At 40.8% G+C, this 144,179-nt stretch overlaps 3 protein-coding genes and 1 non-coding gene across 7 annotated transcripts in view; 2 read left to right on the top strand and 2 right to left on the bottom strand.

Annotated features, from left to right (window-relative positions):
* Positions 1 to 23,824: 23,824 nt before the first annotated feature.
* On the bottom strand, positions 23,825 to 92,460 carry LOC149286288 (syndecan-3-like). The gene is made up of 7 exons (XM_089494321.1): positions 92,361 to 92,460; positions 32,133 to 32,271; positions 31,435 to 31,495; positions 29,688 to 29,808; positions 25,922 to 26,439; positions 25,323 to 25,617; positions 23,825 to 23,991 (listed from the first exon to the last, which is right to left on the bottom strand). The coding sequence occupies exons 1-7, from the start codon at positions 92,458 to 92,460 to the stop codon at positions 23,825 to 23,827; spliced, it is 1,401 nt and encodes a 466-aa protein (XP_089350447.1).
* On the bottom strand, positions 88,463 to 88,577 carry LOC149286289 (U5 spliceosomal RNA). The gene has a single exon (XR_016277647.1). It is a non-coding gene; the product is annotated as a U5 spliceosomal RNA (small nuclear RNA).
* Positions 92,461 to 98,134: 5,674 nt separating the features above from the next.
* On the top strand, positions 98,135 to 100,873 carry LOC149286287 (ATPase inhibitor, mitochondrial-like). The gene is made up of 3 exons (XM_089494345.1): positions 98,135 to 98,215; positions 99,753 to 99,865; positions 100,732 to 100,873. Exons 1-3 carry the CDS (start codon positions 98,135 to 98,137, stop codon positions 100,871 to 100,873), a joined length of 336 nt encoding a protein of 111 aa, XP_089350471.1.
* A 41,679-nt stretch (positions 100,874 to 142,552) lies between these two features.
* The window catches only part of LOC149286286 (heterogeneous nuclear ribonucleoprotein R-like), a 10,284-nt gene continuing 8,657 nt past the window's right edge, over positions 142,553 to 144,179 (top strand). Inside the window, exons 1-3 of one of the 4 annotated variants that reach the window (XM_089494284.1) lie at positions 142,553 to 142,636; positions 143,018 to 143,131; positions 143,265 to 143,441. In XM_089494284.1, the coding sequence (XP_089350410.1) occupies positions 142,556 to 142,636; positions 143,018 to 143,131; positions 143,265 to 143,441 (372 nt within the window). In that variant the 5' untranslated portion in view covers positions 142,553 to 142,555. The remainder of the gene's footprint in view (positions 142,637 to 143,017; positions 143,132 to 143,264; positions 143,442 to 144,179) is intronic. The other 3 variants (XM_089494281.1, XM_089494282.1, XM_089494283.1) reach the window with 3 other exon arrangements.

The following is a 144,179-nucleotide window of genomic DNA, read 5'->3' as shown; positions in this document are numbered from 1 at the left end:
TTTTTCTGTGTCACGATCGGTCTATGATTTGCTTGGTACTGTTACGTTGTTCTGTCTTTTCAGGTCGTCCTCCTGTTGTCTAACATGCTGGTGTTGAGGTGGTTCCTTGGTGTTCCACAGTGTTCTTCGTGTTTCCTTGTCTTGCCTGGGCTGTTGTTTCTCCCAGTCCGGCTAATTCACAAAGAAAGAGGAGGAGTTTCAAGATGTGAAGGCTTTTATAGACTGTTCCTATGTTCTGATTGGTTGTTTTCTTGTTTCTCTGTTAACTGTTTTGCTGCTGGAGGTTAACAGTAAAGAAGGTTTATGCAAAATATTCACCTACTGTCTTTAATAAAATTTAGATTAATACTGCACCAAGGTTAGATTTATCCCTAATTATCTCCTGGTATTAGCAGCATAAGCAGAAATCATACCTTGTAACTTGATTGTTGCAACAATGTAAATATAAGAAAAATAAAGTATCCAATCCTGTATTTGAAGCAGTCAAACAACTGAGAATCAAGAAACAGTCTGTTTAGTGGTATGCAACGGATCTCTTGTTATTTGCAGCAGTAGCAGAAATCATACTATGTTTGAAGCAGTCAGACAGACAACGTCCTAAAGGGAGCCAGAGAAGCCGTGGATCCAGTGAAGGTAAGTAGGTCACAGGAGGCCTAAAATCAGATGTAGCGTGGTTTGTCGGAACTTGCTCATAATCAATACGCAGGAATGAGAGGAAGCGGAGATAGCCAGTCTCAGTCTCAGATAGTCAGCCGCAGATAGCCAGCCGGTTTAGGACAGAGGAGAGAGGCTGGTCTCCTTGACAATGAAAGCAGCTTGGAAATGCTTTGGAATGGCACCTGGAGGAGACAAAACAGCTAACCGCAGGTTTACTTAATACATTGAAAGTGCAGGGATGCTTGGGCGGATACAGTTTAATAGGAACAAGGTGTAATTCACCTGATTCAACGTAAGGGCACAGTTCACTATAAGCAATGATAGGTGAAACATAACATATCATTGATATGTATCCTCCTATACACAGTTCATCCCACTTTACCTCATCAACGAGAGCCAAAATGGCTTGTAATCATGCCACATGGCAACAAATGGACAAATCATATCACTAACACCTATCACTATATCCTGAGGCAGACATTGACGGTTGTACAGCATAACACCTACCACTATATACTGAGGCAGACAATGACGGTGGTACAATATAACACCTATCACTATATACTGAGGCACACATTGACGGTGGTACAGCGTAATCCCTATCACTATACATTGAGCCAGACATTGACAATAGTGCAGCATAACTCCTATCACTATATACTAAGCCAAACATTGATGTGGTGTAGGTCTACCACTTCATTAGTAGTAGGGATGCACCAAAACGAATTCTGGACTGAAACCGAAAATGCAGCATTTACCTGGCCGAAACCGAATATGACACCCCCCACACAATAAAAAAAAAATCTAACACTTTTATTTAAAGTAAGTAACACACCAAAATAGGACAAAACAATTAAATAACAATATTAATATATATATATACATGATTGTTAACAGCAATCACATTCCTATCATGCCCAGGCATACCCAGATTCCAGGATGTACTCGCAGACTTGGCATGATAGGAGTATGATTTCCCTATCTACCCCTTCTCACTCCCTTTTGTCCTACCTACCCCTTCTCACTCCCTTCTCCCTATCTACCCCCTCCTAACTATCTACCCTCTCCCCCTTTGAAGTTCACTTACCTTTCAGGAGTCCTGCGGTGGGGGAGCAAGGCCTCTGTCTCCCAGCTCTGCCACTGTATGGAACAGTATAGAGTGATGGGAGTTATGATGTACTAGAGCATAATTATATAATGAAAAATACATTGGAAATGGTACAGCATAACACCCATCACTCTCACACACTTACCAATCCGCACATATACCAATCCACACATATACCAATCCACACACATACCAATCCACACACATACCAATCCACACACACACACCAATCCACACATACACCAATCCAGACATACACCAATCCACACATTCCAATCCACACATATACTAATCCACACATATACCAATCCACACATATACCAATCCACACATACAAATCCACACACATACCAATCCACACACATACCAATCCACACATATACCAATCCACACATACACCAATCCACACATATACCAATCCACACATATACCAATCCACATATATACCAATCCACACATACTAATCCACACACATACCAATCCACACACATACCAATTTACACATATACCAATCCACACACATACCAATCCACACACATACCAATCCACACATACACCAATCCAGACATATACCAATCCAGACATATACCAATCCACACATATACTAATCCACACATACCAATCCACACATACCAATCCACACATACCAATCCACATATATACCAATCCACACATATACCAATCCACACATACCAATCCACATATATACTAATCCACACATACCAATCCACACATACACCAATCCACACATACACCAATCCACACATACACCAATCCACGCATATACCAATCCACACATACCAATCCACACACATACAAATCCACACATATACCAATCCACACATATACCCATCCACACATACTAATCCACACATACCAATCCACACATACCAATCCACACATATACTAATCCACACATACCAATCCACAAATACCAATCCACACATACTAATCCACACATACCAATCCACACATACCAATCCACACATATACCAATCCACTCTCACTTACTGAATGCTTTCCTACCTTTCCTCTTTTCTCCTTACAGCTTCTTTTCCTCCTCTTCGCTCCTCTTCTTCAGTTCTTCTGTCTTCTTCCGGTTCAGTGGGCGCGGCTTCAGTGTTGATCTGACAACAAATCCCGGCACACAGCAGCTGTTGCCGCGCGGATCGCAAGGGAGCGATATCGGAGGTCTTTAACAGACCTCCGGCTCCCTTGAGTGATTTTAAGCCAGGTTCAAGGCTTGAACCCGGCTTAAAATCACTCAAGGGAGCCGGAGGTCTGTTAAAGACCTCCGATACCGCTCCCTTGCGAGCCTGCTCCTCCAGCGGCGGACATTACTGTCCGTCTCTGGAGGGGTGCCCGGTGCCGGCAAGTTGGCACCCCCCTGATGAGCGGCACCTGGTGCCGACCGCCCCCCCCGCCCCCCGCTAGGTACGCTACTGTCCAGCAAGCTTCTCTGTCTTTATTATAGATAGATTAATGACATTTGAACATTGCACAATCATGTCCACTGGCCATGTTGAGAAGCTTTGAAGGCCTTTTCACGTAGCTTCTCTTATAATCATCCTGAGAAAAAACTATGGGAGAAACTGGGAGAATTCCTGCTTGGATTTTTATGTACAGTATATTTAACATCTGACTTATTAGTATCATTTGATAAATTAAATCGCCACTGCTAAGGTTCCCATAATTACATTTATTTGTGATAACCAATTAAAGGATTCATATAATTAAGACTTTAATGTTGATCCTAAGAGCTAGAAAGACAAGACCATATGCAAGTAAAAAAAGACAATTGGGTGAAAAAAATATCTATGAAAACTGTGAAAACCAATGTTGTCGTTGCTCATTTATATTTCTAGGTAATGTGAAAGTTAGACACTTGATCTGTAGAGTTACACAGTAATTTTGCAGTTGGGGTAAAATGTTCTGAATTTATAATGTACATGTTAAGCTTCTTTGTGGAGATATATGGAGAAATACTGCTCTCTAGTGCTAAATAACAGTATTAACTGCTGCTAGACATAAACTTTTAGTTCTTTTAGGGTATTTTATGGAATGTATTCATTAAAATGTATATGGTATTATAATAGGGAATACAACATATGATGCTATCAATGGTGTTCTCTTAGGGCTTCAGAAAACCCAGATCAGATCCAGATCAGTTGCAACAAGCTAAACTATCTAGCTCACCAAATTCTCTATACATTATTAGTACTCAATCCAAAAAAATGCAAGAATGAATTCCTTGAAAACTCTTTTTACAGGGGGTTTATTTTCCTTCAAACCCTACAAGATGTGTCTCCATTTACTAAACTTATACAAGAGTCCAACTCACAAATTCGCTAAAGTTAACTAGAATACTCACTTGCAAAAAATACAACTTGCATGTAGGATTGTTGTGTACCCTAGATTTCCAAAAGTAACAAGAAGAGGATAGCAGGAAATAGAGCAAAAGAATACAAAGGGAGGTTGAGGACAGGACGGTGCTGTGGTGTCATAGAACTGATCCTGACTCTTTCATGTTACCCACTACATACACACTGTAGCTTTTCTACAGATCTTCCAATGGTTTCAAAAGCTCCATATCTATGTGCTAAACACAATTACATACATCCATACACCAATCAGCTCTGTCCTATCGAGGCATGGATACCACTAGACATCTGAAGGTGTGCTGTGCTTTCTGGCACCAAGACGTTAACAGCAGATCCTTTAAGTCCTGTTAGTTGCTAGGTGGGGCCTCCATGGATGCATCCATGGTGCCATGTGTTCTCCGGGTAAGTGACACCCACCCCGCCATCCATGTGATGTTAAAGAAAACGTGATTCATCAGGCCAGGCCACCATCTTCCATTGCTCCACGGCCCAGTTCTTATGCTTACGTGCCCCAGTTCTTATGCATCACAACCAGCATTAACTCTTTCAGCAATTTGAACTACAGTAGCTTGTCTGTTGGATTTGACAACACGGACCAGCCTTTGTCCCCCCACATGCATCAATGAGCTTTGGTCAGCCATGACCCTGCTGCCGAGTTCACCGGTTTTCCTTCCTTGGTAGTGACCACTGCAAACTGTGAACACCTCACAAAAGCTGCAGTTTTGGTAAAGCTCTGACCCAGTTGTCTATTCAACACAATTTGGCCTTTTTCAAAGTCACTCAGATCCTTACGCTTGCCCATTTTTACTGCTTCTAACATCAAGTTTGAGGACGAAGTGTTCACTTGCTAATATATCAAACCCGTTGGTCATAATGTTATGGCTGATGGGTGTAAACATCCATGGAAACCAAGTGGCCACATAATTTTCATTTCATTTACCTCTGATATAATTAGTTCTTTCATTGACTAAATCTATTCTAGCTTAGAAAAACAAGTTTTGAAAGAGGGAGATAGCTATGTCTTCCAGTAGATGTATTAGGCATCTTGCAGCATTCAAAGTACTTAGTGAGTACGCGTTTATACCTTAAAAATGATTGGGATGTGTGTTGGAGTATCGTACCATGAGTGAAGGGAGGTAGAAAATTCACCATCTGTCACATACCAGAGTATACTTATTCTCAAAAAGGTTGGATCCCTGGACATTTCCACCATCTGTGTATATATAACTTCACATCACCTCTCCACATCTCCAGTCAGTTGGAACTACTTTGGGAACGATCCTATGTATCCACTTTAGTGATCTAAACTTAACCAGAAATAAAGTCGCTCACCACTCCAGTAGTTCAATGAGATATGTTTAATTCAGCAACATGGGCAATGTTTCGACCTTACGGTCTTTATTGATGCAGACTTTTGAACAGGGGTCATTTCATTTTTTTCCCTTGTTGCCATGTTTGGTTTTATGATTGTGCCATTCTGTTATCTACAGTTAAATATGAATCACATAAGAAATTAAAGAAATCTGTTTTGCCTGCTCACTCATGTTTTTTTTTTTTTTTAAATGGTACATATATTTCCAATTCTCTAAGCAAACTTTTGAGCACAACTGTATATGAGCATGACCAGAGCAGTCACACTGCATCCTGGGGTAGGTTTTCTCTGTCACTGAATACCTCACTATTGAAGCATTTCAGCAAAACCCGTTAAGCTTAGGAGGCAATTGTTGATCACCTCCTTCGCTCTTTTAAATGACGTGGATGCCTAGAGGAGGGGCCACACGTCATTGTTTTTTAACTGACTGTGTTTGCGTGAAAAGGCCGGGTCGTTAAGGGGTTAAATGTAATGGGGTTTTTTTTCAATTTATTGTTATTACCATTAATATATTTCTCTCTATACGTGTTTCTAACATCTTCAAGAGCTTACATTCAAATCTATTTTATAGATTATAGAAATATCTATGACCTCCCAATTTTCATAATCACCTCTGCTTCACTCAAAATCTTCTAGTGGAGCGTTTTTTCCTAATTCTAATAAACTGACTCTTAGGAATTCACATGCCATGTATTCTAGACTCGACTACTTTTTTCTTAATCAACGCCTGCTCCCGACGCTTCTGGGCTCCTCAATACATTTCCTGGTCAGACCACGCTATGGTGGAGATTTCCCTGTCAGCTCTTCAACCTCCCAATCTGCGTCCTCTCTGGCGCCTTAACGATGCTCTATTGGACTATCACCCAATCTCTCTCTGATTACATTGTCGAGAACTGGACCCCTGACGTCTCTCTGGGAACCGCCTGGGATGCGCACAAAACGGTTCTTCTGGGCCAATTTATAGCGATCGCATCTGCTGAACGGAAACGCCTTCAGTCACAGATTCAAGATCCTACAGACACATTGACTAAATTACAAGCAAACCATAAACATTCTGGTGACCAGCGTCTCCTCCGCGATATTGTCGCAACTCAGGGACAATTGAATCTGTTGCTATCCACAGACTCCATCAGGGCGATTCCCCGGACCCGGCAAATTTTTTTTGAGAAAGCCAACAAGCCAGACACTATGATGGCGAGAAAGCTAAGGGACCTTACTCGTTCCAGGACTGTGCGGGTCATCAAAACCAGGCCAGGTTCCCTATCATCAGATCCAGCAACTATATCTGAGAGGTTTGCCGAATATTACTCCTAACTTTATGATGGCAAGAAAAACTCTTCTTCCCCATCCCTCCCGTCGGATATTCAACAATTCCTTTCAGACTGTGAGCTCCCCTCGCTCTCTGCCGAGATGCTTGGTGGGATTAATGTGCCCATCACGGCGGATGAAGTTTTGGCGGCTTTGAAGCTGTTTAAAAACTCGAAAGCACTGGGCCCCGATGGTTTGATGGCTAAATACTATGGCTTAAATACTAAGTCCTTTGCCGCATGTCTTCTTCCTCATTTAACAACTTTGTTTAATTCTTTTACGTTTACGATATCGATTTCGGCTTACCAGTCCAGGTTCTCAGCTGACTCCGCTTTTCCAGAATCAGGACTTTCCCACTGGTTATCAAGTTCGCCCATTCCAGTGGTGGATTTCGAAGGGTCTTGTCATGATAGGGGACCTGCTTCTGAATGATAAACCCTGCTCTTCTCAACAACTAGCATCTCGCTATGACCTTCCTGCGGCCAAAACTTTCCGATTTCACCAGATTTCACATTTCGTCCGCCTATTTCTGAAGCGCCACATGGAACACGTACCGACATTTTATGAACAGGCAAGCCGACTCCCCCACAAACCGCCAGGCACAATTTCTCAACTGTACAATCACATGCTGGGGATTAAGTTTCCGTCTTCACCCCTGTTTGAACAGCAATGGGAGACAGACCTATAGGTCAGACGTTTGAGCCGTCCGACTGAGGAGAGATGTACGAAAATGTCTGGAAGGTTACCGCATGCACTCTGGTCCAGGAGAACTGCTTTAAAGTACTTTCACGTTGGCACCTTATGCCTTCCAGGCTTCACTGTATGTTCCCGACACACTCCCCTCTTTGCTTCAGGGGTTGCGCTACGGAGGGGACCCCTCTACAACACATGGTGGACATGCCCTCAGGTTGTGTCTCTCTGGTCTTACTTCTTTGACAAATTAAGTGAGGCTCTTGGTGTACGCTTGCAAACCGACCCCTGGACGGCCCTTCTCTGCAGAAACTACCCATTGGATACATTGACCAAACCGGCTCACCGTTTAACTTTGCGAATTTGTACAGCAGTCCGTCTAGCTGTTGCCAGGGTTTGGAAGTTGGGTGCTCCTACAATCCCTGTCATTGACGCTTCAATCTGGGACACGCTCAAGTTAGAAAAGATCATGGCATATTTACATGACACATCGTACCTATTCTACCTCACATGGGATCCTTGGCTGGAAAAATTTACACCACCTCACGCCGCTATCTCATGTTATGAGAGACGTCACTCTGACACTGATGTATCTACGTCTTACCAGCCATGTTATGTCTCTGGTCACTGCTGCTTTGGAAATCTTGTTTTGTCTTACTAAAATAAAATAAAAATACTTCTTAAAAAAAAAAATGTATCCACATTTTTAAAAAAGGTAATAGTTCTAAATGTATTCTTAATTTTATATGGAAGAAAACGTAAAAATCTTCATCTTTGTTGACATCAGTATTTTGTATAAGAACTCCACCACCCTTGTCATCATTAACCCCTTCACAAATTGATGTGCCAGGCATGTCACGGAAAAACATCCTGTTGGCGACAATTGAAGTGCCTGGCACATCATGACTTTAAATGGGTGTAGAAAACAATCTATGGCCGCTTTCCTCACTCTAATGGTGTTAGTATAATGCCTTGATGTTGAGGCATTCAGCATCTCTTAGATCAGCAGCAGGGGCTCTGTGTGGCCCTTCCCCCAGATATATATATATACTATTTGGACAAACACCTGATTTAAAAGAGCTTAGGAGGCGATCAACAATCACTTCCTAACTGTAAACGACGTTGCTGAAATGCCTCGATAGCGAGGCATTCCACGACACCAAAAACCCACCTGAGGGCACACTGTGAGCTTTCTGGAGTAACTTGAATTGGCTAGCTTCAAAGATCTCCCAAATAACTCATGGAGCAGGATGACCACATGTGGTGTTGTTTGATAGTAGCATATAAAAAAAGCTGTGAATTCGTACATGAAGTAAAATTTGTGTGGAAAAAACCCACAATATAATTACTACCACAAAGTTTGACAAAGGCTGGTGGTAGAATTAGTGTATGGAAGGAATGAAATTACTAGCATTTGAAATACCCTGGGGTATGGTTTGATGCAGTAAATTGAACTGGCCGTGTTCAAAGATCTCCCAAATAGGATATGGGGTGTGATAAACCCTGTAGCATGAGGGCCATACATGTCACAGTTAGGGGTCTTAAGCACAGTCCTCTAGGGCAATTAGAGTCAGGAACACCAACTTGTAACAAAACAGTGCTTTATTTTTAACTTATACACCCCAAAACAAAATCATAAAAAGAAACAGCCTAGTTCCCAATTGGAGCCGTATCTAACTATACTATGCTGGCCCAGACTGGCCAGCCTAAACTACCACTACCTTGACCTCCCAGGCAGACCCAGCTAAGCCAGGCTCTGGAAAACCTCCCCCAGACAGCACAAAGGTCCAGGCAGGTATTGTCTTACTTGGCTTAGGGATGTCTTCTTCAGGGCCTCTCCTTGCCCTGGAAGCACAGGGGAACTTCCTCTTCCCCCAACAGTCTCTCAGGCTGGGGGTTTTAATGACCAGCACCTGTGCCTGATGCAGCCCCACAGGAATCCCGGACCAGATCCTGCAGATCTCGCGGCTCTTCGCTGTCCTGTTCTTCGCTTCCCGCATCCGCGCGGGGGGCCAGAGGCAACGGGAAGAGGGGTAAGTCGACAGGAGGGGCAGCACTTCTACAAGCTGTTCCAGCGCTGCCTTATCCTGTAGACTGTATGTGCAAGGGGAAAGGGGGTGGGACAGCCCAGAGTTTAGTTGAAGGGGCGGCACTATCCCTTCTGTGACTCTTTTCCCTATTTATCTACCTGACCACAGATTGTCTGACCCTGCCTATTGATTGCTGCCTGGACCTGACCACGGATGGTTCTCTGACCCTGTCTGTCGATTGCTGCCTGAACCTGACCTCTGATTGCTCTCTGACCCTGCCTATTGATTGCCGCCCGCCTAGACCTTGGTTCGCCTACCGACTTTCTCTCTATATTTTGGGACTCTTTTCAAATACGCCCCTGCATGGACTCGCTTGCACTCCAGGTACCTTGCAGTACCTGACAACTGCACTGATTCTCTTGAGACCTTTTCTTTTTTTTTATTTTATACATTTTTTATTTTTTCCATTTCCTGTTGAAAAATAAATGAGCTGAGGCACGGCCATTGGGCCTCCACCCACTGCCCCTACCAGAGTCAGAAGCAGGGAGTCAGAAGCAGTGGTAAGTCAGGGGGGGTTATATGGGGGCATAAGGCTTTTCTGGAGGCAGAGTGCCCCATGATATGCCTTTTAATCCCCTTTATGCCACTCTGCCTCCAGAAATGCCCTTTAACCCCCTATATGCCACTCTGCCTCTAGAAATGCCTTTTAGCCCCCAATATGCCACTCTGTCCCATGATATGCCTTTTATATGCCAGAGCGGCAAAATTATGTTTTGCCTAGGGTGCCAAAAATCCTTGCACCAGCCCTGCCGGTAGTTCTCTTTTTCTTTCATAAAACGTCTTTTTTGAGAACTCCATTGATATTGTTGCTCACTTACAGGCAATTTTGTTGTTACCATAGAAACTGTCTAGGATTTTCTTCCCTGGCAACTAAATATGTGGATGTTATACTTTCTAAGAATCACATAACTGAACCTTCATAATTATAAGATGTAGGAATAGGCATAGAAAACATGCGTTATTGCCATAATTGAATAATTACTCAATCATAATATTGGAATAGATTACATAGCTAAAGGACAGACAGAGCATAATCCCTCAGTCATGCTGTTTGTCCATCAGGTATAGTAGATGAGTTTTCTAGTAGAGTTTTGAACGGTACAATTGAATTAAGTGGTCTCATGTCTCAGTCACTCAATCTTTGGTGCCATGTACAAACGCTGTAAATTCCCTATGTTTAAATAAGTAGCTGTTTTCCTTACCTTTGCCTCTTTTGTGTTTCCCCAGGTTATAACCACATATTTCATATTTTTAATTCAGTGCTTAGCTTCAATCGCAGGTAACTTGAAAGGATGTTTGGTACATATGTCCAAGGTTGAAAAGGGTATCCAGATAGCTTAACATTTTATTAACCTGTTATTCTTGTTGGTCACTTTAGCTCTGGTGGTGATCAATGTTCCATCTAATTTTTCTTAGTTGCCGTGCGCAGAAAATTTCTCTTGTGCAAAAAGTTTCACAGAGCAAAATTTTGTGCGCACAATATCCGCGCCGCATAAAGTTTCAAAAAAATTATTATTTTTTTCTTTTTTGGGGAAAAATTGTTGTGCGCACAATTTTTGGACATGTGCGCTCTCTAAAAAAGATATGTGCGCGCGCACAAGCGCACAGCTTAGAGGGAACACTGGTGGTGATGTAGAGGGCACAGAGGCTATGCCTGATTCATGAAGATTCTCCTAGCCACTGGTGACTGTATTACCTCTATTTCTTCATGTATTTCAACATGCTGGTTTACACTATTTAACCCTTTGTCCCCAGGAGCTACAGCTTCATGTGGCTGTTTGTGTCAATAGTTCATCAATGCCTTCCTGGCACTCTTTGTGTTTTAATATGCAGAGTTACGCTGAATTACGTTTGTCTTAAACTCAGGCACACAACAGAGGGTGCGACTAACAAAAGTGGCTTTGGAATATGAAACATATACTTCCAACATCAGGTAGCAATTATTCTGTGTAATCACTTGAGGAGGATTTTGATTATTTTAGCATATTTTAAATGAAATTCCTCTGGATTCATTCTGGCATGTTATTGAAAATATTGTAACACATCCTTTATATAGACCATGACATCATTGCTGTGTGAGCAGTGACACGTGCTTACTGACAAGTGTGTAGAGGCACATCAGGAATGGTTGATGAAGGTCAAGGCTTGACTAAAAGAGAGGGTAACACAGTGGGTCAATTGTGTCTTCACTAAAAGAGAAGGTAACACAGTGGGTCAATTGTGTCTTCACTAAAAGAGAAGGTAACACAGTGGGTCAATTGTGTCTGAAGTGCCATGTCTAGAAACAAAAACCTAGAAAGAAAATGGAGCTTAAAACCCATCGTAGTGACAGTAATGTAAATTAAGTATGATTGGATATTCCCTATCCCTAGAGGTAACATAGGCACAAAGAAATGTAGAAAACATTTCATAATCAAACTCAAAATATACAATTAAATCTAAATAGTACATATATAAAGTACATAAAGTCTTTAACATTCAATGAAAATAAAAATAAAAAATCATGGGTGTTAGTTATGAAGATGAACTGAAATAAATTCAAGTCTTCAGTTCTGAATTACCTTTCATATAGTATAAATGCAAAACCTCTTTCTTTGCCCCAAACACCTGCTCCACAGGCATACATTGTGTTTTGTATTGAATCTGTACAGACTAACCTCATCCTAATGGCCGGTTATCACATAAAAAGAGAAAGTGATATTGTGCTCTTTAGTGATATCATATACAACCTTTCAGTAATATGTTTTTTGATTTTTCAATATTCCAAATATGTGATGCCCCCCTCCCCCAAAAAACAGAAAAATAAATACAAAAATATAGTATAGTAATCTTTATAAGTGTTGATTGTTCAATTCTGGTGATGTTTACATTCATATTTTAGGAGTGTTAAAGACACTTTCTCAAAAGTAACTATATCCTTCTGGAGATATGGTCTACAGTACTGTACACTATACTCCAAATGAGGTCTCATCGGTCTCATCGGTCTCAAGGCATAAGCCCTTCCCTCTTTCTACTGCTAATACCTCTCCCTATACAACTAAGCATTCTGCTAGCATTTCCTGCTGCTCTATTACATTGTTTATCTACTTTTAAATATCTGAAATAATAACCCCTAAATACTTTCCTCAGATTTTGAGGTTAGGATTGTATCAAATATTTTATACTCTGCCCTTGGGTTTTTGTGCGTTAGGTGCATTATCTTGCATGTTTCCATGGTAAACACCAGTTGCCACAGTTTTTACCATTTTCCAGTTTACTTAAATTATTTGCCATTTGACTTATCCATCCAGGAACATCATCCCTGATGCAAATCTTTGTGTCATCAGCAAAAAGACCATCCATCAAGGCCATCTGCAATATCACTAATAAAAATATTAAAGAGAATGGGTCGAAGTACAGATCCCTGAGCTACCCTACTGATAACAAGACCTAGCTCCAAATATACTCCGTTGACTACAACCCTTTGTTGTCTGTCACTTAGCCACTGCCTAATCCATTCAACAATATTGGGATCTGAACTCAGAGATTGCAGTTTATTGATAAATCTTCAATGTGGGCCGTACTGAAATCTAGATGCGCAATGTCAACTGCACCACCTGCAGCTATTATTTTAGTCAACCAATCAAAAAAATCAATAAGATTAGTTTGGCATGTTCCCTCTGAAGTAAATATATGTTGTTTTTGAGCTTGAACCTTTAGATGCTCAACAATCCTATTCTTTTACATACTGTAGTTTCAATCAATTTCCCCACTACTGATGTAAGGTTCACAGGCCTGTAGTTGTCTCCTCCTTACTGCCTTCTTGTTAATTGGCATTACATTTGACAATTTCCAATCAAAAAAAGATTTAATTTAACTGCTCCATAGCTATTTTTGTAAGTGGAAGGATAGTTTGTAGTGTGGAAATGGTCAAGCAGTCATCATTAGGTAAAAAATGTAATGCAAAGACATGAAATTCCTGCTACCTGACCCATTAGATGGTGGTATACTTTGCTAAAGTGAACTCTGAGGCTGCCTTCCGCTGTCATAAATCTCCAGTAGACACAACCTTGCACTTATTCTGCCATCACTTATCACTTTAGAAAATCAATAAAGCCAGTACAAACCCTGATTAACCACAAGGAAATGTTCAAGGAAAGATACATGCAAAAATATACATTAATTGTGTGCTTCTGTAACCCATGCACCATGAAGAATCTTTAATCACTTGTTACGGTTAGAAGAGTTTCACTTGTCATAGATGGTATATTTCACTGCTGCAGGCTTAGGGAGTAGTGTGCACTGGAGCAGCAACAAGTGGTGTCTGTAACAGATGGGTAATGTAGCATGGAACTGGTGATACAGAAGTAAGAGTGAGGGGAGGAAAGGGAGGGTGCAGTACGTAAGCAACTGAGCCTGGAGGAAATTAGAGTTGAATGTGCAACATTCAACAGACAAATACTATTCAGTGTGAATATCTGAAACAGGAAGGAAATTCTAAACATACATAAGTAAATACTATGTAGTTAAAAAGACACTCCACCCATCATATGCATTTTAGCTGAGAGGTCCCTTTAAATTATCTTGGTACCCCAAATGGGTAAATCCACTAAAGTGAACTTCCTCCACTACTCCGACCACTGAACCTCTTGCTTATTATCATCTGATGTCAGAATATTGGCTGCTGACGCCTTCCCCTCAAGAAACATCAGCTGAGACCAGATGCTTGAGGGTAAAATCATGAACTCTTTTTAATTGGAAACACACTGGTATTTAAACAGTACAAGCAGGTAATTTACAAGTTAATTAATTTACTATTTTATTTATATAGTATATATAATAGTCACAGCAAAACACACATAATTCTTAATCAGGCCCTCCTTTGAACACTAATCAGTATTTGGACTCTGCCCACCTCAGGCCAGTAGTGGGTCACTGCTGTAGTCTGCGGGGAACATGGTAAACACAGGCAGTTCCCTGACTTCGAAACCAGCTGCATATCTGACCTTGGTCCAAATACCAAGAAGTCTGTGTCCTGTAAGTCCTGACGTGATGGAGAGCATCAAATTTTTCATGGCTATATTGCTTAGCAAGGAGCTGAATCAATGGGACTGCATGGCATTTTAACCCAAATGATACTCTCAAGCAATTTTACCCCTTCATGTCTGGTGACGTACCAGGGACCCCATGCCCAAGTGGGCGCAGCGGTTCTGTGACGTACCAGGTACTTCATCCAAAAAAATGCCCCACGTCGCCACAACTATGGTTATCGTGGGGGCACTGCTGCTACTGTCTGCCCAGGTGTCTTGGCAGACAGAGCAGCGAGACAGAGGCCTTGCGCTCCCACCACAGGACTTCAGTACAAGCGACTTTATTGGTCATTCGTACGGACTTTTAACTGTTGGAGCAGGGAGACCAGTGGTCTCTGCCAGCCAAGTTGCACCAAGTTAACCCGACGGCGAATCTACAGATTTCCGCTCCTATTATCTACAAAGCATTGCAGGGCTAATGGGAGCTGAAATCCGTAGGTTCGCTGTCAGGAGTTAAAAAGGCCGTGCGAGTGAGCCTATTGGTCGCCTGCAGGGGGCTCCTTTGGCATCAACCAATTGGTTGAGGAGGCAGACGAGCCCCCTGCTGGCGACCAATAGAGTCGCTCGTACAGACTTTTAACATCCTGGTGCAGCAACTTTGCCGGCAAAGACCACTGGTCTCCCTGCTCCAACAGTTAAAGGTCCTTACAAGCGACTTTATTGGTCGTTCATACGGAATTTTAACTGTTGGAGCAGGGAGACCAGTGGTCTCTGCCAGCCAAGCTACCAAGTTAACCCCTGACGGCGAACCAACAGATTTCCGCTCCCGTTATCTACGCAGCATCGCAGGGGTTAACGGGAGCGGAAATCCATAGGTTCGCCGTCAGGAGTTAAAAAGGCCATGGTCCTGCAGGCGACCAATAGCCTTGTTCACAGGGCATCTTTGTTGGGGGTGGCCAAAGGCAGGGGTGGGGTCAGAGGGGGCAGAGGTATGGCTAGGGCCTTACTGGAAAGTCTACCTCTCAAATGTCTTCTACAGAGTTGGCCTTGCGGCAGCTACAATGGAAATCAGATGATCTACCAGCCAGTCCCATGATCTACACTGCCTGGAAAAGTGTGACAGTAGGGTAGCTACATAGGTCAGTCCCCGAAAACTGGCACTGACCCACCAAGAACAGGACTGTTGAAGAAGTCTACATACAGATGCCTCCTGATTTCCATACAGGAGGTCGAGGGAGGAGGTTTCATGCCGTTAAGTGCAACAGAGTCTATGCAAAATGGACTCCCATATTCATTTAACATACAAATTGGGCTGGAGTGGACCTTTAAGGTATAAGAAGAAACCCAAAACAAATATATGCCTGTAACATATTTTAATTATAGGTCAGCAGTTTTCAGCTCCCTGCATGAGCATGACGTTACATTTAGACGGTCAGACACCAAGTACACAAAAAAAATGTGAGCTGTGTGCAGACACGCAGCAATCTCCAGTGGTTAGAGTTTTCACTGCACAAGCAAGTTTCTTTTTGGTGACCCCCAGGGGAAAGACATATAAAGAAAATGCAGATTGTCTGGCAACCCTGACTAAGGCATGCAAATTAGACTACTCTGCATGTCATCAATTCAAAATATCCAGTTTAGGAATGGGTGACTATCTCTCAGTCTACCAGCAGAGTGCGTAGTGCATTCATTTTTTTTCATCATACACCTCAGTACATATAGATGAGAGTAATAAACATGTCAGATTCTGACACTGAACGTTTATAGCTTAAGAATAAAGATGCTGAACTAAAAACAAAATATTAATATTGTAATATCATCAACAAACTGAAAAATGTTATACCATTGTTTAAATGCTAACCAAAAATGCTTATAGCATTGCAACACTACTTAATTATCTGAAACATTAATATATATGAAACAGCCATAGTGTATAATGGTACACTGTATTATTTAATGACCTCATAATTAAATGTTTCATTATTGTATAATGATACCAGCTAGCTTAACCAGGGGTAGGCACAAATATCGCATTTTTTAAACTATTTTTAGGATTTCTTCCACAGATTAGATGCTACTGTTAATATATATATATATATATATATATATATATATATATATATAAAAAGTAACATTCCCCAGATATAGTAATACTATAATTTAAAAATCATGTTTGGAGGTAGAGAAGGGATTTTCTAGTGTTGGGGGGGCTGAATAGGTACTTGGGCAATGCATTTTTTTATTTCTTTTTCATTGTGGAAATTTTTTTTACTATAATTATTATTATTATCCTATCATGTGACCAGACCGTACCCCTGATGATGTCATGGTGACATCACTAGGGATTGTATAATTATATTATTTTAATTTGTATTACTGTTTGTCTCTTGTCTCACTCTCTACCACAGCTCAACCTAGTACCAGGGATCAGCAAACAGCGTGGCGTGGGGGGGGGGGGTCATAAGATGTCCCTTTCCATAGTGCTTCTGGTGGTGTTATCACTGACACTACTTAAAGGGAATGTCCAAACATGAACACAGTTTAAGTGTAAGCATTACATTTAGCCCCCTACTAGATCCTGCTGACATAGAAAGCTCCAGGCTGTGTACTGGTGGGGAAACCAATAAAGAATCTTTGCATCTAAATTACCGTATATAGATATCTTAACAAAGGCAGGTATTTAAAAAAAATGTCATCATATGAGTTTTATTAAAAAGACAATAATGTAGTTTTATATAACGTGGAGCAGCTACATAAATTCCTAATTGTGTAGAAATGTAAAGTATTCATACAATAATAGCAGATAAGGTTTATTTTCTCCCCGAGACGTCTTGCGATAATTTTCTAAACCAGTTAATTAGCCCCTGGCTGGCTGACATGCCGCTAATTGTATGAGCTGCTAATTAGCTCTCAGACTTCTTCAGAATCTTCAGTTAATGTTACACTGCATCCTGCAGAAGCACTGGCAAGAGGGTTGGAGCAAACCGAAAGGGAACATACAGCACTTACTGCCTCCTAATGCAGATGCCAGGAGCCATATGTCCGCTCTTTGCCACCTACTATAATGACAACATTGTTCTTCTAGTGCACCAACATCTTGACACTTGCTTCTCACATCTTTTTTTATGTACAATCATCAAGACTTTATGGGACCATGGTTGCAAAGAACAATTATGGGTATGAAAATAGTGCCTGTAATCTATATCTAAGTGCTTGTGTGTATAAACATCTCTCCACTAAAAGAAAGCTGTCTTGTTTTTCTGGGTGTTATGTGCACCACAATCTATCAAACTTAAAAAGTAGGCAAGATTATATAATTATAGGAATGCCTTTAACTGGAGAGACTTCTTTTGACTTACGGCATTAGGCCACAGAACATTATACATTAAGTTTTAATGTACCAAACACTGGTATGCTTCTTGTTCTACCTCAATTAAACATGTTAAGATTATAGGGATTATGGGATTTCTATTAAAGCCTTTTGCATGCATCTTCTTCTACCAAATACCAACTTAACTTTTTAATTTCTGCATATCTCTCCTACATGTGCATTACATAGTCCAATTGTAGCAGTAGCAGAGTAGCACAGTTGTAACCAGATAAAAGACTTCATAAGGCTAGGTTTCCACTTGGTTTTTTTTAGCTAAAAACGCCCATAAAAACGCCAATAGCGCCACCTGGCGTTTTTTTAGTGAAAAAACGCAGCAGCCAGATGTTAGCTGTTCTTCAATAGGAAATCGCAGAATGCCATATCCACTTGGCGTTTTTTTGTTTGGCGTTTTTTCAGTCCTCTTTGGCGTTTTTCTGCTTTTTTGGGCTCTGTGGCAGTTTTTCAAAATCGCAGCATGTTGACACTCTGGCGTTTTTTGCAAGGAAATCTTGGCGTTTTTCTCCAATAGAAGTCAATGGGAGAGAAAAAACGCCATGAAAAAGCCATGTGGGCTTATTGCCTTGGCGTTTTTTATGGCGTTTTTTCCACAGTTACAATGCAGAGGATGGACCCAGTATCTGTGTGTCCTACGAGAAATAGGCTGGAAACAAACAGTTTCACACAAAACAAAGTTCATATTGAATACTACACCATTTGGAACAAACATGCCATTACAAACAAACATACGCGACGCATCAAATGGATCCTGCGTGCCAAAAGCAACAGCAAACAATTTGCACCATCATTTGGGGCCAATCTTCCTAGAGGAGCAGACATTCGGAATAAAGCATGCCTTACAAACCACAGAAAAGTGACAAAAGGGTCCGCCGGGGCGTTTAAGTAGAACTCTACCAAGTAAATGACATCAGGAAGGGGCAGATACTTGCCATTTATCCTAATCCCTTTTAGCTGGGTGAAACTTCTAACTTGTAAAGGCTGGAAAAACTGCCTGTCAAAAAAAGCAATTTCCACAGAAAGGCTAAAACGCCAGAAAAAACTCCAGAAAAAAACGCCAAAACGCAGGAAAATGCAGTGGCAGTTTTCTTGGCGTTTTTCATCAAGAAAAAAAACGCAGGACAAAAACCCAAGTGGAAACCTAGCCTCAATGTGCATTTTAGTCTGAAATAGTATGAGCAACCCCCATTTAGTGCCAAAGAGACTAACTACTTAAGATGGGCACTAGCAGTGAACAGGTTATTGGAAAACCAATCCCCAAATTATAGCACTGCTTATCACAAAATCTCCGGTGTCACATTTGTCGCCAGAACAGCGAAAGGTACATATAACTTAAATGTGAAAAATACAGTTTATTTTTTAGACTTTAACCCCTTAAGGGCCAGGCTGTGTTTTACCTTTTGTACCCTTTGGGTCCGAGGCTGTTTTAACACTTTTGCGGTGCTCATGTTTAGATGTAATTTCCCATAAAAATCATTATAAAATATGATGAAAAATTGAAGAAAAAAAATAAACATTCCCTGACTTTTACCTGAAAAATCTTTTACTCATCCAAAAAAGCTCATGGAAAAACCTGCTAAATAGATTCTACTACTTGTCCTAAGTTTAGAAATACCCAATGTTTTTACATATATGTATACGTCACTATCAAACAACACCCCAATATGTATTCAGCAATATCTCTCGAGTACAGTGATACTCCCCCATGCATAGGTTTGTTAGGTTGTTTGCAGGGCCGGCCCAAGGCATAATGCCACCTGGGGCGAAGTTTAAAATGCCGCCCTCCCCCATTATCTACCCTTACTCTCCCTCCCTATTATCTACCCTTCCTCTCCCTTCCTATTATCTACCCTATCACCTCCTTTGTACTTACCTTTCAGCAGTCCTGCGGCGAGTCTCCCTGCTCGGTCTCGGTGCCGGCTTGTAATGCTGAGCGCCGGAAGATGACGTCATTTCCAGCTCAGCATTACAAGCTGGCACCGAGACCGAGCTAGAGGGCACGCTGAGCAGGTAAGCGAAAACCACTTGGCGCCCCTCTCTCTCCTCCGCTTTAAAAAAAAAAAAAAAAGGCGCTTGGGGCAGCCCATTTTGGTCAGTCTCTGCCTATGCCCTATCTTTGAGCCCAGACACTCATTTTTTTTTAAATTAGACACCCCTTGGGAAATTCTTTTACTTTAACTCTTTCCATGTCAAGATTTTTGGGAAGATACAGCGCTAATTTTAGCACTTGTTCATAATAATAAACTTTATTTTTTTCTTTTATTTTATTCTTTTTGGACTTTTCTTTACATTTTGCTGTAACTGGATGGTTCCTCTGATGCATAATAATTTTTAAATGTTACCATTTTTGTAAGCTTTTTTTCTCTCCATATTTTTTGTAAAAAAAAATATTTTACTAATCACATAGTGATTAGAAAGCTGGGCTCCATTGACTTGCATGGTTGAATGCAATACCCATATTCAACCTGCAAGTGGAGCCAGAGTTCTCTAGAGTGTCTGGAGACCCTCTGGCGAACTTTTCCAACGTTGTTATTTTTTCTACAGGACGGCCGCCATTTTACGAATGCCAAAATCACGCGCAGTTTCTTATTCATGCAAAAGATATTTTAATCTTTATCTTCACTGGTCTTCATCTACCGCTCCTCTTTGCCAATCGCTCTACTGGCTCCCCATACCCTTCAAAGTCAAATTCAAACTCTTGATCCTGACCTACAGAACCCTTAACAACTCCTGACTCCCCCTTATATCTCTACCCTCCTATCAATATACACATCTAAACACCTCCATGGTTCCTCTCATGACCTTCGTCTCTCTTCTACCATCAGAACCTCTTTGCACACCGGCATCCAGGATTTCACCGCTTCTCTGGCATTCCCTTCCATGTGAGATTTTCAAACTTCAAAAGCTCTGTGAAAACAAACCTCTTTTGAGAAGCATACAACCTTTCCTCATAACAGTCTCCGCCAGCATCCTGTTTAAGCCAGCTGAACAACCTTGACAGCTCATGTTGACTCAACCAACTCATCCTCATCCAAGCCATCCTCATCCAAGCAGTCTTCTTCTACTGTTTTACTCTCCCCTCAACTGACTAGATTGTAACAGTTTGTTATTGTGTGTGATTTTAACTTTATCCTACTGACTCTGATTCTAAAGAGCAACAGAATCTGCTGGCACTATATAAATAAATATAATGTAATTTTAATTGCATTTGGTAAATTTTCAGGGGCCTAAAACCTTAAGGTTGTCTAACTCAGAACAAAAGAGGAAGCTGCCCCTGGCCCAGCCTTACCTTTGGAGGCCATGTCAGCCTTACCTTTGGGGGCCTTGTCAAAGCCATGAAGCCATCAGCACAGACCTCTCTATTACCCAGGGCCGGCCCTACCATGGAGCATTTTTAAACTTCGCCCCAGGCGGCATTATGTCTTGGGCCGGCCCTGCTATTACCAATTCCTATTTTGCAGTATTTGCTGACTAGTGTGATATGGCATCATATCCTGGAGCCCAGGTTTAGGTAGCACAGATCCAGCAAAGGAGGACATGATATTTTGGGGGCTCATCTCTACCACAAGAGACAACATATATTTTAATACACTGTCGTCATGTAACATGCTAAATCTGTGTCACTTGCAATGGCTACACCCCTACATAGCAGAAACCTTATAGAGCTGAGTGGGACCCATGCAGTTCCTTAATCCTCATATAAAGTAGAAAAATCTTAAAATCATTATTATGCATAAAGTGAAGAATACTGGAAAACAAAATATACAATTGAAAAGTGAATTTAAAATGTTTTACTATTTATTATCCTTAATGGGTACAGCACAGAAATAATTATAAAATTAGGAAGATACATTACTGCAACATTGCGTAAGAATCATTGGCAAAGATACAGTTTTGTCTTTTAAGTGAATTATTTGATTTTTAGCTCATACTTAGATTTTGGCTTTAAAAGTCTCTTCATTGCAAACTAGAAGACACTTAAGACAGACCGTAAGAGGCAATTTCTTTACGCTAAAATCCTAGTGAATTACATACATACAAAAATTCTATTACAGTATAACCATATTACCCAAAATCCCTCCATAAAAAGCATCATTTAACCACACGTAACTGTTGTTGGGTTATAAACCAACCAATTTTTTTCCCTTTTTTTAATGCAGGCAGGCCATGGCAGCAAAAGCATCACAAAAGTCTGAAGCGTTGATGCTGGCCAGCCAGGATGCTCCTTTCTGTCAATTCTGTAATGTTTTCCTTAAGAGTGCTCAGATTGGTGAAATGGAAGCAGGAAACATCACTGGAATGTTGATTTCAGTCTGTCTTGACCAATGAAGATTGAGGGAAAAGGAAGGCCATTTTATTTGTTTAAATATATTTGACAATAAAACAGCCATTGGGGTTGAGGATGAGCCAGATTGGTGTGATACATCATTATCTTTTTCAGTCAAAAGATCATTTCAATACATTTTTCCTCAAAAGTATTAAATACACAGAAGATGAAATTAACATTATAACCTACATTTCTACAGCCATAACAGTATTATTCCCCCACTGTTAAATTCCACTGCCATTGCAGTGCAGAAGAGGATTCTGGATAATGACATCATTTTAAACAGATATATTCAATATTATCCAGGTCAACAGATCCAAACATGACAAATCTATCATGTTTCATATGCATGTTATCTCCTTAGTTGGGACTTCACCTTTTTTTCAACAAGCACAATTCAAAAACCATGTTGAGACTATAGGGATAATGAGATTCCTATTACAACTATTCACATGCATCTTCTTCTACCGAATACCAACTTAAATTTTCAATTTCTGCATCTCTCTCCTACACTTAATACATAAACATAGTCCAGTTGTAGCAGTATACGAGGACTGAGTTGTAACCAGATATAAAACTATATCAGTGTGCATTCTAGCCTGAAATAATATAATTAAGTACAATTTAGTTTCAAATGGGCTTGCTACTTAATGAGGGGCACTAGTAATGAAAAGGTTATTGGGAAAAGATTCCCAAATTATGGCACTACTTATCACAAAATCCCCCTATTTGTTTCTCCACAGTCCCCAGAAAAGTGAAAAGGGACATTTAACTATTTAAAATTTTCTTTGTTACATTTCTGCAGAAAACGGTTTTCACTTAACTGTTAAAAAATAATATATTTTTTAATCCTACTTTAGTCCCCTTAATTGTTGTTAAATTTACACAAGGTTCTATATACAGTGTACTTGTAGAGCCTGAGGCCATAGCCAAAAGAAACACTATATGGGATAATGAAAAATATAGTTTTTATACAATGTTCCATTTTACTTTTGTCTTCATAATTGAGAAAAAAAAAACTTTGCTTTTTAAAATAAGAAATGACTGTTTTGGGGTCTTTAATAGTTTCCTATTCATGCAAATTATATTTTATTGCATGTGGTGAAACTGCAGCACTGGGAAATCTGTAGCATATCTCTTGTGCTTTTGAGTCCTCACTTTGTGGTGGATAACAAGAGTTAAATTTCAAGTTAAATAAACATAACAATTTGGTGTTTAATATGTTGTAGAGCTGGCCATTTAAACATAGTATGAATACAGAAAGAAGCCAATTGGGTACAAATCTCACAGAAGAATCTGAAGAACTGAAGAAAGGCTGTATTGACTGGACCACCCTTCATGGATGGTATTGTAAAAAAGAAAGAAAAAAAAGAATCCATATTCAGGAACCTTTCTTGAACCTATTTCTTGAAATTGATTTAAGCAGGGAAAAGCTAGCCCAGGCTCACTAGGCATAAGGACTGGTAATGGGTAAAAGGTGACCAGATACATCCCCCATTATGCATAAAATTCTTCATGATTGTCCGGTTTCTGGTAGGAAACACTGGCTGGTTTGGGCTCTTCCAGTGCATAGCTTCCTTCATCTTTCTTCTTCATCCGATAAATAAGCAGCATTACTAGGAATGCAGCAAACAAAGCTCCAACCACACCACCTACAATCACAGCTATGTGAAAAGAAAGCTCTGGTTAATGGTACATTTACGAGGTAAAGGACTTTCACGATTTGTAAATCCCAAAACACAGCAATCCTTAAACAACTAGTAATAATACTGCCCTGTTAAGGCACCCTGTATTTATTCAGTGTATGGAATTTATGTGCCAGATATCTGGAAATTATTTTTTATTTTTGTGACTTTTACATCAGAATAAATGTTTTAATATTTTAATATTCTAAAAAACAGGTTATTAAAAGGTCAAATGCCTTTTACATAGATATCTTTTAATGTAATGTGAATACAGTCAGGCAAGTTCTGACTGTCAATGAACAATTAGCTTGCTTTCAATTGACTTTTGTTGGCTTAGTAGTTATAGCTATGGCTAGTACACAATAATTCTACTTAAGAATGCTCTTTAGTGGCATCACTTATTGGGAAGATGGGAACCAGGGAAAATATCGCACCTTAAAGGATAAACATTCTGGACATGCTTATGGGTAGTATATGGAGAGACATAATTATTTTAAAGGGGATATAATGTTATTGTGGAAAATCTAAATACTGCAAAAATAGGAAATTTTTATTGTGTGCTACACAAGGTGGAAAACATATTTTTAAGAAGGAAAATTGGAAGCAGAAAATTGAGCAGTTGGTACTGAATGACCAATACAGACAGGTAACTGTTAAGATTTTTTAGTTAACGGTTTTGACTTTTTTTTATCAACCATCAGACTTCAATCTTTTTTTTCTAGCTGTTCTAAACTTCCAGGGCATATATAGATATATATATATATATATATATATATATAAAACCTAATGTATCAGTTTATCTTAGTCTATCAACACTAGTCTTATATATGTATTGTATTAAGCGCTGCGTAAATCGTTGGCGCTATATAAATAAAAGATAATAATAATATAACATGCAGAAGCACATTCAGGCCTGGACACTGTGGAAGCAGGGTGATTAGGCTCCCCAGTACAAGTTTTACTCAGGTGGTTACAAAGTAGATCTTTATTATATGCTGCACCTGGCACCACAAATTCTAACCAGCTCAGCAATAAGGACGGTGGTTGTAGTAGTGAATCCACGGGGCCCTGGGTACTAAGAAGGGGTAGAATTTATAAAAATGTCCTTAACACAGCAGTGGCACACAGGGAAAGTAAGAAGCTTTAAAGTGTTAAAATGTGTTATGCTAGCTTTTGACTTGAATGGGACAGACCACAAGGTTGGGCTGGGAAGCCATCATTAGTGCTTAGTATCTCAAGCACACTAGAGGTGAAAGGCAAAGACACAAACAAGATGAGATCAGCATTAATTGCAGTACATAGTTTCTTACCTATTAATACTTCTCTCCTCTCCAGAATATTTTTTTGAGGCATCTGAGCCAATGTGTTGCCAGAATCAATTGTGTTGTCAATAAGACCAGAATCTGTCTTCCTTCCTCTTCCAGGGTCAGAGGGAGACGTACCAGGTGGCAATACTTCATTACCTATATCTAATATTGTAGGGGGCTCTGTCTGGGACCCACCATCTTCTTCTGGAATTTCAAAGTCTCCACTTGGTCCACCACTGACTGGGATCTCAAAATCACTGTCATGAGCAGTGAATGCTGTCACTTGCCAATTGTCTGTCTAGAATAAGATAAAGATACAAAATTAGAGGAGTGTATACATGCATGGGTGAGAGCAATAGCAAGGGTAAAAGAGGTCTGAAGATAAAAAGGGCACAAAGTGAGAAGAACAAGAAAATATAAAGAGTTAGATGGCTAGCTGAATTTGTGAAATAAATAATGTTCATTTCAGAGCAACAGAAGGACAGGGATGAAATAAAACACATTTATGTAAAGTGTAGCAGGTAAATTGGAGAACCTAAGAAAGTAGAGAAGCTGGAACTGAGTAACAGAAAAAATAAATGATCAAACAACTTCCCACATACCTGTGTCTGCTGAGTGGGTAACATTTTAACATCTTCACTTTTGCTCTTATCTACAGCTGATGTAGTAAGCATTCCTTCATCCTCTGTAGGCCAGACCTTGCCACTAGCCTGGCTAGCAATAGATACAAATTGCCCATCTGTAGCCTCCAAAGTCACTATTTCTTCTTCAGTGGATCTTGGTGTGGGTGTTGCAACCACTATGACAGGCTGCAGCCTACGCACTTCTGTTGTTCTAGCTGTTGCTGGTGTTGCAGCTGCAGTGGTTACTGCCTCTTTGGTAGGTATAAGGGATTCAGGAGAAGCAGATATAAAGGGAGTTTCTGTAGCATCTGGAAGCATCCATGGGTGGTTTAGGTGTACTACTGTTGACTGGGCCATTGGTGGATACCAAGTGCTCCGTGTGGGGGGAGGCGTGTGGACTGTGGGTGCAGGCTTCAGTGCTGTAGCTGTAGGAGGTGCAATTGGAGTTTCTGTGGTAAATCTGACTTCCAAATCCAAGCCAGTTTCTTGTTCAAAATCTGTAGGTATATGAAATTGCTATAAATAACCAAAGTAATAAGAACATGCAACCCTTTAAGGAATGAAAGGAAAAACGAAAAGTCAATATTTTATTACAATTATGCTGTTAGCTATTATAGTTTGGCAGTGTTGATATTAAAGCAGAATTCGACTTATATGGTCTACGCTGACCCTAAAATAGCAAAGCACACTCATCTGCAGCCTACGGAAACATATGAATCTCTATACAGCTGCTTGGAAGGACTCTCAAGGAAAGGAGAAGTTAGAACCACTTGTCAACTCTTGACAAGTCGGTCTACCCAGGTAGAGTAGTATGGTGGCTTTTATATGCATTAGAGGGACACTCCAGCCATCATATCCATTTTCAGAATCCCCTCAAATGCATCTCCCCCTTCCAGATTTGGAGCACTTGCATTTTGGGAGGGGGTTTATGTGTGGTGTTACTTTCCATTGAGTCAGGACTTACAGGACAGAGAGCTCCATGGCCAGTATTTGCACCATGATCTGATGTCCAGCCAGTTTCCGCCAGAAGTCAGGGAACCGCCTGTGTTTACCATCCGCCCCACAGACTACAAAAGAGACCCCCTACTGGGCTGAGGTGCAATTGGGGACCTGATGGAGAACTGTGTGTGGTTTGCTGTGTGTATTGTATGTAAATCACCCCCTTGTACTGTTTAACTACTGGTGTGTTTTCACATGAGTGCTGTCTGATGCTTGGGGTGGCTGCTATTATACTTTATTGTCCTTTTTAGGACAATATTAACACGGTGTAGCTAAGCTTCGGCTAGCCACAGTGCCACCGCAGCTCCGTTGCAGCTCTCTACAACGCTGGTTCTGTCTGGCGCTGAAGAGAATAATAGGTAGTGTCCTGGCAGGAGGAAATAACATTGGGCGGGAGTACCCAGTCGGGGTACAGGGCATCCCGTCACAAAGCAGATAAAGGTAGTTCTTTATGGCTGGAAAAGCATGCTAATACCACGAAATAAAATCACTGACAATTATTCTGTTTTGTGACCTTAGCATCACAAAGCACTGGCATCACTCACTCCAGTCATGCACAGAAAAGACAGACAGGAAGAAAACAGTGCTGTAGGAGGAAGGGAGTGGAAAGAAAACCAACTACGAAAGTAGATAAAATATGCCCAAAAACATTCCTTTTGTAAATATGTACAGCCCATGATATCTCAACCTTTATAGTATTTGTCTATGATATTTAAAATGACGATTACAAATTAAATCTCTGGAAGCAGGACAACTTCATTGGGGCATACAGAACAAATTTCCTCCAAACCACAGCCTGGGAATCATAATTCTGGACAAACTGTGCTTCTGAGATGTTGTGCAAGGGCCATTCTATGTGGGCAGATTCTGGGGCATTACATGAGCTTTGCATGTGACCTCATACTACAGTCCACATTAAATGCACATACAGTCATGGAGTGATGTTGTTAGGCATTAGGAATCACAAATATATTCCCAAAGAACATTTGTTAGCAAATTGTGTTTTAGAATTCAGTTCCAGCTCTAATCTAATATACCTCAATACAGCGGTGGCTGGTGGGTAATTCCAATGGGGGTTCACAATATATACATTTTGAAAATTAAATGTAAATGTATGACTTAATTTACAGGTTAAAATACATTTCCCTAAATTAACCCTAAAGACCCCATCAACCATAACTGCTCCTAAATTAACCCTAAACACCCCATCAACCAAAACTGCCCCTAAATTAACCCTAAAGACCTCTTCAACCATAACGGCCTCTAAATTAACCCTAAAGACTCCATCAACCATAACTGCCACTAAATTAACCCTAAAGACCCCATCAACCATAACTGCCCCTACATTAATCCTAAAGACCCCATTAACCAAAACTGCCCCTACATTAACCCTAAAGACCCAATTAACCACAACTGCCCCTAAATCAACCCTAAACATCCCATCAACCATAACTGCCCCTAAATTAACCCTAAAGCCCCATCAACCATAACTGTCCCAGAATTAACCCAAAACACCCCATGAACCATAACTGCCCCTACAGTAACCCTAAAGGCCCCATTAACCATAACTGCCCCTAAATTAACCCTAAAGACCCCTATTAAACATAACTGCCCCTAAATTAACCACAAACACCCCATCAACCATAACTGCCTCCAAATTAACCCTAAACACCCCATAACTGCCCCTAAATTAACCCTACACACCCCATCAACCATAACTGCCCCTAAATTAACCCTAAAGACCCCATCAAGCATAACTGCCTTTAAATTAACCCTAAACACCCCATCAACCATAGCTGCGCCTAAATTAACCCTGAAGACCTCATTAACCATAACTACCCCTAAATTAACCCCACCTCCCCTAACTTTCAGCAGCCCAAATATTCATTTTATACTTACTGTTAGATTAGTTGCTGAGCAGTGTGGACGTTATAAGGAAAGGGACGGGCCAATCATCAGTGTGACTGCAGGATTGCAGTCAGTCACTTGGGAGGACGGGAGACTCCGGGCTGGGCGGTGAGTTTGCTGACGGCTTGGAGCTGACGGCTGGGAGCTCCTCCCCTCTTGCACAGCTTTTACTGTGCGAACAGAGATCAAATGGGCTGCTCAGCCGGTGCTTTAGCAAGTGCGGCACCAGTTGAGCCATATAGGGTCTTTCTTCCTATTGCACGTGCGATAGGTATAGGCAGGCTACATCTGGGGACAGGAGGCTTCATGGCATGTGAACCCCAAAGCGCAAAAGGAAAAAAAAATTGCTAAATTTATCAAAAATCCATTTTAATCTAATTTAGATTAAAATGGATTTTTGATGAATTTTGCAAAACAAATATTTCCTTTTGCGCTTGGGGGTTCACGTGCGCATGTGCTCCTATGGAGGAGCCTCCACAGCCTCAATATAAATTATACTATTACATGGATAGTGATGCTACTTTATGTGTGAGGGAGATACACCAATCGGGAAAACAAGTACATTTTTAAATGTGATAAAGCAACACAATCATAGAAGGCTGCAAATAATATAAAATATGTTAAAAGAAGAAAACACAGTTTGGGGAAGTATGACACCATTACATTTTGTGGCAACTGGAAAAGCATAACTTTGAAACAGGCCTGAATCACTTTAAAACATTGCATAACCATGAGTACAAATTTTTGTATCCTGATGAAAGGTGAACCTACCCCTTGATTACAATTAAAGTCTTAAATCATATGGTATTGTATCACTAATGTAATAATAATGACTTACAACCGGATCCAGATGCAGAGGACCCATCATCTATCTCATCATCTTCAAGGAAGTAATCATCACCCGAACTTTCAAGATCAATCGGTTGCTCGTCCTCAAACTCATGGCGCCACCGCTCTCCCTGTGAAGTAAAAAACATGAATGTGGTCACTTTCTCAATTGAACATACAGCATTAAGGTGTAAACTATATTTTACTATACATTCAGCCACAGCTTCCAACAACGTGCATTTGCCTATTTTCTATTTGACAAGGTAATGGATAATTTACACTATTTGCAACTTTCATGTGTTTCTCCAAAGTACAACAAAAGCAAGACGCTTTAGGGTGATAAAGCCTAAAACAGAGCTAGTGAAGCCCAAGGAGCAAAAATAACTTATGGAGCTCTAGTTGTGAAGCTTGAGATCTCCTAAAAATCATGAGAAACTCCTAAAGAAAATGACTGTTGAATAGTATAGGTCATGAGATCCTGTGGTTTCATCAATGAAAAGCAATTAGAGGTCGAGGTCTATGGAAAGTCTTTGCAGTCATGACTGGATAAGCCTACAGGAATGTAACAGGGCTTTGATTTCACTAGCAAACCCATTACAAAATTTTTGTTTTGATTATTCATTTAGAAATGAGCCCATGGGTTGTAACACCATTATATATTGAGGACAGCAGCATTCGAAAACATGAGGGAATGATCAGTAAAGTTCCTGCAGGCAGACAGCATTGCATGCTAATAAAATTATGTACTAATGGAAAGTTCACATCTGCATTGGTGTAGTGATTGTGTCTCTACCAACCTTTGTACATACTTTTTTGTACATACATATTAGGCATTTGCCTAAGTCTTTGTGTAGTATATAGCAAGGCACACATTCAACAGTGGGGCAGTGAATGTTCTGTGTTCTCTGTGTTCAGTATTTTGGCACCAGTGTGGAAGAAAAAACGACGGAAGCAAATTGTCTGTCTTAGCGTTGATACCTTAATAATACATCTTAAAGCATGATGGAAATTTTGGTTGACGTACAGTATTGGCCTGATTATAGGCCACACTTTTCCCCCATAATAATTGCCCGTTTTCCGGGACGTGCACTTCCGGGTGCGGAGCAGGTGTTTTTTTTTTCATTTAGCCCAGATGATTGCTGCAGGGGACCAGTATTGTCCTCTCTGGCAGCCTATTGAGGCCTGCGCGATGCGCGTAGACAACTTCCGCTTCTGCCTGGCACTTCCGCCGAGGCTTCTATGACGAAGGGCCTGCCTGACTTGACCTTTTGGTGCTCCATCATAGAAGCCCCACTAGACACCAGGGAGTCTGGAATACGGGGGATGCATTGGTAAGTTTGGGGGGGGGGGCAGAATAGCATATCTGGAGGGCAGAGTGGCATATCAGGGAGTATGTAGTATATCAGGAGGACAGAGTAGCATATCTATAAATAAGGTGCATTATGAATTAAGGGGGGAACGTTACAATGGCTTTAACGTACCAGTAATGTATTGTAGCCCCCACTTTATAGCCTTTTTAGGCAGCCTTTAATTAATGATGCACTCTGTGACGGCCCAGGGTAAATAAGTGCCGTCTGTAGTAGCTATTGTTTGATTAGTCTGTAAGTCTCAGTATGTGTGTGATTATTTTTGTGCTTTTTGTTCCCCTCATGTACTGCCCTGTCCATATTCCACATGCCCTGGCCATGGACTTTAACCCTGTATAGCCTGGATACCATCAACCCCACTGGAGCGCCCCTTTCATGGAGTTAACCCACGGGGGTTGTGGTACAGACCAGGGGTGGTTGGGAGAGGGAGCCTTCTACGGATCCCCGGTCGCTGGGACCGCCAGGAGAGTGAAGATCAGCTAGGGCGTTTGTCAGACGCACGCCGGCTATCTCGCGGTCTGTCCCAGGGAAAATTTGAACTGTTGCCACTCGGGATCCCTTAGGCCGATCGCGTTGCTTTTTGGACAGAATATGCCCAGGACCCCGAAATATCCATCGGTTCCCCCGGGATTACCGCCGCTCCATGGGGATCACCCCGAGAACGACGGCTTAAGTTATACAGACATTGCGGGGCTCGGTGGCCTAGTGGTGCGCAAACTGTCTGGGCTGGGCGGGGAGATGTGTACATGATTTATGGTTTGTTTCTCACCTAACCTATATATAAGCCCATGTGTTTCCCAAATAAACAGTCCCTGTTTTACCTTACTACGAGTCTCGTCTTGTTATTGAGGTAAGCCTCGGTGCTGCCGTTATCAGGGCGGTAGAGCGCTTTATTGCTATACTTCTGTATACTACAGCGCGGCCGAGGTTCCTGAAGAGCAGTGGCGTCGGCAGAGGGCCCCCTACATCCTGCTGTGCCCCCCCAGTTGAAGCACTGTTTATTTTTTTCCCCCGCAGCCGTGATAGACGAGAAGAGGAGAGTGAGAGGCGCTGAAATACGTTTTCATCAACTGTTCGGCGCCTCTCACGCTCCTCTGCGAGACTTCTGGTTCGGTCGTGGTGCCGACACTTCATTTTTGACGTCAAAAATACGGCGCTCAGCAGTGATGCAGCCCGCGCACCGCGGCAGAGCAGGGACAGAGGCCTCGCACTCCCACCGCACGACTCCTGGAAGGTAAGTGAACTTCAAAGGGGGGAGAGGGTAGATAGGGCAGAAGGGAGTGAGAAGGGGGTAGATAGGGCAGAAGGGAGTGAGAATGGGGTAGATAGGGCAGAAGGGGGTAGATAGGGCAGAAGGGAGTGAGCAGGGGTAGATAGGGCAGATGGGAGTGAGAAGGGTAGATAGGGAGAAGGGGGTAGATAGGGAGAAGGGAGTGATAAGGGGTAGATAGAGAGAAGGGAGGAAGAGGGGGTAGATAGTAAAAAAGGAGGGTAGCAAGAATATTGAAATAAAGAGTCAGAATGAGAGGGAAAATGAATGGATTAACGTGTGGGTGCATTGTGTGAATGAGTGAGAGAATTAATGAATTTGTGAGAATGCATTAATGAATATGTGTAAAAAAATTTGTGTGAAATTGTGTGAAAGAGTGAAAGAATAAATGATTGTGTGAATGAATGGTGTGAATGAAAGTGAATTAGTGAGTGACTGTAAAAGTGTTTGTGTAAATCACAGGTGTATAATTGATTTGTCAAAAAGGCAAAGATGGTATAAGCAGGGTGTTTATGGGACAAAGATGGCACAGGTAGCGTGTTTATGGGACAAAGATGGCGTACGCTCGGCTGTTTGGGGACAATGTTAACTCATACTGAGCTGTTTGGGGGCAAAGATAGCACGTCCTATGTGTGTGTGTAATTTGGGTGCTGGTCAGGTTCTATGTGGGCAGTGTGGATGCCAGGGCTGGCTTTGGGGTGTGCAACCTGTGATCTATGCCTGTAATTTAGGGTGTTTTATCTGTACCTTTAATGCTGAGTTTTTATGTGAATTCCAATTTATCTACACCTACAAAGGTGGGTTTGTGTGTTAATGTGTTGGTCTATATCTGCTATGCTATGTTTCTATACCTTATTTATGTTTACCTGCAAATACAGGAGGGGGGAGGAGGGATAATGGTAAGGGGCTGTTTTTCAGGGGTTCTGCTAGGCCCCTTACTTCCAGTGAAGAGAAAATTTTAATGCTTCAGCATACTAAGACATTTTGGACAGTGCTATGTTTCCAATTTTGTGGGAACAGTTTGGGGAAGGCCATAAAAACATGGTTGGATGAGTCTGGTTTGGAAGAACTTGAATGGCCCACAGAAATCCCTGACCTCAACCATCAAGCACCTTTGGGATGAACTGAACAGAGATCACGAACCAGGCCTTCTCGTCCAACATCAGTGTCTGACCTCACAAATGCTCTACTGGATGAATAGTAAAGGATTCACACAGAAACACAAAATCTTGTGGAAACCCTTCTCAAATAGTGGAAAACTTAAAGCGGAAAAGGGGGGACCAACTACATATTAAGTCCATGTATTGCATTGGAATGCAATGTCATAAAAGTTCCTGTTGGTGTAACGGTGTAGTGTATCACTGATGTGGGTTTGTTACCTAAAATGGCATGTACGCTAAAAATTCCATTTAGCTCAGGGAACACTACTTGCCTTCATTGAACTATCAAGCAGTAGCGCTTCCGATAGAAACAGCAATTGCTAGCCAAATTGATGCTTTCATTAGTAGCATTTTTTAATTATGGTTTAATATCTGCTGAGTTTGAGGATAGTACCAACTGAGATCAAAAAAATATTTTCCAGAAACGCTGGAATGTATTATGAAGTCACACCAGCAAAAGGTGTGCAGGTTCTTCTTATTTTTTTGCTCTTACTTATCACACAATTTGACATGGTTCTGATTCAGTGGAATAGATAATCAGCAGTATTGCTAACCATACTCATATATGAGCCAATTATTAATAAAATAATGTTCTATAATTTTTGTTCCATATATCTAAACTTAATAGTACACCTTTAATATCATCATTTTAAGTGAACGATAGAGGTATTCTCAAGGTATTTTCAAATCAGACTTTAGTTAAGGCATAATTTAACAGGTTCTGTTATTGTGTCACCTGCTGAATGGCTTGTGCAGTTCACATAGAATATCTGATTTCACACATCTTTGCCAATATCTGCTGTATAATTACCTGGTATTACCTCTATCAGCATGGAATACTAAATCCTATCTATTAAGTTGTATAAGGCATCGTGACCGATGCACATTTAAATCTGGTCTACAAGACACAGATTCAGCTGTTTTTCTAATGTAATTAGTATTTATACGTATAAAAAAATCCCAAAAAGGCAACATTACATGTAGACAACCTGATAATCTCCCTCATATGTTATGTACAAAAAGGGTGATTCTGATGGGAACTTGAAATAAATCGCTTATTACCATACCAACCTATGAAATGATTCAATCAGCAGGAACATTCCATTGCTTCCTTTCTAACCCCAGGTTTTCTATAACACAATGTACCAGTCTGGCTGTTCTGTTGCTGTCATTGAAATAATAAGTATTCAAAATAATTACAAATGATGAGTACATCCCAGCTTTCTCTGAAGTTAGTACAGAAAATGCACATGATAGTTCTAACATGCAAATTACTGAAATACATTACCTGCTCACTAACGTACCTAACCTCAGCTTGTGGCGGAGACACCATACCACTGCATAGCTACTCTTCTTAGAATTTTTTTTATTTAATGTATGTGGCAGAATGATGGAGGGGAATACAATACAAACTTTCAAATTGCCTAATGGATCTTACGGCAGACAGCTTTTGTGTTTCTATGTCCAAATTAGAAATTAGGCCCTTTTAGCTTGACCTTGCTTGACCTTGTAATTATTCAACCACTATATGTGAACACTGCTGGTTTGCCTAATTTTGACCAGATCGTATAGCAATATGTCTTGGCCTTTTCCACTTACTTACAGGAAGCAATACAAAAATCATAGTATGAGTTGGCTGGATGCCCATCTGATTTAAGTTAAAACAATTGCGTTTGTAATATTCTCTATAGTTTAGGATACTTTTACAAATGATAGTCTAATGTATTTAAATGAGGGTTTGTCCAAACACAAAAAACTGCTCCATGCACCATACCAATACCAAGCCACTCTTTTCACACTGCATGCTGCCCCCCATTATACACATCATACACCAATCCCAGCGCCTAACCACATTCCATTAAACACATGCATAGCGTCCTGTAGCTGTGAATGCAATGTCTCTGCAAACATTTTTCCCATTATTGGTAACAACAGCACCTGCTGTTGTTCCTCTCAAGCTCCCTTATACAAAATAAATCCTGTGCAGAACCCGCTCACACAAACAACACTCTCAAAACACAAAACTTTAATACAAACTTTGAACACACAATACATTTATATCAGATTGTACACAAATACCTTTTTCCTCAAACTTACACACACAGCCATTACACTACATATTTTGGTAGCTCTTCATATTTACTATATATTTGACCTGAGTGCATTATACAAATATTTTAATACAAACATAATTCTAGGTTGTATAGGGAAAGTAAAAAGTTACAAAGCGTGACTTTCCTGGGCAATAGAGTTAGGGATAGCTTCAGCCTTAAGTGTGTACGGGAGATCTGTGTCCGCAATGCCAGGGTGTATAAGTATACTTGTGTATGATGGTAAGTTTAACTTAAAGAAGAAAAAAATAAAAAATTATAAGTGCTGAGAAAAAAAAAACATATTCACGTGTGCCTGGAAAGTTTAATGGAAAGGTCAAACGGCTCTGTAGGATTTCCTGGTGTTCCTGTAATGAGTTCCAGACCGTTCCCTTTTTCCACAGAGGAAAAAAAGGGCTATGTCTCCATTTCCAATTGCAAACAGATGAGCAGTAGAAATCCCTACTAAGCTTTCATATCCCCATGCATTCCTTGCCTCACAGAAATCAGAAGATTCCTTTTTCAAGGTTTTCACAAACATTCTGGCAGAAAAAAAGAGATTACATGTATTCCCAATGGGTCTACACCTACATAATGCCTTAAACAAACAAATAAAACACGGGCATTAGAGTCTAAAATGTTTCCTGTATACGACTGACCAAAGGGAGGTATTACCAGTTAAACACCTAGGACTGTAAGTGAATTATAAATTTATTTGACACACATTGTCTATATTATATGTGCATCCAACCAGGGGCGAACCTAGAGTATTTGGCGCCTGGGGCGGATCTAGTATGTGGCATCCACCCCACACACTTTAGAACTGCATAACCATGCCCCCCAACTGTCCCAATTTATGCGGGACAGTCCCGATTTTGGGTCTCTGTCCCACTGTCCCGCCTATCCCTTCCTCTGTCCCGCTTTGCAGGGGCAGAGGAAGAGTGAGGCGAGAGAGATACTCACCTCAGGTGCAGATGCAGGGGGAGCGCACAGCCGCCCGAAAAGCAGCTGCAGACTAGCTGGGAGATCACGATCTCCCTCTAGTCGGCTCAACATTAGGGAGCGCGAGATCTGTCACTTCAGACCTCGCTTTCCTGCTCCCTAATCACAGAGAGCAGGGATATGACGTCATCCCTCCGCTCGGCAGCAATAGCCGGCGCATAGTGATGAGGGAGAAGTAAAACGAGGTCTGAAGTGACAGACCTCACACTCTCACATACAGGATGAAGGCAGATGGTGGAAGAGGTAAGACATGGGGAGGAAGGGGTGTAAGGGCAGTGTATGTGTATGTATGTGTTTGTAAGCTTGTGTGTGTGTATGGGCTGGTGTGTGTATAGGTATTTGTTAGCTGGTGTGTAAAGGCAGTGTACCTGTATATATGTGTGTGTAAGGGCAGTGTACATGTATATGTGTGTGTGTGTGTGTGTGTAAGGGCAGTGTACATGTATATGTGTGTGTGTAAGGGCAGTGTACGTGTACATGTATGTGTGTAAGGGCAGTGTACGTGTATATGTGTGTGTCTAAGGGCAGTGTACGTGTATATGTGTGTATGTGTAAGGGCAGTGTATGTGTATATGTGTGTGTGTAAGGGCAGTGAACGTGTATATATGTGTGTGTAAGGGCAGTGTATGAGTGTGTGTAAAGGCAGTGTATGTGTATATGTGTGTTTATGGCCAGGTGTGTGTAAGGGTCCTGGGAGGGAGGCTAAGATTAGCCTTTTTTCATTTAAAAAAATCTCTGCTGCTGTGGACTACTCTTCCAGTGATGCTCAGCCAGCATTATGGTGGACACCTGGCTGGCTGAGAATCATGGGAATTTTTGTTCACAGCTACCATCTGCAGCTTTACTGTTGCTGCACTACCCATGACGCTCAGCCAGCATCATGGAAGTAGTATATCTGGCTGAGCTGAGTTATTTTTAATATGCATGACTGTTGACAAAAACAAAGTGTGTTTTAAGTGGCAATGCAAGCGCGACATTGTAAAGTGTAATTGCTTGTATTGGTGAGTTCCACGAGATTTAAAAAAAAAGTGTCCCTCTTTCACATTTTGAAATGTTGGGAGGTATGCATAACTGATTCCATTATATACTGAGGGAGACACTGACGGTGGTACATCATAAATCATATCACTATACATGAGCCAGACATTGAGGGTGGTACAGCATAACTGCTATCATTGTATACTGACACAGACTGTGACGGTGCTAAAGGTTAACAGCTATTATTATATACTGAACCAGACATTATAGTGGAACAGCATAACTACTACCACTAGACACTGAGCCAGACATTGACGGTGGTAGATGATAACTGCTATCATTATATACTGAGATTAGAATGACCACATCGCCATGTTTTCCAGGAAACATATAATTTTTACATATTGCTGACCAGACCAGATAAAGTGCTGTCCTGCAGTATGTATAATGTATAACCGACTATTTGCTTCCCTTTCATGAGTCTATACATCCTACATACTGCAGGGAAGAACTTTACCTGTGCTCAATATGAAAAACGTATACATGTCCTGGAAAACATGGCCGATCATTGACGGTGGTATATAGTGATAGGAGTTATGCTGTACGACTGTCAACTAGATTGTAAGCTAGAGCAGGGCCTCCTTCTCCTTTTCTGTTGGTTTGTGATGTGATTTTTTATTTTACTGACTGCTGGTGCTATATACATTCATATAATGTAATGCTTGGCTCAGTATAAAGTGATGGGAGTTATGATCTACTTTAGAACATAACTCCCATCACTACATACTGAGCCAGGCACTGATAGTGATACAGCATAACTCCCAACACTATACAATGAACAAGACATTGACAATAGTACAGTATAACTCCCATCACTCGTACACACTTACTAATGCTTTCTCACTCCCTCTGTCTCTCTCCTTCCCTCTCTCTCTCCCTCTTTTCCTACCTTTTCTCTGTCATTGTCACTTCTCCTCCTCCACGTCCTACTCTTCGTTCTTCCTCATATATATATATATACATACACCGGTATACATACATATAATATATAAATATAATCAGTCAAAATAAAGTGAACAGTGGTCTTTTGGCAGCCATGATGAGGTGATTTCAGCCACATGTTATACAAACATAAAATTGAGATTTATGCCATTTCATATTTTAAGGCAGTCCGTTTAATGATGGTTTCTCCTTTTTGGAAACATTCTTAATAAAATAGCAGATGAAAATATAGTTATTATACTTTATTATTATAGTTAAAGTAAAGTTATTAACCCTCTAACATCCCACAATATTATATTTACCGTATTTGCTCGATTATAAGACAAGTTTTGTCTACCCCTTGTCTTATAATCAAGGTCGTCTTATAATCAGACCTCAAATAGAGGTCTGACTACAAGACTAAGGTCCAGATCAACCACAGTGCTGCAGGGGACCTGGATCCTCCTCTCTGGCAGCCAGTTAGCATCTGTGCGATGTGTGCAGACAACCTCTGTTGCTACCTGACACTTCCGCCGGGGCTTCAATGACGGAGCACCGACATGATGTGATCTTCCAGTGCTCAGTCATAGAAGCCTTGGCGAAAGTCCTGGGTAGCAGCGGAGGTTGTCTGCGCACATTGCACAGATGTCCACCGGCTGTCCCCACTTGACACCAGGGAGTCAGTAGCACAGGGGACTAGTCAAGGGATGCATCGGTAAGTAAAGGGGGGCATACGGGGGGGTATAAGGCGACAGACTCCATGATGTTGGGATCAGGGATCCATGCCATCACTTGCAGGACTCCCTTGTTCATAATGACTTTGGCAGAATACTTGGGAGTTATACTGTTATCCAAATCTGACCAATTCTGACCAAATACCCTGCTCTAAATGCAGAAGTGCAGCCCCAAAGTTGCAAGGAAACTGCAAACACTCATTCTTGCTCTCAAGCCCTTCACCGAACAAACTGCCTTCTGCTACAGCCAAATATTTAAAATTTTGACTCATCCATCCAGAGCATCTCCTGACATTTTCTGCACCCCAGCTCCTGTGTTTTGCGTGAATAGGTGAATCTATTGGCCTTGTTTATCTGCGTCAGAGGTATGGCATTTTTGGTCGTCTATTTAGTAGAGTTGTGCATTTGGATTTGTGCGAATTGCAAATTCATACGAAGCCCAAAAGCAAGGGCAAACCCTCGACAAATCGGATGAAAATAAGGCAAAAAGCTCAATCATGGGCCCACATTCACTCATACTCTCACACATTCACGCTCTCTTAATGTTCCTTACCTTCTCTGCCGACTTCTTTCTACATCTGCATCTCCGTGGACATAACCCAGCGGGAACTTCTGCCAAAATGGCAGCGCTTGGGGTGACGTCCTCCCTGATCCTCTAATCAGGGAAGAGGATGTCAACAAATGAGCCATCTAAGGGCAATACGGAGGTGCTTCTGGTGATGTTCCAATCCCCCGATTGGAGGATCCAGATGACTTCACCCCAAGCGCTGCCATATTGCCCTTGGTACCTGTGACGGCAAAATGACAGTGCTTGCCGTAAAGTCCTCTCCCTCGACTGGAGGACCGAGGAGAGCATGTCACTGCAAGCACCGCCATATTCCTCTCAGTTGACGTTTTCAGTGACACCCTCTTCCCTGATTGGAGGATCAGAAAGGACGTCACTATATGCACCGCCGTTTCAGCGGAAGTTCCCGCCAGATTATGTCTGCCGAAATGTGGACAAAGAAAGAAGATACCAAATTGAAAATTGAATGATGAAGAGAAGGGAGAAGAGGTGGAAGTTGTCAGCAGAGAAGGTAGGGAAACATTTAGCGAGCGTGAGGGAGAGAGTGAAGGAGATTGAGAGTGTGAGAGAGCGAAAGTGAATATGGGCACCAGGCAATAAGTTTAGTTCCCAAGTTAAAAAATCCCAACAAATTTCTGGCCAAACCGAATGTGCAGGGAAATGAAATTGGTTGCCTGAAAAGAAATGGGCCAAAAATAACACCAACAAATTTGGCTTATAGTTTTTGGCTCATTTACACATGTCTACTATTTAGTAAATATCAAAAAAAGAAAGAAAAAGATATCAATCGCAGGTACCAAGTCTCAATGGCCCACGAGTCTCCCCCTCCAAATCCCATAAGGCAGAGCTGGAAAACTGTAATGGTTGAGCACCCCAAAAAGACCACAATTTAGATATCCCCACTAGAGCACAGGGACTTTTGTTAAACTGCTTTTTAGGCTAGGATACACAGAATTCCTGAACTAAAGTGAGAAATGTATAAAGATCACTCCACACAGCTGTCAAGGTATAGGGCCTGCATAACATCTCTATAATGCCATAAATGTACACTGTCATACAGTGGGTGTATAAAATGTCTGCAATCATATATAGTAAAGCATCATGCATGTTAAATAATTCTGTTTCAATTACATATTACGCTCCTCCATTTAGTTACAGTCCGCCTCTGGGTTAGACAGTCTATATTGGGAGTATGGCATTGGGCATATGTTTGATGCAGTACTTCTCCTGGCAACATGTTGTATATTCCCTGTAGATAACAAGTTAAATGCGCTGCCTTTCAAAAGGGAGGAGGGCAGTTCTGCAGGGAATCCTGCTTATTGGAATAATCTGCAGATGGAACATTACAAACAATCCTTTCAAGGAGAATGGATAGGCTTAATATTGTGTGACGTGGTGTGGATGCATATAATGCTCAGCAGGGTGTCATTTCCTCACTGATACCAAATCTGCTGAAGCTGCAAAACAGAAAAAGCTGAAACTGGTGAATACAGAGATTTACAATAGAAGACAATAGGGGTGGAGTGTATATATTTAATTATGTGTGTAATCATGCTTATTCCCAAGACCCAGGTCTTTTTTACATATAGGAAGACTGCATACAAAATATAGTAGTAGTGTTGTTTTGGGTATTTTTTTGCAAATATCTATATTTCCTCTGGCAAGTGTGCAATAAGATCCCTTAATATTACAGTGGAGTCCCTTCTCTTCACCCCCCCCCCTCCTTCCAGGTAGCATTTCTAGCTCTAGATTACAAGTTGAGCACATTTCTTTAGGCCTATGTCCCTCGAGCCATCTCTATGGTGACTATAGCCATGGCAACCGCCTCCCGTATCTTTACTGTAGGCAGGGTCCAAAAAGAAGTACAAGGTTAACCATTTGTTTTCAACTATACCTGTATGGTGCTTACGGAAAATCTAAAATGTATAGGAGCACATCGGTAAGTAGAATGCAGTAAGAGGTGATAAAATACAAATAAAGACCTGTGTCATTTTACAATAAACAAATTGTCCAGTGCTTGTTTTTACCTAGCAACAGGCTTCAACTTAGCTTGTGTGCTCTTCAGTAAGGTAGTTCAGAATTACCTCTGAAATGTAATAAAAAAATAAAGCCACTATCCTGCTAGCACTTTACAAGTGTATCTACTGTATATCTATACCAATGCAAGAACTATACAAACAAAGCAAAAATACAGACTGACACAACAATATTAAAGATATTACTTTTTGTCCATTTCAACAATTTCCATCCTACCACCACATCAGCGTCTCTGCTTCTCCATACTGATATATATTTTTTTTTACTTAACTAGGACTATTTGGCTAATTATTGACAAAAAATATCTACTTGGACACAGAAACCGCCTTTCTTAAAACTAAAGAGACATAATTGCTAGCTTTTTTGTAGAATGTGAACATTCCCAGTAAAGACACAGGTAATGGGAGTACATCCAATAAGCAAACTATGATACTATAATAATGTAATGTGGGGCGAAGCCACGGAAGCAACAGGGCTAATGCTAGGCAGGGCCAAGGAAGGTGCAGGGGGTCCACCTTCACTGCCTCAGAAAGAGAAGAAGGTGGTTTCATGGTGAGAGCGGCTTCTCTCCAAACTGACAGAAAGCAGACTGAGGTGATAAAGAGTGAGAAGCAGCCTGAGCCTGGCCGTTATGTGGGAGTATTATACAGATGGCGCTATAGAGAGACAGTGAATGGCATTACACCTTAGCCCACAGATTAACAGTGGTGCCTCGTATAAGACTTCCCCTGCCCTGTACCAGAGCCTTCTCATCCCCTGCCCTGTATCGGCACTTTACCACCCCCTCATCTGTTCCTAGTCAACCATCTTTGCAATAAATCGGTTTGTGAAATTTTATCCCTGCTAGATAATCCAGGGTCGACTGTAGTGGTATTATTGGAAACTGGAAGTGGTTAGAAGCAACTCAGCCATGTAGCGGAAGGCACTGTAAAGTCAAAGAGCTGGTCAAAGGTGCATAAACGTTTTAAAGCTCTGCTGATTCCATAGCTGTAGAGTTCCAAATTCCCACTGGCATTAATATCATTCTAGTTTCCATGGCCAAGCAGCTGCATGCAAGCTTCAGATCACCAGGTACAATGCCAAGTTTTGGATTGAGTGTGGTAAAGCATGCTGGCACTGGACTCTGGAGCAGTAGAAATGGGTTCTGTGGAGTGAAAAATCATCCTTCTTTGTTTGACAGATGATGAGCAAGTCTGGGTTTGGTGGATGTCAGGAGAACACTACCTGCCTGACTGCATTGTGCCAACTGTAAAGTTTGGTGGAGGAGGGATAGAAACATAAAATTTGACAGCAGATAAGAACCATTCGGCCCATCTTGTCTGCCCATTAATAATGGTAAGGGGCTGGTTTTCAGGAGTTGGGTTAAGCTACAACACACCAAGGTATTTTGGCCAATGCTATGCTTTTCACTTGGAATAACTGGGAACAGTTTGAGGAAGACCCATTTCTATTCCAGCATGGGTGCACAAAGCAAGGTCCATAAAGACATAATTGGATGAGTTTTGTGTGGACCTCAACACTATTGAACATCTTTGGGATAAACTAGATGTAGATTGCATGCCAGACCTTCCTTTCCAATATCATTGCCCGACCTCACAAATGATCTACAGGATGAATGTGGGAAAATTCTCACAGAAACAAAAGTGGAAAGTCTTCCCAGAAGAGTGGAAGCTGTTATAGCTGCAAAGGATGGATCAAATACATATTAATCTCTATTCATTTAGAATGCAACATCATGAAGTCCCTGTTGGTGTAATGGTCAGGTGTCCCAATAGTTTTGTCCATATACTGTATATTTGCCCCAACCTGTATTTAATTATGGACAATTGTATGTTTTTCTACAGCTACAGCTGAAAAAGCAATCAAGCATGCACATTCTTCATATTCTCACTCATGCTTGCTTGGTACCCTCAAGTAAAACAGTTTATTGATATGAAAGAATTATCAACCCATCATCCCATCCCTTCTAGTAATAATGGGCTGGGCTGACTGGATGGGCCGAATGGTTCTTATCTGCCATCACTTTCTATGTTTCTATGTAAATCACCTACTTACCCATTTGAGTGTGCAAAGGATTTAGTGCACAAATAGCCACTATGACAAGGCTGATATTTGCTGGCACTTTACATGTATTTATATTCAGCAGATTCTAAAGCACTATATAGCTATATAGAAAGGTTGAGCATTATCACTGAATAATCCTTTTCAAATGAATAACTAAAATATCTCACTGAGTGAGCCTGTTTTAGAAAAAGGGATTTAATCTGAAAAATAACACACAGAGGTTTTACAAGACACTGCAAACAGCTTCCACAAATCAATACAGAAAATGCAGTTCCGTTTAGCTATGAAAGCCCTAAAAAGGTCATGATGATTTTTTAATAAATAAAAATCTTTTGAATATATATAGGTCTAAAAAATAGAGCCTGGTGTGATTAAATAATTACCATCACAATAATACCTATGTCCCCCCCTTATTTAATTCTCTAGTTTTACTTATGCCTTTTTTATTTTACTATGGGTTTACATAATATGGAATCAGCATACTGTAAATTAGAATATAGTTAATGTCTCAGTAAAGTGTCATGGATGGAACCAAATTGTCAAAGTGTCAAGCAAAGAGTTAGAGGAAAGAAACCTGGTTAAGCAACGGTAGACAAAAACATACTTGGGAGGCCAAAAGAAGAAGGGAGAGAGGAAAATATACAAAGATGTAGGATCTCAGTTTTCTCAAAATGGAATAGCAGAGGACACATTTCAAGGAAGTTGAATAGATTAAATAGGGTATGCTTAATGACAGTGGGAAGCAAAAGTATAAGGTTCTAGGGATTAAGCGTAAGTAGGCAGGTAGTGAGGTGGACAGGGCTTTATTAGAAATCTTGTTAAGGATGTCATAAGTGAGGTGGCTTATGGTAAAGAGAGTGGTTTAGGCGCAAAGTAAGGGGTATCATGAGGAAGGTTGCTATCCCTGATTCTTTCAAATTTATTTAGGTGATTAGCTATTTGTTGAACTTGGGAGAGGAAAAAAGTAAAGATGAGTGTATAAAAAAATGAAAAAGATATTTAGGAAATTTATAGTGAAGCGAGAAAGGTAAACGCAGGTAAATGTAACTTCCTCCACATTCAGTAGTATGAAAGCAACTTTGGAGGCGGTGATTATTTTGTCTAGCTAGATCGTAAGCTTGCTCTTCTCCTTTTGTATCAGTTGCTATAGAGTGTGCCGTTAAATTATCCCACCAATTGTAACAGTGCTATGGAATCTGCTGGCACTTTATAATGTAACTTATGTAATGTTTAGAGTGACACATCTGAGGTGGAAGGCATGAGGATGGCAGACAAGAGCAGTATAAATCTTATCTAGAACTGAGGCTAGCATATGGTTGTACTGTACAGTGGTCTGAGCATGAAGGTCTAGGGTTGTGGTGGATTACAGGCCTGTCGTAGGTGGATGTTGGGGCTCTTCGACAAAGTGCGAGGCATGTAAGAATAGGTGGACAAGGGTTGGGTTTGATGTTACCTGGAGGAGGAGGAACATGATATAGGGTGAGAGTGAGATTTGTGGAGATGTGCTACCTTCACCTGAGTTTGACTAGTTGTAAAGAAGGCTTTAAGGAACTATAAATACTGTATATATGTGTGCTAAGGTGGGGCGATGAGAGAAGGGATGGTGTGATGTCGATTGCAGTGAAGTTGTTATGAGGGATGGAGACGCTATAAGCTTAGTGAGCTTATTTAAGTGTTCTATTTGGAAAATTGAACTACATTGTTGTACCAAGCTAAGGCCAGGGAATTTATTGGACTATGTCACATATGACCAGAGTAGTTTCTTACATACATGTAGAGGATGTTTCACACCTAGCCTTTCAACAATTACAAACAAGCTAGACTAGATGGAAGCAAACATTAACCCATTAAAGCACATCTAAATTGAGTGACTAATTGGGTAGAAACAGAGGAATAAAGCATGAAATAAAGGAATTAAGAAGTGGATTTAAGTTGCAGCAGTGACATACATTGTACGATTGATGCTGGAGAGCAGATTTGCCTGGTAAATTGTATAAGGCAAAATTGGAGGAAAACATTAAAGCCATAGATGATATACAGATAGTCCAGTGTAATTCCATCTGTCCATTTATGAAGAGTTCACTGTGGTGCTGTGGTAACTGTCACCAAGACATTAGCAGCAGGTCGCTTAAGTCCTGTAAGTTGTGAGGTGGAGCTTCCATGGATGCATCCTTGTGCCATGTGTTCTCCAGGTAAGCGACACACACACACATGACCATCCATGTGAAGTAAAAGAAAATGTGATTCATCAGACTAGGCCACCTTCTTCCACTGCTCCGTGGTTCAGTTCTTAGGCTCACATGCCCATTGTAGGCACTTTCCCCAGTGGACAGGGGTCAGCATGGGCATCCTGACTGGTCTGCGGCTATGCAGCTCCAAATGCACAAACTGTGTGTTCTGACACCTTTCTATAAAAACCAGCATTACATTATTCAGGAAGATGAGCTACAGTAGCTCGTCTGTTGGATTTGACCACACGGGCCAGCATTTGCCCCTCAGATTCATCAATGAGCCTTGGCCGCCATATCTCCAGTTCACCCCTTTTCCTTCCTTGGACCACTTTTGATAGGTACTGATCATAACAGTTTGGCCCTTGTTAAAGTTGCTCAGAAGCTTTTTTTTGCACTCACAAACAGATGGGTAGGAACACACCCAATACGAGAAAAGATGAAACTGCCCTGGATAGAGTTCTTTTGCCTTCTTTAATAAATGCTTCAATAAAAACCAAAAGTGCCATCAATGCTGTATTATCTAAGAACCACAGGTATGCCCAAGCTAAAGTATACACTTACAAGAGCCACACTGAAAAACATGTGGCTACAACAGGCAAGAGAAATCCAGAAGCCCAATACAAACAAACCAATTCAATATCCTGTCTATGCCTTCCACCCATAAGAACAGGCTTCTTCAGGAGAAAAGTACTTGTATCCTCCAACAATGATTGATCTGGTGAAAATATAGATCCTCTCACTGTTCATAGTCAGCTATGACTGCCCTATATCACTTAGGGCAGGGGTGTCCAACCTGCGGCTCTCCAGCTGCTGCAGAACTATATCTCCCATGCTCTTTCAGCTAAGGGGCTGGCTGAGGAGTATGGGACATGTAGGCCTGCAGCAGCTGGAGGGCTGCAGGTTGGACACCCTGGACTTAGGGTGACGCACAGTGGCTTTGCTTCAGTTTTGCGGAGGTTGCAGATATCAATACATCACTTCCAGTAAAACCGGAACATCACTTCCAATTTGGTTGATTCGCGACACTAAAATTCATATAAAACAAAACATAAACAAGGGAAGTGTAAAATAACACTCATAATTTTTACAAATCAAATGGAGCAACTTTAATATATCCCAATCACTGACAGGTGCCTTGACAACAAGATATCAGTGTTATTCAATTCACCGATATGTTATATGTTATAGCTGATCGGTGTATATTGCTGTACCAAGCAGGTTTGTGATATGAGGATGTTTTAAGGCATAAACCCAGATAATGCCCACTGATTATTTCTTAGCATTTCTTTCTACAAGAGCAGTCTGCATTGGTGTGTGCTTTTAAAGTATTATGATGCTCCACCATTTGTTTCTGTCTTCATTTCATCTCTTTTTAAGGCTTTAGAAAAGCTAAATTACACTTCCATTACATGAGTGCATTACTTATAACCATTCCTTTATTTTTCACTTTTCAAAGTTTTGTGAATTATGTGAGGTACCCTTTAAATTTCAATAGTGTCCCTTTTGCAAATACATGAAGGGACTGGCAACCCTGTGTGCATGTATGCAAATTTAAGTTGGAGTGTTTTTCTGCCACTGTCTGGCTGCAGCTTCTACCTCGGGTGTTTTTTTCAATATACCTTCTTCAGTAAACTGTTCCTTTAAGGATGACTGATTCAGCTAAAATATAAGCAGTAAAGTTAGGAGGAGAGACGGAGGAGTGAGAGTGAGAGCAGGGGAGAAAGAACAAAGGGAGACAGAGAGGAGAGAAGCGTGAAGAGAGAAGAGTGGAAAGAGATAGAAATAAGAAAAGAGAAACATGTTTTTTTCATACATTACATTTCAATGACAAGACACATAAGCTAATTCTTCAAATAAAGTGCCAAGCTATACTGCAGAGCTGTGCAAGGTGTGAAACATCTGTATCATATATTCAATCAACTTAACTGACCACCCATGGAGTATCCTTATAAAATCTTAATCCTCACATGCAAACAAACTTGCTTGGAAATGTAGCTGCAGTGGCCGCATCCCAAATAAACTTTTTATTTGACAGATAAGAGCTAAACTGGAGAGAAACTTTAGGGAACTGCAACAATATCTCCCTGTGCAATCAGCAAGTAAACCGCCTAATCTCCCAATTACCCTAATCCTTACTATGAAACCCTACATGTTTTTTCTCTTTTCTTTAACTGTACTCCTTAAACATATTTCCTTCCAGTTGACAACCCCTCCACAGTCCACATCACTCCCTCCCACTGCTATCACCCTACCTTAGCTCACATGCAGTGTTCCCTCTAAGCTGTGCGCTTGTGCGCCGCACATAGCTTTAAGAGGGAGCGCACACGAACAAAAATTGTGCGCACAACCAATAGCGTACCGAAAGGGGGGGCGGTCAGCTACTGGTTGTGTGCACGGCACCCCTCCAGAGACAGACAGTAATGTCCGCCGTTAGAGGTGCAGGCTCGGTTAGAGGGAGATCAAGGATCTCCCTCTAACCGTCTTAAAAAAAAATCAAGGGAGCGGGAGGTCTGTTAATGCAGGCCTCCGATCCTGCTCCCTTGCGATGCGCGCGGCAACTGATGCTGTGCGTCGGGATTTGATGTCATATCCCAGCGCACAGCACTGAAGCCACGCCCACCGCCTCCACTGCACTGGAAGGAGAGGACACAGAAGAGGAAGAACGAAGAGGAGGAAAAGTGACAGGTAGGAAAACATTCTTTGAGAGTGAATAAGTAAGTGTGTGAGAGTGATGGGTGTTATGCTGTAGTTTAAACTGAATGTTTGTGAACGAATGTGTGTGTGTGTGATAGCATGGATGTGTAAGTGTGTGGGGGGGGATAGCATGGCATAGGGAGGCTGTAATCATATTCCTATCATGCTCAGGTTCCAGCATGTACTGGCTGCCTAAGCATGATAGGAGTGAGATTGCTGTTAGCAATTATACTTTTTTGTTCAATTTTGGTGTGTTAACCACACCTTTATTAAAAGTAAGTAACACACCAAAATTGGACAGAAGAATTCGATAACAATATTAATATATATATATGATTGCTTTTTAATAAAAGTGTTTTTTTTGTTTTAAAAGGCGTGTGGGGGGGTCATTTTCGGTTTCAGTCAAGTGAATGCTAAATTTTCAGGTCCAGAATTTTCATTTCGGTGCATATATATATATATATATATATATATATAGATACTAGGCCAGACACTAAAGTGGTATGCCTACACCACATCAATGTTTGTCTTAGTATATAGTGATTGGGGTTATGCTGCATTATTGTCAATGTCTGGCTCAATGTATAGTGATAGGTGTTGTGTTGTACCACGGTCAATGTGTGCCTCTTTATATAGTGATAGGTGTTATGCTGTACCACCATCAGTGCGTGCCTCAGTATATAGTGATAGATGTTCTGCTGTACCGCTGTCAGTGTTTGCCTCAGTATATAATGATAGCAGTTATGCTGTACCACCCTCAATGTTTGCCTCAGTATATAGTGATAGCAGTTATGCTGTACCACTGTCAATGTTTGCCTCACTATATAATGTTAGCAGTTATGCTGTACCACCGTCAATGTTTGCCTTAGTATATAATGATAGCAGTTATGCTGTACCACCGTCAATGTTTGCCTTAGTATATAATGATAGCAGTTATGCTGTAACACGGTCAATGTCTGCTTCAGTATATAGTGATAGGTGTTATGTTGTACCACCGTCAATGTCTGCCTTAGCAAATAATGATAAGTTATGCTGTACCCCTGTCAATGTTTGCCTAACGATAGAATCTATGCAGTTTTAAAGAGTGTGTGTGGGGGGGTCCCCCGTACAGGATCTGCCCCAGGTGCCAAATACTCTAGGTACGCCCCTGCGCACAACAGTTTTTCCCAATTTTTTTTTATCCTTTATGCGGCCTGGGGCCTCCGCTCGTGATTCACTCATAATTTACTTATGCAGTGGGTATTTCACCTTTAAAAAACATTACAGTAAGTAATACTGTTGTGTAACTAATACTACATTATCACACTATAATGTAGTGTTATTAACCATGAGCGAGCTGTACCAAAAATATAGAATAACAATTTAAATTTAACATTTGCAGAAGCATATTGTGCGCACAAAATTTTGGCTCTGGGAAAATTTTTGCACAAGAGAAATTTTCTGCGCACACCACCTAAGAAAAATTAGAGGGAACATTGCTCACATGCCATTATCTGCTTTATTCATACCCTTCCCACCACTAACCAATCTCCGGTGAAGGCATCCCATTCTCACAAATTACAATCCCATTTGTTATCTGTCTGTATCCTACTCCTGTGCTTAGACAACATTGAATCTAACCCTGGACTCAACCTTCTTCTGCTCTACACTTTCTGTGCTAACATAAACTACCTGAATCCCTTCAGTCTATTGTAACCCTAGCACCCCTTTCTCTTGTGCCCTCTGGAATTCACGCTTTGTGTAGCAAAGTGCTGTCCATGACCATTTCATCTCTAAGCACCTCATTCTCCTTGCACTCATTAAAACATGGTTAACATCCTCCGACACTACCTCTCCTGCTGCTCTTTCTTACTGTGGTCTATACCTCAGCCACACAGCAAGACCTGGAGACAAACAGACATGGAGGTGATGTTGTCATTCAGCCACCCAGCAGTACCTTTCAATGTCTGTTCCCTCTCTCCTTCTCGCCTTTCGAAGTATGCTATGCCTGTCTCTTCTCCCCATTTGCTCTACTGGCCTTCCCAATTCTTTGATCAGTTTGCTGCATGGCATCCACTTTCTTTCCTCCACCATCCCTACAGTAATATACCTGTTGATGACCTATCCTCACCTGCTGCTTCCAAACTACTTCCGTTCTGCTTCTCTCCCCCGGAGATTATCAATGGACTACCCCCTATACTCACTGCGACGCTAATCAAATCCATGTTCTCTCACCTTTGTTCGACATCTAATTTCTCCAAACCTCCCTTCTGTCTGACTACAGCCTATTAACATTTAACCTTGACATGCCTCCCAAACCTCCTCTACCCAAAAAAAACACCTCAAACCTAATAAAACCTATGTGACCTCAATACTCGACAGCCTACAGAAACACTCTTCAGCCACTTCTCTCAAGTATCTCCATCTCCTCCTGTCCTGATGCAGCTACAGCTCAATATAACCATCAACTAGCCTAAGTCCTCGATATGGTTGCACCTGTAACTGTGGGCCACCCGCCAAAGGTGCTCATGTTCTGCAGCTCAAACTTCTGTCTGTGGCCTACAGATCCCTTAACAGCCCTACAACCTCTATATCTCTACCCTCCTTTCCAAATACACCTCTAACTGCTCTCTTTGATCATCTCATGACTTTTATCTCTCTTCTACTATCATTACCTCTTCTCAGTCCTTTATTCAGGATTTCACCCGTGCTGTACCCCTTCTGTGGAATCCCCTTCCCTGTTCCATCAGACTTTCTCCCTCTTTGAAAGCTCACCTTTTTCGAGAAGCGTACAATCTTTCCTCCTAACACTCTCAGCCATCACCCTGATCAAGCCATCTGAACGATCAACAACCACTACAGCTCATCTGGACCAACTCATCCCCATCCAAGCAGTCTTCTCATACTGTTTCATTTCCCCCTCAACCATTATGAAAAACATAGATTTGCCTGGTACAGAGATAGAGGCAACTGTTGTACAGATGGGGGCTTATGAGGTAACATTCATGGCACATGTCTAGCCCACTTCCTGAGAATCTGTACCTATTGATACTTTCTAGGGCGAACATTGAGACGTGATTGGTAGTAACATACTCCATACACCACACTCTTTCATCCACGCTGCCTCCTGCAACTTTTTTAATCCATATTTAACCATGCTTCATCAATAGTCAGTCATGCCCCTCACAGTTTAATTCCTCAATTTTTTTAAGATATTTTTTTCAATGCAATTTCTGGTTAGAGTATATACTTTGCCAATGGGTTCCAACCCATTCCACAAGGCCTCTGTCCAGGTTTTAGGAATCTACCTATTGGAGTAGAATGTTGTAATTACTAAATACTGCTGTGTCTTTTAATTATGGGATTGGGAAAAAAGCTATTGTACTTTGGTCCTGTTTCCCCTGAGGGTATTGGTCCACTGGACTGAGGGAGAAACATGTCACTTTAGGTTCTTGTATGCTCCGTTTTTGGGATAGCACAGCTAATGTGCAGGGACATTTACGGGGAGCCCTTACATTGTTTTGCTAAATTTTTTCTTAATCATCTTTATGAAACTTTAATTTCCCTTCTGGTTTGTAATTTCCTTATGAATAACTGATCTAGCTTTGCATATATTCGTATTACATACATGGTTATCTTGGCTTAATTCAGCAGTTTTTACTGCTGGTAAAAAAAATATCAATTTTGTTGTAGACCACAATGGAAAAAACAGAAATGAAAACAAGGCATAAATTTGAAGCCAGGAAATAAGATTTACCCAGATGAGATGCATTGAGTACAGTCATTAATTTAGCAATGAGCTATATATCTAGCAGACACATACTGGAGACTATGTTTGCACTTTGAGACGATGAGGCTGGGCCATTATTTTTTACCCATCAAATAACCTGGCCATATATAGCATTGCACAGCTTTAGTGTTGTCATTCAATCTGTTTTGTGGGCAGCAGCATTCCAGTGACTTAACTATGATAATTAGATAAACTAAAGATATAACTGTTATGCTAGTAAAATGGAGTAACAAAAGCAAAATAAAGGGAAGTGAAGCTGTCAAATGTGTAGACTAAACACTGAATAAGCTTTACAACAGTTATTTATATAGACAGATCAGGTCATATTGAAACTATAAGGTTTATTTGCAAAAGAATGAATCTGCAGGGGAGTTTATCTATTATCATGTATTGCTTTATCTAATATAATCATCATACCTGGGAACTTTCTGGCTCCGGCTACCCAGAGAGCCCCTTGCAGGATCCAGGTAGGAAGTCCTGCTGCCATCGATGCTTCCAAAAAAGGTAGAAAAAGATTAAGGGGAAAATAAATAAAATTTATTGGGAGCTCAGTGATGTCAAAATTACATAACTGGCATCAAAAATGTATGAGAGGTTCCCAAAAAGATCTCAAGCCATACTGTACTAGGAGTAATGAAAAAAAATAAACATAAAAGGGGGTAAAAAAAATTTAAGGCGCCCCTTAGCCCTACCACTACAAGTAAAAAAAATATGAAAAAATCACTATCCCAACAGCCAATCGTATTAAAAAATTTAATATAGGGTAATATCTAAAGGATGGATGTAGCCCTTTTGAACTTGAAAAACATATGTATGTGAGATATGACTGTAATCATGTTGCTGAACATAAATTGGGTCATTGTTCAGCCGTGGCTTTTTTTTCTTTAAGTATAAGATTTTTAACTATTACTGTTTAACTAATAATTATTATGATTTATTTATTTCTAAAAGAAGACCCTACTTCTTCTGAACGGAAGGATCTATAATTTGTGCATGTTCATCAAATATGGAAAAGGGGAATCATACTTTAACAAACATATGATAAAAATGACAAAATCTGGTCCTTAGGTTTTGAAAAAAACCCGGTCCCAGGTGCGTTAGTGTTGAGAAACATAATGCACTTGGGATGTAATAATCCAAAGGCAAAAACAAAGCATTGCGGATACTGTGATGACAACAGAAGAGAGGAGTAATTATTTCTGATAACTTAAAAGGTAAGTAAGCAATGCAACAAAGCATTGGGAAAAGCATGCAGGGTGTTGAGATGCTAGAAGCAATAGTGGCAGAAAGAAGGAGGTTGTTATGCCACTTTACAGATCTCACATCAGGGTCACTATTGTGTACAGTGACCCAATCTCCACAAACATATTGACGTTCTAGTGAGAGTTCAGACAAGGGCTATTAAAATGGTGAATGGTTTGCAGGGATAACTAACTGTTTTCAATATGAAGGACAAAAAAGGGAGAGCATATCTAAGACAAAACCAAGGAATGATTAGATTGGCCCAATAATTCTTATCTGCTGTGAAATTGTATGTTTATGTGTTTTGTTGTCACTGAAGCTCTTCTTCCTGAAGACACATGGTCCAGCAAATTTCTAATTCGTCTTACACTCTCCTAAAGATGACACCAGTCGCTGCATTTCACCAGTCAAAAGCTACTCACCTAAAAGACAGTACTCTTTATTAATTACAGAATACAAATATAAGCCCACAAAAAACTGGATCCATAAACATAAGATTCTCTTTGAATTTTGTGATTTACCTACACAGTCAAATCAGCTCTAGGACACATGCATCATTTCAAACTAATCTAGAACACCAGTGCTGCACACACCTCCCCCGGGTTAGCCCCTCCATATTAAATTTTTTTACAAAAGATCATGGCATTTGTTAGATCTTTGTTAGATCAGGTTTGATCAACAGTTTTTTTCGTTAGATCTACTCTAAAATAGGCAATATTAACAATCTTTTTCAGGGGGGGCTAACCCGTAGCCAGCCCCCCCTCAACAAAAATTTCAACAAAATGTTACTGATTATGATAGCTCTACGTTAGATCAGGTTTGATCAGACAAAATTTTTGTTAGAGCTAGTCTAATTACTGAGATATTGCATATTTAATGAGGGGGGGCTGGCCCCCCCTCAACTGAAATTTTGATTTTTTTTAATGGATCTTGGTAGATATTCGTTAGATCAGGTTAGATCAACTGTTTTTTTCGTTAGATCTACCACGCAGGAGGCGGTATTCACAATCCTATTTTGTGTGATCTGTAAACCTGGACCACATCTCATAATCGAGCCACGTGTTGGTTCACCAACAACAAAGCAATGGCTCTCTGAATTTCCTAACGATGTGACCATATCAGGCATGGTTTACACACTAGGGGCAGTTATAATGCATGTTCAAGGAGGCCATTACATTTCATGTTGGAGAAGAAAAGACAATTTTTGGGAGGTATACGATGATATGGTGCGCACTGTAAAAACTGTTGACCCAAACAAAGTATGTGGACTTTCAGAGGTAGTTGTATATGTTAAGGTGTAGCTTTTTCTGTTAACATAACGGATGTAACAAATTATTTAAGACATAGTTTTAAACACTCTTTATAAAGTTAATCTAAGGTCATTCATAGACCATTTTCATATAAATGCAATCAACATGCTACAATGGGATGTAAATGTGGCCCACACCTCTTAATTGAGCTACATGTTGGTTTACATACACCAAAACAATGTTTTTCTGATTTTCCAAATTAGATAGGATTTGTACACTATGGGCATTTATTATGCATGTTCAAGATGTTTCATGTTTCCATTTTTAGACATTGTTGTAAAAGCACTGCACATTTTTTTCTACAGTATTTACTTAGTTGTGTTTTAGACCATGCAAATAACTTTAATATTTAGTTTTATTATACTAATTAAACTGTTTATTAAAAAACCCCCCAGAAAACTGGTCCTTTTTGTTTAGGTCTGTGTACATGCATTTTTTCAGCCCCTATGTATACCCATTACCCGCACACAAAATAGGATTGTGAATACCGCCTCCTGCGTGGTAGATCTAACGAAAAAAAACAGTTGATCTAACCTGATCTAACAAATATCTACCAAGATCCATTAAAAAAAATCCAAATTTCAGTTGAGGGGGGGCCAGACCCTATGTATACCCATTACCCGCACACAAAATAGGATGTGAATACCGCCTCCTGCGTGGTAGATCTAACGAGAAAAACTGTTGATCTAACCTGATCTAACGAATATCTACCAAGATCCATAAAAAAAAATCTAAATTTCAGTTGAGGGGGGGCCAGACCCTATGTGTACCCATCCCCCACACACAAAATAGGATTGTGAATACCGCCTCCTGCGTGGTAGATCTAACGAAAAAAACTGTTGATCTAACCTGATCTAACGAATATCTACCAAGATCCATTAAAAAAAATCCAAATTTCAGTTGAGGGGGGGCCAGCCCCTATGTATACCCATTACCCGCACACAAAATAGGATTGTGAATACCGCCTCCTGCGTGGTAGATCTAATGAAAAAAACTGTTGATCTAACCTGATCTAACGAATATCTACCAAGATCCATAAAAAAAAAATCAAAATTTCAGTTGAGGGGGGGCAAGACCCTATGTGTACCCATCCCCCGCACACAAAATAGGATTGTGAATACCGCCTCCTGCGTGGTAGATCTAACGAAAAAAACTGTTGATCTAACCTGATCTAACGAATATCTACCAAGATCCATTAAAAAAAAATCTAAATTTCAGTTGAGGGGGGCCAGACCGTATGTATACCCATCCCCCGCACACAAAATAGGATTGTGAATACCGCCTCCTGCGTGGTAGATCTAACGAAAAAAACTGTTGATCTAACCTGATCTAACAAATATCTACCAAGATCCATTAAAAAAAAAATCAAAATTTCAGTTGAGGGGGGGCCTGACCGTATGTATACCCATCCCCCGCACACAAAATAGGATTGTGAATACCGCCTCCTGCGTGGTAGATCTAACGAAAAAAACAGTTGATCTAACCTGATCTAACGAATATCTACCAAGATCCATTAAAAAAAATCAAAATTTCAGTTGAGGGGGGCCAGCCCCCCTCATTAAATATGCAATATCTCAGTAATTAGACTAGATCTAACAAAAATTTTGTCTGATCAAACCTGATCTAACGTAGAGCTATCATAATCAGTAACATTTTGTTGAAATTTTTGTTGAGGGGGGGCTGGCTACGGGTTAGCCCCCCCTGAAAAAGATTGTTAATATTGCCTATTTTAGAGTAGATCTAACGAAAAAAACAGTTGATCAAACCTGATCTAACAAAGATCTAACAAATGCCATGATCTTTTGTAAAAAAAATTAATATGGGGGGGCTAACCCGGGGGAGGTCTGCACACTGGACTATGTCAAATGCAAAAGTTACACAATACACTGGCATTTACCTCTGCTTACATTCACACAGCACTTGGTTTACAATCCAAGGTCTTATATCTGTAACTGTACACAGATACTGTCTCATGGATTAATTTGAGCTGTACCCGAGAAAACATTAGTATCCTAAATAAATAGCACTGCATTCAGAAAGTGCCAATTCTGTGTGTACATCATCTCGCTCTTAGCATAAAGGTTATAGTAGTAACAACAGTTTATTTTTTGCATATGGAAAAATGATTAAGAAAATGTATTTAATGTGTACACACAGACATACAGCTAGCTACCCTCTACCATCCGCCATTAAGCACAACCACTAACAGTTGATGACACGCCTGTTAAATTTTCCACCTGCTACCCATGAATGAATGCTATGTGACAGCAAAGGCCAGGGATGGTAATATCAGGGTTATAATGATCATTATGTATGTCAGTGACCCAGACAAAAGAAGCTACAGATGATGTTGATAAATGCAGAATAGCTAAGTAAAATAAACTCTATCAATGGAAAATCACACTCAGCTGAAATTTGGTTACAAAGTGCCAAGGGAACAAGGTTTTTCCACTGTGATATTTTTATTAAAATAGGAGTTTACATAAAAGTTGGATATTTTAACTCCCTGGCATCACTACGCATTATCGAGAGCAACCTCCATCAGCTTCTCCTGCACAATGCATAGGTTATGTAGGATTGTGTAAAATTTCTTGAAAGTCTATACACTGATTTAGCTGTGTGTTAACTTAACCCTTTCTGCAGCAAAAGCTCACTGTGGTTAGTCCTTTATAACGGGTAGTTTAACTAGCCTCCTAACGTCCTCTTTAGTAAATTGCTCCCAATGTTGGTGACAGGATGTGTGAAATATGGCTCCCAGCCCTCCCACTGTGGAGAAGCACAAAATATTCATGATGTCTAAAATTTGCATCCATACCCTAAACAGTGCCTACCCTAAACAGTGCCAAACAGAAATGACCTATGAACCTCTACACTGTGATTTTAAAAAGCACAATTTATTTTGTATTTTTGAATCTCTCAACTTGTATTTTAGCTCCAGAACCTTTTTATGTAATTGCTGGCAGCTTGGAGCAAACCATACCCCCACATGTCAAGACATTTTGAAAAAAAATGCTCTGTGAATTAACCACAGTACAAGGGATGCTTTTGAAAGTGTCCAGAACACAGCCTGAGTCAGGAAGTGGCACAGCAGGCAGAAGGGAAGGGGGTAAGGAGACTCAGAGAGATGTAAAAACAAAGCTCTCCCACATGCAGCTCCTCTGTAACCACAAAAATGTATTTTGCTATCCAATGTTACTGACCCATTAACCCTTTCAACAAAAATAGCTCCTAGGGGGTTGCTTCAATCCCAAAGGGATGAATCTTGCAAATAAATACACATGCCATTTGTCACTGATATGCTATGGAGATGAAGACGTTAAATTTGGGGTATTCAAGCTGTTTTTGAAACTCATGGAGAAAAATCAGGACACAGTCAAGCTTTGTAGTCTGAAGTGACTTTGTCACTCTTTGAAACAATGACTTAGGACAAAAGAAGCATTGAAACTGGGTGTTTGAAGATGGTTGAGAAAATGAGGGGGAGAAAAGTCATGGGAAAACTGTGCTATTGAATGTGTGCTACAGAAGGACACTATCTGTCACCCAGCTTGTCCCTCTTGTAGATGATACTGACAGGAAGCAGTAAACTACTTTATTTTAAATATGGATATTTACGCTAATATGGATCTTTTTTGGTAGAGCTGCATGGGGCACTGGAAGGAGCCACTGGCTCCTTCTTCTTGTTAGCATCCTAACAATCCCCCATTTTCTGATTACTTTGCCTCCCCTTTTTTAAGTAGTGGTGGTGTCCTCTTTCTCAAACCATCCCTATCTCTGCACAATGATGCACTTGGGTCCACAAATTCAAACTTCAAACTGAGTGCAAAAGGCACTCTGACAGTTCCCTTTGGCAAAACCGGTAATGACTGTTGTGACCAATAAAGGCCAAGTGACTTCAGGACAATTTGGAGTTCTTGGTCTTTAGGTCACGTCCCGTTTCACCCTGCACATTACTGCATCAGTGTGACAGAAGAACACAGATATTCTAGAATGTGACACATGAACTTAGGAAACAAAGCTCTGTGAGCCTACCAATTAGTGTTTTTCTTATCAGGAAAGGAAAGAATCATGGCTTCAATGCAGTGACTCAATTAAGGAAATATTTATGTCTGAGAGGTTAAAGATAACACAGGGAATGGTTTTAGAACCACAAACCACAATTGGCATTAATATGTTAAATGCTCTTAGAGGGTCATTTACAAAGTTCAAAAGTTATTAAAGAGTGTTTTTTTGCTTTATGACAATGTTAACATAAAGGCAAACTGATCCCAAAATATAATTAGTCTGGATTCAGAAACCAAGTACAGCCATTAACAGGTGGTTTCCCTGAGGGGTAGCTAGTCAATTACAAGCTTAGGAATGCATTGCATACCCCTTTGACACTAAAATGGTGGTAAAATGACACTCAGAGTAATCGGGGAGACAGTTTGAGCAACAAGGGAAAAAAAGAGTATGATAATTGGGGATGGTAGGAGACAAGGTATTAGAAGATATGAAGGGTGGTGTGTGATACATAACACAGCACTCAGCAGAGCTATTCCACAGATGTTACATGGAGAAATACTCTATTTTTATTGTATGAGGGCTCCACATAGCCACTAGGAAACTGTTGGAAATTCTGTAATTCATCTATTTGATGATGATGATAAAATGGTTGAAGGGGAGAATATTGCAGCAGTCTTGATAACCACTGCACAGTCCATTCATATGTTTAGGGAAACACTGAAAATTGAATTCAGCACTCTCCTTGTTGAGGGTACTAATCTCCCACATGATGTCACTGTCCTTCAGCTGTGTACATTGTTAATTATTTAATTGTGTGTTAATTAAAGAAATCTTAAGGTTTAGTGACATTTTGGGGCAGTGCTACACTTACCTGGCTACTCATTCTTTGAAAGACCACGCTGCTTAAACTCATTTTCGTCAAGAGGATAATAAATTTCAGTCCCTAGCTAATTGTGTTTTAGATTTATTATACATTACCTCTGTATTAGATGACACGAAATGTTAAACACTGTGCAAACTTCTGTCAGCTTTTCAACAGTAGCGGGCCTGATGGCTGCCTAAAGCCGGCCAGCAGCTTAGCACTGTGGAGCTTACACAGTGTGTGAGGAAAGTTTTCTTGCCCGCTCAGTGGAAGCAGAAACCTAGGCGGGAAAGAAAAGCTGTGGGCCCGCGTTACGCAGCCGTCTGCACTGCCCCAGTTATGGGCGGCCAGCCCTCGGAACAGTGAAATTTGCAAGAGAGGTAAGGGGGTGCAGGAGAGTGAATGGGTGAGTAAGTGAGTGTTTATAGGCAGAAATGGCATTGGCAGACTGTTTAGGGGCAGTGGTGGCACAGGCAGGCTGTTTTACGGGCAGTGGTGGCACAGGCAGGCTGTTTAAGGAGGGTTATGCTGCACTCCCATCAATGTCTGGCTCAGAGTATAGTAATGGGAGTTATGCTATACCAGCATCAATATCCAGCTCAGTATATAGTGATGGGAGTTATGCTGTACCATCTCTGTTCAGTAAATGTTATTTATTTAAACTTATTTACTTTATTTATAAGTTATTAATTTATTTTTTCAGATTTCTATTTTTTCCCAGTTGACACACAGTTTACACATTTGTGATTTAAGTTATTGTTATTATAGGATATTAACCCCTTCGCGACCTTTGCCGGTTCAGGACCGTCATGACATGAAGGTCACTAAATGACCTTTGACGGTCCTGAACCGTCAAAAAGTAAAATAAGCTTAGAAAGTGATCAACGATCACTTTCTTCGCTTAAACGGCGTTACTGTAATGCCTCGATGTCGAGGCATTCAGCAAGGCCGAGATCGGCATCGGGGGCCATGTCTGGCCCCTCCCGGAGGCGTCAACAGCCGCCATACATTGTATGGCGGCGGACGCCCGTTTTAAAAGCGTTTAGGAGGCGATCAACGATCGCCTCCTAAACTTAAATGGTGTCGCTGGAATGCCTCGATCAGGAGGCATCCAGCGACACCAAACACTTACCTCTGGGTGGGCTGTGACAAAAGTTTGACAAAGTGTAGTTCTATAATTGGTGCATGGAAAGGGTTAAAATAACAGCATTTGGAATACCCTGGGGTGTCTAGTTTTCAAAAATATATGGTTTGAATGGGTTAAATTGAGTTAACCACCGGCTTCAAAGATGTTCCAAAGAGGAGATGGAGGCAGACTGACCAGATTTGTTAAAAAAGATTTGGAAATCATAAAACGCTGCTTGTACTTATTGCCCTATAACTTACAAAAAACAGCAAAAAAACATAAAAACATTGTGTATTTCTAAACTCAGGACAAGTAGTAGAATCTATTTAGCTAGTTTTTTTACTTGCTTTTTTAGGTGAGTAAAAGATTTTTCAAATAAAAGTCATAAAATGTGTTTTTTTTTCAATTTTTCACCATGTTTTTTTAATTTTTTTATAGTAAATAAGATGATACGATCAAAATAATGGTATCTGAAGAAAGCCCATCTTGTCCTGAAAAAAACAATATATAACTTATGTGGGTACACTAAATGGGTGAGGAGAAAATTACAGCTGAACACAAGCACCACAAAAGTGTCAAAACAGCCTCGGTCCCACAGGGTACAAAACGAAAAATGAGCCCGGTCCTTAAGGGGTTAAACACTAGTAGATGAAAAATATTACAAACCCAAATTATGCATGCATATTATAGAAACATAGAAAATGATGGCAGATAAGAATCATCTAGTCTGCTCAACCTCTGAATACTTCCCTTAGTCCCTGGCCTTATCTTATATCTACATTTGCCCCTGAAGACTTAAGACTATGTCCTCTTTTTGTGGTAGTATTTCTTCTTTTAAAGGAACTCTCTTCCTTTATCACATTGACTTTCTTTAAGTATTTAAATGTTTCTATCATATCCCCTCGTCACGTCATGTACTATTAATAAAAATAATAATACATATAAGGTCATTTTGTTGTACTACATTATATAAATTAATAATACTATATTAGTTTGAATATAAACCTCTCGTTTTCCCTATGTTTATAATAAACTCAACATGCAGTTTATAATCTCAGACCTATTTAAATCAGATTTTTATTTCCACATTAAAATATTCAAGTACAATACATTATCATTATCAGTCCAGGTAATAATAACATCCCCAGTATGCTTAAATACTTTTATTTTAAAATAGGTAAGCATCCAGCATGTGAGGCATGCATATGAATCTGCACCTTTTAATAGTGTCTGCAGGAGAATATACCTGATGTTTTCAGTAACGCTTGAATTACATTAACATTAAATTGTAATTACAGCAAATAGTAACCTCTGTAGAGGTTCTCTATAGAATGGGAGCTTGTTAATCTCTAATGAAGCAATTCTGCTGGCACAACATTTCCACATTTACGCGACATGGCAGCTTGTTCTTGTCACTCTGCAGTAGGTGTAAAAAAACATATTCGGCTGCTCCATTTGTCAAATCACAGTGCACATTAAGGAATGGATCCTATTACCTGTGGAAACATTTCAGATTTTATCCCTGGGGTATATGGGGGAAGTGTAGGATAAAATGCATTATAAAGTTTTTCACTGGTAACCGAATATGACCCTAGATCTGCTACATCCTGGTGTGTTACTGTGTAAGCCAGTCTGTATAGTATCAGATTTCCAATAAGGAATCCTACATAATCAAGCCTCTGAGATAGAGATGCTGCGGCTTCATTATTAAAGCCTGAGTTTTGTACAAATCTGTGTATACTATGCAGTCCTACTTTACATACATGTGAACTCTGAGTGAACACGGACACTCTTCAAACTTTTTAAAAGGCCATCACAAATATTCCTTTGTAGTAACTGTCAAACAATGGAAACCAAATTATTCTAATAACATTGTGAATTAAAGACATTGTCACCTTTATTCAACTACAGTTTTCAACTGTAACATACCTGAGTAAAGCCCATTTGGAATGCTCAGATATCATTAGATAAGGGCGGAATATATAGAAGTCTGCTCTAGACAGCGTGATCCTGAGACTGTGAATCCCCAAAAGTGCCCACGTTTGGTAATTAATACTTTATGTCTCAAATAATGTAAGTCATATTATTTTGAAAATGTGTATAACAAGAAACCTCTCCTCCAGTGTTTATAAATGGAAAAATTATTGGCTTGTACAAGAGATTTTACAGAATAAGAGTACAGAGTAAGAGGAACACCCATTGTGCAGTGCTACGGAATATGATGCTGCTATATAAAACAATAAATACAGTAATAATAACATCAGTCCGTTACAGTTGGATTAGGTGCAAGCCTTTCCCACCTAAACCTGACTGTGCTGTAACGGGCTTCAAAGAACAAAAGAATTAGACCAGAAAAGGTCTAGGAGAAGAGTTAGAGATAAAATACAAAGGAGGTGCAGGATGAAATGGAAATTAGGAAAGCAGTGTACCTCATGGTCTAGTTTATTTGTGTAAGATCAAATTAGGTTTCCAATGACATTTCATAATGATGGATAAGTGACAATATTGTACAGATCCCAGTTATGAACCATCCCACATGATAAACTGGTGATCTGTATATAGTCCATATCACACTATGGACTGTCTGAAATAGTTACTGCTGCCATATAAACATAGCCAAATGCTCAGGCCATAACCTCCTAGTGTCGTGGAAACTGGGTGATCAGTGCTTCCCCAGCACAGATCTTTCTCCTGCTGCTCCACGAAGTCTATATTAATACTGATACATGGAGCATTGGGTTTTGGTGACATAATTAACCCACACTTCCTGAGTGTTTCTAACTCAGATCATCTGAGGTTGCAGCGTTATTTGATACTACAGCTGTATACAAAAAAATTCCTGTAGATACACTTCTGTCATTTTTAGAGTGAATAGCATTCTCGCTATTCATGTTTACAATCTTGCCACTAGTGTCTGGAGCCTGATAATCAAATCCTCATTCATCTTCAATTATTATACGGTCTGCATCGCTCAATACTTAGATTATCTATTTCATTGAGTTTATCTATTGAGCTAATGTTTCAAAACTTCTCTAGCATTTCTTCTAATAAATTATATTTAAAATTGCTTTATCCTTAAATCCAGCAAGCCTTAAAAACATGTCAAGCTACTTATATAACAAAAAGCAAATTGGTTGTGTCGCACAATACACCTAAAGTGCATATAATAAATAAATGCACCTTTTTATTTAAAGTCATAAATCTGCTCCAAGTAAAACATGAAAATACAAAAGAAATATATATATATAAATAAAACATATAGTACAATATGTCTATAAAAGTGATAACACTCAGAACTCACTCTGAATTAAGCAGAACACTGCTCATTTGATTCACATGAACTGGAAACCCACAAGGTTACTGTGTTCCTTGCTCCAAACTCCAGACCTTAACAGTCTTACATTAAAACCGGGCAACCGGTGAAACGCGTGTTGGAGGGAAAGCAACCTGGCACAAATATGATAACTTCAGTGGGGACTTACCTATTACCTAGCCTCAGGGCCGGCCCAAGGCAAAATGCCGCCTGGGGCGAATTTTAAAATGCCGCCCCCCCCCTTATCTACCCTTCCTCTCCCTCCGTCCCTGCCGCCCCCCCCATTATCTACCCTTCCTCTCCCTCTCTCCCTATTATCTACCCTTACCCCCCCCCCCCCTGTACTTACCTTTCAGCAGTCCTGTGGTGAGTCTCCCTGCTCGGTCTCGGTGCCGGCTTGTAATGCTGAGCGCCGGAAACGAGGTAATCTTCCAGGACTCAGCATTAAAAGCCGGCACCGAGACCGAACAGGGAGACTCGCCGCAGAGGAGAGAGAGAGGGGCGCCGAGCGGGTACTGACAGCTTGGTAAGCGAAAACCACTCGGCGCCCCTTTCTCTCTCTTTTGCTTTAAAAAAAAAAAAAAAAAAAGGGCCTTCAAAAAAGCGGTTGCCCCACTCGGCTCCATTGTCGGGCCGGCCCTGCCTAGCCTTCTGAGGGATATCATCTGATTTTAATTTAAGATAGAAGATCCAAAAATGCTTTTAAAAATAGACATGGTTTATATTTATCATTTAACAAAGTGCAAAGTGAGTGAACACAAGAAAAACCTAAATCAAATCAATATTTGTTGTGACTACCCTTTGCTTGGAAAACAGCATCAATTCTTTTAGGTACACTTCCACAATTTTTTTAAGGAACTTGGTAAGTAGGTTATTCCAAAGATCTTGATGAACTAACTACAGTTCTGTGGATTTAGGCAGCCTCAGTTGCTTCTCTCTCTTCATGTAATCCCAGACAGACTATATGATGTTGAGATCAGAGCTCTGTGGTAAAGACAGTTTTAAATGTCTTTGGGTGTAGATTTGGTGCTGTAGTCATGCTGTATGTCTCCTTAATGGGATTGCATGCTGACTAAGTGTCTGTCTGTACTTCTCAGCATTAAGGAGATCAATAATTCTAACCAAATCTCCAACTCCATTTGCAGAAATGCAGCCCAAAACCTGCATGGAACCCCCACCACGCTTCACTGTTGCCTGCAAACACTAATTTTTGTACCACTGTCCAGGCCTTCTATGAACAAACTGCCTTCCGCTACAGCCAAATATTTAAAATTGCATTAATCCAGAGCACTTGCTGCCAATGTGTTTTAGTGGATAGTAGAATTTTTGGCCTTTGTTCCATGTTGGAGGTAGAGTATTTTCCCAAGTCTTCCATGAAGACCGCTTCTGACCAGACCTCTCCAATCAGTAGATGAGTATAGCAGGGTCACACTGTTTTCTGCCAATACTATGCTAAAGGCAGTGCTGGACATCATCCTTTTGCAAAGGGAAGTAAGCATGATTATCATTATTATTATTTATTGTTTTATATAGCGGCATCAAATTCCGTACAATGGGTGGACAGGACAAAACAAGTAGTTTGTAACATAACAATTTGACTTACAGAGACAACAGGACAGGAGGGCACTGCTCAAAGGAACTTACAATCTAGAGGGATGTGCCTTTCATCTGCTACACTAGGTTTCCACTGCATCTACGGTGCACAACATTGCCCGTTTCTTTGTGCTACTTCAAAAGAGTTGGACAGAACATCTGGAAACCTTATCTGCCTTGAAATTGCTGCCTGCCAGACATCATGCTGATGCAGTCTTGTGCCTTGTACTCAGTCTTGCCATGTTGTATATTTTTTGCATTAAACTTTCTTCAGCAACTGTTCCTCACCTATTTTTATTCCTTCTACACAGCTGTTTTATACAAAGGTTCAACCTACATATTAAATTGATGATCATTAGCACCTATTTGGAAAATTGTTTAATCATGCACCTAAGTATATGCCTACCAAACCTCTTATTTTCAATAAAAAAAACTGAATGGTGGATTTTTTAAATGCATAAAATCTGGTTATTTGTAGAATACATTTTTAGTTTTTTGCTACAGGTCATGGGGGGGCATTATCAGAGATATGTACAAGAGGACAGATCACATTAGATTGTCCCCTTCAAAAAGTGACATCAGGTGATATTCAATAATATTGTAGTAGTCACCATAAAATACACACTTTGTGAATCATATTAAAGAGAATTTAATTGTAATCCCTGCATTTTCAGGATAATATCACGTTATCTATATTCATGAAAATCACCCAACCACTATTACTACATGGATTTGTGGAACCATCTTCTAATCCACAAGCAGATGTGTATGTATACTGTACAATAACTATGGGGGGGGGGCAGGGAGAAATGGGTAAAGTGTGTAAAGGGCAAAAAATCTGAATGTACTGTAGTGAGAAAAGAGATGATGGGCAAGTAGAATAAGAGATCTATATCAGAAACTAAACTTCTCTTCCCATCAATGCCTAGTCCCCCTCCTCCCCTCGCAACTATTCAGTGTATCACTTCCAGATGGGAGGCCGAGACGGGTTAAAGCGAAGGAGAGTGGGGAGCTCACCCAGCCACAAACACACACACACACACACACACACACACACACACACACACACACACACACACACACACACACACACACACACACACACACACACACACACACACACACACACACACACACACACACACACACACACACACACACACACACACACACACACACACACACACACACACACACACACGCTCATATGAGCCACTGGGAGAGTGCAGCAAAGAACAAATAAGAAGTCAGCCAAAGAGACAGGGCAGAAAAAAAACGAGGCAGAGCAAGAGGACAGGGAAAAGGTGACTAAAGTAACAATAATGAGGGAGTTAATACAAAATAGGTGGAGAAATGGGATGAGAGACAACTAGTGATTATTCTGAAGAGATTACTCTAAAACGCACTCTCCAGTAGGCTGAGGCAACAGGGGTTGGTTGAGGCCCAGGGTATTGTGCTGACCCTGTAAGTGAGGTATGCCTTCTCCTCATACCCCTGTGCCTACTCTATCTTTAAGTCTCCAGGGCCCATTTACTAAAGAGGGAGTTTGCAGGGAAACTGCAGTTTCAAATCGCAGACTTTACAATACATTATGGAAGGTCTGGACAAATCTCCTGCCAGATGGACTAAGCTGACCTTGCAATGTTTACACGTTCAAGACACAACCTTCATTTAAGTATGCATTATACAGGGACAACTAAAATATTCTCACAGATAAGGGTAACTGGGGCTTACTCTTCAAGATGCATAGCGATGTCAGTGAGTTGAAACTGTAACTACCGCAAATTCTCTTTAGTTAGAGTTAAGGCATATAATCCAAGAGTCCATCTTTACAGGGCACAGGCATTATGTGACATGCGTAACTGAGTAATTGGTAATGCAAAATCCAATACTGCAGGGCAGCATTTTACATGTGCTGATGAGCAACATGTGAAAATCATGTTTCCAGGAAAACATGGCCACTGTGCTCACCCTAGGACTTGACCTCTTTGGGACCTAAATCTCCTTCTTTCAAATGTCTTTCTTTTGCAGGAGCTGTTTCTTATTTGTATTTTAAAGCCTCGCGACTAGCCAAACCCCATAAGACTAAAGTGTCTCTGACCATTTCAAATATTAGTAGGCAGCAGAGGGAGGCCCCTAAGGGAGAGCTCCAGACACACAGAGCTCCACATTTTTTTACACTTAAGTCTATATAGGTATGTGCACATACAGGCACAATGTAAACCTTTATATGTATATACAGGGTAGGCACTGACATGTTACACTACTGAAAGGCCAAAGCTAACAGACTATCCCTGTCATTCACTCTCACATTTACACATCTGAATCCTCAGAGTGAGATGCAAATCCTCTAAATCTCCTTAACAAGACGCTCCTCCTATCAGTATCAAACAGCAGATCTGAGAAGGGAGGGGATCCAAGGAGAACAGGTCCAATATATATATATATATACATGCAGGCAAACTACAAAAGCTAAGCTACAGACGTTATTATTAACATCATTGTTTATTTATAACAATAAGAACTAGTGATAAATTTAAACATGTGGAAACTGATGGCTCTGTCTGATTGCTATAGCTGATTTCATGCTGAGTAATGGAAAGCAGAAATACATTTTGTTGCAGTGCAATCAGTGGGTGAAGGAAGAAGTAGAACAGTGGCAGAACAAAACAAAATCTATTTTTTAACTCATTTACTTGGTATATGACCATACCTGAGAACTTCCCAGAATTTAGGTTGCAGTGTTGTCCCCCAGAGTCCTGCTCCATACAGTCAGTAGGCACAATAACAAGTGTTATTATAATATCCAGTATTTGGTAGCCCCGTGAAATAGATAATAACAAAATATATATATATATATATATATATATATATATATATATATATATATCTTTCTTCTTATAAATCCCACCCAATCCAGTATTTTAGACAGAGCCATTAGTAAAATCCAAATTAGGAGAGTTCCCACTTGCACTAACACTGCTTCAATATGTAATTGTTTTAGAGGGCAATGGCAGCTATTTTTTGTAGATATGGCTACCTGACATTTGTACAGCTGTGATCTGCTGGCATGCATGAATATCAAAACAACAGGGTCTCCAGTTTTCATGGTTTACAAGCCATACATAAAATGGGTTCCACGTGAAACAACGCTGTTTATGAGAAGCACGGAAGAATAAAAGGGATATTTGTTAGCTTGGTGCACCTTTTCCACTTGGGACTGGGGAATTGCTATACGGACAGCATTTGATTCCTATGTTCCATTACGGTCATTTCCACACCAATAAGGTTGTCTTCTTGTTTACAGATACACTTAGTGCAACTAAATTGCATTCATAAGTGTTTAACTATATTATAAACTATATTATAGTTAAACTATAATACTCAAAATGAAAAAAAAAAACAAATTCTATGTGGCCTCTTTTTAAAACAAGGGTAACCAGGTTACAGGCCACTTTTCTATCTGCGCCCAATAGGAAAAAAGTCACGGGTTATGTTTCATCTACCTTGCCTGCTACATTAAATTGAAAAGGAATGCCCCAACCACATCACAAAACATTCAACATTCATTGAGTTTGTGATATCATATTACCAGGGCCGGACTGGCCCACCGAGATACTGGCAAATTTCGTGGGCCGGGGCGGCTGGCAGACCAACACTCAAAACAGCCGCAAAGCGGCTGCGAGCGGGATTGAAAACGGCAGGCCGCCTTCTTTGGCCGCCGGCGCCTAATGAAGTTTAAGAGGCTGGCATGCACGTGCCACCCAATGGCCGTGCCTCAGCACTTCGTCTTTAAAGTGGTGGGACGAAGAGCTGAGACACGACCATTGGGCGGCGGGGTGCGTGCACGCCGGCCCCTTTAACTTCATGAATGCCGGCCTCCACCCGCGGCCCTCACTGGACACCAGGGAGTGAGAAGCAGTGGTAAGTCGGGGGGAGTGTTATATGGGGACATAAGGCTTTTCTGGAGGCAGAGTGCCCCATGATATGGCTTTTAACCCCCTTTATGCCACTCTGCCTCTAGAAATCCCTTTTAACCCCCTATATGTCACTATGGGGCAGAGTGGCAAGCCTGGGGGCAGATGTTCATAACTGGGGGGCAGGTTGGCAAATAAAAGGAAATAAAAACAAAAAAAATATTTTTCTCAATCATAGCTTTTCTTAAATATAAAAAAAATAGTTTGTTCCACTGAATAAAATGGAACTATTTCATCTAAAAATGTTTGCAGTAGCAAATTTTTTAAATCCATTATGTCTTTTGCTTTTTAACATTTTAATACAAATAATGTGATAAAAAGAATGTTTTATAGTTATTTGTATGGCAAATAGTTTGACTCGAGTATGTATTAGGTCTGCATGTGGGTATAAGAGATCAACCGCGAGATAAACTATATGGGGCTGGTCTCCAAATGTTTCCAGCTTTTCAGTCCCAGTCCAGCCCTGCATATTACGGTAGAATATACGGTAGTAGAACATTCTACTATATCTATATATATTTTATATGCAATTATCATATATACCCATGAGAATAGCCATCTTTGGGAAGATACATAATCTTTTGGCACATTCTTTTCTCTAAATTTAATGAAATTATTTTTTTTTTAAACCTAGTTGGGTATTGGCCCCAGATGTGACTGAACTAATCCTTCCTGAGGTCATGTAATATTTATATATCGGGATATAAGAAAACCTTAAAAGCAAACATTCAGTGGAAAACTCTCCAAAAAGTTAGTATTTTGGTGGTATGGGAAGGTAAACTTGATGGATATAAACACTACAATATGACACATGGGTATTCCTGTGACTATGTAGATTTGACAAGCTCTTGCATGCAGGCATGGGGGACAAATAATGATTCATTCAGTCTCTTTAATTTAATATCAAATAGAAAATTACAATGACCCAACAAACTAGTCCTTTATGTACTATCAGCTTTATAATTATTTCTGTGATCCTCCCACATAACCACTTGTCTTTTTGTTTCTTCTTCCCACAACTTATTTGCTTTCTCAAAAGCTAATTGTAATTTCATAGCCATATTCATATTAAGGACCTGGCTTATACAAAGGAAATGCAATACATGCTTAGATGCAAAAATAAAAAAACACCAGTAACATTGTTTCATTGACTCAAGTAAAACTTTTAAGAGTTTAACCCAAGAACCAATGTCTGGCACCAAAATATTAAAACATCAAACAAATCAAAAAGAAACACTGATGTTTCTATTTGCTGGATAACATACACTTAGTTTGTGGGCATGTGCCCATAATTAGGAGATACAGTGTATATTCTCTTATAACATTTACAAAAACTATTTAGAAAAAAAAATGTAATATATATTACGGTACTTCAGCAATTATTTATTATACATTATATAATTCCTACACTGACCCTGTGGAGACTATATCACCAGCATAAGAATGGGTCTGAGATCAAGAACAATCCAGGGCATCTATAATATATATATATATATATATATATATATATATATATATATATATCGTTCACAGACACATTCAAATCAGAATCCAAGAGAATGCAAAGGGCCTGCAAAAGTTGTTTTTGTGAACCATTAAAAATATATACATAATTGTAGGCGGTACACTTGGAGTTTAAAAATCTTCAAGGTCAAATCATGTAGTCAATTAGGAAGATCAAATTCCAACAAGAAATGATCACTGTCTTTGAAAAATTTCAAGTGCATCTGGCATGTACTTGCAGCTTTACATGTGAAAAGTTATTTTTAGTTGCAAGATTTTAGGCTTTTTCTGTATGCATACAAATATCTATTGCAAATATGGTTACCATATGGACTGTTTGTACCTCTTTCCGTGCGCTTTCAGAGAATGCAATGTGCGCAGTCTGTTCATAGAGCAAACCAGAAAAACTTATTTTGTGCCTTTTTTATCTATTCATGACGGAGCAGTTCGGACAGTAAAATTCATAGATGATGTTTCATACTTCTTCTGAAGCATGGTTACTCAAACATTTGTGGATCATTGGCCCAGTTTAACATAATAGCTAGTTATACCAACAAATAAATGGGGATCACTAGAAAAATCTTGTTTAGAAACACTGGATTCAAAATATGTTTTTCTGCTTAAACAGTACATTAATTGTGCTGTCTGGCGTAGATCTGCCATCTTATTATCTTCTCTGAAGGTTTAATTACATAAAAACAACATAGAAACTTTTAGGAAGGATTTTTTTGGTTTCTACAGCACCAACCAGTTTCTGCTGTCACATGACAATTAAGCCTTCCCTGAAATTCTTTGTTCAAAAACACAATTGTTAAATATTATAGTTTGAAAAGGGTTTGGCCATTCAACAATAGATTATGTTTTTAATGCTGCATTTAGTTTAACATATTAGAATCAACACAGTATGCAATGATATGTTTCCAATGCTTCTTATTAAATACTTTTATTTCCTTTCCCATTTAGAAAATGTGGGCAATATATATACATACTGCCTATACACCTACATATGTGACAGCAGAGTGGATGATTATAGATGCACACCTCTGATTGGTTGTCCAATGTTCTAAAGTAGAACACTGGCATCCAGATGCAAACTCTTTTTCTAATTTTATTTAAAAAAAAACAACTTAATCCATCCTATCAATACCAAAATCAACTATAATTTCATGAGAGCAAATGGGATGTAAGAGACACAGGCCTCAATTATCAGACACAGCAGAACCTATATACAATGTATAAATCTAGTCCAGCATTTAGTGTTGAATTACCAGCATGCATTTAAAACAGCCATAGAAGCTGAAGAGATTTCAAATATTTGGCCATTTTCTTGACTTTTTCATATTGTTGAAGTTGAGATATAAATAGAAAAATCTGTTCAAATCTTAAATTGCATGACATGAATTAATATATGTGTATATATATCTATGGATATATATATATATATTATACAGTTAATATCTCATTTATATATATAAATATCATGATATCAAATATATATATATATACACACACACGCATGTGTACTAATTATTCACACATTACTATATTAATTGTAATATTGTATTTACATAGAAATGCCACCTGTATTGAACATTTTCATTTGATAAATAATTTATATTCCCACCATGCACTTTAAACTAATACTCTGAAATCCTTTACTATGGTTATGATTCCTTTACCACAACCAGAATTAATAATGATTTACCACTCAAAGCTTGTGTCTTGCTAAGGCTCTATGTAACAAATGTTGCCATTGTGCATATGCAGGTATTTATGTGCAGAACTCCGTTTATAGACATTTCATGCAAAACACTAACAATTTATATTAAACAATCTGGCAGAGCAACAGGGAAAACACAGTTAATATCTCGATTATGTCGAGATGGAGCAGCCACGTATGACTCTGGCAGCATTATATGTAATAATATAGATGTATATTACTAAAGATTGCGACAAAAATGTCGACAAATGACTGACAGGTATCCTGGTAGGTAATGCAAACCTCCCATTTAATTCCTTGCAGATACTCAATGTAATAGAGAACACAGTAGGTAGGCAGGCCGTGGCCCAGCACTTAAAGGGTTTTTAAAAAAAAGCACGGGTGGGAGTGAACCCTGCAGCGTGGATATGATTTGATCAATTGAGATTTATATGATATTACTTACCAGAGAAGCCTGGGTGATGAAAAGCAGCAGCCCTGCCCCATGTATAATCCCAAAGGCAAAATGCATCCTCCTGTTGGCTCTATGTATCCCTACTGAGATAACCCTTTTGTTTACCCCTCCTTACTGTCACTGTTACCCCTAAATGATCTTACTATTCCTCCATAGGGACCGGCACACTCTCTGACTGTAACAAATCCTCTTCTTTTCCTTCCCTGTCACCCTTTCCCACTTTCTCTCTCATCCACCCCTTAGCAAGCAATGTATCCTCTCTCTCCTTGTACCTCTGCCTCCCTCCTCCCTTCTCCTTTCCTCACCCCTCACCAAGAACCGTCTCTCCACCCTTTCCTCTCTCTTCTTCGTCTCAGGTCTGTCCCCTTCCTTTCTAATCTCTCCCCCTCACTCCTCTTCACCGTCTGTCCTCTTTCTTTCGCTCCTGATCTATATGTTCTTCCTCTATCCTTCTTCCCCCCTCTGCAGGAAACGTCTTCCCTCCCTCTTCCCCTAACGATCAATGGAGAGAAGGAACATATATATAAGGGAGGAGGATGTATAGAGTGATATAGAGTCTGATGCCATCTGGTGGTTATCCCTTTCTATTACCGGAGAAAAGGACGTTGGTCCCCACTGCACATTATTCATTATGATACAATACATGTCTCTCAAAGCATTGACCTCATCCCTGGGATATAAAAGGATCTTATTCCACTGGGTATAAAATTGGTTTATGTCATTTCTTCTTTATTGGGCCATAATGTGATGTAGTGCTTACTCACACCAGATTTCTATACACAAATTTCTTTAGATGTATGTAATTATGTGTTTATTTTTTGTAATCATACAGTATTAATGTCCACCAGAACATGACCATTTGTATATTATGCATATAAATGTTGATACTTGCTAAATGTTCACTATGTATAAAATATTATGTCCTTATAATAAGTTAAAGGTTCTCAGTAGGAAGAGAGGTTAGTTGGAGGTTGTGCATTTCTATTTAGATTGTTTGTGAGCAATGCCCTCAGTTTCATACCCAGACTGGGGTCCTGGGATAGATCATGCCATGTGAGGGTTTATTTATAAAAAGTTCTTCTGGTTCCAAACTTTATTATTAGATTGTATTACCATAGAAAACAAAGGAATGTTCCTGTTGAATGGACCATTCCAGGTGTTATTCTGGAAATAAGACTGGTGAAGGTTGGTAAAAGTGCGAAAGGCAATTGCGCCTTGGGCTGCTTTGGTTTAAAGATTCCAGGCTGCTGCCTGAAAGCATTTTGTATACTTTACTTGTAATTCCACGTATAGCCCCCAGGGTGTCTAGAGTAATAATACTGAGGAAACCTTTCCATGATTACTTAATCTTTGCTCTTTTCAGTTTTTTTCACCCATTTTCTTTCTGTACATGTGTGCTGAACAGGACTGAATACGTATGTTGTCTTCAGGGTTTGTGCAAGGCTTGCAGGGTTTGTGCAAGGCAGTCACCTTTGGCAAAAGGTGACCAATAGAGTCGCTTGTACAGACTTTTAAAATCTTGGTGCCGAAACCAATAGAGCCGCTCGTACTGACCTTTAACTCCCCACCTCAAGAGTTAAAGGTCCGTACGAACAACTCTACGCCTCAGAGATTTTGGTCCATAAGGACATGATGGCATCACGCAGTTGCTGTAAATTTTTCGGCTGCACATCCATGATGCAAATCTTCCATTCCACCACATCCCAAAGGCGCTTTATTGGATTTAGGTCTGGTGACTGTGGAGGTCATTGGAGTACAGTGAACTCTTTGTAATGTTCAAGAAACCAGTTTGAGATGATGTGAACTTTGCATTATCTTGGTGGAAGTAGCCATCAGAAGATGGGTACACTGTGGTCATAAAGGGATGACATGGTCAGCAACAATACTCAGGTAGGCTGAACGATGTTCAGTTGATACTAAAGGGCCCAAAGTGTGCCAAGAAAATGTCCCCCACACCATTACACCACCACCACCAGCCTGAGCCATTGATAAAAGGCAGGATGGATCCATGCTTTTATTTTGTTTATGCCAAAGTCCGACCCTGCCATCTGAATGTTGCAGCTGGAATCGAGACTCGTCAGACAAGGCAAAGTTCCTCCAGTTTTCCATTTTGTTGGTGAGCCTGTGTGAATAGTAGCCTCAGTTTTCTGTTCTTAGCTGGCAGGAGTGGCACCCGGTGTTGTCTTCTGCTGCTGTAGCCCATCTGCTTCAAGTTTTGATGTGTTGTGCGTTCAGAGATGGTATTCTACATACCTTGGTTGTGTTGAGTGGTTACTTGAGTTACTGTTGCCTTTCTGTCATCTCGAACCAGTCTGCCCATTCTCCTCTGACCTCCGACAACCACAATGCATTTTCGTCCACACAACTGGCGCTCACTGGATATTTTCACTTTTTCGGACCATTTTCTGTAAACCCTAGAGAAATACTCAGACCAGCCCAATGCCAACAACCATGCCATGTTCAAAGTCACTTAAATCCCCTTTCTTCCACATTCTGATGCTTGGTTTGAACTTCAGCAAGTTGTTTTGACCACATCTACATGCCTAAATGCATTGAGTTGCTGCCATGTAATTGTCTGATTAGCTATTTGTGTTAACAAGCAATTTAACAGATGTACCTAATAAAGTGGACAGTGAGTATATATACATTTGCCTTAATAAAATAAATAGACTGAAAAGCTCAACAAACGTGCATGGTGCATTTGCTCTTTATACAATAAAATGAATCTCCGGTATTGAACGCCAGGAGCAAATCTCCCACTGTGTATAATGTATTATTAATTATTTGTAAAAATAACAACTTAACACTATCCTTGACATATTTTAATCAGGGGTTGTCTGCTAATTTGCAAAAATGTATATGCATATTATATTTCAATAACAATGCTAGGTTTTATGCTGACTGGCTCATTTCATTATGCATTAGATAAATGTATATAATTTAAATGTCAGGTGTGAGGGTTTAAAACATTTGTGATATAGTATAAGCTAAACACCTGATCCTGCTCATATTAATAATGCTTAGTCATGTATTTCAGATGCATATTTAGTTATTTAGCTCTTTTGGAAATAATTGCAGAAAGTTTCTAAGCCCAGGGCTTGATAACTTTCTATAATTTAGGAGCTGCAAAGATATATTTTAGAGCCAAACTCATTGTTTTAAGATCTACAGACAGGGTTGATATAACAAATCAACATTCAGAATCCATAGCCCCTGAGATTTATCAAATCTTAAAATTCTTAAGTGGATCTGGTATACCTATGGTTGAAAAGACTAGCCATCCTTTATGTTTTCCTGTCATTCTTAAAATATGCCTGGATTTACAAACTAAGAGGAGATAGCGTGGCCTCTCTCACAGTTGAAGAGCGTTAGTAGCCAGTTCAACTGTGAATAAAGGCAAGCTATTTAAAGGCTTGCACAGTTTAGAAAATTTGCAAATGATTAGCTGGATCAATAGGTATTTTTATGTGCAGTGGGGACTCTCTGGGATGGTTGCTAAGATAGGTCAGGCAGGCTTAAAAAAGCTGTGATTAGCATTTACACAAAATGTGGTTATGGTTCAAAGTAGGTCCAAAAACAGGTGCTGCTTATTAAGTATAAGCAAATACAGAAAATATTTTATTACATTAATTAAAAGTACAAATCTTGGGACTTCTGTGGACCTCAAACTTCTTCTGTTGGGTGGATGTTTAACATATCCACCACCCCTCAGTAAAGTAAGTCTTCTTTACATTTAGTAGAATGTAAAAATCTCAGGGGAGCATAATTAATAAGCAAATGTCAAGGGAGAAATTCAAGGCAGGGGGCACAGACAGGATTGAGGAAGAGAGAGGCATTTTTTGGGCAATTAATTTTGTTTCTGAATTTAAAAAAGCCCCCTGTTTCCCAAAGCGCAGGAAATTTAATTTGTTGTCTGAAAACTAATAAGCCAAAAACAAATGCACCCAAAATCAACAATAATTAGACCAAAATGATTTTGGGTCCTGTGCACAAGTCTAATATATAATATACCCCTGGGTGTGTAATCTCATAATTTCCATATAGTGTCTCTGAATGGCAGAAATAAAATGTGGCGGCTCTAGCCATCATTGGAAGAAGCATCTCTTGTGACGCCTCTATGATGTCTGTGCCCCCAAACAGCTTGTCTGCTCCATACTTGCACCCAAACGATTTATCTGAGCCATCTTTGCCACCAAAAAGATAAGTATTGCTGGTTGTGCTGAATGGGAGGGTCATCTGGGTAGGAGGACCCAGACCATTTGTTTTGTAAGGGGCCACAAAAACTACTGATGGCCGCCCTGGCGAACGGCAAGCTGGCAGATTGTGAGTATGTGTGCCGCCAAAGTCATAGGAGGGAAGCAAGTGCTTTGCTTAGGCTCCAGAAGTGTGAGTGTCAGTGTCACAGGCGGTCAGACAGTGCTCAAGCATTCCAAGTAAACCTTCACTACGTCTAATGAATTGCATTATGGCTCAACCCTTTGTTGCCCTGCCCTTTCGTAGCTCCGTCCTCACAACCCACAACTACGGCAGGCATTGTGTCAAGGAAAAGGTGGCAACCCTACATGAGTGACCCTGAAAACATTGTTTAATTTTTTTTTTAAAAATTCCAGAGGTGAAAAAAAACACACACCTCTTGAATTTTGAGGGATAACTATCTCTAAACATTAAAATAACCCCCAGAAACTATATATTTCCTGTACATACAGTGAAGACGTACCTTTCTAGAAATCTTACAAGAAAAAAGAATGTTTCTCAACTTTTTCACCTTTCAGGATGAATGCTGCATGATGGGATATCTGAAACAAGAAGACACAAACAATCTCTCGCTACTACACATATGGGTGGTATGTCAGTATTATATAGAATCACAAGGTCCTAAATCATGAGTGATTTCACTCAAAGTGGTTTCAAATTTTTATTTTTTACTGTTGAACCAGGAAGGGTTGTTTCATGATTTTGTGGTTAAGACTATCCCTGAATACCAAAATAACCCCTGAAAGCACTTTGCCTGAGGATTTCAAAGACATCCTACTTAACTTTTTAGGTAGACCGCCTCAAACATTAATTTTATGAAGAATTTCAGGATTTTGTACCCTCTAATTTTTCATGTCAGGCAAGTTTTGAGATGAATGCTGCACGGTGGGCTACTTAGAACGAGAAAGAAAATGTTGGGGATTTATATTGCTGTTGTATCAGTAGTGCCTGCTATCATTTTATAATCCTATGAGGCTAAATGTGATATACACTGGGTAGGGGTTTCACCTCGTTGGGGAGGAATGGGAGAACATTTTGGAGTCAACTGTGTAAATATCTATTTCTGTCACCTATAAAGAGCCTTTAACCCCTTCAGCACCGGGACGTACCTGGTACTTCCTGGTTACTGGTCCCCGGTAGACCGGGACGTACCAGGTACGTCGGAGCCGAAAAGCGAAGGGCTGGCTGCTACTGACCGCTGGGCGACCCCAGCGATCGTGCAGCAGCCAATCGGCGTCACTTTCATGCACGTGATCGCTTTAAAAGCGAATCACGTGCATGCTTTTGAATATTGACAGATACAATGTTTGTAAATATTGTATCTGCCTATATTACCCTGTCTCCCTCCTCCTCGCTCGTGGTTGTGAGTTGGAGAGAGACAGAGCACGTTGTTCCAGAGAGTCCCGAGCGATTAGTATTAAAAAAAAATAAAAAAAAAAATTTTTATTTCATTTTTTCACTGCTGATCAGTGTTCTGATCAGCAGCATTTGACCCTAAGGGGTTAATTCTTTTTTTTTTCCTAAAAATTGTGGGTGGGTGGCTGTGGGTGGGTTAGTTAGTGGGGAATTGATTAGTTAGTGGGGAATTTATCAGTTAGTGGGGAATTGATTAGGTAGGGATTAGGGTTAGGGTCTAGGGTTAGGTAGGACAAAAAAAAATAATTCAAAAAAAAAAAAATTATATATAAAAAAAAAATAAAAATATGGATAGGTTTTATACGGTGGAAGAGGCATATAAAATATTGGCCTCAGACACTGACACTGCGTCAGACTCTGCAACTGACACTGCGTCAGATTTTGATGTGGGCCAGTTTAGCAGCAGCTCTGATGATGCTGTACCCCCAGTTAAAAGGAGCCGTGTTGCTTCTACTAATATTACTAGTACTCCTCCTGATCCCTCTGATGAGTGGATCCCTGCAGCTGGCACTTTTCCAGATGTTCCCCCCTTCACTGCCAATTCCGGCATTCATCTGGATGTCGCAGAATATACCCCATGCCAATTTATGGAGCTGTTCATGGGCAATGAGTTTTGGGAAGCGTTAGTTTACTAGACTAACTTGTACGCTGCCCAGGAATGTAGAAATAAAGCAAACAAGCAAAAGGCATGGACTCCCACTGATGTGTGCGAGTTAAAAACATTCTGGGCACTCACCATGATAATGGGGATAATAAAAAAGCCCACTTTCAAGTCGTACTGGAGCACAGACCCCATTATTTCAACCCCAATTTTCTCCAACACCATGAAAAGGGGAAGGTATGCACTCCTCCTCCGCTTTTTACATTTCAATGACAATACCCAGTGCATTCCCAAAGATGACCCCACATATGACAGGCTTTTTAAAATTCGCCCCCTTATTTCTCACTTCCAAACTAAATTTGCTGCCGTTTATACCCCCAAGCGAGAAATTAGTATTGATGAGTCCCTAATGAAATTTAAAGGCCGGTTAGGGTTCAAGCAATACATTCCCTCTAAACGCTCCCGGTATGGGGTAAAATTTTATAAATTATGTGAGAGCAGTAGTGGCTACACATATTCCTTCCGGGTTTATGAGGGGAAAGATGCCAAGCTTGACCCACCAGGCTGCCCAGACCATCTGGGCATAAGTGAAAAAATTGTCTGGGACCTTGTTTGCCCCTTACTGAACAAAGGGTACCACTTGTACATGGACAACTATTATACAAGTGTCCCTTTGTTCAAGTTGTTGTTTTGTATGGACACCTTGGCCTGTGGCACAATAAGGCAGAGCAGAATAGGGGTCCCAAAACAGATTAGAGAAACCAAACTAAAATATGGGGCATCCTTAGCTTTACGCCAACAAGAACTTTTGGCTGTAAAATATAGGGACAAGAAGGATGTGTGCATGTTAACCACGATTCATGATGATGCCACTGTTCCTTTTCCTGTCCGGGGCAAAACTCAGTTCCAAAGAAAGCCTACCTGCATCAAGGCCTACAATAGGCATATGGGGGGAGTGGATTTGGCCGATCAGTTATTGCAGCCATACCTCATAATGAGAAAAACCAATACGTGGTATAAAAAGGTAGCCATTTATATAATGCAGATTGCAACTCACAATGCATTCTTACTTTTTAAAAAAATACACCCTGCCAAAACAAACACATTTTTATCTTTTCAGTTTTTGTTACTCAAGGAAATCTTGGCTCCAGCAGAACAAGGCCCTTCAGCGTCTCTTGTAATTCAAGAAGAACATTTCCCCTTCAAATTCCCTCCTACCTCCAAAAAAAACAAAACACAAAAACGGTGCAGGGTGTGTTATGCCAAAGGGCACAGGAAGGACACAGTATTTTACTGTTCTGGTTGCCCTGATAAGCCCGGTCTGTGCATTGGCAACTGTTTTAAAGAATTTCATACAGTTGCCAGGTACAAAAAATAATTTAATTGTTTCTTAATCTTAATCTTTCTTACAGTTGCCAGTTACAAAAAATTATTTCATTTTTTCTTAATCTTAATCTACTGTTCTTAATCTACTGTTCATAAATATATACTATTTTGGGGTACTTTACAGTGGGGGGCTTCCAAAATGTCCCAAATGGGATATGGGCCCAGTAAACCAATTCTTGAAAACTTGCGCATGTTCCAGTTATGGCCTCATGGCTTCCTCAAAAAATGCATGAACCATGCATGTGAGGCCTTGTTGGAATCGGGGGATGTTGGTGAACAAAATGTGGTGTTTTCTTCCACTGTTGCACTTATGGTGTGCAAGAAATTCAGTGCAACATTGAAATGTATGCGTTAAAAACGCAATAAAATAATTTCCCTGTGAAGTTTGGCAGACATCAGTGAAGAAATGGCTAGCTGAAAACTGTCAAAACTACCCTAGTTGAACACCTTGACTTGTCTACTGTTCATAAATATATACTTTTAGGGGGTAATTTACAGTGGGGGGCTTCCAAAATGTCCCAAATGGGATATGGGCCCAGGAAACCAATTTCTGAAAATTCCAAATGTGAAAACGAAAATGCGCATGTTCCAGTTTTGCCCTCATAGCTTCCTCAAAAAATGCATGAACCATGCATGTGAGGCCTTGTTGGAACCGGGGGATGTTGGTGAACAAAATGTGGTGCTTTCTTCCACTGTTGCACATATGCTGTGCAAGAAATAAATTTTAACATTGAAATGTATGCGTTAAAAACACAATAAAATAAATTTTCCGTGAACTTTGGCAGACATCAGTGAAGAAATGGCTAGCTGAAAACTGTCAAAACTACCCTAGTTGAACACCTTGACTTGTCTACTGTTCATAAATATATACTTTTAGGTGGTAATTTACAGTGGGGGGCTTCCAAAATGTCCCAAATGGGATATGGGCCCAGGAAACCAATTTCTGAAAATTCCAAATGTGAAAACGAAAATGCGCATGTTCTAGTTTTGCCCTCATAGCTTCCTCAAAAAATGCATGAACCATGCATGTGAGGCCTTGTTGGAACCGGGGGATGTTGGTGAACACAATTTGGTGTTTTTTTCTGCAGTTGCACATATTCTATACAAAATATAATATAAAATCTAAAGCAACATTGCAACATATGCAAAAAAACCAAAAAAATATAAAAATACCTCAAAATTTGGCAGCAATTGGCGATAAAATCCCTGTTTGAAAAGTGTCAAAATTACCCTAGTTGTACACCTTGACTTATCTACTGTTCATAAACATATCATTTTGGGGGGATAATCAGTATCTGTGACGACTATTGCAGTTATTAGACTACCATGCCAAATTTGGAAAAAATTACATTTCAAAAACGTGATGCATGCCTTGCAATATTTGCCCTATACTGGTCAAAATAGATAAAAATCCTGGCCATGTTGGGTGGTTTCCAAATCAGGACAAGTTAATGAATATATTTGGGATAATTTTTTCCCATTGGTTCAATGTGTGTACAATTTGTATGTATACAAATCTGTAAAAAAATGCGTTTTTTTCATTTTTTCCCCACTTTTTCCAGTTTTTTTCAAATAAAACAATGTACTACCCAGCTGGTTTCAAATGAAAGCCCTACTTGTGCTGAAAAAAACAATATATGATTTGTGTGGGTGCACCAATTGATAAGAGAGAAATTACAGTTGAAGACAGACATGGCAAAAACACAAAAACGGCTCCGGTCCTTTAGCGACACCCTAGCTTAAAAATCCCGGTCCTGAAGGGGTTAAACAATATAAAAAGTATGTAAACAATTGTTAAACTGGTACACCACTAAAGTACTCTAAGAGACCATAATAATGCAGATGGATATGCAGGGAAAGAAAATTATTTCTGCCCGTTCCTCCAATCAGGGGTGAGGCTGTACCTGCCTAGGCTTTGCGTTCATGGTGGCCAAACGCAAAGGTGGCCAGGTAAACAAAAGTTTAAATCTATAGCTTAAAATGGCCATATACCGTATTGGCTCGGATATAGACTGCCCCCATATATAGGCCGCACCCTAAAAGTTTGGTGCTTTTTTAAAGAAAAAGTTTTTTTCTTTAAAAAAGCACCAAAAAAACATGCTGCCACTCTGTCTCCCCCCCCCCGAGATATGCTGCCACTCTCCCCCCCGAGATATGCTGCCACTCTGTCTCCCCCCCCGAGATATGCTGCCACTGTCCTCCTCCCCCCTCGAGATATGCTGCCACTGTCCTCCTCCTCCCCCCCGAGATATGCTGCCACTCTGCCCCCCCCCGACTTACCAGAGGAGACTCCCAGGTGTCTTGCGGGGCCGGCGGGGGACATCTACGCAATACGCCTACACAACTTCCGGTGCCGGCACTCAGCTGATGTGCCGGCACCGGAAGTTGTATACGCGTATTGCGTAGTTGTCCCCCGCCGGCCCCGCAAGACACCCGGGAGTCTCCTCTGGTAAGTCTTGGGGGCAGACTGCATGTCCCGGGCGTCGGGGGCTAGTCCGCGAATATAGGCCGCACCCCCACTTTAAAGACTTAAAGTGGGGGGAAAAAGTGCGGCCTATATTCGAGCCAATACGGTATATACACCACAAATGGCTTAACACGGCATGTCAAAGAGCATGGAAGCCTCCATGCCATGGGCTCCTGGAGGGGACTGAGTGCCAGCCTCCTTACTACAGACTATGGGCCCTGGTAACGAGTGCCATGTTATGCTTTTGTGTGTTACTAATAAAAATTTATTTTTTTATTTCCTAACTGTTTACACACAGCACACTAAGGTCTGGGAGATAATCTAATTAAGACAATGTGTATTCCTTATTTTAGTGGTGTCTGTATCCTTTTGTATTGTTAATCCTTTTACTGCCCCTGTTGTCTCTGGGATGCAGATTAAGGGGCGGTTTCTATCCCAATATCTTCTTTTATGTTAATGTGTGTTTTGCAGGATATATCCAGCGGCCTGTGTCTCAAATAAATCAGTTCTCCTCTTGTTGCACCTAAAGACTAGTCTTGCCTGGTTATTTGGGTACTGGATAGCGATACTACTTTACTTTGCTTGGGGATATTGCCTATGGATTGCGGGGAATTATTGTCCTGAAGGCAGAAGTCGCCATTGGTGGAGAGGGACAACCTGAGGTCCCTGGTCGGTCCGTCACACCTGGTTATCCCCTTAAGGACAGAGGACGTAGGGGATTCGTCATGAAAAAACTGGTCCTCGAGGACAGGTTTGTATACCCTAAGTCATGTATTCAAACCTGTGAAGAAGCGCTGTGCAGGTTGGGGTTGCGGGAGGACAGCTGCGACTGACTGCTCCTTGACCCGAATGGTCAGTCTACAGCCAATCGGGTGCATTTCGTTGCATATTAATGAATACTTTTACAGCGAATCACATGCACGAATAACGTTAAATAAAAAGGCCATGTTTAGAGGCACTCTGCCCCCACATTCTTAATCGTGATAATTGAAGAGAGACAGGCAAGTATCACTGTGTTCAGCAGAATGTGTTCTTCTTTTTGATTATTCTTAACTTAAACCAGACTGTATAGTGCCAAAGAGGCATATGCCATTTTAGCATCTGATTGTGCCACAGGCACTGTGTCAGATTTTTTTTCTGTTTCAAAATATTTTATTGAAGTTTCTTATAGGAGGAAAAAAAATACATACAAATATAGAATAAGGAATGTTTGTAACGACCCAAAAGTGTTTTTGTGATCAGGTTTACAATTATGCAATGATTAGAAACGTTATAAATTGTAATAGGCAGTGACTACGACCTGGTTAAGTAAATAGGATTAATATACATACCCACCATAATATATACATAAACCAGTTGTAGTATACAACAACATGAAGAAAAAAGAAAAATTAGATAAAGAGTAAGAAGAAAAGTCACTTTTTGGGCCGAAAATGTAATATAAATATGTATTTAGCATTCATACTAACAGTCATACATCCTACAGGACACACACATTCAGCGGCGGTAGAGGGGAGCCCGAAAATTATCCATCGATTATTAAGGGAGATCACTGCGACACTAATCCCATTGGGGTATTAACTTTAAAGTCAAGCTAAGAAGGCCACATCACGATGACTAATACTTATATATGGAAAAATATAGCTAAGGGATTTTGATGTAGATCAATTTATTGATACATCCAGCAGCTCAGACACTGCTGGGCCCCCTGTTAAAAAGAGCCATTGTACCCCCAGTACAAACCCTGACCCTTGTAAGTAGATCCCTACAGCTTGCGCTTTCCCTGAAATTCCTGTTTTTACCGTGACTTCAGGTATTTCTGCAAATGTCGCCAATTTTTCCCCAGTTCAATTATTGAATTTATTTAAACACAGTTAACTCTCAAAAATCTGTTATCTACTCCTTGGCTATTGATATGGAGCCTACAATGGATGAAGCTTCTACCTTTAACCTAACACGCATAAATAGTTTAAGTTTGGATAACTCGGAACGCCTGAATAAAGTAGCCAATATGTTCTCAAAGGAGAATAACCCCATATTTACGTTTGATGTCAAGAAGCTTATGTGGGACTTAGAACATCATAAATCCCAACAATTACGCATGTGGTGGGATTCCACAACATTGAAGCAATACATAGATAATGCCATGATTCCACGTGGACTCAGAATTAGGAAAAAATCCACCACACCCTTGGAAGAGGAATACGCTATACGTTGGGATAACGCATTGTCGGAATGCTCCTTTAAGATGATGAACATCATAATTGAACGTGAACAAAGTAAATTAATGAAATTGGAAAAGAGTATAAGTGAAATGAATCTCTCTCTCAGCAAGTATGACAGTTTAATCAGTTTAGGGGAATTACATAATAAAATGAATAAACATCTAAACTAAATTTAACATAGATGTGAAGGATTACGCGACTAATTCAGTTTATACATGGCAGAGGAGCTATAAAAACAGACGACCACGGTCAATTCTCAAAAAAAACAACCAAGACAGCTCCACTTCTATTATTAAAAAATCAGTTAATTTCAGTTCTTCAGATACTGATACAACTGACTATTGCACAGATGCATCCGAGGATGATATTATTGATCATAGCCACACATTTAACACTACACAACAATATAGCCATCAATGAGCTACAAAAAACAAAGTTGGCTCTGTCAAAAAACCACAAAAGAAAAAACAAATGCAATATCAACAGTTGGAACAAAACGCAGGGGGCACCGGGCAGGACGCAAACATAGAAGGTGGTCAAACCAGACGCACTCGGTAACAACAGTATCAACACAAGTGAATGATTTATCTGTTATCAATTTATCTGCTAATATATTAACACAGGAACAAGTGGAAGTTCTGAGAAAAGGCTTGAATTTCGTCCCGGATCAATCCTACAATACTCTACAGGAAGTAAACCAATTTGTTAGACAATTAAAAAACATTTTTTTACTAACACTGTGGATCGCATAAAAATAACTCAAAGCGAAATTAACATTTTGGGATCCAATCAGCTCCCGTTACATTCTTCATTTGCGGATAATGTGTCATTACTTAATCTTATAGATTTACAGTCTGAAAAGTATCCAGAAGTGGACTCATGCATTGAAGATACTAAAGATAAATTCAAAACCTCTAATCTATCTTTTTATCCCATAAATTCTCGCACTACATCGATGTATATATTTCAATATAGGGTGGAACAGGAGTTAAAGCAATTAGACGACAATAGAAAAAAATTCATTCAAAAATCTTACCAAATCACAATATTTGGCGCTTCAGGAATTTAAAACTAATCCTAATTTGATTATTCGAGGAGCTGACAAAGGAGGAGCCACAGTTATAATGGACAAGCAACTTGTTCTTGATATCTTGAGGGATACTTCCACGTATAAATTAATATCTTATGATCCCACTGAGTTAATTAAGCAAAAGTTGAAGCATATAGTGTCTGAAGGCGTTTTCCTGAATATTCTTTCTGTTCAACAACAAGAGTTTTTGTGTCCTGATTTCCCAGTTTGCCCAGTCTTTCGTGCGCTGCCTAAAATCCATAAAAATGTTTTTCCCCCTCCCCTTCGCCCTATAGTGGCAGGGATAGGGTCAGTGCTTGAAAGACTGGGTGCATGGGTGGATGAAATACTTCAACCTTTAGTTACTCGCACTATGGGTTATATACGCGATACCAAATCCCTATTATCAGCTATGAATGTTATACCTTGGACAGATGGTTGTTCCTGGATGTCATGTGATGTTGCCTCACTTTACTCTTGTATTCCTCATAGACAGGCTTTGGTTGCAGTCGATTTTCATTTAAAAAAAATATAGTACATATAGCACTTCTTTACAGTTATATGTTTTGGAGGTTCTGCGATTTTTGTTAGAACAAAATTTCTTTAGGTTTGACAGTAATTTTTACTTTCAAATCACTGGTTGCCCTATGGGCGCAAAATTCTCCCCTACTTTGGCGAATCTCTATATGTCCCACTGGGAGGAGAGTCATCTATATGCGGCTGCCAATCCGTTTACATCTTGGATAGGTTGGTATGGCCGATATATAGATGACCTCCTCCTGGTGTGTACAGGGTCATGTGTAGATGCAGATAAATTCCTACATTATATTAATTCTAATGAGTTGAATCTTAAATTTACTCTAGAGTAGGGTGGAAATACCATCAATTTTTTGGATGTTTGTCTAACTGGTGATGTGGTTGGAGCCAAGGTGGTTACATCTTTGTTCCGTAAATCCACATCCGGGAACAGTACGTTACATGCCTCTAGTTGCCATCCCCGACATGTAATTCGTAATCTCCCTGTAGGAGAATATATTCGTGCCAAAAGAGCCTCTTCAAATGAATTTAATTATGAAATTACATGTAATGACATTACAAATAGACTTAGGAAGAGGGGCTACTCTAATACCATCTTAAGTAGAGCCCAAAATATTGTGAGCTTGAAAAAACGTAGCGACTTATTATCCACTAGAGATTTATATACTCCTTCCAATAAGGCTAGGAAATATGGTAATAATGATTTAAAACACATTACTTTTTCTACTGCATACAGCACAGAGTTCACATATATAAAGGATATTTTTTTTTTTTTTTTTTTTTTTAAGCCCAGCAAACGCCAGGCATCAAAAAATTGATTAAGACTCATGGTCGTTCCTCCCCACGGAAATCTTTAGTAAAAGGCGAAAGATTTATTCGGTCTGAAGAGAAACCAGAGTATAAAGGATATTTTAACTAGGCATTTACCGGTGCTATATGAAAATGACATTCTTAGTGAGATTCTTTTGAGCATTTTTTCTTATGTATTATTATTTTTATTTGTTATACGCATCGGAACTATCACCTGGTGTAGAATCTCCATGTGTGTTGTAATTTCCACCCATTGCATCTGCTCCCTGTGTTGGCTAATTATGGGATAATTGGTGGGCGTGAGCATAGATCAATCTCCAGACAAGTTCATTTGTATATAAGGTTTGGTAGTGGCTACATACTTCCAAGCCATGATTAAGAACCGTAAGGTTTGAAACGCGTTGGGGTATCTCCTTTCTATCACTTGAGCACATTTTTTCTTTTTTTTGTTTATTATGTTTTAACTGATCTAAATAAAATTTGCCATTTTAAACTCCTATTTTTGTGGAGCAGGATTCCTCCTTGCATCGCTATTTGGATTAACCGGGAATATGGCTCGGCTTTCTATCCCATGCTCCTTGCAAATTGAAGCGTCTCTATAAATCACCTGAATGGTGAGCTGAAGTTACTTTTGTTTCTTGTTACATGTTTATTGTGTAAGCCAACATGGTACAGGTATACATTTTTCCCATTCGATTGTATTTTTAATGGGTCCCTCTTTATAGTTTTGGGTTTATGTTTGTCATAAATAAACCAATTTTTTGAGCTTCCTACTGTTCCAAAACATATACTTTTATATGGGCTGCTAAACTGTCCAAAAATGACGCATACACCCTCCGGATGTCAGAGAGAATACCCCTCAGCGCTGCGGGGGAACTCTCCTCTCTGACAACCCCTGCTGCTAACGGCACCACCTTCCGGCTGCAGCGGAAGTTGCCTACGCGAAACGCGTAGACGTCTACCCGCTGCCCCGACTACACACCAGGAAGTCAGAAGCACCGGTAAGTGCCAATCAGGAGGATCCAGGTCCTCTGCAACGCTGCAGGGAATCTGGATCTTAGTCTCATAGTCAGACCTCTTACATTGACTCTGTCTCCCTCCCTTTTCACGCTCACCCTCCCATCTCTCCTGACAGTATCTTCTCTTCAGCTACACGGAGAGATCAGAGGAGAACAGAAAGCTGCTGAGGAAGGTGAGTGAGCAGTTGAGGGCGCAGATACTGTCACGGGCACGCATTGTACCTCGGCTGGGTACGCCCATAAATCACGTCCACATGTTTCAGCCCTGCCCAGACAGTCCAGCACCACACTTAGGCCACCAAGCCCTGCAATGTCCATATGACTTTAGCCGTCATTCTCTGGGTGATCCAGAAGGAGCAGCGGCGATCTCGGGGTGCCGATGGATAGCTCGGGGGCCCTGGGGGTATACTGTCCAAAAAGCGAGGTGATCGGCCGAACAACAACAGTTCAAAGTTTCCACGAGACGGACCGCAAGATAGCCGGCGTGCGTATAATAACCGCTCTGGCCGATCTCCATTCTCCTGGCAGTCCCAGTGACTGTTAATCTGCCGGAGGCTCCCTCTCCGAACCACCCTTTGTCTGTATCCTACCACCCATGGGTTACCTCCATAAAAGCTCTGTGGTCGCGTTGGTGGTGCCCGGGCTATGAGGGGTTAAAGTCCGTGGGCAGGGCATGAGGCACATGGATAGGGTAGGATGGGAGGGAGAACAAAGCACAGACACCACAAATATATAAAGGAAAATACAAAAATCAAACATTAACCCCTTAAGGACCAGGCTGTGTTTTACCTTTTGTACCATTGGGACCGAGGCTGTTTTAATACTTTTGCGGTGTTCGTGTTTAGATGTAATTTTCTCTTCACTCATTTAGTGAACCCACACAAATTATATGTTGTTTTTTTCAGAACAAGAAGGGCTTTCTTCAGATACCATTGTTTTAATCATATTATCTAATTTCCCATAAAAAAAATAATAAAATATGATGAAAAATGTAAAAAAACCCCACATTTTCTGACTTTTACCCCAAAAATCTTTTACTCATCCAAAAAAGCTAATGAAAAACCCTACTAAATATATTCTACTATTTGTCCTGAGTTTAGAAATACCCAATGTTTTTATGTTTTTTTGCTTTTTTCTGCACGTTATGGAGCATTAAGTATAGGTAGCGTTTTGCTATTTCAAAACCATTTTTTCCAAATCTGGTAATTCTTCCCCCCATGTGCCATTTCGGGTATCTTTGAAGCCGGCCAATGCAATTTACCCCATCAAATCATATATTTTTTAAAACTAGACACCCCAAGGTATTTCAAATGCTAGTATTTTAACCCTTTCCATGCATGAGATTCTACCACCAGCCTTTGCCACACTTTGTGTTAGTATTTTTTGGGTATTTTTTTTTACACAAATTGTACTTTGGGTATACATTTATAGCTCCAGGTATACGTCACTATCAAACAACACCCTAATATGTGTTCAATAACATCTCTCGAGTACAGTGATACCACCCATGCATGGGTTTGACTGCTGTTTGGGGTTAAAAGGCCACATTTGGGAAGTGCGCTTTTTTTCCCCTATTTTGGTCAGTCTGTGCCTATGCCCTATCTTTGAGCCTGGCCACTACAATTTACCTCATAAAACCATATATTTTTGAAAACTAGACACCCCAAGGTACTTAAAATGGTAGTATTTAACCCTTTCCATGCATCAGATTCTACCACCAGCCTTTGCCACACTTTGTGGTAGTATTTTTTATTTTTTTCACACAAATTGTACTTTGGGTATAAATTTATAGCTCCAGGTATACGTCACTATCAAACAACACCCTAATATGTGTTCAGGAACATCTCCCGAGTTCAGTCATGCCCCACATGTATGGGTTTGTCTGGTGTTTGAGGTTAAAATGCCACATTTTGGAAGTGCGCTTTTTTTTTCCCCCATTTCGGTCAGTCTGTGCCTATGCCCTATCTTTGAGCCCGGCCACTCCAATTTACCCCATCAAACCATTCATTTTTTTAAATTAGACACCCCTTGGGTATTTGAAATGCTTTTATTTAAATTTTTCCATGTCAGGATTTTTGGGAAGATACAGCGCTAATTTTAGCACTTGCTCATAATAATAAACTTTATTTTTTTATTTTATTTATTTTACTCTTTTTGGACTTTTTTTTTACATTTTGCTGGAACTGGATAGTTCCTCTAAAGCATAATAATTTTTAAATGTTACCATGTTTTTTTTAAGCTTTTTCTTTTTTTCTTTTAAATTTTTTATTTTTTTTTTTTAAATATTTTACTAATCACATAGTGATTAGAAAGCTGGCCTCCATTGACTTGTATGGTTGAATGCAGTACCTGTATTCAACCAGCAAGTGGAGCCAGAGTTCTCTAGAAGGTCAGGAGACCGTCTAGCGAACTTTTTCAACTTTATTATTTTTTTTCCCGGGCCGCCGCCATCTTGCGGATGGTGAAGACATTTCTGTCCAGCTCCCCTTCCTCCAAAACCAAAGGGGTGGCTATCCTCATACATAAGTGCATTCGCTTCCGACCCTCTGAGACGTGGAAGGATGATGAGGGAAGAGCTATCTTTGTTATGGGCTATGTGGGCTCTCATAAAGTCACTATGGCAAACATATATGCCCATAATAGTAACCAAGCCCGTTTTGTTACCTCGATCCTGTCCAAACTGGCTGATTTCCAGGAGGTATTACCATCTTGGGGAGAGACTTTAATATGGTGTTGGACCCTAAAATTGACACTTCCTCAGGGAGCTCCCATGTTCCTTTTTCAATGATCCGCAAAGTGAACCACCAATTGCGATTGTCCCAGATGGTGGATGCATGGAGGGCCCTCCATCCTACCGTGAGGGATTATACCTATTTTCCGCCACTGTGGGTATTCGCGCATAGACACCTTTTTTCTGTCCCACTTCCATTTGTCGCTCCTGCGTTCGTCTAGCATGGGTGTGGCTACAATTAGCGATCACGCTCCCGTTTTTATGAAACTTGCTCTCTCGGGCCTCCCCAAGACCAATTGGCATTGGCTTCTCAACGAGAATTTATTGAGTGACCCCCACCACGTCTCCCAATTGTCCTCTCACATTAAACATTATTTTGCAGAGAATGTTACCCCCGATGTTTCACAACCGATAATTTGGGAAGCCCATAAGGCGGTCTTGCGGGGCCACCTGATAAAGTTGGGCGCTTCCGTTAAAAGGAACCGCGTGGCCACTATCTTAGATCTTACGCAACAAATAGCACGTCTGGAAGCCCGTCACAAATTGACCCTCCTTCCCTCCACCCAGGTGGAGCTTTCTGCCCTACGCACGCGGTTGGCGGCCCTCCTAGATGATAGGACAAAGCGTAACTATCTTTTGGTACGGCGTCAGTTCTACGAATTTGGTGACAAACCTGGCAGGCTCCTGGCTCAGGCGCTGAGGGCGAAAAGGGCACAAACCTATATTCCACGTATTAGGGACCCTGCAGGTCGGCTTCGCTTCCGCTAGGAAGAGGTTGCCGACTGTTTTCGACAGTATTATACCTCTGTATAATTTGCCGCGCCCGGGGACTCCTCCCACTGAGTCGGAGGAGGCCCTTAAAGCTTATTTATCGGAATTCATTACCAAAACTCTGCCACCCGACACCAGGGCTCTCCTCGACCAACCAATCTCCTTGGCTGAGGTCGCCGAGGTCGTGAAAACTTCCCCCGCCGGCAGGAGTCCTGGCCCGGATGGCTTTACCATTTCCTATTATAAAAAATTCCTTTCTGTTCTTGGCCCTCACATGGTTTCGTTTTTTAATGCAATCACCCAAGGTGCTCCATTTGCCCCGCAGGCTTTGTCCGCGCATATTGTGGTCATCCCTAAACTAGACAAAAACCTTGATTTATGTAGTAGTTTTCACCCCATTTCTCTGATCAATGTTGATTTGAAGTTATTTTCCAAAATACGAGAAGGCGTTCGACCAGGTGTCCTTTCTTTTTGGGGTGCTGTCGAGAATTGGTGTCGATCTTCGCTTTTTGACCTGTGTTAAGGCTCTATATGACTCTCCGACCGCAAGGGTGGCCGTTAATGGTTTGTTATCTGATCCGTTCACGTTGGCGAACGGCACGCGACAGGGATGCCCCCTTTCCCCCCTTTTGTTCCTTTTAGTACTCGAACCCTTTGCGAATGCCGTCCGGGCCCATCCGGATATTGCGGGGGTTCAGATTGGACCCCGTTCTTACGCCTTATCGCTATTTGCGGATGTCATCTTCTTGACCCTCACTAACCCGGTTCGGTCTCTCGGCTGTCCTGTCGGAGCTTGCCAGGTTCCAGGAACTGTCCAATTATAAAATCAATTTATCCAAATCGGAGATCCTGGGGTTTCACATCCCGGCGCAAATTTGTAACCACATTCGGACTGGGTTCCCCTTTAAATGGAGGGATGACTCTCTTAAGTATCTGGGTCTGTTTATTCCAGCGGATCTTTCGAAGTTACGTAGTCTTAATTTTGAGCCCTTGTTGTCCACTCTAGAATCAGACTTACGTAAATGGGCATATCCTCATATATCCTGGTTTGGGAGGGTGGGGGTCATAAAAATGAATATTCTCCCCAGATTCCTTTACCTCTTTCAGACGCTACCCATAGCTCTCCCGAGGTCTTTTTTCCGGAGATGCCGGAGGACCTTCTTGCGCTATGTTTGGAGGGGTAGGCCGTCACGCTTGGCGTTCTCCTATTTGATTAGGCAGCGACTGCAGGGGGGTAGGCCTCCCGAGTTTGGAGCTTTATTGGCAGGCGTCTCACTTGCGCTGCGTTATCGAATGGTCTGTTGACTCAGCTAAGCAATGGGTATCTGTGGAGGGGTCCTTCCTGACGTGCCCGGTGTCTTCGTTACCGTGGATTTGCGACCCTGCGAGCTGCGTCACGTTTTCTGCCCACCCTTTCCTTCTCCCTACCCTGCGGGTCTTTCGTAGACTGCTACGGGACGATACGGTTGCTAGGGTTCCCGGCCCACTAACCCCCTTGGTGGGGAACCCGGACTTTCCATAGGGTCACTCGGGTGGTGGCTTACAGGCTTTCCTCCCACCGGGGATACGCACCTTGCGCCTATGCCATGTGGTTACTGGGACAGCTTTGAAGCCTTTAGAGGCCCTGTCGGGTCCGGGGCCCTGCCCCTTTTCCCTCCAGTTCCTCTACCATCAGCTTAGGCATTTTGTGTCTGCCGCATATGGAACGAGCGCTTTCACAATTGGAGATGTTTTGCCTTGAACTGAAGGAGCCGCCCCATCTCTTATCTAAATTGTATGCGCTATTGCTTTCCCCTGAGCCGGTTGCCAAGCCATATTATTTTAGCCTCTGGGAGAGGGACTTGGCCTGCTCGTTCGAACCGGAGGACTGGTCCAAAATCCTCTCTATCATCCATAAAGGATCACCCACTGGCTATGATCTTGATATGCTCCCGGTTTACCCACCTACCAGCCCATGGTGGATTGATATATTATTCTCTGTATTTCATTTTTTTCGTGTGCAGTATCCTCCTATGCTGTTTTTGTAAACTGGTCAGATGATGTGACTCTGCACTCGTTACTTTGTGCCATGTCTATGTTAACATACGTGCAATAAACTGAGAATTGAGAAAAAAAAAGAGATGACCAGTGGGATAAGGGCAGGGGGAACAGAAGACCTAGGGAAGAGAGCAAGTGGCACAGGGAGACAGAGACTTATTTTTAGGCAATACATTTTGTTTCCAAATTTTAAAATAAGCTCTCCAAATTTCCTCTAAATTGAAAGGGCAGGAAATAAAACTTGTTGGCCAAAAATGAATGAGCCAAACACGAAATGAAAAATGTATCCAAAATTATTTTGAGCCTGTTATTTTGAGGTGTTTCTGAAAATAAATAAATAGCAATATGTGGCATGTTTGAGTCTGTACAATTTGTGCTGTTTTTGTTTTGTACTGGGAATCAGCTGTGTTGGCCAGTCCTTGGTTTTTCAGGGTGAAGACTGTGGTTTAGTAAGTCTCCTAAATAGGAGTACATTTTTGTTTGTTTGGTGTTGTTTCAATAAAAAACCTAAAAACCTATTCAGTCTCGGATCTCCTACATTCCCTGCAACCCTAGAAATGTCCAGGCAGATACACCCCTACCATATACAGTCATGTGAAAAAGAAAGTACCCCCTTCTTCAATCATATGGTTTTACATATCAGGACATAATAACAATCGTGTGTGCCTTAGCAGGTCTAAAAAAATAGGTAAATACAACCTTAGACAACAAAATATGTGATATGACGCCCGCCGAGCTTGGCATAATTATGACACCAGGATCATCATAATTCTCTGGTCCTAGTGATCATTTTCATACCAAACTCCACACCTGTATCAGCTGGGACAAGGACACATTCGCGAAACACTTGTTATGGTCATGCCTGCATAGCGTGTTTGGTCTCCCTGAAACCAGCACATCGCAGGCATCAAGTTTTATATTGGATTCTGGCTCCAAAGGGAGAGGTGTGAACAAATGGACTTAGCCCCAGTCAAATCCCTTAACCCATCAGAAGTTTGTTCAGATGTGAATTTGCAAACCTAAGCTGTGCTGCCATGTTCTTTTTAGATAGAAGATGCCTTCTCCTGGCAACCCCCCTAAGCAAATCATACCTTTTCTAATTGTGCTGTCATTAACTTTAACATTTAAACTAAGACCCGTAGAGTCTGAGATGGGATTTTTGCAAATTGGGTTTTGCCCAGAGACTCCAGAAGTGCTGCTTCTCTGGGTCACAGGAGCAGCGTTCTGATACACCTTCACCCCGCACATTTCCCCATAAACAGCAGCACAGCTGGACTTCCTGCCCACATCCCGCAAGGGGGGCTCCGGGTAGTCAGAGCCATAAAGTTCCCAGGTATGCACATGGGACTTCCCAGCACCCAGACTGTATCCACAGGACTTGCCCAGCACACAGGTATAAAGAGCAGAGTTGCCAACATTTGAAAACAATGTACAGGGACAGTTTGCTGCACAGCATGACAATTTACCACACCCACTCTATCCAACCCACATAATTAGCATAATTTAGCTCCACCTAGTTATTATGGCACTAGATATCAGGCAGGTGAATTTATCACCTTTACAGAGGTTATATTGAGGAAAGTAGATAAATAAATAACAAAGAAATTAATGATATTAGAACTGCACAGAATTACATAATAATAGTAAAACAACAAAACCCAGTGATTTTTTCAAATTTTGTGCTGGTCGGGGCTTGAGCAAGTGTTTTGCATGAGCTTAATAGGACATTAGGGACAGTAAAGTAATATTTGGCACTCTGGAGGTTGTATGCTATAATTCCTTTATTTGTGTACACAGGTGTTATAGCAGAGCCCTTATCAGTATACAGTTAACCAAAGATATAATACAGTGCTGCTCATAGTGAACATAAGCACATAACGAGCCTGACATACTGTATGTTATGCAGCATTAGTCCCATTACTATATAGTGATCCAGAAACAGACGCTTGTACAGCATAACTCCTTTCAGTGGTAGAGCATAACTGCAATCACTATATACTGAGCCTGACAGTGAGAGTAGTACAGCATAACTGTCATCAGTATATACTGATCCAAACACAGACAGTTGTACAGCATAACTCCCATAGACTAAGCCAGACATTGTCGGTGGTACAGCATAACTGCCATCACTATATCCTGAACCAGCCAGTGGTAGTGGTACAGCATAACTCATCACTATATACTGAGCCAGACAAAAACGGCGGTACAGTTTAACTGCCATCACTATATACTGAGCCAGTCACAGACGGTGGTACTCAATCCTTCTTATTCACGCTCTCTCAGATTCTCACTCTCACTGACACTTTTACACTCTCACTCACTCTTATTCATGCTCTTTCACACTGACTCTTATTCACGGTTTCTCACTTACCCATGCTCTCTCATACCTTTACTCTCATTCTAACGCACATGCTATCACTCTCACATGTTCTCACTCTAATTCACGCTTTCTCACATTCTCTCACTCTTATTCATGTTCTCTCACACTCTCTCTCACTCTTATCCATGTTCTCTTCCGTTATCATTCATGCTCACTCACTAATTCATGCTTTCCCACTCACATTCTCTCATTTACTCTCACGCTCTTTCATTCACACTCTCACCCATGCTCTCACTCAATTTCTTACACGCTTATTCATGCTCTCACACTGTGCTAAAAAAATTATATATATATATATATATATATATATATATATATATATATATATGAATCATGTGGGTACACTAAACAACGATATTGTAAAAATGGCGCAAAAAAAACCTCCTTAAGGTGTTTGGGCTAAGTCCACCCACATCCGTAATAACCACGCCCCTCACGAAACCTCGAGCAAAACACATAGGGGAAATCGTGATGCTTTGTTTACATCTTTTCAATTACGACACTTCTGTTTGACAGGACTAAAAAAGAAACTTTTTAAAAAAAGTAAAAGATCATTTAACGAAACAGAGGCTTGGAGCGCACTCCTCTACAGTTGGTATCAGCACATGTGTAGGATCCGAGCACCTAATTGGTTATAAGCGAGGTCGCTTTGACAGACGGGTTTATCGCCTCCCAGAATCCTGTACGCGACTGACAAGGTCAGTGGCAAGATGGCTGCGTCAGCGTCTGTTCTGCGATTAGGTGTCAGAAATATCTTGTTCGTCCAGATGCGTCGTCACTCCTCTGATCAGGTAATTCCGTGAACGATTAGTGTTCGTATGCGGCGGTTATTTTTGTAAGGTAGCTTTTGCAAGAAGGCCATTGGGCTGCTGCGGATGTTAGAATTACGTGTGGCGCTTCAACATAGTGTATAAGTAAAACTAGTTCGGTCATGATGATCACAGTTGGTGGCAATCTGGAGATTGAGAGATCTTCCTTGTGTTGGAATTAAGGCAACATCTGGGTGCTAGTGTTATATTCTTTAAGCAGTGAACCTTAAGCCCATTGTATCACCTTCTACCCATAACAGAACATGTTCTAGATCATCCATCTTTCACGTACAGTTATTTTCCTCCAATGACACTACAATGACCTCTCTTTGTCTGCTGTCCTCTTGGGTAGTTTTGACCTTGACTATTAACACAATACCTAGATTTGACACCTTATTGACTTAAGTGGTGATAACCTGATCTGGTTACTGTCCGGATTGAGTGTACTGTGGTCCCTGAACAGTGTAAATTGTCCTATAAGGTAGAGGACTGCATTGGGATGCGGAACCCGTCAAAAAACCTGCAGGCGGTTTTTCAGGTGCTGCCGGTCCTGGTAATCCTGCAAAGCTGCCTTTGCGTTGCTCCCACACAGCGGCTCTTATTTTGTTCTGCCCAGGAACCCAGCTGAGTCATGTGAAGTGACGTAAATTCACATGAGTCCGCTGGGTTCCTGGACGGAACAAGAGACGAGACGCTGTGTGGGAGCAACGCAAAGCGTTGTGGGAGTGCACGGGATATCTGCAGATCAGGTAAGGGGGCGAGTGGGAGTGGGAACCCACACATTGCGGGAGGGGGACGATAATGGGCGTGGATGGCATTTAAAAAAAAAAAAAAAGTCCTGCTCAGGGCTCTAATTTACAGTGGCATCTTACCATGGTATCATGGTTATTTTGTTAAAGGGATGCTCCAGTCATATATATTTTATGTAGCGCTGTATAATGGGTAGACCGGACATAACATTTTGAGCTAGAGAAGCAGCTAAGGAGGGCCCTGCTCAAATGAGCTTAGAAACAAGAGACTTTAAATTATATTAGTGTGTATATGTAATATACACTGAACAAATAGGTGTTGTGTTTTTATTCCTGTGTTTCGTGTTCATTTAAGATGTGAAAGTGGTTGCAAAAGAAGCTCGTCTTGGGGGGGTGTAGATACACTAAATATCAAATTGATAACTCGTCAATCTGGCTTGATATTTAGATATGCATTTGACTTGGTGGAACAAAATGGTGCAGAACTTGTCAGCAAGTAGTAGTATTATACTTTTGCGTAATATGTGGCAGATATTTATCATGCCTTTTCCCCATTTACTACACCCAAAACTCTAGTTTTGAATATAGTCATTCAGTTAAGGGGAGTAAAACCATACCTGGGGAGTCTTCCACCCCAACCTGGACAAAACGCCCCAAAAAATAATAAAACCCATTCAGTAGAATAACAAAAAAGGAAACTGCTCATTATTTGGCTACTTTGCTTGACAGACAAGCTTTTTAACATTGCATCTGGATTTTTTTTTTTACAGTTGGGAGAACTTGGAAAAGGTGCTGGAAAAGGTGGTGGAGGCGGAGGGTCTATCAGAGAGGCTGGAGGAGCCTTTGGAAAACGGGAGGCTGCTGAGGAAGAGAGATATTTTCGGTATGTGTGGGAAAAAAATATATATAGTTCATTTTATCTGAGGGGTGACTACTGCTGAAAAGATCAAACTACAGTGCATTGAATAATCTTTAGTTTGAAGTTTGCTAATCTTTGATTTGTTTGCCAATTCATGCAAATAAAACATGCTTAACCTGGGGATTTAAGATGCATGTTTTTTGGTTGGGAGTTTCAAATGCAGAAAAACCCTTTAAATGGGCATGAACCCCAGAGAGAGAGAGAAAATTCAAGATACTTATTTACTTTATTTACACAATGGCAACAGATTTAATAAAAAAAAAAAAAAATGGCAGTGAGGAGCGTGTGCACGGCAGTGCACCAACGTCCACCAGCATTTGAAGGCTGGCTTGATTTGAATAGTTGCCATAGGCTTAGATGGTGTCTATAGATTTGAATTGGTCTCATTCTACTACTCATTTTACTATTTTCTTCTGGCAAAAGGGGCAAAACTGATAAACACCCTCATCCTACTGGAAATGTACAGGAGAGGGAGGGTCCGTAGGGAAATAAACTCATCCCTTACATTTTTTATTACAGCTTGCAACTCACAGAATGAGTTTACATGTTGGTGTATCGGAGTTGGCTTAAGCTTAATAGCAAGCACACAGTCTAGTGAATAGACCCATTTATGATAATTCTGTTAACCACCCCAATCTATGTTCAAGTGTAATCAAGTAGTTTTTTATGAAAGCTACCTTTTTGACAGGACAATGTGTATCATTTTAAAAGTGCAATCTCAATTTCCTTAAGCCAAGAATCAAGAGATTGATTCCAAAGTCTATTATGATTTTACTGCATAATAGCAACCTGATTGTGATGCCCCCCCCTTTTCGCTTTTACACCTGTAGGCAAAAAGAACAAGAGCTACTAAGTGGCTTGCGAAAACACCACGAAGAAGAGATCCGCCATCACAAGGGGGAAATTGAACGTCTGCAAAAAGAAATTGAGCGTCACAAGAGCCAAATGAAGAAGCTGAAGCATGATGACTAAGTTTGCCGATATCTGTATCTCCGTTGTTTGGAGTCATATGCGCTAAGATCTCCTGTGTGTGACATGATTAGTATATACGGTATATCTCAATAAAAGTATAATCATTGGTGGTGTTACCTGTTTCTTCTTTAACAGGTATACATATACCTCCTATATTACATAATGATTTGATCAATTATAGCATGCCAACATACCCTGTAGTATAACTGACACTTTCAAGATCAACCACAAATGTGAACTAGTTAACCCTTTCACGACAGCCCGACATGTACAGGAATCAAATGCAATGCATCTGTGATGATGCCTGTACATGTAGAGGCTGCTTTAAAATTGCTGTGATCTGTGACATTGCAAACTTCCTGAAAGGATATCTGAGAAAGTCCCTTACACACTCAAAAAAAAAAAAAAGGCTGCCACTGGTAAGCAAAAATAAAAAGAGCTTAGGAAGCGATCATTGACTGCGTAAGCTCAAATGCTGCTGAAATGCCTCTTGATGTGTTCAGCAATACGGGGGGAAAAAGCCAGGGTGCCATGTGATCGCTCTAAAGAACTACAAGCACCATTATTGGGCAGTGCCCACATAAAAACAAACTAGTTCCCTCGTGACATCCCTCCCCTCTGCATGATGATTAGAAGTACTGCATTCAACCATGCAAGTTAATGGAACCCAGCTTATTAATCATTGTAATTACAAAATGATAAGTGGTAAGATGAAAACAGTTGTCTAGCAATGTCACCATTAGGGAACCATCCAGTTCAAATAAAACCAGTCCAAAATGTTTAATTTATTGGACAAGTCCTAAAGTTTGTGTTGTATCTTCTCATCAGTAACTGCATGGGCATTGATTAGGATTTGAAATACCCTGGGTGTCTATTTTTTAAAAGTGATTTGATGGGGAAAACTCATTTGACTGACTTCAAAGATGTCCCAAATAGGACCTGCGGCATGATGACAAAATTGTAAAATGTGCACTTCTCAAATGTGGCCTTTAACCCCCCCCCCCAAGCCTAAAAAAAAAGGAAGTGCTGGAGGAGGGTCCCCTGGATACTTCTCCCTGGCAGCCATTAATATCTACTAGTAAAACTTTTTTTTCCCTATAGGGTAGTTCTATATTCAGTTTTTTCCTTTTTTTCCTAAATTCATATTCAAATTTTGGGGGATCGTCTTATAATCGGGTAAATAAAGTACTGGATTAGAGCCCTGTGCAGGACTGTTTTTTTAATCCTGCTGCCGCCCGCTCCCACTGATTTTGTGACCGCTCCCACAACATGTGTGTCCAATCCCGCCCCCTCCCCGGAACAAGAGAAGAGACCACCCGCAACACCAGCAAGACCGCCGCGCCCGTAAGTTTTTTGGCGGGACCCGCATCCCAATGCAGTCCTCTACTTTGGACAGCACAGTAACTTTTGAAGATCTGAAAGCCAGCAAATGGCTGCTAAGCAAAAATTCATTTAATGTTTGAAAAAAAAAAATTCTATTTTTTTTCTTCTAATGATCTAATGCTGGAATATAACCGGTTTCTAAATTTTAATTTAATTTTACTTTCACTAGGGCACTATAGAAGTGATGATAGCCTGAATTCACATTTCTACATTTTTTGTGTATACATGAGGGTTTACTTTTTTATTATGTTTATAATTTGGCACATATTGAATTTATTGAATCCAATTCTGCACTATCTTAACCCCTTAATGTCCAATGACAGGCCAGGCACGTCAGACACAAACGGTCACGTAACAACCAATAACGTGCATGGCACGTCATTTCATTAAAGAAGCTTAGTGGTCTACGATCACTTTCATCGCTTAAACGGTGTTGCTTTAACGCCTCGATGTCGAGGCGTTACAGCAACACCGAGATCGGCATCAGGGCCATGTCTGGCTGCTCCCCGGGGCGTCAACGCCCGTTTTAAAAGGGGCCGAATACTCACCCCAGGACGCGATGCGACCGCCACTGCGTGTGATTTTGCCACTCACAAGATGGTGGCGCGTCCTTTAAAAAAAATAAAGTTGGAAACGTTAAGCCATCCAGTTACAGCAAAATGTAAAAAGAAGTCCAAAAAGAATAAAATAAAAAAAATGAAGTGTATTATTATGAGCAAGTGCTAAAATTAGCGCTGTATCTTCCCAAAAATCTTGACATGGAAAGAGTTAAAGTAAAAGCGTTAGGGGTGTCTAATTAAAAGAAAAATGAAAGTGACCGGGCTCAAAGATAGAGCATAGGCACAGACTGACGAAAATGGCGGAAAAAAAGCACACTTTCCAAATGCGGCCTTTTAGCCCCCAAACACCAGATAAACCAATGAATTGGGGTATCACTGTACTTGGCAGCTATTGCTGAACACATATTGGGGTGTTGTTTGATAGCGACGTATACCTGGAGCTATAAATTTATACAATTTGTGTGGAAACAAATACAAAATAATTACTACCACATAGGCTGGTGGTAGAATCTCATGCATGGAAAGGGTTAAATAAACTAGCATTTGAAATACCTTGGGGTGTCTAGTTTTCAAAAATATATGGTTTGATGGGGTAAATTGGCTTGGCCGGCTTCAAAGATACCCGAAATAGCACATGGGGCAGAATGACCAGATTTGGGGAAAAAAATGGTTTTGAAATAGCAAAATGCTACTTGTACTTATTGCCCAATAACTTGCAGAAAAAAGCAAAGAAAATATAAAAACATTGGGTATTTCTAGTACAATCTATTTAGGAGTTTTTTTCATTAGCTTTTTGGATGATTAAGAGTTTCATCAATTGTTCATCATATTTTATAATTTTTTTTAAAGGAAATTAGTATCTGAAGAAAGCCCTTTTCATCCTGAAATAAAACAATATATAACTTGTGTGGGTACACTAAATGAGTGAGGAGAAAATTGCATCTAAACACGAGCACCGCGGTTAATATTGCCCAAGTAAATTCTTCTATTTATAAGTATTCCTTATCGCATACATTTGTATTAGGTTTTTTGCTGATTTTTTTTTACTAATATGCTTATAATTTGGCTGTCATGTGTGAGCTGACCGTCAGGTTAGTCAGCCATATTGGATGGAAATAAATTTGCCAAAACACTATAATGAGATGAATTAATCCTTTCGTATTTATTGTCAGTGGTAAAAAACAGGTTTGAAATATAAAGCAATCTCTCAGAGCACACAGGTTCAGATTACCGTATTTGCTCGAATATAAAACGACCCTGATTATAAAACGACCCCCCAAAATCTGAATATTAATTTATGAAAAAAGAAAAAGCCTGAATATAAGACGACCCTATAGGAAAAAAGTTTTACCAGTAAATGTTAATCCATGTAAACAATTTTTTTTAAAAAATAAAAGCTATGATTGAGAAAAATATTTTGTTTTTCTTTTCTTTTTTTTCAACTTGCCCCCCAGTTATGCACATCTGCCCCCTGGCTTGCCACTCTGCCCCAGAAATGCCTTTAACCCTCTCCCCCTCCCTCCTCCAAACTTACCGGAGCTTCTGAGTCCCCGGTGCGTAGTCCGGGCAGCGTGTAGAGCTCTATGCGATTCGCGTAGACAACTTCCGCTGTAGCCGGGAGGAGAACTCTGATCTCTGACAGCCGGGGAAGGTCTGTGCGATGGACACAAACAACCCCCGCTGCTAACCGAACCCCCTCCCGGCTGCAGCGGAATTTGTGTACGCGAATCGCGTAGAGCTCTACACGCTGCACGGTCTAAGCACCGGGGACTCAGAAGTACCGGTAAGTTGGAGGGGGGGAGACAGGAGGATCCAGGTCCCCTGCATCGCTGCGGGGGATCTGGATCTTAATCTCATAGTCAGACCTAGTTGAGGTCTGATTATAAGACGACCCCGATTATAAGACGAGGGGTATTTTTCAGAGCATTGGAAAAAACCTCGTCTTATAATCAAGCAAATACGGTCATATGGCAGGTAGGTAAAGTTAAATGAAATCGCTGATTTGATTATCTCCAAATGATCCGAAATGGCAAGGTAAGTTCAGAATCTCTTTACAGAAAATATAGCAGAAAGTCAATAGAACTTGTGGGGTACAGGTTGGAATCCAGAGTAGCATCAATGGGGCTTGATCCACAACGGGTATTTCTATCCACAGTTCAAATCCAGATCAGACAGGAGTTCAGATAATTCACAGATCTAATCCAAATCAGGTAGGAGTTAAGATAATAGTGATATTATTAGGGCTGCAACAACGAATCGAGAAAATCGATAATGGATTACAAAAATCGCTGTCAGCGATGTTCATAATCGATTAGTTGAATCGATTTTTATCGATTTATAAAATGATGTTTTTCAGAGCAAATGCTCTGAAAAACTCCCTTCTATAATCCGGTCTCAAATAGAGATCGGATTATAACTCTAAAATCCATCATGGAAGCCCCACGGAAGTGGAGGGGAGGAGCGGCTGTCCGCGCGCATCGCACAGACCCCTACCGGCTGCTGGAGAGGATCCAGGTCCCCTGCAGCGCTGCAGGGGATTTGGATTTTAGTGTGCGATGTGCGCAACCTCCGCTACTTCATCTCACTGCCACTTCCACCTGCCCCACCAGGGGTTAATATATCAACAGAAGAAAAACAGGCCAAGTAAGCAACACTGGGTAAGTATTATCTTTATTTTTATGCTCATTTGCCCTGTGTTTCTTCTGTTGATATATTAACCCCTGGTGGGACAGGTAGAATTTTTGCGGGATCTATTAATTATGTACATGTGTGTTGTTTTTTTGATGTCTGTAATATTTGATTTATTGTTTATATTGTCCATATATTTATATGTATTTATATTGTATTTATTTTTTTTGTCTATATTTAATAAATATAAATATAAAAAAACTATTTTAGCGATGTCAGTTTTTCTTATATTGGGGGGGCATAAGTGGTATCAGGGGGGACAGTGGCATAAAGGGGCTCTAAGGCGTATCAGGGGGCACAGTGGCATAAAGGGGCACTGTGGCATATATGGGGCTATAAGGTGTATCAGGGGGCACAGTGGCATAAAGGGGCTATAAGGCGTATCAGGGGGACAGTGGCATAAAGGGGCTATAAGGCGTATCAGGGGGCACAGTGGCATGAGGGCGCTATAATGCATATCAGGGGCTAAGTGGCATATAGGGGTAAAAGGCATATCAGGGGGCATGGTGGCATATCAAGGGTAAAATGCATATCAGGGGCCATGGTGGCATATCAAGGGTAAAAGGCATTTAGGGGGCTATAAGGCATATCAGGGGGGCACTGTGGCATATATGGGGCTATAAGGCATATCAGGGGGCACAGTGGCATATAGGGGGTATAAGGCATATTAGGGAACAGAGTGGCATATCAATGGCATATAGGGGGCTATAAGGCATATCAGGAGGGGTATAAGGCATATCAGGGGACAGAGTGGCATATAGGAGGTATTAGGGGGCACAGTGACATCTCTGACATATAGGAGGGTATAAGGAATATATAGGGGCAGAGTAGCATAGAGGGGGTATAAGGCATTTCTGAGACAGAGAGGCAAGCTGGGGGTGAGATGTGCATAACTGGGCAAAAATAGTTTACATTAATATTTACTAGTAAAGCTTTTTTTGGTATTTTTTGGGTTCTTGTTAAAATATAGCTTTAATTATTATGTCAGTAAAATAAGAAGGCAAATCGTGAAATGCCATTGTAAATTATAAGTTTTTATTTTAAATAAATAAAACATTTGCATATTGTTTTTTTTACGCGATTAATCGAAAAAATAATCGGCCAACTAATCGATTATGAAAATAATCGTTAGTTGCAGCCTTAGATATTACCTTTTCAGAGGTCTCCGAACAGAGGATATAAGTTTAGGTTTCACAGGAACAAATTCAGGCATGTGTCAGTCACTATACACAATAATCGTGCCCTGAGGCACAGGTGGAGCACGCTTTTATAACGACGTGAGGTCAGGTCAGAGATTCTTGAACTGACGTATTAACCCCTTAAGGACCGGGCTCATTTTTCGTTTTGTACCCTGTGGGACCGAGGCTGTTTTGACACTTTTGTGGTGCTTGTGTTCAGCTGTAATTTTCTCCTCACCCATTTAGTGTACCCACATAAGTTATATATTGTTTTTTTCAGGACAAGATGGGCTTTCTTCAGATACCATTATTTTGATCGTATCATCTTATTTACTATAAAAAAAATAAAAAAAACATGGTGAAAAATTGAAAAAAAAAAAACATTTTATGACTTTTATTTGAAAAATCTTTTACTCACCTAAAAAAGCAAGTAAAAAAACTAGCTAAATAGATTCTACTACTTGTCCTGAGTTTAGAAATACCCAATGTTTTTATGTTTTTTTGCTGTTTTTTGTAAGTTATAGGGCAATAAGTACAAGCAGCGTTTTATGATTTCCAAATCTTTTTTAACAAATCTGGTCAGTCTGCCTCCATCTCCTCTTTGGAACATCTTTGAAGCCGGTTAACTCAATTTAACCCATTCAAACCATATATTTTTGAAAACTAGACACCCCAGGGTATTCCAAATGCTGTTATTTTAACCCTTTCCATGCACCAATTATACAACTACACTTTGTCAAACTTTGTAATAGTAATTTTTTTTATTTTTTTTTCCACACAAATTGTACTTTAGTTATAGATATACAGGTGCTGGTATATGTCACTGTCAAACAACACCCCAATGTGTGTTCAGCAACATCTCCTGAGTACAGCGATACCCCACATGCATGGGTTTGTCAGATTGTTTGGCTGGTAAAAGGCTACTTTTGGGGCATGCGTAATTCAGGTGGTCATTTGGTCATTGTGCCTCCCTCTCCTCTTTGGAATATCTTTGAAGCCGGTTAACTCAATTTAACCCATTCAAACCATATATTTTTGAAAACTAGACACCCCAGGGTATTCCAAATGCTGTTATTTTAACCCTTTCCATGCACCAATTATAGAACTACACTTTGTCAAACTTTGTAATAGTATTTTTTTTTTTTTTTTTTTCACACAAATTGTACTTTAGTTATAGATATACAGGTCCTGGTATATGCCACTGTCAAACAACACGCCAATGTGTGTTCAGGAACATCTCCTGAGTGCAGTGATACCCGACATGCATGGGTTTGTCGGGTTGTTTCAGATTTAAAATGCCACATTTGGGAAGTGCGCTTTTTTTCTCCATTTTGGTCAGTCTGTACCTATGCCCTATATTTGAGCTAGGCCACTCCAATTTACCCCATCAGCCATTTTTTTTATATATTAGACACCCCTTGGGTATTTGAAGTGCTTTTATTTTAACTCTTTGTTGAGATTTTTGAGAATTTTTAGCACTTGCTCAAAATAATAAACTTTATTTTTTAATTTTATTTTATTTTTTTAATACTTTTTTTATATTTTTTTTTACACATTTTGCTGGTACTAGATGGTTCATCTAGTGACATCACTGCATAATTATTTTTAAATGTTAGCACATTTTTTTTTAATTTTTTTTCCATTTTTTATTTATTTTTATTTTTTTTTAATATTTTACTAATCACATAGTGATTAGAAAGCTGGGCTCCATTGACTTGCATGGTTGAATGCAGTACCTGTATTCAACCAGCAAGTGGAGCCAGTTCTCTAGAGGGTCTGGAGACCCTCTAGCGAACTTTTTCGTCTTTATTGTTTTATTTCCCGGGCCGCCGCCATCTTGCTTGATGGCGAAGATCACCGGCAGCGGCGGCTGTGACCGCTCTCCGGAGCGGTCACAGCCCACCCAGAGGTAAGTGTTTGGTGTCGCTGGATGCCTCCTGATCGAGGCATTCCAGCGACACCATTTAAGTTTAGGAGGCGATCGTTGATCGCCTCCTAAACGCTTTTAAAACGGGCGTCCGCCGCCATACAATGTATGGCGGCTGTTGACGCCCCGGGGAGGGGCCAGACATGGCCCCCGATGCCGATCTCGGCCTTGCTGAATGCCTCGACATCGAGGCATTGCAGCAAGGCCGTTTAAGCGAAGAAAGTGATCCTTGATCACTTTCTAAGCTTATTTAATTTTTTGACGGCTCAGGACCGTCAAAGGTCATTTAGTGACCTTCTTGTTATGACGGTCCTGAACCGGCAAAGGTCGCGAAGGGGTTAAACAAGGTTTTTTCTTTGGAGGTTTTTCTAGCCTATGGATCATTGTGGAATCCGACATTGGCGTAAATTTGTCACGCACAGCGTAGGAGGAAACACCGATATCAGACAGGACAGCAAGATATAGGCTAAAGGTCAGACAAGCCAAGGTTAGGAAGCCAGAGAGTAGGATTAGTCGTAGAACTAACCAAGTTCAGGGTACCAATCAGGGTAATCAGGAACGACTAAACAAGCCGGGTTTGCAACAGGAAATAAAACAGAAACGTGTACTGAGGAATAGTCCCATGGCCATCTTGAGTGTGGCTTGCACGTAACCTCCCTTTTTAGGGCGAGGTAATTACCACTAGCGTCGCTAGAGGGCGTGAATATAATGACAAGGATGACGCCTCATCGACAGAGTGAGAACTCCATCTTCTCTGCAGCGGTTGTGGCTGCTGCGAAGTGGCGGGAGGTCTTCCCCTTCTTCGCAGTGGCTATGGCTGTTATGTGTCAGAGTATATGTATGTTTTTTTCAGTTTTTCTTTTTTTCTTCTCTTCTTACAATTTGGTGTATGAATTCTGCCCCTTTCAATATTGCACAGGTCAATTTTCCTTCTATTATAATATTACATATTTAAAATATCAATGTTAGGAATGATACCTTATAACCATACCACTTATTTATATGTGTTTACAAAGTTTCTACTGTTTTTTTTTAAATTATTATTTTACATGTATAAATCTTGGTGTTTATGGATACTAATTCTGCACCATCTATTATTAGGGAAAAGAAAAAATGTCGGTGCGCTAAGCTAGTCACAGGCTCAAATGATACAAATGTGTAATACGAGGCCTACCAAACAGGTGTAAGCATGCAGCAAGAAACAGTGTATTGGCTGTACAATGTATACAAAAAACAAAAACTGTCTGCACTTCTTACCCTAATAAAGTTGGCAACAAATATATAAACATAATATAAATGAGAGGTTTTGGTTATATTCTATTATTAGCACAGGTCAATCTTTGTAACACAATATAGTGTACTTAAATCCAATACAGGTCACATTATTATGGATGATACTCTATAATCATTAGAATTATTATTTTGAGCCCAAAAGGTGTTTTTTCCCCTCTGTACCTGTAGGCCTGTTCCATTTGTAGTCGCTCAGTTTTCGATTTATTTAACCCCTTAAGGACCGGGCTCGTTTTTTCTTTTTGTACCCTGTGGGACCGAGGCTGTTTTAATACTTTTGTGGTGCTTGTGTTCAGCTGTAATTTTCTCCTCACCCATTTAGTGTACCCACATAAGTTATATATTGTTTTTTTCAGGACAAGATGGTCTTTCTTCAGATACCATTATTTTGATCGTATCATCTTATTTACTATAACAAAAATTAAAAAAACATGGTGAAAAATTGAAAAAAAAACACATTTTATGACTTTTATTTGAAAAATCTTTTACTCACCTAAAAAAGCAAGTAAAAAAACTAGCTAAATAGATTCTACTACTTGTCCAGAGTTTAGAAATACCCAATGTTTTTATGTTTTTTTGCTGTTTTTTGTAAGTTATAGGGCAATAAGTACAAGCAGCGTTTTATGATTTCCAAATCTTTTTTAACAAATCTGGTCAGTCTGCCTCCATCTCCTCTTTGCAACATCTTTGAAGCCGGTTAACTCAATTTAACCCATTCAAACCATATATTTTTGAAAACTAGACACCCCAGGGTATTCCAAATGCTGTTATTTTAACCCTTTCCATGCACCAATTATACAACTACACTTTGTCAAACTTTGTAATAGTAATTTGTTTTATTTATTTTTTTCACACAAATTGTACTTTAGTTATAGATATACAGGTTCTGGTATATGTCACTGTCAAACAACACCCCAATGTGTGTTCAGGAACATCTCCTGAGTGCAGTGATACCCGACATGCATGGGTTTGTCGTGTTGTTTGAGATTTAAAATGCCACATTTGGGAAGTGCGCTTTTTTTCTCCATTTTGGTCAGTCTGTACCTATGCCCTATCTTTGAGCTCGGCCACTCCAATTTACCCCATCAGCCATTTTTTTTTATATTAGACACCCCTTGAGAAATCTTAGCACTTGCTCAAAATAATAAACTTTATTTTTTTTTATTTTTTTTATACTTTTTTTTATATTTTTTTACACATTTTGCTGGTACTGGGTGGTTCATCTAGTGACATCACTGCATAATTATTTTTAAATGTTAGTACATTTTTTTTTTTCCCATTTTTTTTTTTTATTATTTTTTTAATATTTTACTAATCACATTGTGATTAGAAAGCTGGGCTCCATTGACTTGCATGGTTGAGTGCAGTACCTGTATTCAACCTGCAAGTGGAGCCAGAGTTCTCTAGAGGGTCAGGAGACCGTCTAGCGAACTCTTTCATCTTTATTGTTTTTTTTCCCGGGCCGCCGCCATCTTGCTGATGGCGAAGATTACCGGCAGCTGCGGCTGTGACCGCTGTCCGGAGCGGTCACAGCCCATCCAGAGGTAAGTGTTTGGTGTCGCTGGATGCCTCCTGATCGAGGCATTCCAGCGACACCATTTAAGTTTAGGAGGCGATCGTTGATCGCCTCCTAAACGCTTTTAAAACGGGCGTCCGCTGCCATACAATGTATGGCAGCTGTTGACGCCCCGGGGAGGGGCCAGACATGGCCCCCGATGCCGATCTCGGCCTTGCTGAATGCCTCGACATCGAGGCATTACAGTAACGCCGTTTAAGCGAAGAAAGTGATCGTTGATCACTTTCTAAGCTTATTTAATTTTTTGACGGTTCAGGACCGTCAGAGGTCGTTAAGCGACCGTTTTTCCATGACGGTCCTGAACCGGCAAAGGTCGTTAAGGGGTTAAAGCTTTTGTAGCGACTGCTACAAATAGGTATTTTTATGTTGCGGTGCTTTTATGTCTTTTTGTAATCGGATTGGGTGAGTATCAATGGGGACAAGTGAGGGTTCCTGTTTGCCTTATATATGTACAATGTTTAAGTTCCTATCAGATAATACTCAAGGTTTAAATGCTACACAAAAATACGGTTTCTGTATATAATACGCTGATCAAAGAAAACATATAACTGGGATTTCTACATGAAAAATAAAAGAGCAGAAATGGGGTGGCATTAAGTTTCCTATAATCATTCATGCTTTCATGACTGATATGAAGAAAAGAGGAGTGGCTATTGTCTTTTCAAGGGATATTCTGGTAGAAGTACTTTATCAGGACCTGGACCTGATTGTAATCTGTAAAATTGATGATTAGTTATTCACCTTAGCTAATGTATACCTTCCGAATAAAATTCCAACAGGTAATCTGCCTAAAATCACGGAAAAGATTGAAGTTTCAAAAGGCACAAATTTTTTAATTTGGCTTAATAGTCGCAAGAATAAATCACAACATCTTCTGCTTAAAAATACTGTTTTGGGTCAGAAAATTCAAGCATGGCACCAGATAAAGAAAAAGATGGGTATCCAGTTTAAAATGATTAGGCAATATCAAATAATTACAGTATCACTGAGATTCTGGACGAAGGTCAATTAATTCCCTTTTTTGCTCAGAAACTACTACTGCCCATCAAGGAAATATTTCATTATCTACGCGGCAGCGAGCAGACAATAAATACTTCCCTGGCTCAAATTTTCTGTTGTAAAAAGATTAATAAGGTACTAAGTAAGGCCAATAGGCTCATAGCTTCTATCCACAATCATCAACCCCGAGCTATAAATTAATGGGAAAATGAACTGAATATTAAGATTAACATCAAAGATTGGTTAAGATTGTTAAAAATGGTGAATAAGATAATACACTGCTTAAATATAATAGAAAACCAATACAAATTGATGAACAAGTGGTACTTAGTTCCTAAAAAAATGAACAAAATTGTTCCCTAACCACCTGCCAAATTGCTGGAGATGTGGAGATAAAGATGGCTCATTCACATAGTTGGTGGAGGTGTCCTTTAGTTTACCCACTTTGGAAGTGGGCATATGATCCTTTCATACTACTTACTGGTCTTACTTTGCCCTCTTCTCCAGATTTAGCTTTGTTGCACCTGAATTTAAATATTATTCCTAAAGAACTACAAGCTATTGCTATACATTGCTTGGTGTTCTCGAAAATAATAATTGCCCAACTGGAAATCGAACTTTCAAAAATAAATAAATTTTTCTAAGCAACTATACAATCAGTTATCTAAGAAAAAGAACTTAGTTGGGCCATCAAATATTCAAGTAATAAATACACCAGATATGAGACCTGGTTAACCCAGCTGATGAACTAGAAGGAATATATTTCCCTAGGTTACCTCTATGTTAGAACCTCTCCCGATCTGAAATTCGATTTTTTTTAGGTTAGTTTTTTTTTTTTTCTGTAATAATCAAATCTAAACTTTTCTTAATAAAAATATATTTGTTAAATAAATAAATTGTCTTTCTGGTTCTTTAAAGTCTTCTAAAACACAAGACAAAAGGACACCAAAAAATGCACACTTTTAGCCACGTACTTCAGTAGGCTGGTAAGAAATGACTGCATGGAAAGTATTAGAATTACCTCTGTTGTTAAAACTGCTGGGATTGTTTTTAGAAATAGAAGTTTTGTGGTGTAGTTTTGCAGTTGGTAAGTTCTATTCAGAATACTGTTCCAGCATATCAAATAGCAAAAACATCCTAGTTTGAAAAGAGTGATGCAAATATTTTAATAAAAACCATGTAATTACCAAAATAGATGAAACAAAGAGCAAACACGCTAAAGTGTTGTAGTTTTTTAAAAGTACAAATCTGTAAGCAACCTTAGTCGATAAGGCAGAAACATAATTAAAATTACTAAATAATTACTACAATTTTAGTGTGTTAAATATTTTAAATACCTGGAAATTCCAGAAGAAAGCCACTGAGACCCTGGAAAGGTCAAAACACTGCTACACCCTAAACTACCCTCCCTCCACCACACCCAAAGCCTTGAGGGCATATGAGGAGAGATCACTGGTAGGACTATGAAATAGTAGTATCTATATGATACGCTAATTAAAGACGGGGTGGATGATGCATTTATTCAGGAGACACATTGGAAGGGAGTCAGGGGAGACTCGATTTGGAAATATCGCAAGTATCGAGAAATTTTCCCATCTTCTCTCCCAGACAAAAAAAAGAGGAGTGGCAATATTGATTGCATCTACATGATATCGATCAGGAGGGAAGAAGGATCATTCTTATTTGTAGTATAAACTATGTTATTTATACGTTTGTCAGTTTATATGCTCCATCTGAAGGTTCAACTAGATTTCTAAATAGATCTATGGAAGTAATAGAAAAGATTTCTAGATTTCTAAAGGGATATTAATTATGGCAGGTGATTTGAACTGTATAACAGATATAAAGAAGGACAGTAAGACACTTAAGAAACGTAAAACAGATTCATGTTTGGAAGCTAAAGCAGAAGCATTTTCTGCTTGTGTTTTTAAACATGGTCTTTATGATGTCTGGAGGGTCCAACATCCGGAGGATAGAGATTATTCTTTTTTTTCGAATGTACATAAATCTTATTCACGTATTTATTACCTTTTCATTCCGAGCCATAATTTAGAAAGGTGTATTACCTCATCGGTGGAAAATATTTCTTTGTCTGATCACGCCCCAGTGTATATTTCTTTAAAGGATAATCCTCAATATAAGATGAGAACCCGATGGACTCTTAATGAAGCTATTTTAAAAAGTGAAGCTGATAGGGCTGAACTGATAGAACAGACAAAGTCATTTTTGGAACAAAACAATAACAAAGAGACCTCGGTGAATATGATTACCGTATTACTCTTTATGCTGATTATGTCCTTTTAACTATGTCTTCCCCTCTAGTATCTGTTCCCGCTTTGTTGGAAGGAGTGCTGAGATTTGGTCAATATTCTAATTACAAACTTAATTTATCCAAGACGCAGTTGATCCCTCTTTATCTATCAGCGTTTCAGATAGCTCTAATTCAAACACAGGTTCAAAATGATGCCCATCTGACACAGATTGACTATTTAGGGATTAAAATTGTAACAGCTTTAGAAGAAATTTCTACTATTATTCATAAAAAACTCTTCTCTGAGGTAAAATCTTTGTTATTGAACTGGGGGAAAATAGAGACCTCGTGGATGGGGCGTATAAACATTCTCAAGGCTTATATTGTTCCTAAAATTCTTTTTTTTTGAAATTTAAAGTTTTTATTAGGTTTTTGTTTTCCAATTGAAAAGGCACAATATACAAATTATACAGAAACAGACTGTCAGAACATACAGCGGCGAATACATAGCATCCCAAATCAGCACTTACAAACAATATGAGAAGAATAATCAAAGAACAGTCACATCAGGATATCCAGACATCTTAGCAAGGGCAACAAGTATACAGAATACATGCACAGAATAGTTGATAGCGAACACATAGTATCACAGTACCCGAAAAGTGGTGACAATAAACATATATGCAGACCGTACCACTAACAGCCTGAAAGCCGCATTAAGAGTGCCCCGGAGGAGCAAACCAGGACAACCAGGCGCCTGGAAGAACTGTGAAACAAGAAGATAAACCAAAACTTGACTCTGGGAGCAAGTACCTTAGCTGGAGAATGAGGTGTAATGTAGAGTTACAGAGGTCATCGGGAATAATGAACAGCATCACATATAAAACTAAGAAGAACACGATATAGGTAGGCCCTGCAAGGCGAGGAACGAGCCCTCTCATGAACCATGTCCTCAGCCAGCAGGCAACAGAAACATAAAAGGCGACTAACAAGAACGTCTAGAAAGTCTGGGCACGGATCGCCATCACCCGGGACTAGTCACTCTCCCAGAACGCGGCATCCCGCATGAGAAGCCAAGGAGACCAAACTTTGTCGTACTGAATCAGTTGATGGTCATTCCTGAAAGAGAGTTTTTCCATCTCGTGTACACGATCTAAATGCTGGCGTATAGCCGAGACACGAGGTATCTCTGCGGACTTCCAGTGACGGGCGATCAGTAATTTAACAGACAAAAAAAAGTGTATAATTAATTTCCTATGAGAAGGAGGGAGATGGTCGGGGAACATGTGTAAGAGCGCCAGCTGTGGCTGAAAAGGGAGGCAAACCTCTAGAGAGGATTCAAGAAACCGAAAGAGCTTCCTCCATATCGCTAATATAGGTGGGCATAACCACCAGACATGTAACATTGTACCCTCAGAACAACACCCTTTCCAACAGAGGGAGGAGCAAGAGGGAAACATGCGCGAGAGACGTTTAGGCATCAAATACCATCTACAGGTTAGCTTTTTTTGTAGTTCCACATGATTGGTACAGTGCGTCACATCCCTCATTGCCTCTTCAGCTTCAAGCCACAGCTCAAGTGGAAATGTAGTGTCCAACTCCTTTTCCCACGCTAACATATGGGGGAGTTTCTTCTCCCAGAGACCAGAGAGGAGAGAGGCATAGCACACCGAAATCGCACCTTTACGGGGCGCAGAAGCCAAACATAAAAGAATGATTGGGGGGGCGTGGCCTGCTCGCGACCATGATGGCTGCTTGAATCCGGAGCTCCTCGATATCTGGTCCTAATTTCGCTTCGGTTTCGCTCCTGTCACAGCGATGGGCAAACATAATAAACCCAGCGGCACCCCGAAACCTTCGGGACCTAGGGAAAAAAGGTTGCTTACCTCCTTCTTCCACGCAACGTCCGATCAGGACTCTCGTGATTCCTGCACCAGGCCGCCATCTCCTGCTGCCAGCGTGGTTAGTGAGGCACCTGATGACGCTGCCATGGACGGGGACTCGTCCTCACTTGCTCAGCCGCCTCGCACCTGGAGAGAGAAGCTGGATTCGTTACCTACGAAGGGAGACATCGCGGGAATTATTGAAAGAGCTACACAAGGCATACGATCCAGTCTCTCAGAGATACAGGCTGACATCCGCCATATTGGGGGCCGTGTGGCGGCGCTGGAAGACGATCAGCCGCGTATTTTTCATACGGTTGACTCCCTGACTTCCCACATGCGGCATCAATCGACTTTAATCCAACAGCTATCCAGGAAACTGGAAGATCTCGACAACAGAGGTCGAAGGAACAATCTCCGTGTGCGGGGCCTACCTGAGTCTATAGAGCACATGGATTTGCCGTCTACACTCCAGTCTATGTTTAATTTGATCCTGCAGCGACCTGAGGACACTGAGATTCGCTTTGACAGGGCTCATAGGGCACTCCGCCAAAAGCCCTCTGGCACTATGCCCCCCAGAGACGTGATCTGCTGTCTACAAGACTTTTCCCTCAAGGAACTCATCGCTCGTGCCTTTCGCAATCGCCCCACGTTTACCTGGGATTCTTCCACGATTACGGTGTTCCAGGATTTATCGCCGGCTACGCTACAGTCTCGTCGTCTGCTACAGCCTATTATGAGGGCGCTTCGTGAGGCAAATATCCCCTATCAATGGGGCTTCCCCTTTGCCCTAATTGTGCGGCGCAATAACGGAACTCATGTCATCCGTCAACATGGCGACGTTCGCGGATTTCTCGAAGCCTTAAACCTTCCTCATTGTGAGGTCACTGATTGGGAATACTCCTTTCAGGCGCCGGCCTATCTCTCTGATCCCGCCAAGGCCTGGTCTCCTGGACCGCAGCGACCCAAACGTATGAGGCGACAGGATGACCAGCGTACGTGAGGATCTTTCGACCTTCATTTACTTCCACCTCCTCTACACTACCCACCACCGCTAGCTGACCACCACCGCCGAGGCCGAGTCTCGTCTGCGCTTTCCTTGTACCCGCATGCCATTACCACCCTGTGGCTCCCTGGGTTCTGCTTTCTGCAGCATCCCAGGCTTTCTGGACTGCCTCGGACCGCTGCGGACTCTAACCGTGCTCCTATCAGATTGTGCCTCTCCGGCGTAGACTACCTAGTCGTACGGGACACGGTATTATGCCTACGGGCTTTGCTTACGGTTTGGGGGATGTTTGTACCCCCGAAATATGTTTTTGTTTTTCATTCCTGTTTGTGTACGTGTGTCGGGTATGTTCGTCATGATTACACATATATATTCACTCATTTTCCTTCACTGCGGTATGTTCTTTCACAGATGTCTCCCTCGCGCATGCATTTTGAATGGGTGGCTGTGCGTATCCCTCTGTCACTCCCCTACTTTACTACACGGGGTAGCGCCTCTACCCGGAATGATTCTCCCGTTAACCTTCTTTCTTTGCGGCTGCTCTCGCTTCTTATGTAGGTTTACCTCATGGCCCATTACATTGTTATATGTTGTTACCTTTTTATTTGGGATCTTAAGCAGACCAGATGTCCCACTTTGCTCCATATACCTTTCCCTTTACGCACTTATACTCCCCCAGAGCCGGCCTGCTTCGGCTCTTTTCAGAGTCGTGGCCTTGGTTCATGACCTACCGATAGGTTGCATGGCTCATTATTTGATGCCTCGGCATCCAGGGCCTCTTGCTGCGTCTTGCACGCACATTCTGGCCCATGGTTTTTGTTTTAGTTTTTTTGTCGTTTTTGTTTTCTCGGGTTCTGTTTGTTTTGGTTTTTCTTTGTTTTTGCGCCGCTGTCTGACTGCCTACTCCGTCGGGTCCCTCCGGTTTCCTCACAGATGACACTTGATCGCATTAAACTCACCTCTTTTAATGTAAGGGGTTTGAACAAACCGCAGCAGCGGTCCAAGCTGTTGCACATCCTCCACACATTTCACACACATATAGCATTCCTCCAAGAGACGCACTATAAGTCCTCGAAGGAATTCAAATTAACTAATCATCATTACTCACATAGCTTCTTCTCTAGTTCCTCGGACTCTAAAACAAAGGGCGTGGCGATCCTCCTGCACAAACTGCTCCCGTTTCGTCTGCTGGATACCTGGAGGGACACGGAGGGTAGAGCTCTCTTTCTTAAAGGTTACATTGGCAATCAAATGGTTTCCTTGGGGAATGTGTACGCACCCAATCGGGGTCAATCAATATTTTTGTCTCGTATCTTATCCCGTTTTGCGGAATTTCAGGAGGGTTTGGCTGTCTTTGGACGGGACCTGAATATGACTTTAGACCCTCTGAGGGATTCATCTTCCCAATTTTCCCATATTCCGTTCCGCCACATCAGGAGGGTGCGCAGGGCCCTGCACCTTAACCAGTTGGTTGATGTGTGGAGATCCCAGCATCCTGACACGAATGATTACACCTTTTTTTCTCCCCCCCACAACCGGTATTCCCGGATTGATATGTTATTCTTATCGCACCATCACATGCTCCAGTTACATTCCTCGGACATAGGTATTCGTTCGTTCAGCGATCATGCTCCAGTGCACCTCTCGTTTTGCTTATCATCGCCCAGGGGCAAGACCTGGAGTTGGAGACTGAACGAAAATCTCCTTGATAATCCCGCCTCTCTTTCTGATCTCTCTCTGCATCTTCAAAACTATTTCTGAGAGAATAACACGGGTGAGGTCCCTTTCCCCACAGTGTGGGAGGCCCATAAGGCCGTGATTCGGGGTCATCTTATTAATTTGGGCTCCCAGCAGAAGAAAGCTAAACTGGCCGCTGTGTTATCACTACATAGCCAGATTTCCCTTCTGGAACAATCTCATAAAGCCTCTTTAGACCCGACCATTCTACCCCGCCTTCAGTCTCTTAGGCAGCAGTTATCCTCCCTTTTAGATGCTAGGGTGAAGCGCTCCTTCCTTTTGGCGCGTAGAGCTTTTTATAAACTGGGAGATAGGCCAGGCAAGCTTCTCGCTAGAGCTTTGCGGTCCAAACGGGCCTCCGCGTTCATACCGAAGATTAGGAGACAATCAGGTACACTGTTATCGGAATCCTCAGCTATTGCCCAGTGTTTTAGGGAGTACTACCACTCCCTCTATAATTTGCCCCCCTTGTCTGACCGACACTCGCATCATGATGCCTCCATCGCCACTTATTTAGCGAAATTCCTGCCCCGACGCTTGACTGAAGGCGCTAAAACGGCTTTAGATATACCCATAACGTGTGATGAGGTGAAGGCTGCACTCAAATTGACCCCTAAGGGCAGAAGCCCTGGCCCGGACGGCCTCACTAGCCGTTATTACGATCGTTTCTTTCCGGTCCTGGGCACTCACCTAACCACCCTTTTCAATTCTTTGGCTGACGGTGCTATCCCAGACCCCCATACTAACCTGGCGCATATTGTCGTGATCCCTAAACCGGGTCGGGACGCTGAACTCTGTGCTAATTATCGCCCCATTTCCCTCATTAACGCCGATCTCAAACTCATGGCGAAAATTATGGCTTTACGCCTTCGTTCCTTTATTCCTTCGCTAATCCACAGGGACCAGGTGGGCTTTGTGCCCGGGAGGGAGGCCAGGGATAATACTATTAGGGTGTTAAACCTGATGTCCATGGCTCGTGAGCTCGGGACACCGTATGCGCTAGTATCTATGGACGCCGAAAAGGCTTTTGATAGGGTCTCTTGGCCATTTATGTTCCGAGTCCTGGAATCGATCGGCCTGCCGAGCCATTTCCTCAATATGGTCAGAGCCTTATATGCCAACCCCTCGGCACGAGTTAAAGTGAATGGTATCCTCTCTGATGCTTTTGACATTAGGAACGGCACGAGGCAGGGTTGCCCCCTTTCTCCGCTACTGTTTATCCTAGTTATGGAGCCCCTGGCACAGGCCATACGAACGAATGCTAACATTTCTGGACTCGTGGTTGCTGATCATATTCACAAACTCGCCATATTTGCAGATGACATGTTATGCATGGTCACCCAACCGGGCATTTCCCTCTCACACATAGTTAGGGAATTAGGCGTTTTCGCGGACCTTTCCAATTACAAAATCAATTTGCAAAAGTCAGAAATTCTGGGACTCAATGTCCCTGCTCTGACTAAAACGAATATTATCCACTCTTTCCCCTTTAAATGGGCGGAGTCCGCAATTCAATACCTGGGGCTGTGGATCCCCTCAGATCTTTCCCTGCTTCAGTCCCTAAATTTTGACTCCTTACTCTCTTCTGCACTCGCGGATCTTCGCAAATGGTCAGTCCCACACATTTCTTGGTTTGGACGCATAGGGGTCCTGAAGATGAACGTTCTCCCTAGATTCCTGTACGTCATACAGTGCTTACCTATTTTTCTCCCGAAGGCGTATTTTCGGAAGTGTCATAAGATTTTCCGGAATTACATATGGGCTGGTCGGAATCCCAGGCTTGCCCTTTCTCATTTGTCCAGGCCCAAACACAGGGGTGGCATGGGAGTACCCAATATCGAATGGTATTGGATGGCTTCTCATCTCCGTCGCCTGGTGGAGTGGTCCATTGCTGCACCCAAACTTTGGATCCCCCTAGAGGACTCTTTCTTCCCTCACCCTATTGCAGTGGCCCCGTGGCTGCCGGATCGCTGTGCGATGCGTGTGCCTTCTAATCACCCTACGATCCCCGCCACTTTGGGCGTTCTGAAACGCGTAGCCTCTCGTCGACTCTTGACTTCTGTCCCGAGTCCTCTGTTGCCTCTTACGCACAATCCCGCGCTGGACTCCACTACTCGAGGTGGCTTACGTGCCCTGTTCCCTCAGTCGTCTTCTGGACCTATTAGGGTCCACCAGCTCCTGAAGAGCGGTGCCTTTCGTCCGATTCGTGACCTTACGAGACAAGCTCCCCCATCCTTTAGGCAGCTCTTTGTCCACCACCAAATTAAGCACTATGTCTCTACTTTACTCCCTGATCCCCAGGTTACTAGGGAGTTAAGCAACTTAGAAAAGCTTTGTATTCTAGATAAGGAACCAGCTCACTTGCTCTCCCACCTCTATTCCCAGCTATTGGAAGTGCATTGTAACGCTAAGCCGTTCTTTTTGTGTCTTTGGGAAAGGGATCTAGGGATCCCTTTCTCCGAGGAGGACTGGGATAAGATGATACTGTTCACCCATAGGGGTAGTATCTCTAGTAGAGTGCAGGAATGTTCCTACAAGTTTTTGACGCGTTGGTATAAGGTCCCCTCGGAGTTGCACCACTTTCTCCCCCTTGTTTCCCCCCTGTGTTGGAGGTGTGGTGTCTCTAATGGCTCTTACCTTCATCTGTGGTGGGACTGCAGGGACATCCGTCCCTTTTGGTCCGCGGTGGTACGGGTGATAAAGGAAATAGCTGATCCTGACTTTGTGGCCTCTCCGGCCGCCCTCCTCCTGCATCACACGGCCTCCCCAGTTAATACTTATAGAGGGTCTTTGCTCATTCACCTAATACAGGCTGCTAAGTCGGTTATTCCCCGTTATTGGAAGATCCAGGTTACCCCTCCCACCGACGCTTGGCTGGCCAGGGTTAACTTTATCTATCAAATGGAGGGTTTGATGGCTATTTCCCGGGGCAAGGAATTTACCCACGATGTGACCTGGCTCCCCTGGGTGGCTTTTTTGTCCTCCCCCCGCCTCCTCGATATTTGCTATTGATCTTCCTTGTCTGAACTCCCTTTCATTGGTCTACGTGAGGCCTGTGGGCATCCCACCATGCCTGTACCTCCGTCATGCCGTCCCATGCCCTCTGGCCTCCCTCCTCCTTTGTTGTTTTCCTATAACTGGATGTGTATACGATGACTGTTTTGTGTCTGCTTCCGCGAGTGCCTTTATTTGAGTTCTCTCGAGACAGTGTGCGCTCTGTTTTCCTTGTTTTCTTTGTTCATATTACTTTTGTTGCCTCTCCGTTGCTATATGTATCGCCTGCCCGTATTCGGCTTCAGGTTGTGTCTTGACACTGCTTCTCGTATGGCTTTTACGGGCCCTGGTATGTCGTCTTTTGGTGATCCGGCTATTCTGCGGTCACTGTTTCAATTGTTATTGTGTCTTCCTGGATCCAATGTATCTGATTTTCTTTTGATTTGTATCACGTTATGCATACTGTGCTTCTATGTTTTATACCTGCTGTTTTTGGATGTTATGCATATTCAATAAACGGAGATTTGACAAAAAAAAAAAAAAAGAATGATTGGGTGTGAGGATGAAATATCAACCGGCAAACAAGGTTTGTCGGATTGAAGTAAGTGCCTAATTTGTAAGTATTTATAAAAGTCCCGTGATGAAATGGAAAATGTGGTACACAAATCAGAGAACGGTCGGAAAGAACCACGATGGAAAAGGTCACCTAAACGGATGGGGGAGAGAGACTCCCAAGCACGCAGTTGTAAGTGTGGGATTAACAGTTCTAAGGAACTTAACGGTGTAGCCTTAGTGAGGTGGTGAAGTGGAGGAAGCCGATTAGCAACCCGAGACCACGTCCACAACGTACAAAGCGTTGTGGGTGGGAGAGGAGGTAGAGGAGGAATATATCGAGGTGGAAGCCAAAGGAGCTGCGATACTGAGTAAGGACGCAGATAGGAATTCTCCAACAACACCCATCTAGGGATATAATCGCGGAAATGAAAAGCAGCCGCTTGCGAGAGAATCGCTGCCTTGTAGTATGCCACAATGTCCGGTGCACCCATACCCCCCTTAAACCGAGGAGAGAAAAAGGATTGTCGTGAGATCCTAGAGTGACCACTCAAATTAATAAAATCATTACGCGAGATTTGTATGCGCGAAAGAAACCTAGAAGGCACAGCAACCGGGACTGCCCTGAAAACGTACAGCAGTTTTGGTAGGACCATCATTTTAACCGACGCAATGCGCCCGAGCCAGGAGATGTCGAATGATCGCCAACCATGCATTGTGGAGAGTATATGCTTCCATAGAGGGACAATATTAAAATCATTCAATTTGGACAAGGACTTAGGTAACTTAATTCCCAAGTAAGAAAGATAGTCACGTCTCCAATCAAAGTTGTATGCGGCCCGAAGTGAGGAGGATAGGTGAGCCGGAAGATGCATGGGCATAGCTTGTGTTTTATGTACGTTTAATTTATGGTAAGACACCGCTGAATAATGTGTGAATTGGGCCAATAATGCAGGTAAGGAAACAGATGGGTCCGTGATAGCAGCTAAGATGTCGTCAGCAAAGAGACCAAGAATAGATTCATGACCCCCCGCATGTTGGAAACCGTGGACCAACGGATCAGATCGAATAGATTGGGCTAATGGTTCTAGAGCCAATGTGTACAACAGAGGGGATAACGGACAACCCTGACGCGTTCCACTAGAAATTGAAAACGGAGGAGAAAGAAAACCTGAAAATAGGACAGATGCAGAAGGAGAGGAGTAGAGGGCCATAATGGAGCGAATCATGGAAGGTGAGAAAGCAAATTTCCGAAGAACAGAGGAAAGAAAAAGCCAATGTAGCCTGTCAAAGGCTTTTTCCGCATCAAACGAAAGGAAAAGACATGGGGTTTTGTGTCGCGAGGCCTCCCAGGAAAGGTCAATAAACTTGCGGGTATTATCATTCGCTTGTCTATGTCGAACAAAACCCACCTGATCAGAGTGAAGAAGGAGAGGGAGAATCGCGGAGAGCCTATTTGCTAAAAGTTTGGCATAAATCTTAATATCATTATTCAACAACGAGATAGGACGAAAATTCTCACATCTATCTGGTGTTTTGCCTGGCTTAGGAAGGGTAACTATATGTGCACGAAGGTTTTCAGTCGGAATACACCCCTTAGACATGAAAGAGCGAAAAAGAGAAAGAAGGTGAGGACCTAGAACGGGGAAGAAAGTTTTATAGTATAGACCCGTCAGGCCATCGGGACCAGGGGCAGATTTATTTTTAAGTTGGCGAGTGATAATGCGTATTTCATCTAAATCTATGGGAGCATCGAGGCTAAGCCTCATATCATCCGTGAGTGAGGGCAAGGAGACAGAGGCAAGATAAGCGTTAATAGAGTCGAGTGCAGGCTGAGGGGTAGAAGTGTCATTAGAAAGATTATAGAGAGAAGAATAGTAAGCAGCAAATTCGCTAGCAATCTGGGACGGGTCCTGTAAAACCAACCCTCGTGAAGATCTAAGAGAAGAGGGACGCGCCAGGGCCGAAAAATGTCTAAGTTTATGCGCAAGCATAGTATCCGCCTTGTTCCCTTTGGAATAAAAACGTTGCCGGATTTTCAACATCATTAAAGCTGTGTGGCGAGATTGGATTTCAGCCAATTTGAGTTTAATGCGTCGAATCTCAACAGCATGTAGGGGAGACGGAGAACATTTATTCAGGGCCTCCAAGTCATATAGTTGAAGAAGCAAAGAGTCTTTGTCATCCTCTCTGCTCCTTTGTTTTTTCAGGTGCGAGGCCATGCTAATAAACCGACCCCGAATCCCAGCCTTATGGGCATTCCACAAGGTCTCAACCGAGTTCACAGAATCAGTGTTCTCCTGAAAAAACATATCTAAGTGTGAATGTATTTGTGACGTAAAGGAATCGTCCGAAAGGAGAGAGTCATTAAGGCGCCAGGAGCCTTTGCCTTGGAAAGGATGCGTGACACGTAGCTGCAAGCGCAAGGGAGCATGATCAGACCAATCAATGACACCGATAGAGCAGTCCCGGATTGCTTGAAGCGTAATTTTATCAACTAAAATGCAGTCGATCCTGGTATAAGAATTGTGTGGTGCAGAAAAAAAGAATAATCCCTTTCAGAAGGGTGTCGAAGGCGCCAAACATCATATAATTGAAATAAATGTAAAGTATTGGACAAGGAGTTAGCAAGAGATCTCATCTGCCTGCCATAAGTACCCGTCAGGGCAGAGGATGTATCGAAAAGGGGGTTAAAAAATGCATTGAGATCGCCGCATACAATAAGATGGCCACTTTTAACGGAGTCTACTTTAGCTAACAACTTCTTAAAAAAGTGTGACTGGGAGGTGTTGGGCGCATAAAAGGAAACCAAAGTATAAGCAATAGAATTAATAACACAATTAATGATCAGATATCTACCCTGGGGGTCTGCCGTCTTTTTAGTCAACTGAAAAGAAAGATGTTTCGAAATAAAAATAGAGACTCCCGCCTTACACGTTTTAGCCATGGAATGGAAGTGCCACGGGAAATCCCTAAAAAAAAAATTAGGAGGGGAGGGCTGTTTAAAATGAGTTTCCTGCACACAGAGAATGTGAGCGTGGTGTTTCTTGGCCTCAGAGTGAAGCAATCTCCATTTGTGTGGAGTATTCAGGCCATTTACGTTTAATGACAAAAGGTTAAGGGACGCCATAGTGATAGACAATAAAAGAGAAGGGACCTAATACGGTGATTGACATGAAACTGAGCAGAGACCCCCAGAGGAGAAAATCCCAAAGTGTATAATGGGATGGGCCGTGTCCAGAACCAAAAAAATAAAAAATAATATGCAAACCTATATAGTGCCTGTAAGAGAAAAGAATACAAAATTGACAGAACCAAAACCATACGTAAACCAGCATCCCATAAGTAGCAATGGAATAGATGCGCTCCCAGAGTAAAAAAAAGAAAAACACAAAACTGATATGAAACTCAAAACTGAAGCGGCCCATACAGCTGTGGGCCGGCGGGGGGGGTGGAAACCTGTACCCTGCAGAGAGACTGCACAAGGAGGTAAAGGCCATACCCAAGGAGGGCTAGGAGACCTCCAAAATAGTTAAAAGAAAGAAAGAGACCCCAATGGACAACTAAAGAAAAACTTCGTGACTTATGTGAGAATATGTGTGTGTGTGTGCAGGCTAGAGAGGCGTGATGGTGCAAAAGAATATGTCGAGAGTGTGTCCTCTCTGCTTCATGTAAAAAGAGAGCACAGAGTAATATAAAATGGTGTAGTAGAAGGGAAGGCATGCAGTATTGTATATAAATGCGTAACAGTAGGTCAAGCCGACCTATAACACCAGGCCAAATACAAAGTATCGAAAAGCCGAATGTAAATAAAGTAATGAAGTGTATATGTGGAAAAAGTGAAAGTGTCGTGTAGGGTGATATGCAAGCATGGCAAGACTACATGAAATCAGAGTCATAAGCCGCCGAAATAGCACATGAAAATAAAAAAAAAAAAAAAAAAACAAACAAACACCAAACACACACAAAAAAAAGGGAAAGGTGACAGTATCACATAAAACAGCGGGTCTCACCACCGCAGCCCGGGAAGACGACCCCAAAGCCTTGGAGAGGCTCGAATGAGACGCACGTAGAGACCAAAATCCAAAAGAATAGATGAGAGTCTAACCAGTCCTGTGAAATAAAAGCTGCAACGAATAGGATCCGATGCAGGCCACAAGAGTCAGTAGACAACGGCGAACATCCATGCCACCAGGAGACAACCTCAGAAGGTGCGGTGGAGAGCAGGGAGGAGGAGACAACGGAACAACCACCCCGGGTGGAAGGAAACAGCGACAACGAGTTCACGCTGGAAACATACCGGAGCCAAACAATAAAGCAACAAAACAAAAAAAAAAAAGAAAAGAAAAAAATAAATAAATAAATAAAAAATTAAAAATTAAAAAAAATAAAAAAATAAAATATTTAAATAAAGAAATGTCAAGGAGAACACATCGGCACGGGCGACAGCGGAACTTCATGCATAAGATGCCTCCGAGTAGCTCACGTATGTGTAGGAGAGCGCTTGGAGTGCACCACTTCCCATTCTCGGGCAAGCCGTTTAGGAGGAGACCTGGCGAGCGGGAGCTGAGCCCGCGCAGAGGCGAGTTGTGCAGGTGCTTCAAGCAGGCCCCAATCAGAGAGTAATTGAGAGCCTGCAGCCGGCGTTTTAACCAGATGTGTGGTGCCATCTCGGTTGATGAGTAGACGAGTGGGATACCCCCATCGATAGGGAATTTTGTGAGCCCTCAGCGCAGCGGTAACGGCTAGAAAAGCCCTACGATGTTGCAGAGTATATTGAGACAGGTCTTGGAAAAACTGTAAATCACGGTATTGCTCCGGGAGAGCATTCTTGTGTCTAGTCTTCTGCATAAATTGATCCTTGAGCGCATAAAAATGAATCCGTAGGATAACATCCCGCGGAGGTGAGCCTTGTAACGTTTTAGGACGAGGCAATCTATGTATGCGGTCGATCAAAATCTCCGTGGACATGGGTAGCTCCAGCACCGAGCGGAACAGCGTGGTGACATAGGTAAGTAAATCCTCCGAGGCGACATCTTCGGGGATACCGCGGATTCGCAGATTATTGCGACGAGAGCGATCCTCTATATCGCTAAGTTTGAGACGTAAAGAGTCCACTTCATCCTGCAAAGAATTACACGTGTCGACCACAGAGTTGTGTGCCGACGTGAACTCCTCCATCTTGTCCTCAAGATGTGCAGTGCGGCCTCCAAGTTCTCGGATATCCTTTTGGATTTCAGAGAGAGCATCTGTCATGTCATGTTTAAATTTAAGGCGCATTTCGTCTAGCAGCAATTTCATCGCGGGGATGGTCAAAGCCTGATGGTCGGAGGCTTCTGCTGCAGGTGAAGGAGAACGCTGAACAGGAACGACATCAAGGCCTTGTGAGGCGTCCGAGTCTTCCCCTCCATCTTGGATCACCGGTAGAGCGCGGGACGCTGTCTTCCTTCTCGATTTAGACTCGAAAAAGGTAGGTATATTGTGCGCAGATGGTTTTGCCTTGCCTGCAGACATCATGGAAACCAGTAGAGTCGAAAAATCATAAGTCAGAACCGAAAAAAGAAATAAAAAGGGCCGTTGTATGAAAATGCTGGAGGAGCTCCACCACCATGCGTCCTACTCCATTGCCGACCAAGCCACGCCCCGTTCCTAAAATTCTTTATCTTTTTGGGTTAATCCCCTTTCAAGTTCCTAACCAGATTATAGTAGATTGGGATAATTTGTTTTCCCGGTTTGTCTGGGCGGCAAAGATGGTAAGACTTCCAACAGACCTCCTTAAGAGAAGTACAGAATTTGGAGGCCTTGGCTATCCGGATTTAAAAGACCTGTATGAAGCTTCTTAAATATTGTTTATGTTAGCCTGGAATTTGTCAAAAGAGAAAAATGTCCTAGGCTGATATGATATAGAGAGCCATATTTATAAAAATTTTGATCCTTCTCTATTTTTCTGGTTGCCTCGAACTCAATTTAAAAAGAAAAAAATTCCCAGTCTAATAATTAATGATATCTTATCTACTTTTTATAAAATTAAGAAAAGATATTATTTACAAAGAATTGCCCGATAGATGTTCTATCTTTTTTTGTCCCTGATCTCTCTCTGGATAGCTGGAGACTGCTGGGTATAAGAAAGATAGGAGATCTTTACATTGGAACTCAAATGGCCTCCTTCCCTTCTTTGATTGGAACATGTGGATTATCTTCAAAATACATCTTTAAATATACTAGACTTAAGCATTTTCTTACCTCTAATTCGCCTGTTGAGACCACCCCTTGGTTTAAACATTTTACTTCCTCTACCTCCAAAAGGATAATATCTAAGATTTTGAAACTCTTTAAAGATAATAAAAACTTTGATAAGAGCAAGGCACAAAAACATTGGGAGAAGGATTTTGACCTCTCCATTCCCTTATTTACCTGGCATAAAGCTTGGCAGGTCACCTGAAAATCATCTCACTGTTTAAATTTTCAGGAACATTTTTATAAACGTATGTATATATGGTACCGGCTAGTATAGCTAAATTTCAACCAATAAAGGGAGCTTTTTACTGGCGTTGTCATATCGAAATAGGTACTCATAAACATATATGGTGGGATTGTGTATGTTTAAATCAGTTTAAAATACAAAAATAACTGACCTTTTTTTAAAGCTATTTGGATTTCACATAGTACTTTCTCCGCAGAAGTTTCTTTTAACGGGAACGATCAAATTCTTTGGCTAAATATTTTACTTGCTTTCAAAATCTGTTTAGCAAGAAATTGGAAAAATCAGAACCTTCCATCATGGTTTGAGATTAAAGCTCAGATAAATCAACAATGTACTGCAGAAAAATATTTTTATGAAGAAGCCAATGCAAAAGGGAAATATTAGCAGATTTGGCACCGCTGTTTCCAACTAACTGATTAAGGATAATGAATTCTTGTGCACTGATATTACTGGTTATATGTTGAACTCCATGGCCTATACTCTTGAATTTTTTTCTTTATCCCTTCTCTCCTTCTCTGAGATTCTCCCCCCAGGAAGCACTGTATGTATGATAGAATCTTGACTGGGTAATATAAACTTTGAAATAGAAGGGTTTATATTTAATAATTTCAGATATTAGACATTCCATATACCCCAATATACTGTATACATGCATGTGTAATACTGTCTCCTTCTTAATTTTTGTATTTAACTGTATGTTTTACTGAAAAAATATTTAATAAAGAATGAATTGAAAGAAAAAAAAAGAATTACCTCTGTTGTTAAAACTGCTGGGATTGTTTTTAGAGATAGAAGTTTTGTGGTGTAGTTTTGCAGTTGGTAAATTCTATTCAGAATACTGTTCCAGCATATCAAATAGCAAAAAAATCCTACCAAAACCAAAATAAATGAAACAAACAGCAAACACACTAAAGTGTTTTAGTTTTTAAAAGTAAAAATCTGTAAGCAACCTTAGTCGATAAGGCAGAAAACTTAAAATTACTAAACAATTACTACAGGTTGATTACAATTTTAGTGTGTTAAATATTTTACATACCTGGAAATTCCAGAAGCCACTGAGACCCTTGAAAGGTCAAAACACTGCTACACCCTAAACTGCCCTCCCTCCACCACACCCAAAGCCTTGAGGGCATATGGGGAGAGATCACTGGTAGGACTATGAAACAGTTTCAAAAATTAGATGAAAAAAAAGTAGAATAAAAACAATGAAGGCATGAATTCAAATAAATGAGTGCTGAGAGAATTTCTATAGCTATCCTCCCGTAGCTCCATATGAGAGATAGGAGATTATAGAGCCAGGTAATGTTGGGTAGGGCCAAATGCAATCCACCCAGGGAGTATAGGGTTAACCCACCGGCGCAAGTATGGTAATATCCCAATTTTTCAGGACTACTGGTACCTGAGCATGACGCTGTCACACCGACTTGTGTAGTACATACATGGACTTGCTACCTGGTAGAGATGTATGGCCAATTTCAGCATGAAAGGGGTTAATTTGATTGTGTAGGCATGCGGTGCCAAAAGGTCTTACAACATGAATTTCTCTTTTGAACCTGGGATTCTAACCAGGGTAAAGTGTGAACTGTTACAAATGAGGGGCCTCTAAGTCTAGTTTTAAACGGCTGAGTAATCCACAGTGATCCATGAAACCATTTCTTCCAGGGTCATATCCAAAACATACATTAATAATAACCCACAGATTCATAAAAATACCTCCTTTTGTGCATATCTGCAATGGGCAAGCACACCCTACAAAAAGAATACAAATATGGCTAGTGCAAATTAAGCCCCGTGGAAGAAATTGTAAAGTCTGTGGCATTGAGTGATAAGTAGCAAGTGTGACATATCTATAGACTTCATAATTTACAAGAAATTACAAGATGCAAGAATTATCTCTGGGGCAAGCACAGGAGAGAGAATAAAATAAAAATGCTCTATTTGGACTGGTATCGTTCCACAATACAAGGGGGAGGTCACTTATGGTTCCTATAGGAATACCTTCCCTCGGCTTAGACCACCTCTGGGCGGGCTTGGAAACTCAAGCTAAACTTAAAAAGTATAAATTTCGTGATAAGAAATCAGTCAGTGTGCTTACTCCGGGCCTAATTTTGAGTAAGTCTCCAATTTTCCTTGCTGGAGCCCTATGGACAGAAAAACTGTTACTTTATCCTCCAAGTGAGTAGTTGGGTTTTCTGTTAATTCCTCCTTTTAATTTTCACCTGTTTGGTATAAATCATCCGTTTTTGTATGCACTGTGACTATTTTTTGTTCATAATAAATATTCCTTTATTAAGTTCTGCCTTTGTCTGGTAAAGACTCATGTTACCTGATTAGACTGATTTATTGTTAATTTGAAATCACATAGATATTTTGTTAAATAATATTTTGTCGGTTTTTTAGTCTGCTTTACTTGGGGGGACCAAAACACCCCATTTCTAAATTGTCTTGGTGGTGGCAGGGTTATGATATTGGTTATATCATCATAATTAAGTGCGGGTGGTATCAAGGAGGGCATTTTTATCACTATTTCCAGTCTAGGGCAGACAGTGAATTTTAAGCATTTTACCCCCAGAACCAAGTCTCGGAGTAGTGTGCGCTCGTGACACTATCTTTATTGCTTCTTTCTGGAAAAATAAAAGTGTATTACTTATATTAGCATATTATTGCCAAAAATCCTTGAGGTAAAGACTGGTTGGATGGAGACCCTAAGATATTACAGTGCACCTATGTGATTGCCAGGAATATGATATGATATGATTGCCCAAAGAATGTGAGCACAGATACAATTTTACAGAATGTTCACCAGGCTTCTTAGTAGGTGCACCAACAGCAGCTTTCGTAATAGAAGTACGTGGTACTATGTAACCAACTGTTTCAGATTGCACAAAACCAGTAACTAGAAAATCTGATTCTGGGACAATACCCTTTCCCAGAATAAAATAGGCCCTAGTTCTTTTCAGTGCCCACTGAGTGATATCCACACACACCAACCAGGAGATGTTTTACTCATATGTATCTCACTGAGCACACCTGTCAGGGCTGAAATGAAGTTGTACTATAGTGTCTAATTGTAGGTAAGTGTGGCTTCTTCACATACACAGGATTTGTAATACTTATCAGTTACTGATAATCAGTCAACAAATCAAGTATCATAGGCATGATTCTTGCCAGGGTCATGCTGCATGAGAAGCCTTGATTTTGTTTTTTTATAGACAAGTTCATAAGGACTCACCATCCTAAATAACAGTCCATGGTGAGAAACTGGTCATAGAAAAGTTTTAAACATGTTTATACGATTTATAAATTTATATAGCATCCTCATATTCTGCAGTACTGTTGAAAGAACTTATCTCTGCAACCGCAAGGTCCTGCGATGCACCATGATGTATCTAACTTTCCCTGTAAGTAGACGTCCGGCCCTTCCTTGCAGTGAGCGAGGATGGCATGCACACAAGTGACGTCACCGACCCAATTTTATACCACCTGACCTCCAGTCGAAACGGAAGCACCTTATAAAGTCTGAAATTTCAGTCTTCCACTTGCCTTTGGTGGCTGTAAACATTCCTGTGTTCTTGGTACTGGTATATAGGCTTTTTCTTGACCTTGCTTCTGGCTCTTGCGTCCTGTTTGGTTTGACCCGCCTTGACCTTCTGTTATGATTTGCTCTCCAATTTGGCTTTGATGTTCCTATTGGCTTTGACTCCTTGCTTGTCCTTGATCTCTGATTCTGCGTCATGACTTTGTTCTGATCAGAGCCGGCCTTAGGTGTTCTGGCGCCCTGTGCGGGCTACTCCTCTGGCGTCCCCCCCATCCCAAAGAAAATAAAAACTTGTAACAAAACCCCAATCACTATATACTATGCCAAACATTGATGTGGTGTAGGCCTACCACTTCATTGTCTGGCTTAGTAGTAGGTATGCACCGAAACGAATTCTGGACTGAAACCGAAAGTGCAGCATTTACCTGGCCAAAACCGAATATGACCCCCCCCACACCATAAAAAATCTAACACTTTTATTTAAAGTTAGTAACACACCAAAATAGGACAAAACAATTAAATAACAATATTATATATATATATACATGATTGTTAACAGCAATCACATTCCTATCATGCCCAGGCATACCCAGATTCCAGGATGTACTCGCAGACTTGGCATGATAGGAGTATGATTGCCCTATCTACCCCTTCTCACTCTCTTCTGCCCTATCTACCCCTTCTCACTCCCTTCTCCCTATCTACCCCCTTTCCCCTGTCTCACTCCCTTCTCCCTATCTACCCCCTCCTAACTATCTACCCTTTCCCTCTTTGAAGTTCACTTACCTTTCAGGAGTCCTGCGGTGGGGGTGCAAGGCCTCTGCCTCCCAGCTCTGCCACTGTACGGAACAGTATAGAATGATGGGAGTTATGATGTACTTTTAGAGCATAATTAGATCATGAAAAAGACATTGGAAATGGTACAGCATAACACCCATCACTCTCACACACTTACCAATCCACACGCATACCAATGCACACGCATACCAATCCACACGTATACCAATCCACACGCATACCAATCCACACATATACACTAATCCACACATATACACCAATCCACACATATACTAATCCACACACATACCAATCCACACGTATACCAATCCACACGTATACCAATCCACACGTATACCAATCCACACGTATACCAATCCACACGTATACCAATCCACACATATACACTAATCCACACATATATACCAATCCACACATATACACTAATCCACACATATATACCAATCCACATTTACCAATCCACATTTACCAATCCACACATACTAATCCACACATATACCAATCCACACATATACCAATCCACACATACACTAATCCACACATATACCAATCCACACACATACCAATCCACACATACTAATCCACACATATACCAATCTACACATACACCAATCCACACATATACCAATCCACTCTCACTGAATGCTTTCCTACCTTTCCTCTTTTCTCCTTACAGCTCCTTTTCCTTCTCTTCGCTCCTCTTCTTCAGTTCTTCTGTCTTCTTCCGGGACAGAGGGCACGGACAGCGGTGGGCGCGGCTTCAGTGTTGTGCGCCAGGATCTGACAACAAACCCCGGCGCACAGCAGCAGTTCCCGCGCAGATCACAAGGGAGCGGTATCGGAGGTCTTTAACAGACCTCCGGCTCCCTTGAGTGATTTTAAGACGGGTTCAAGGGAGATCCTTAAACCGGCTTAAAATCACTCAAGACCGCACCCCCCCCCCCCGCTAGGTACGCTACGGTGGCGTCGGACCCCGCCCTGTGCGGTCGCACACCCCAAAGGCCGGCCCTGGTTCTGATGCCCTGGTTCCGCTTCTAAGTTCCTATCATCTCCACACCTGTTACAACTGTACAGTGGGCATAAATACATAATCTTGTCATAAATTATCTTCTGATATATACCGTATTTGCTCGATTATAAGACAAGGTTTTTTCCAGAGCAAATGCTCTGAAAAATACCCATCGTCTTATAATCAGACCTCACATAGAGGTCTGACTACAAGACTAAGATCCAGATCCCCCGCAGCACTGCAGGGCACCTGGGTTCTCCTCTCTGGCAGCTGGTGTACATCTGTGCCGGAGCGTCTATGACCGGCATCACATGACCTTTCGGTGCTCCACCATAGAAGCCCTTGCGTAAGTGCCGGCAACAGCGGAGGTTGTCTGTGCGCATCCCGCAGCCGGTGAATGTTTGCGGGATACGCACAGACAACCTCCTCTGGTGCCGGCACTTCCGCCGGGCGTCTATGACACCGGCGTGGCATAACCCTAACTGGGGCAGAGTTGCAAATAAAAGGAAAAAAAAAATAAAAATTCTTAATCATAGTTTTTATTAAAAATGAAAAATTGTTTACAAGTGAATTAATATTTACTAGTAAAACTTTTTTTTCCCATAGGGTAGTCTTATATTCAGGCTTTTTCTTTTTTTCCTAAATTAATATTAAAATTGTGTCGGTCGTCTTATAATCAAATACGGTACATAGATGGTATATGTGCAAGATGATTTAACCACTGGTGTTCATTATATGTGGTGGTCTCCTGTGTGCACGCACTAAAAGCGTTCCCACTGATTTGAGCGGGAGCATTTTCCTGCCACTGATTGACTGCTTCAAGAAGCCATTCAGTGGCAAATTCTTATTTGGCCAGCTTCTTATTCAATACAAAAAATATTTGGTAGGATAAATCAATACCACAATATTTTTTTGAACATTACTACAACACACTGAGAACGGGTAGATATTGCAAACATTTTAAATATAATATAAAATGTGGTACACTGAGTAATAATGAGGGTTTTAAAGGGTTATAATCCATTAAGTCACCCACATTGCAGTAAGGTCCACTTCCCTACATAAAACCTAGCTGATTCAAGCCTGGTCCATGAGCTGTTTTGCCCATAAAAAAGGATGCCCAGTGTGCCAACCCCTAGGTTGTCAGGGAAAAAAAGAAAAATTGAGAACATTTGCAGGGCACCAATTCTCTTTGATTTGCTGTCTGAGAAAATATCTTTGAATGGGGTAAGGGGCATATGTATTTGGTAGATTACACAAATTGTAATAAGATTGTGAGAATAAAATACATTATTCTTCTAAATACCTCATAATTAATATATTGTTGGGAAATATGCAAGCTCACAAAAAATGTTCAAAGAAATAGAAACCCAACAGTTAGAGTATCAGAAGAATACCCAGAGGCAAATCTGAACTACATTTATAAATTATGTGTGTTAATATAACTGAATAAATCACTAATGCAAATTTTTATTAAAACTCGCTTGTTCATCACACATAAGGTGCACATCCCGCTGCACGCACGGTATTGGCGGGAAGCATTACCCAAAGCTGCTGTCCTTGAATGTCGTTGCTTGGAATTACAATTATTTTATAGTTTAACTCCACAGTGCTTTCCCTTTTCTGCGTTTAACAATAGGATTACCCACGACTGTAAGGTCTCTATTGTCATTTTGTCATCAGCATCTCTTACTCCCGCCCACTTGCTTTGACACGCCTTCTAAAAGTTATCATGTGATTGGATGATCCTGTGATTTTTCCACTGCCATCAATCTCATATCCCTTTCTTATAAAATATTGGCACCCTTTTTTTCTCTACAGCATTCTAATTGGCCAATACTTTCCACCTCCATTCCCGCTCGTTCCCGAGTTTTGTGATCTAATAGGCTAACCCCTGAAATGTAATTTCGTAAACCTTGCATACGGCTTGTGTGATTGGTTGAATGACACAGGAGAAGGGGGCGTGTTTTTGACAAGGGGAGGCTCGCCATTTTACCATCGTAGAGTATTGATAACGGGATTGGGGGTGTTACATTTTACCGGGCTCGGTAAGTGCCTCCATATATGATCTATAATCAGCTGTACTTCGTGGCCTTAGATTCCCTGAAAACAAATAACGTGGTGGTCGGTGTTAGTGGCAGCTCCTTGTCAATTAGGCGGCCGCCATTGTTCTTGTTGTGTTAGGAGATAAGGAGGAGGCGTGGAGCCGGTGTCTATTTGAATGGGGTTAATTATTGTACATGTCATCCGTGGACCAGGAGTAAAGCGTCTATGCAATTCAGTCTATTTTTTACGAGGCATATTTAGCTATTAAGTTACACTTCATTTAAGTGTCTATGATGCTTTGTTACGTGCAATAAACAATTAGCAACTTGGCATGACATCGCTGTGGTCTGTGTTCTTGGTTACGTCATGTGGAGGTGGCTTAAGTATCATGATGACATCTAACATTTTCTAAGTAGTTGTATGACTTGTGTCTTGTACGATTGCGTGCTTTTGAGATCATACATTGGGTGTATGTGTGTGTTTGTGTGTGTGTGTATATATATATATATATATATATATATATATACACACTCACAATGTGTGTCAACTTTACTTAATGAAAATACGATCTTTGTGTATTGGGGTAGTTCTTGATACAATAGTTTTCTTGGTATTTTGGTGGTTTAATACACTGCTCTACTTTTTTTTTTTTGTTTAGTAAATAAAAACATGAAAAAATATGAATTGACCCTTAAAGACTGTGTAATCATTCCACTAAAACAGACAATGAAGTATACACTAATTTGCATATTATATAGATCTTTTGTGTACCAAACTGTTTGAAAGCTATGTTTGCCGGTCTAAAAAATACCATAGCTACTGCTGTAAAATGTCTGTCATCTTAAAATAAAATTATCCCCTGCTATCGTTACACGAAAACACGATATACCTGTCTCTGTGTCAGTACTGATTTTTTTTTTTGTAAATTATTAAGAAATCTATGTGTGGAAATGTGTTCAGTTAACCAGTTTATTAATTGTGCAAGACTGATAAGTGGTATATGTGACTCCTGCAAATTGTTATTTAGCTAGTAGCAAAAAAGTGTGTGTGTTTTAAAAATTATATTTATACTATCTGTATGCTTTAAGTATCACACCACCTAATTTATACTCTTCGCCCCTGTCTTTCCAAGTTACTAAGAGATTGCATTGATAAGAAGCCTTTTCAGTGTAGAACATTACTATGACCCTAACATGAACTATACAAGGCTACACTAATTTTAGCTATAAATGACTCTGGGGCCAAAGGAATTTATTTCCATGTGTAGGACATCTTGGAACCTATACTGGTATTTCTATTTGCAGGAAAACTATTAAATAAAGAATAAGTTTCGAAACATAATAATGTATTTGAAGACAAATTGTTACGTTATACACTACTTTTTTTGTCCTGTTTACTCATTGTACAGTGCAGATAGCCGGTTTAATGTCACAGGCAGCCTTTCCAATATGACATATTAAAGTATTTTACTATGCATTTTTTAAAATGTAAAAAGAAAAAAAAATACCTCATGGAGAATCTGCAGTCGAACACCACCTCCATGGTCTTACTGTTTGTGCCACTCATTGGCTGCTTCAAACAGCCAATCAGTGGCAGGAAAGAATTCCAATTGAAATTATGGGAGCACTTTCTTCACGTGTGCATGGTGGGGTTCATTAGACTCCCCCCTCTCCGAGCAAGCACTGGAGCTGTCTGGTCATACAAATACAATGTGTCAGGAGATGCGTTTGGCTCAAAGGGGACCACCTGGAAATGGGGGCTGCTCAGATTTCACTGGTCATAAAAGCTTATAATGTAAAATAGATTTTAGAGTGTGTTATAGAAGCTCTATTGTATAACATGATCAGGCTGTATCAATTGAAGATGTCTGTCTATCAGGTCCTGTGCCAAGTTAGGGTTTCCGATGAGAATTAATCCAAGACTGAAAATAAACGATCTAATGCACATTTGCATGTGTGCTGTAGTATAGAATGTTATATGCTAGTTCTTCTTTCTGAACCTTTGGTTAGATTTAAGACATATTTTTTTTTGTTAAAATTTGAACTACTGTTTTAGCCGCCTCATATGTCATTGTAAAAAGTTACAGGTAATTTGATATTATTATACAATTTAGTATGATTATTTTATGTTTATTAACAACATGATGTTTTTGTACTAGTTCTCAAAGCCAGAATTTTCAGAATATAACACAACCCAATTTAAAAAAATAACTAAAAATAAAACATTAAAAAAAATCTGCAAAATTTTGCAGTTTTCCCACTTAAGTGTTCCAGAACTTTATATATATATAAAAAAAAAAAATAAGATCAAGTGTCTTATTTTTTTCTAATGTCATGGAAGCTTTCAAAGACATTTAAATCCTTTTAAGTGTTGTAGAGATGCTGGCTCCTAATGTCAGGTGAGATGATTGTTATCAGACAGCCTGCTTACACCTCTAAGGGGTGGGTGTCTTGTTGGCAGAAGAGTTGTGTTTTAGCTCCTTGACTTCACTAAACCTCAAGGGCCAACTGCAGTAAGCTTCTGCTCCAGGGGGAGCTTGATTGGCGCAGTTTAATGCATAGTTAAATCAATGAGATTTGTTCAGTCTTCTTATACATTTTATTATGTATCATATCTAGGCTCTTGCTGAAAAATTTGCTGTGGATGTCCATAATGAATAGTGAAGTTAAAACTGCAACTCTCCCTTTAGTAAATAGACCGGTATGGGTCACTCCCATACATTTACAAGGAGGGCATTATGAAAAGTTAAAGGAATGTCTCAACTATCATATCCATTTAAAGGGAAGTAACTAGGAAACCAGAGGGCCTTGGTGTGAAAATTGCCCCCAACTTAACAACTTGTCTGTGCCTTCTTTGCCCCTTGCCCTCCCTTTTTTCCCCCTGTTTTTTAAATAATGCATTTTACTGCGTGCATAATACTCATAAAGTACTTAATTATGTATTATTCTTTATTTGGGCTCACAGGGGTATTAAACTGTCCCTTTAAGTAGCATTAGAGTGGTGGTTTGTGTTTTGTTTTTTTTTTGCTGGAGGTTAACCAACTTTCTATGGTGTTTAGGACATCCAGTTTAATCAGTACTCAACCATGTGTGGAGTTTCATTGTATGAACAAATCAAAGTATTTAAAAGTAATTTGTGTTCGTGAAAATGTTTGGTTTCATAGTTCTTGAATCATTTAAAATTGTGTGTGTGTGTATGTATGTGTATATGTTCCTCAAGATAACATAAAATGGATCAGAAATACAGCGTAGACATTGCTAAAGTTGTATATGACTGTAGCGGGAAACGGCTGATCTTTAATGATTTAGCTTCGTAGACATACAGAGGCCCTTTATCAGCAACCATCCCTCCTGTGTTCCAATGGCACATTTTTGTGTGTATAAGTATGTATGTATGTACTTTTTTTGCTCTCTAAAGGCAGTTAATGATGGTCATTTCTTCTGTGCTTTACTTTGCAAGGTTTTGACAGTGAGGATTGTGCATCCTTCTGGGTGAGATTTATGGATATATATAAGTGGGGCTTGGTGTGAAAATCTTAGAAAAATTCTTAAATTATATACTAATAGAGTCCTCTTTCCTTTTAAGCAAGAGATTAGCTTTAAAAGAAACACCTGTTAAAATAAAGGAGGATGGTTTCTCTAATTAGATCTGCCCTGGAATTGAAGTTCAGCATCAGGTTTGCCTCAGTCCTAGCGATCATGCATCCACTACAGTTTTTCTTCTAAGACGACAGGTCTTCCTTGCCTGTGGACAATTACACCATGCTTCCCAACAATGTGTCTATTCTTTGGCGGTTAGGAAATGCTAATCTCTAAGGAGCAATGTGATATCCTTTCAGCTGGTTTACAATGTGCAGAACGAATCATTCAATTATTGTGAGCTTCTCACAGTCTGAAATGTGTTAAGGCATTGGGAATAGCGCATCAGGAGTCAATCTGTGAAGATAACTTGAAAAGGCCATCACAATCTCTGCCTACTAACTGCATGCATTTCCAGGTGGAGTCATTTCTGGAAAGGCTGACTGCTGCTTTTATCAGAGGTGTTCTGAACATCACTGCAGATTATCTTGTCTGAAATCCTGTGCTACTGAGAAAGTGGAGTCTTCAAACAGAGGTATTCAATCTTGTGTGCCAATGATGGGGTCATCCAGTTATCACCATCCAATAAAAAAAGGTGACAAGATTATTTTCCTTAGGTCCCGGAGCAAGTCTGGAAGGCCTAGATGCCCATGCCTGGGACTTCAGTGTGGCAAGTATCTTTTTTTCACCTTTGCCAACAATATCAAGGATGGTCCAGAAAATGACAAAAGACTATTCCTTTGTTATTGTTATTGCTCTGGTCTGGCTGTGGAACATGTAGTAGTCAGAGCTGGTGAGGATGTTGCTAGAGCCTTTCTTTCCTCTGCCTGTATCGCCAGATCTACTTAGCCAGAGTCCAGTGAGCTACTTGGTCCCTGAAAAACTAAAGTTGACAGCATGACTATTGAAATTCTGATTCAGAAGGGCTTTTCCAATCCTTTCATCGCTTCACTTAAGCTGACTTTGTTATGAGAAGATCTGGAGGAAATAATTGTAGGGGAATTTCACCATTTGCTGTATCATCTCTGCCATTTTTTTCTACAAGGTGAGTTTGTGAAAGGTCCCTTTCCCCCTACCATCAAGGTTCAGGTTGCAACCCTCAGCATTTTTCTTGACCGAAAAATAGCTGTGAAGGCAAGGGTTCCCAAAAGGGGTTTGATGCTGGTTCTCAACTAGTTGATGTAAAATCAGTGTAAAGTCCAAGCTTCTTTGTGTCTGCTGACAGTCAAGACTTTTTTTTTATTGCCTTGAGTGAGATGCAGGCCCTTTCCAAGAGGGAATTGTTTTTGAAGATCTTTGAGGAGAAGATTACTCTTATTCTGGTTCCAGGGTTTGTTTCAAATGTTGCTACCAGCTTCCATCACAAACAGAAGATCCCCTTTCTTCTGCCTCTATCCTTCCTTAGTTCTAGAACACAGCAGCTAGAAAGGAGTTTCTTGATGTCCTTAAAGCCTCTTCTACTAGATCAATTGTGGCATCCTGGTCATAGGTAGGGAATGCAAAATAAGCTAACTGGGTTGGACCTTCGGAATGCATATGAAAGTTAAAAGAACTACAAACGCACCTGACATCTCCTGCTTTAGAGAATAAATCCAACCATGTTGAAATTGGTAGACAAAGAAGGGTCTTTGGAGTACACCTCTTGCTTCAAAATGTAAGTTTTGGTGCAGATATGCTTCCCATCTCATAAAGCTAATCTTTTAATTTAGCTTTATAAAGCACTACCATTTAAATTCTATCCTTTGTGGATGCAGTTTTTGGCATACAAGACTCTATGTGCAGTTGTTTAATCTGACCCAGTGGAAATGTTTGCTTTCCTTCCACCTGGACAGGAGTGGTTGGGGCTGACACAGAAAGGGAATTTAAACATGCATGGGATGGGCGTAAAGCTATCCTGAATCTAATATAAGATCAAGGACTCTGTAAGATCTGAGTCTTACATCCAGAAAAATGGGCAGACTAGATGGGATCAATTAATCTTATCTGGCATCAAATGTTTCTGCCTACTCACAGGATTGACCACCCCGCTACCAAATTTGTTTTAGATTGGGTAGCCCCTTATTTCTTTTTATCATTCCTTAGGGACAGAGATGTACCAATTGATACCAGTTGAAGCTGCAGTCCTATATAATCAAATAGTATTTTGACTATGGTGTTTGCTACATTTTGAAATTTTGTTTTTTGCAGAATTGAAGCTCCAGAGTTATGAAACAATATAGGCAAAGAGAGAAGCAGGGGACCAAAGCCTTGGAGAATGCCAAGGGTCCAGATGAATCAAAGATAAAGGTAAACTGTTTGAAGAGATATGAATTGTTATTGTTAACTTTTTTTTTTCTTTTTTCTTTAATTGCTTCTTGAAAAGAAAAACTAATCTTGTGATTGAACAAATACGGTAAATTTGCAGAGATGCTGTCAGAAATATTCAATGCGTACTGGCTAGATGATTCTAACAATCTAACATAAAATCTACTACTTTAGCAAATTGTTTTAACATATTAGCCCTTATTTTCCTGTGTGCCACTTACAATTTATTAATCTTACGTTGTATATATTTTAATTGTAATGATCCTGTTTTATGGAAGTTTTGACAAAATATTCTGATGTATAGCCATGTGATGGCTTCATTAGTTTTTTCCTAATTGTATATAATTGTATCCCGCCCCCCAGGCACTGCTAGAAAGAACTGGCTACACATTGGATGTAACCACAGGGCAGAGAAAATATGGAGGTCCTCCTCCAGAATCCATATCCTCTTGTGCTCAACCTGGGATTGGAACAGAGGTCGGTACCAGTGGTTAATTCAGTAGCTTAGTGTCTGTCGTCTTTTATTGTTTTATAATTCTATGGTAGTCTGACATTAGAAGCATCGCAGTTTGGTTGGATGTTTAAAAACCATTGTATTTTTTTTAAGCAGGTGTTTGTGGGCAAGATACCCAGGGACCTATATGAAGATGAGCTGGTACCTCTTTTTGAGAAAGCAGGTCCGATTTGGGACTTGCGTCTGATGATGGATCCACTCTCTGGACAGAATCGAGGCTATGCTTTTATTACTTTCTGTAATAAGGATGGAGCACAAGAAGCTGTCAAATTGGTGGGTATTTTCAGCTCTTGACAACATGCAGCAAAAGTAGGGAATACTTGCTATACAAATACATAAGAGGATATTTTTTGCACTTTTGTTCCCACATCATGGATAGCTACAGCTATTGCTGTCAATTGGTGGGTTACACTAATTCCTGACAAAAATGGGCCAGACAGAGGCACCATATGCACTTAAATTCATATGAAAGCTCTGTGGTCCCTTTATCTTTTCACATTGTTCCCCTTTCAAATGCATGGGGGGATTCTGTTCTAAGTGTCTAATATGCATTCATCTTTAATGGGGCCAAGATTTACAGTAAACTGTCACTTTAATCATAATTGACAGTTTTTTTCTCAATGTTTTTTTTTTTGTCAAGGAAGCAGGACAGCAAGATCTCTAGCACTCCATAATGATGGAAAGCATGGTTACAGTGTAAAATATATTGTTGAAAAGATAGTTACATTAAAGAAGATTAGCTATGAGGTAAGGAATATATCTGTGCAGGTGACAATAAATTACTTATTACATCAATATAATGTGCAATATGAATAAACAAAAAACAATACTTATATTGATTTTCCAGTCTCCATTCGTTGTGTCAAAATCATGTATCAATATATGGAAACAAAAAAGGCGAACGACTTGCAGGTGTAGCGCGATGACGATCCAACACGCAAACGCGTTTCACCCAATCGGGCTTCTTCTTTAAATATTAAATACACATTTATATCTCACCTCCCTGCCTTT

Source organism: Sceloporus occidentalis, unplaced genomic scaffold (assembly GCF_023333645.1).
Source record: "Sceloporus occidentalis isolate IW3139 unplaced genomic scaffold, rSceOcc1.0.p SCAF_71, whole genome shotgun sequence".
In the NCBI taxonomy this organism is placed as follows: domain Eukaryota; kingdom Metazoa; phylum Chordata; class Lepidosauria; order Squamata; family Phrynosomatidae; genus Sceloporus; species Sceloporus occidentalis.
The sequence above is the reverse complement of the archived record's forward strand: the minus strand, read 5'-3'. Positions and strand labels throughout refer to the sequence as shown.

What these genes read in the sequence shown, in the direction of transcription:
- LOC149286288 (XM_089494321.1), bottom strand. Translation starts at nt 92,460, where the DNA reads ATGCTAGACGAACGCAGGAGCGACAAATGGAAGTGGGACAGAAAAAAG. An exon ending in CTCTGCATCTGGATCCGGTT is followed by an intron (nt 26,440 to 29,687) that starts GTAAGTCATTAT and finishes ATATACCTACAG; the next exon opens with ATTTTGAACAAGAAACTGGC. An exon ending in TACCCACTCAGCAGACACAG is followed by an intron (nt 25,618 to 25,921) that starts GTATGTGGGAAG and finishes ATCTTATTCTAG; the next exon opens with ACAGACAATTGGCAAGTGAC.
- LOC149286287 (XM_089494345.1), top strand. Translation starts at nt 98,135, where the DNA reads ATGGCTGCGTCAGCGTCTGTTCTGCGATTAGGTGTCAGAAATATCTTG. An exon ending in GTCGTCACTCCTCTGATCAG is followed by an intron (nt 98,216 to 99,752) that starts GTAATTCCGTGA and finishes TTTTTTTTACAG; the next exon opens with TTGGGAGAACTTGGAAAAGG. An exon ending in GAGGAAGAGAGATATTTTCG is followed by an intron (nt 99,866 to 100,731) that starts GTATGTGTGGGA and finishes TTACACCTGTAG; the next exon opens with GCAAAAAGAACAAGAGCTAC.